At 41.1% G+C, this 144,179-nt stretch overlaps 3 protein-coding genes across 10 annotated transcripts in view; all 3 read left to right on the top strand.

The window, feature by feature from the left end:
- The first annotated feature begins 45,958 nt into the window (after positions 1–45,958).
- On the top strand, positions 45,959–102,617 carry LOC121325760 (netrin receptor UNC5B-b-like). 2 transcript variants are annotated; one of them, XM_041268708.1, is made up of 17 exons: positions 45,959–46,790; positions 84,743–84,967; positions 86,764–86,907; positions 87,987–88,090; positions 88,300–88,480; positions 89,981–90,148; positions 91,399–91,563; positions 94,413–94,445; positions 94,917–95,111; positions 96,557–96,955; positions 97,261–97,348; positions 97,906–98,071; positions 98,409–98,642; positions 99,264–99,413; positions 100,812–100,976; positions 101,326–101,507; positions 101,848–102,617. In XM_041268708.1, exons 1-17 carry the CDS (start codon positions 46,703–46,705, stop codon positions 102,011–102,013), a joined length of 2,853 nt encoding a protein of 950 aa, XP_041124642.1. In that variant the 5' UTR covers positions 45,959–46,702; the 3' UTR covers positions 102,014–102,617. The 2 variants fall into 2 exon arrangements, with proteins under 2 accessions (XP_041124642.1, XP_041124643.1); XM_041268709.1 differs by lacking the exon at positions 94,413–94,445.
- Positions 102,618–111,880: 9,263 nt separating this feature from the next.
- LOC121325820 (equilibrative nucleoside transporter 3-like) lies at positions 111,881–123,706 on the top strand. Of its 5 annotated transcripts, XM_041268903.1 has the most exons (8): positions 111,881–111,977; positions 114,053–114,176; positions 114,634–114,968; positions 117,901–117,983; positions 118,141–118,367; positions 119,563–119,725; positions 121,923–122,553; positions 122,698–123,706. In XM_041268903.1, the coding sequence occupies exons 2-7, from the start codon at positions 114,161–114,163 to the stop codon at positions 122,536–122,538; spliced, it is 1,440 nt and encodes a 479-aa protein (XP_041124837.1). In that variant the 5' UTR covers positions 111,881–111,977; positions 114,053–114,160; the 3' UTR covers positions 122,539–122,553; positions 122,698–123,706. The 5 variants fall into 5 exon arrangements, with proteins under 5 accessions (XP_041124837.1, XP_041124835.1, XP_041124838.1 ...); XM_041268901.1 differs by having other exon boundaries at positions 121,923–123,706; XM_041268904.1 differs by having other exon boundaries at positions 114,053–114,212; positions 121,923–123,706.
- A 19,310-nt stretch (positions 123,707–143,016) lies between these two features.
- Positions 143,017–144,179, top strand: part of LOC121326059 (cadherin-23-like) — a 142,817-nt gene continuing 141,654 nt past the window's right edge. For all 3 annotated transcript variants that reach the window (XM_041269209.1, XM_041269210.1, XM_041269208.1), the window contains exons 1-2: positions 143,017–143,101; positions 143,945–144,025. In XM_041269209.1, the coding sequence (XP_041125143.1) occupies positions 143,029–143,101; positions 143,945–144,025 (154 nt within the window). In that variant the 5' untranslated portion in view covers positions 143,017–143,028. The remainder of the gene's footprint in view (positions 143,102–143,944; positions 144,026–144,179) is intronic.

The following is a 144,179-nucleotide window of genomic DNA, read 5'->3' as shown; positions in this document are numbered from 1 at the left end:
CATTCATTAAAAACTAAACTATATCAGAAAAACGTGAGACCAGCAAATTGTTGGTAAATAGATTCCAGGGAATATTTACTAGAATGTTAGCGATGTGTCCTTTGACCTCTACCCCCTATACCCTGCTCTACTTCTTCTTGCCCCTCTCAGTAAGGTTAATGTACTGAGTATTGTTCACTTCATATATTTGAAACCTTCTAAAATGTTCATCACTGACTTATGGAAAGGAAGCTACTGTTGGAGTTCATTCAGCATTGAGGGACACTTCATTGGAATGAAGTTCATTTGCTTGCATTTTATTTCCATTTGCTTTCTTTGCCCTCAATGCTCTTAGAGGTCTTGTATTGCCATGCATCACTTCGACAATGTAGGGGACACATTGAGACACAGCATTGGGCTTGAATGGTTTTGACTACACCCTGAACAGTCTGGTCTCCAGATGGAATCCCTTGTGGTTTTGAGCTGGAAATCGAAAACCCAATCTCTGATCCCAGTGGTGCAGTGGCAAGCCCTTTGATGGGACTGCTTGTTCTAGCAGTGTGATATTTCAATCTGAAGCAGATGATGAAATAATAATTTAGCCTTCCGTTCAATCTTAATTGAACTATCCCCCCATCCCCATGTCTGTGTGATGATTAAGGATAAAAGATAGTTTCATTAATCCGTCCCCTTGCAGTTTGCAAAAAACTTCTGATCCGTCAATGATTTTATATAAGTTTTAATCTCTGTCACCCTGAATTACACCAGCACCTTGATAAAATTATTCTAATTAAGTCAGAACCGGAAGATGAAAGCACACTAGCCACTTACTAGTCAGCTTGTTAATAAGAACATGAAACTGATTTTTCAAATCACATCAGATCCCTTTTCTAAACATCTAATTTCAAGCAGGTCTTTGCAAGAAAGGCTTTTTCCAAGAAATAAATTTGCAAGAAATAAATTGCATGTTTCAAATAAAAAATAACAAAGAAATGATCTGATCAGACAAATCAATTTCACACAAGCCAAGAACAATAGTTGGAAGACCCAATTTTGAAATACAGATCTCAGGTCCCTCATAATAACAATTCCATTTATAATCTGCACATTTCTCTTTTTATCTCTCGAGTTGGCAAGACTTAATAAAGACCTTGTCTGTGAAAGAGCCAAAAATCAGCTGCTTTCTTTCATCTTTCTTTCTTTCTTTCTTGCGATGGGTCACTCTGATTAGTCTTATAATACTAATTGGTTTGGTATGGAAACTCGACCTCTGGTGGTTGGATGGGTTAATTCGAGAGGTGATTGGTTAGGAGAACTCACTCTCTGGTGGTTGGATGGGTTAATTCGAGAGGTGATTGGTTAGGAGAACTCACTCTCTGGTGGTTGGATGGGTTAATTCGAGAGGTGATTGGTTAGGAGAACTCACTCTCTGGGTTTGCTGTAATGTGAGGAAGACCCATCTAGCCAGCCTAGCAATTGAGCAGAGTGCGTGATAGTTTCAATTGAACCTGCTGTTAGAGCGTGGACAGGTACGGCAGTGTTTTCTCTGAGTGCACTCAGGAGTTAGAGATCTCATAGGGCCATGCATCACTCCAACAGCTGCGTGCCAACACCTCCCCCCCCCCCCTCTACCCCCTATGATGCTTATTAGCTTTGATTAGACACAATGACTGCGGGACAAATGAGCTAATATCAAGGGGCCACTAAATTAATGTTGACTAAATTAAAGAGCTGGCTCGCAGCAAAGCACGATCAATCTGACACAAAATAAATACCAGCTTCCAGCTGCCTTTCCTCTCTAATACAGGGGCCCTCTTATAGTCAAATTAGGGTGCCTGTTGAGTACCACTTAGTACTACTGCTTAGTAAATGTCAAATAGTAGTGTTTAATGCCCAATTAAAAGGTACTTTTGGGCATTATATACTATATATATTTATTTATGTATTCTACCATTATTTCTTAAAAATGGCCCGCCTGTTGTTTAAATGTGCCATTTAGTTTATTGCAGGTGGAGCACAAGTTTACAAAACATTGTAAATGGGGCAGCCTTAATACTGCTGTGCCTTACTACAAATAGCAGCTTATTTCCACTGTAGTTGCACTGAAGCTGCTGTCATTGTCAATGTAATGTCTCTGCATTGTCACTGAAGGTCATTTGGAACCTATCCATCTATCTATCTATAGGTTAGAGTGGCATCTAAATGTGTCGTAATTTCCATTGTATACAAACTATCTGATATAGTATCTGTATCTTTCTGTCACATCAATATTAGGGTTCAGTTCATAGTATATAAGCAAAGACAGACAGAATGAAACATGCGCCCTATGGAGAGATAGTGAGACTAGAAGAGAAGGAGACTCAGAGGGGAGAGAGAGGATATATGGCGGGGTTCAGTGGGATATTATAAAGATTTCTCTCCTGAATCATGGTACAGTGGATTACTCCCGAGGGGGGGGGGGGGGGGGGGGGTGATGTGAAAGGTGAGTTTATAACGGTCTGTCCTGACAAGTGGGATTAATCTTCATACAGCACTGCCGACGGGCAGCTTTCCTTCGTGTACCGTGTGTGTGTGTGTGTGTGTGTGTGTGTGTGCGTGTGGCGTTGGACGTGTGTGTGTGCTTGTGTGTGTGTGTGGGTGTATGTGTGTGTGTGTGGCACATGGCGTGTGTAGTGTTGCGTGTGTGTGTGGCGCATGTGTGCATGGTGTGTACACACACAACCATACACACACGCGTGCACACCACCAGTGGGTGTGTGTGTGTGTGTGTGCGTGTGTGTGTGTGTGTGTGTGCGTGTGTGTGTGTGTGTGTGTGTGTGTGTGTGTGTGTGTGTGTGTGTGTGTGTGCGTGTGTGTGTGTGAATATCCCTCCGGCCTACACACTGCATTCATTATCTACTGGTAATATCAATCCGAAGTGTAATGAAGACACTCAAAGTCTCAAGATAGTCACTATAATAATAACAGTAACACATAGCACTTCTATAAGTGGGGTCTTCTATATAGAGAAAGTATTCTTTAATGGAATGAATGCAGTTTGATGTGCATGACTTTTGCTGGCTTTGTTAAAAACAGTTTTGCACAAATTCTTGAGCATATCAAGCTTTGTTTAATTCATATAAATAGAATTTTTTTTTCTCCTTCTAAAAAAAGTATTAATTAAACATCAATTGAATGGTTTGAAAATCTGTCCCATTGTACTTAAATTCAGTAAAACATGTGAACATACATAATACACACACATGTACACACACAGACTCACATGCATGATCTATCTACTATCTTAGTAAGTACATGGCAAACTATCATGTCATCTTATGAATTAGGAGTCCTACCAAAAAAAAACCTCCTCACAGCATGAAAATAAAGGAATCAAAACTGTTTTGGTTGGAAAATAGCAATATCTCAATGAAGAAGTGATTTTGTGTGTATAACACTGTTGAGGTACTTGCACACATAGACACACACACACACACACACACACACACACACACACACACACACACACACACACAGACTCCCTGTGCAGAGATGGTTCAGTCCATTAACAACAGGGTCCCATCATTTCAGATTTGCGACTTCTCAATGTGATTACGAGTTTAACCCAGGCTTTTAGCTAGCTAGCTGCTTCTTTCTTGTGCGATTGCATTTGTTCTGCTAGCTTTAAATATTACTGTGTGCGATGGTGCTGTGTCACTCTCAGTCACGTCCACTCTTCTCCCTCTCTCTCTATCTCTGAAATCCCAGCCGCCTCCGAGCTCCAATTTCCCAGCAACTGATTCAAAGTCAATTTCGACTTTCTCAGGTTATGGGACAATGAATGGATATTCCCCATAGCAGCAGGAATCTCCAAGATGGGCTTGTTAGTTGGAGCTAGGCTGGATTGAATTGGGAATGCAAGGGAAAGGGGTGGGGGAAAGAGAGGGTCTTTAATGAAGTAGGAACTGATATACAAGAGGCAAGACAGCCCTATCAGGGGAATTGTTATACCGTTACATGTCCGTGAAGACGTGTGTAAAGCGAGCTGTGGTGCAGTGTGCTTGTCTAAGTGATGTACTGTAATGGGATTAGATTCTCTGTAACAAGGCAGTCCTACAATCAAGTTCACTTTTGTGCTTCAGTATGATGTGCAGATCCGTAGTGTAATGCTTGTCGATATACAATGAGTGGGAGAGTAAACGGAGGGATAGAGAGCAAAAGGGGACAGTGCAGCCATTCAGACTTACTTACAAGTCTCACTCACACTTCTTCCATTCTCACTTTCTGTATCCCCAACATAAAGTACAACCCCAGTCAATATCCAGGAACCCTAATAGTCCAAATGCAAAGGTGCATTCATTTAAACCTGTCACTTAAAGGTGTAGACACACATTTCAAACATAGTGTAACCAATAGAAATGACTTATTTTCTGCCCTAAGGTAGTTTTATAGTGGTGAAAACAGCAGTTTCCTAATTGAGTGAATACAAGATAGGTAACAATTGACAATAACTGATGCTTTGAGAACACTATTATTCAAAAAGCTGGACACGCATCGCAAACCATACAGTTCAAAGACCAACGTCTTGAGATTCCACTGCAAAGTCGAGAGCTACGTCCGGGTCTTACGCTGATGTCAGTGTTATTAACTGAAGGAGATTCATTACAGTCACGGTAACACTGGTATTGCACAACCGCTTGGTTGCACACATTCAGTGAAGTCTGCATCAAGGAGTTAACAGCTCAATGCAAACGCTTGCTTTATTACTTTAGTGCTTATAAAGCATTAAATGGTATGGCACTAGCATATATAAAACAACATTGATTCACATATATACCTCTGCATGATTTAAGATTAGCTGATACGGGCCTGCTGTGCCTCCCACAAGTATATACAAACAGCAAGAGAGGGAGAGAGAGCTTTTAGTTACTCTGCTCCGAGATTGTGGAATGCACCACTGCCTCATATCAAAGGGGCCACATCAGTTCATGGTTTTAAGTCAAAATTAAAAACATACTTTTATAACTTTTTCTAAATGAACTTTTAACCTTTTTTTAAAATTATTTTTACCATATTATACCAAACTGTTTTATTTTTGATCTTGCTTTTACCCTGTTTTTCTACACAAATGTATTTTATTTACACTTTCTTGTTTTGTTTTGCAAAGTGCTTTGAGCTATTTTTTATATGAAAGGCACTGTATATGTAAAATTTGCTTTGATATTTTAAAAGCTGGAAAAAAAGGACTTGTCTGTTTTCAAAAAAGCCTGAGATTGTATGTTTACTTAGGCTGGTCACTATAGATAACGGTAGAGGTTTTTAAGTGCAATCAATACATAAACGTATGAATAAATGATTGTGAGGTTCTCAAACAGAGATAGAACCTGGGCAAACCAGCCATTACCTCGTCTTTTATAGAGAAGCCCACAACCTACAATACCCAGAGGGCATATTTATGGTTCGGTCAAGCGTTCCATGTATCAGTTTGAAATGCATTTATCCCAAAATCAATCAATATGTTTCTGCAGATTGAGTTAATGTTTCTAAAAAGTAATGTCTCCGAATGTATTGTTTTATTAGAGAGAGGACACTGATTTATCAGCGGAGCCCGATGGCTTAAAACAAGAGATGCCAGTCAGGAGTTCATCTTATTGTCCATGCTAACAATGGCATATCCTCTGGAGTATTTTTATATTCTGTTGGAAAGCAAACCTACTTGACTTTGCAATATTTCCAAAAATTGCAAACAGCTTTTTTTTTTTTTTTTTTTTTTACTGATTTGCAGAGTAAAACTTTTTTCACTGCACTTGTACAGCTTTCTTTTAAAAAGTCATTTTCAATGTATTTCACTGATTAACTTTCAGCTAAATGCAGTGCTATTTTATAATAAGTTCTATAATACAAAGTGTGTGTGTGTGTGTGTGTGTGTGTGTGTGTCTTGTTCTGTATTTGTATGCGTCTGTGTGTTGTCCTGTATTTTGTGTGTGTTATTCTGTATTTGTGTGTTCGTGTGTGTGTATGTTGTCCTGTATTTGTGTGTGTGTTGTTCTGTATTAGTGTGTGTGTGTGTGAGTGTTTATGTTGTTCTGTATTTGTGTGTGTGTTTGTTGTCCCTTATTTCTTTGTGTTGTCCTGTATTTCTGTGTTCGTGTGTATGTGTGTGTTCGTATGTTCGTGTGTATGTGTGTGTTTGTGTGTTGTCCTGTATTTGTGTGTGCGTGTGTTGTCCTGTATTTGTGTGCGCGTGTGTTGTCCTGTATTTACATGTGTGTGTTGTCCTGTGCTCTGTGTGTTTTATTGTATTTATGTGTGTGTGTGTATGTATATGTGTTGTTCTGTGTGTGTGTGTTGTCCTGTATTTCTATGTGTTGTTCTGTGTTTGTGTATGTGTGTGTTGTACTGTATTTGTTTGTGTGTGTGTTTTTCAGATAATGGATGCTTGACTCTGGAGTCCTGTGTCACTGCTCTCCTCGCTTCCCTGACTCCAAACAGACCCAACCCTTCATTTTATTTACTGGCAGCACCAGCTCCTCAACACTTAAACATCTCTTTAATTACAATGCCCTATTGATCCTCCTGCGGCTGGCTGATCTATAGCAACCTCAACAACTCGTTAGGAAATTATTATGAATTCTTCCTCAGCGCAGGGCAGGGGGTTCTGTATATTTAATAATGCTCTGCACCTGTACAGACCCTGGTGTTTTTAGGCTCGGCTCTAGGAGGGTACCCTTACACCCTAGCCCCTAATGCCAGGGTGAACACAAACCGAGACTGTAGTAAAGAAACTTTTGATGGGAACTCATTATAAATATATTTTTGTGTCGTAAAGATGCAAAAAAACAACAACATATAAACATGGTATAAATGTGTTAGATGATTGTTGTAGATATGTTATAAACATGTGACAAATTAGTTATTGGTATGTTATAACCATATAGACAGCAGGCCTGGTTTTGAATAGGACTCCTCAGTTCACATATAAAGTGAGTGTTGTCGGGAGCCCAGTGGTCCAGGAACACCCAGGAGCTTCTACACATAAACCTTAACTAACCTTAAACCACAGTTTCCCCACAGACCCTTTAGTTTAATCCTAACCTTAAGGACAGATTGCTAGAAATGCCATTTTCTACACAACAGATACTAGAGCACTTAGTAGCCAGATGAATTGACAAGCTTTGGTAGTCTCAGACTAGCCCATAGCGGTCATTACTGTAATGAACATCACAAAACAAACGCCAAGACAACAATCAGTTCAGTTGTCTCTCTGTCTCTGTTTGACTTAAGGTGTGCTCCTAATCTCTCTCTGTCTCTCTCTTGCTTGCATTTCTTAATATACCGAAAGTTTTTTGGTAACACTTTAGATTGGGGATCTGTTATAAGTGGGTATATACATCTACAGTATAAACATGTTATTTATTATGCTGTTATAAATTATGGTTAATGACATTGAATTACAATGCAGTAACATTATATATTATTACCTTCTATTCAGTTATAACGCATTTCAAAACTAAAGTATTTTTGCAGGTAGACAATAGCTACAGTTCCATATCATATGGGGCTGACAAGAGACAACGATTAATTGAGCATTCATCAGCTCAGATTAATAAGAAGAAGAAAAAAGAAAAATGAGTAAATAGAATGATCAAAAACAATGAGAAACACTTGAGCGCTCACTGCGCTGTGAGCCCTAATATGAAAAGAAACACGACACGGCTTGTTAAATATTCGATGCCCGGTGGCCTTCTATGAATCTAATCTCAACAAGAACAAAACTGTCTTAAAAAGAGCGCCTGAGGATATGAAACAAAAAAAAGGCATTTATGGGAAATAATCTTTAGCGCCAGCCTGCTGGGACCAGTGCAGGAGATGAAGCCGGGAAAAGAAGCCCACTCGTCATGAATATTTCAGTGGAGGAGAAGCACAGGGCTGCTTTTCAACGCATCGCTTCCCTGGGCCAGGCAGAGAGGGGAGAGGGGAGGTAGCTTGAATCTTCCCAGGTGTATGTGTGAGTGTTTAAGGTAACTGTCTGTCCTTTACCTTCACCCAGTATGGTGTACCCTGTAAAAACACAAACACATACTGTAAAACAGATCAGCTTAATGAGGATATACTATGGATAGATTTCTGCCAACCAAAGCTTGTATATACAATCTCATTATGCAGATTTTTAATAACTGCACAATGTGTGAACTTGTGTGTGTGCTCCATCAACCAGCATCCCTGAGTGTTGTTTTTTGTACGTTCACTGTACTTGATGAGTCATTTTTGAAACTGAGAAAAGAAGTTTGTTACAGGCTGTGATTTTATTTAGTTTTTCAGGTTCATGCTGTGACTGGAGAGCAGATTCAATAAGAAAACAGCTGTATATGCCTGATTTAGTGCCCTCATCTGTGAAAACTGTATATTTTAATTGAGGGTTTATGATTTTTTTTTTCAAACACAATCAATCAAAACTAGATTTAAGTTGATCAATCATTTTGCATTATAAATGCATTCATTTTTCATTCAATCAAGAAAATAAAGCCTTTTCATTATATCTAATACTTACAACTGATAAGACAGGAAATGGACAGAAATCACAGAGTGAATGCTGTTTGGTTTTGCTTTGATTTTAATATAAAACCAATTATATGACCACATATATCCATATACAGTATGAAGCGAGAGAAACCACTACCTCCAAATATTAGCATTCATTCTGCATGTCAAAACAATCCTTTTGAAATGGATTTCCAGTTCAGTTTGAATGCATTTTTGAATCTGTAGAACTGGACAAGGTTAGCCAGTTTGACAGCAGCACACTAGAGACAACAATTAGTCCTGCCTTCTGCCCTGCAGCACGAGAAGTACACCCTTTCTATCCCTGATGTCATAATGGCGAAGGCTAGGTTTATAATCCGATACAGAACCACATGGCCCGTGACCCATGAATGATTCTACCAGCCACGAAATGGATTTATTCATTTATATATTTTCAATTCAAGGAGCGCTGATGCCAATGTAAAAATAAATAAATACCAAAAAAAAAGACACAGTGTTTTACAAAATCACGTTCGGTTTGACACCGAAATTCAGATTCTTGGAATATCATAGTCCTACGCACATCAGAAAGCATTTGCGGCAAATTACAAGGTAGCACAAAACTTATTTCAAACACAGGGCTCTAACTAAGTAAACTAGTTGGTTTTTTAGTGATTTGATGTATGATTGCTGTGATTTGAGTTTGAATCACACATGTTTTTATTGTGTTGTTTGTACTTTGCAATTATGTTTTTATCATTTTTTTTAGGACCCCCTTGTAACATGCAGAGCCACATGAAGCCTGACACCTCTAATACAGATTGGGAACATTTTAATGTTGCAATGCTCAGCCTTGATAAAAGGCAATTTGCACATACAGATAGCAGCATTATTTCACAGCCCTTGGCACATAAAAATGTTGATAGCTAATCTTACCAGACCACAGACAAAGACAGGAGGTAATGCGTTTCAGATTATTAATCCTTATCATTTGCACTGCATTTCCCATTAGGTGCGAAGAATAAAGATAAAGAAGAACAGGATATCATTTAATACACCAAAGCTAACCAGAGAGAAATATATATATATATATATTTTTTTTTCATATGAGCGTAACATGCAGCCTACAGCACTCAGTATTCCCAGGTGGTCTCCCATCCAAGTACTAACCAAGCCCAACATTGCTTTGCTTAAGCATTGCATGATAAGTTCTATCTGAAGAGCTTTTTGCCGTCAGAGATGTTGCCCAGGGGTCACTACAAGGAAGTAGCTCTTCTTGACCCCCAGAGAAAAATAAAAATAAAATAAGAAAATGTCTAATATTATTAATAAATATTTCAGGGCACGCTGTGCTCTCCAACTCTAAATTCTATAAATTGCACTGCATCCCTTTTCTCACCCACCTAAAAATAAGTTAGTCTTCATTAAGTCCAGTTACCCGTGCTTGTGATCTAACTCCTGGGCTTCATTACCACCAGATTCAGGCGGTCCTGTTTCACTCTCACACTGGTTTAAATTAGCAACATTGCATTGCAAATCATTCTTCTTTTGTTTGTTAAGAAGGCAAAATGGACTCTAGCAAGACAGCTGAAGTATAGGCTGAATTCACATGGTGTTTGCAGTACATTTGCACTATCATCCTTGGTGTCAAATTGAACTGTGACGCATTTAAAATAGGGTTATTACCTTCTGAACAAAATTGTATCAGAATCACAATCTGTAAAGACAATACATGGTTTCTATTTCAAGCACTGTATAACATCATACTGCTGCAAGAGTTTGCATGAGTGAGGTAGTGTGTGGTGGGTTGTGTGCCTGGACTGTCAGCAACATGTGTTTTTTTTTTTTAAATCACCTACTTTAATTACTTACAACAACAGCAAAAAAACTAAACAAAAAAAAATGTGCTAACCAAGTTGTAAAAGCATGATAGCTGGTTGCCCTGTTCTGCTGCTGAAGAGCCTTTAGATCTTCCTGGTACCTAATCACTTCATGGGGGCTTTCCACTGATCTCAAAGTTGGTGGAAGTCCTCAGAGTCCAACAGAAACACAATAACATATAAAATATGAACACAAATATCTGTGCGATTGTTAACAGTTATTTTCTAGTGAATGTGGTTTAAGCGTTGCCCCTAGTCGTACACACAGAAAGGAACCACGCTCCTTCATGAGCCATCTCTGCTAGGTCCCCTCTGGTGCAGTAATAGCCGTGAAGTCTATTACTGCAATGTAACTGCGATTTGAGATCACGGCTTTATCAATACTCCACTGGTGGTGATAATGCCGTGACTTCACAATGGGGTTGATAGGCTGATCAGCTTGGCCTCTGTCTAGTACACCATCAGTCCCTGTCACATATATTGTACTGTGATTCATGTCTGCCGTATGGATTTTATAATAAAGATTAGTTTGTCCTATTGATTGCTTTTTAATGACATGTCATTACACAAGGCTGTGTCATGTAGTGGTGGACCATTTGCTTTATGTGTCATTTAATTGTTTCCACTGGATTAACCAGCACACATAGCTGTTACAGTAAGCAAAGAAAGAAAGAAAGAAAGAAAGAATGAAAGAAAGAAAGAAAGAAAGAACATATTTTATTGGGAGCAGCATTTTACTCATGAAAGAAATAATAAACAATTTCTTGTGGTGGTGGTGTTAGAATCCAAAGGAATTAAGAAAGATAGCAGGTGTGCCATTGCCTGACAATGCAGACTGGCTGTGTCTCGCACACTGTCTCTCACCTGATACAGTACAATCTCTCCCAGCATCACCTGTCACAACAAGAGCTGACATGTCTTTTTAAGCACTAGCATGGAATCAATTGGAAAAAAGATATCCCAATTAAATTGAAAACAAAAATTCAATTAAACTAGCAGTCATGAAAAAGACATTAGTCTTATTGAGCTGGATCTGAACCCAGACCATCATAGGGTGAGGGGCAGGAGAGCACAGTGAATTCGACTTCTTGTGTCTGTCGTTCTTCCACCTCGCCCCTGTGCTGGGCTGCTGTTTGCATTTTCAAACAAAGCAACTTGCACGTCAGAAAACAGCCCTTTTTTTCAAAAATTTCTCATAATTTTTTTGCTCTTTCCGATTTTTTTCCAATGACAGAAAAGTGGGCCTGCCGCACTCCAAAACTCATTTGAAACCCCATTCAGGAGCTGTACATGATGTTGGGTACTTTGTTAGTGTCCTTGTCTGGGCTGAAAGGGCAAGAGGGCCAGAACACTGTTAATAACAGCATTTCAAAGCACACTAGATTACACTGAGGTATTATTTCTGCCATTGTTGCCTGGCAGTTAGAGCCCTCTTCATTTTCTAGTTCATAGATTGCATCTAACAGCCTTCTATTCACTGTGTTCGGCACAGCTTAGCAACAAACAGGTCAGCAACGCTCGCCAGTCTGGGTCATTGAAACACATGTAAGGACAGGAGGAAGGCTCAAGGGGTCTCAATGGCACCAGCTTCTAATTCACCAGCTTCTCTTGGAACCAGGGTTTGCATATGGGGGTTAATAAATGGCAATACTGCAATCTCATAGTCATTTAAAGGTTAGGGTTAAGGTTTGCAGTGAAATTTAAGGTTAAGGTTGATCGGTTGATGCTGCTGAAAGTGTCGATCCCTTATAAGAGTTTACTACGGTATTTTTTACCATGCTTCTCCTGTGGTTTGCCATGTTTTCACTGTGCTTTACTACAATCTGCTGTGCTCTTACTCTGGGGAACTTTTATAAGGGGTGTTTTGGGCGTTTTTGGCAGCAGACACTGTTGTTTCTGTGCAGTACATCTACTTGGCAGAGAGGGCAGTTTGACCAGGGGCTAACTGAACTCGGGAGCGGAGAGTCTGTAGATTTGTACTGTAGGTGGTACCTCCACTGGCTGGCTAAATAGCCCAATGGATTGACTTGCTGTGCTGTACAGGGGATTAATTACCCTTGTTAATGTGTGCTGTAGCTCGGGGCTAGTGGCGGGTTCTCTGCTCTCCTGGCAGCCCTGATTAGGGTGCGTGTGTAAGGTAATGGGTCCTGACAGACACACAGACAGCACAGGCTTGCACAGGAAAAGGTTTGCTGTCCCAAGGGAAAGAAGTGCAATGCGGTGGTATTAATGACTCCTCGGCCAGATTGATTAATTATAGACTCTAAAGATTACAAGTTACAGCCATATTGACTTCTACAAGATCTGATGGGGCTTTAGTTAGCCTGCAAAAGTACAGATAAGGAGGTATAGTGTGTGTGTGTGTGTGTGTGTGTGTGTGTGTGTGTGTGTGTGTGTGTGTGTGTGTGTGTGTGTGTGAGAGAGAGTGTGTGTGAGTGTATGTGTGTGTGTGCGAGAGTGTGTGTGTGAGAGAGAGAGTGTATGTGTGTGTGGGGGTATGTGTGTGTGTGTGTGTGTGTGTGTGTAGATGTGTGTGTGTGTGTGTGTGTGTGTGTGTGTGTGCGAGAGAGAATGTGTGTGTAAGTGTATGTGTGTGTGGAGGAGAGCGTGTGTATATGTGTGTGTGTGTGTGTGTCGTACCGAGTGTCACGCGTGTGTAAGACCCACCACAGCGATCATTGCTGTGGGATTGAGTTTTCAGTTTCTGACTATGGATTAGGCTTGCAAGTATCTGATTTCTTCTCTCTAGTTCATAGAGCACTTTGCGGTGAAGTGAAAAGTCCATTGATTCACCTTATTTGACGTTCTGCTCTCCAGATAACTGCAAGACGACGAGAGGTAGGCGACTCAAATGTAAAAGTTTACAAAAAAAAAAAGAAAGAAAGAAAGAAAGAAAGAAAGAAAGAAAGAAAGAAAGAAAGAAAGAAAGAAAGGCAGGGATGGCCAGCTCACTGAACTCATCATTTGAAGACCTTGAGAATGTCGTTTGCCATTGACATTTTATATGTTTCTTTTAGTATTACTATATATAGCATCACTGTGTGTTTTATAGTTATAGGTGATAATCTGAATAAGATATATTACAATATACTGTATTGCAGGTTTCCAATTAGATTTGGTAATGCAAAATATATTTGAATGTATGAATAGTATTGAACAGACAATGTATACCACTCACTCCATCACCGCTGGCATAGCCCTGCTCTGTGCTGCACATGTTGTAGGTATTTGTGCTGATTTCACTTATTATAAGATACATCCCCATTGGACCCTATTAGCTGTAACGATACTTAGAATTTTGCTGATAATGTAGATCTTGCATTCTAAATGTTTGAATCACAACAGAATCAACACAAATAGATTCAATGCAGTAATAACAGCTTTTCGTCTGATTTTTTAAATGTATAATATGTTTCTGAGTGTTCGGTGGCTAATCAAGTTGAAAGTGTAATATTTGTAAATATTTGATTTTATTTACAAATGTAGGATTTTTTTTTATCTTGGAAAAAAAACAAAACAACTGATGACGCCACAAAGCTTAGCAGATCGCGTTTCATTTTACACACAAAAAAACCTGAAATACCCGTACAACTCTAGCATCACATTCTGTTTCTGTAAGAAATTTCGAATCTCCTCTGCTGTGCCACTCTCACAGCGCCCACAAAACCAAGGGCTATAATGTTTCTCAAAGGCCCCTTCTACAGCTTTGTAATAACAAGAATGCTTCAGTAATGACCCTTTTCTATACAGCAGCATATGGTCTTTGAGTGCTTGAGCCAAAAACATATGCTTGTGTTGAGCCCTTGAGAGCCCTTCACATTTTAACCAGGCTGGGGTCTATTGTGAGTGAGCTCTTACAGATACAATTGCGTCCACAGCAACATAGCCAGTAAAAATAAAAGAGAGGGAGATTTTAAGGAAAAAGGGCCAAACCAAAAAAAAAAAAAAAAAACGAGTTACACAAAAGTCTAACTGGCTGCTTTTAAATGCAAATTGCATACATAAGATTTTCTGTAATGCCCTTTGTCTGCCGGCAATTTATCTGTGCTTAGCAGAAATGTGGACACATGGACGACACGCGACTTTAAAAGCTGAGGTAATAATTGGTTGGATTCCCAGCGGGAGAACCCAGCACAAGAGGGTTTAATCAAATACGTATTTAATCCCTCAGCACTGTCTGGCACTGATAGCCCAATACTGCACCTGCCCGGCCAGCTTTCATAATTCCTCTCCGAATTATATTTTAAAAAGAATTGTGAAACTGGTGTTTGAGGTTTTTACTGCAGAGACCTTGACCTAATTATCCCCTCTCCCTTCCCCTGTCACCCCTTTCCCAGGATAGAGTTCAGGTTTGTCTTCCATGCAAGGTGTTGATGGATAGAAACCCCAGGGGGTGAAGCACCTCAGTTGGTGTTGGAGCTGGCAATTACCGAGTTACCTGTTATCTGATAATCCCATCCTGTTCTTGTTCACTGTGCAACAAATTATAGGTCGGGTTTTCAAAGATCTTCACTTCAAATTGTCACAAATGGTGAATCATGACCAACAAAGTTATCAAACCAGAAATACATTTAATTAGATTTCATTTAATTTAGGGTATAACCCTCTTCTCAGCCCACTACTTTTACAATTTTAATTGGTGCATTTACTTTCATAAGTAAATACAGTAGTCTCCGACTAGGAGAACACTCCTCGGGGAGCAAGTGAAGTGTTCGCTTAGCCAAAGTGTTCTCTAAGACCACCAGAATTAACCACCAGACACAATATGAATCGATAAATAAATAACTATGTATTACTTGTCATGACTCACATGCATCAACATATGAAATGAACAGATTAAGAGGAAAGCAAAGGCAAGTGTATGTTAATAAACTATAATAATAAAGTAACAGACAAACTGTCAAACTAAATTAACACAGCACCCCTACACACGTTAAAAAATGCAGAACATGGGAGAACATGGTTTGTCAATTTAAAAAACAGTATCAGCATTCTGAAAAATGCATTTATTCAGGCTTACTGATGCATGCTCAGCTGTGAGGGAAAGCTGTCATTGACACTATGTCTGTCTGCCTGCCTGTCTGTCTGTCTGTCTGGCATGCCAAAAAAGCCAGGCTCCCTTAGCGGAGCAGACAGACACAACTTATACATTATTACTCAACTCATATATATAACCTACCAGAAAGAGTTTATTACACACACTACGATTCCTGCTGTCTGTGTTCTATGAGTCTGAGGTTATGAGACCAAAAAACATAACCTAGTGCTGTTGTAGTAAGAAGTGAGTAAACTATCTTTTTGGTATTCCAGGTTGGGTAGTGGCATGGTAGGCACCAAGGGTGTACAGTGATGCCCTTAATAATTGTGCAGTATTGTGGGTTAAAGGTTAATTGGAAAAGATTCTTCCCATCACTGTCGCTTTATATAAAGAATTGGAATATGCCTTTGCTTCAACCCATGAAATATTTGCTTATCACAGGAGAATAGAAGTATATAAACTCCTTATTTGTTAATGTACCTGTGCTTACCCATGGCTATACTGCTTAGTCTGTTCTAATATGCCCAATCAGACTGGAAGAGGTTCTCTCTGTGGTCCCGGGGGTCCAGCCATCATCTCTGTAGCTCCAGGTTTCCCCCCTGCCTGCCCCTCTGTACTCTTTGACTCTGCTTGTAGACGGTCAAGGCTAACAGCCTCCCCTCTTAAAAGGGAAGGTTACTTTGTCTCCCTCAGATCAAAGGTAATGCTTTAATGAAACCCACAGGGAACTTTCCCAACTCCACTCTCTCTCTCTCTCTCTCTGGTACTCTCTCGTACCCTCCTTACCCCGTCTGAACTCTTCACATCTATCATTAGATTGTTTCACTGGACAGTGCTGGACATTATTGAGTTGCATGTTAGTGTCTGTGTTTAGTAAGAGATCATGATAGCACAAAGAAGGTTGTTTCTTCATAGAGCTGGTCTGGCATGTGGGCAATGTTATATTGTGAGTAGGGAGTGGGGCCACCAACCTCTTCCCAGACATTGCAGTATCTCTCTCTCTCTCTCTCTCTCTCTCTCTCTCTCTCTCTCAGTATAATGATCACTAAACTGAGCACCAAGTTTCATTAAAAAAAAAAAAAAAAAAGAAAAAAAAAAACCTCTACATGCAGATTGTGATTAGAATGCAGTAGGAACTAATTTACAATAGCATTGCTGGAACAAACTGGATGCATGTCAAATCCTTCATCTCCTGTATAATGCTGTATAAATTAGAGCGAGATTAAAAAGAGTCAAGTTTTTTTTTCTAATGGCACACAAGAGAAAGGCAACACACACACACATATATACAGTATATATATATATATATATATATATATATATATATATATATATATATATATATATATATATATATATATATATATATATACACATTATTTCATTGTAGGGATTTAGCAATATTTAAGTGATATTTAAGTTAATAAAGCAAAAGCTTACTTAGCTCTGCTGCAATGCCATCCAGGAATGTATTTTCATCTCTTTCTAAACCATAAAACACTTTTTAGATATAGCAGAAAACTAGCTGGTAACAGTTATTACACAAGCCAGTACACACACATACAGAAGGTCCTAGGAATTGAGTAATAACCCACAGTACCTGAAAGGGCACAGTATTTGTATGAAATCGAGAGTTTATCTGTTTATAGTCAAATGCAATCTGAAATGTCAATCGGAGGTTACAGGTGCAGGGTACAGGTTTGGTGTAAAATGAAGGTGGTGATCGTGTTCACCAGTGTGACAGACAGACAGACACAGTTAGAACAAGGACCCTAATAATGAATAGAGAACCATGCAATGGGCCATTTTTGTTGTTTTGCCAATGCACATGTGTTATGCCAATTTGTGCATTGGCAAGTTTGTACGGTATTACAGTCATTTTTAATTAGAGGGCCACATTTTTTTTCTTTTATTTTATTTGATGGAGACACAGCACATCCTACCAGCTTAATCGTAATCAAATATGAACAGTTAAATTATGTCAAGACCCACCAGTACCTTGAAGCACCTACTAAAAATGTGAAATTATTCACTGATCATTGCTTGTTAGACTTGGAGCTGTATGTTGCAAACCGTCTTCACCCCTCTTCTGAGACACCTCTACACACCTCCCCACTGGCCCAGTTTGATCTCTGCTTGGCTTTTTGAGATGGTTGCACAGATTTCCCCATGACACGGTCATTCTTCCAGGTGTATTTACTGTAGAGAGGGTCCTGCCTGAAACATATCTGAACATGCGAAAATACCATTCAGGGGTTAGAAAGCAGGCTGTATTGGGGTTAATCAGGATTTTTTGTCTTGTCAGGCTGTCCATCTATCTGCAGGCTAGAGTGACATCTAAATGCGACGTCATTTCCATTGCACACAAACTGTCTGATATAAAGAAATTTCAGACTGTATCTCTCTATCACACAACATCAATATTAGTACCTAATGCTCGCCGATGTTCCCTGGCTGTGCTCTTGGGAATGGAATGGATGAGGAATCTCTGCCCCTGACTCTTCTTGTGTAGTTAGTTGTAGGAATGCTTTAGCAGACCCCTTCATCACTACTTTTCTATTGATTTCCTGACAGGTTCTTTTAAGGGTCGTCCGAGACCCCCCCCCGATATATATATGAACCTTGCATGTCGGTTTGATGTGTGTGCAGTTTGACATTTCATCTACAGATGGTCAATTAGGAGGACTTTTTACCACTTGGCAGTGATAAATGGTTCACCTTCACTTAACTCAGGTTAAACATTTCTAAAACTATTGAGCTATACACCATGGCAAAAGCATAGCACGGTGAAAAAATACACAGGCAAGCGTGGCAAATTGCATGGAAAGCATGGCTACAAACATGGCTAAATGCACAGTATCACTGTAGGAAAACTACTGTGCTATTTATATAAGAAAGCAAAGGAAGTCAAACAAAGAGCATGTTCCGAGTTGTTTATGTCTTAATGAACTGATGCTTTTTGTTATCCGTGATTGCATTTTCTGTTTGTTTATGAGAAATTTAACAAAGTCATTTATTTTTGTTTTACCAATTAGAGATTGGTGTTGCTTTGGGGAGTTCTGAATGCAAAGCTTGGCGAAGCTGCTGTTATGATATCACACTGCTACAATCTGGGAATTGAAATATGAAAAATAAATATGATAGATCACCCAAGTTACCGGCATTTTGTGTGTCAGATCCTGAAAGTGACATTAAAACCTGCAAAATAAAACGTCTATGTAAAATCCCTGTTTGGTTGTTGTAAAAAACAGAAGTTTGTTTGTCATTATGAACATATGATTGCATGTACACTCAATTCATTGATGGGTTAATAATTCAAGTTGCAAATTATGTCATTATAAATTAACCAATGTACCTAAATATGGAACGTGTTTGTGAATGCTATTGCGGTTTCATTGGGTGCTATTTTGATGGTGTGGATGGGGTTAAGGGAGCAATAATTAAAGAGAGGTGGTAACAAGAAGCTACCACAGGTTTACACTAATAGTGCTGTGTTAATGAAAATGATACTAATTAACGCATTCTGGTCAGTCATGAGCATGGAAGTTGTTTGCAAGGAGATTACCTCTCATTGGATAAAATTTCTCCACGGAAACTAGAAGGAGAAAGTTGATGTGGTTCAACCTTTTTTTTTTTTTATTAGGAAAGCAAATACGGTGTTTAATAAAACATGAAATCAATTTTGTAAAAGCAACATCATATCAAAGAACTGCCCAGTCCCTGAGGATTGAGGACCCCTCTGTCTGTCTCTCTTCACCCCTCACTCCCCCTCTCTCTCTCCCGTCTCCATCCTTTCGTAACCAGGTAAGGCCTCAGCGCCCGTCAGAGCAGAATTAACATGGAGCAACGTTCCTCTTGGACTGGAAAGATTGAACAGATCGGATTAAAAGCACCCTGGGATAGTGTGGCCACCTTTCCATGGGAGATAAGAATGGACTGAGCTATTGTTACCATCAGAATTGGAATCAGAGGTGTTATTAGATTGTAAGAGGTTTTTATTTGATATGTTTAATTCGGTGCTCGTGAAAGGTGAGGGACAATGGCTATAGCTTACCACGGTTTGCCAGGTTTTTACATTTGTTTTACTATACCTCTCTGTGCTTTACTGTGCTTACCTATGCTTTTTCATGCTTTCACTGTGCTTTATTACACTACAATATGCTTTTAGTGTGGGGAACTTTAATAAAGGCAGGATTTGATCTCAATCCTGAAACTTCAAGAACTAAATTTGTCACTAGCGCAAACGTTTGGGTTACAGTAATTCTAATATAATATTATTTGACTTAACAAAAAAGCCTATTGAATTCCTATGAAGCAATCATCAATGTTAGCATACACCCTGCCCATACTGGTTGTACTATAAAATGTGTGCTTTTTCATGATGTGTGCCAGAGTTAAGTATGAATTAATGCCCCCCCCCCCACCCCCTCTCTCTCTGTCTCTCTCTAACAGGGTCCTATGGTGCATGTATTGAAGAATGCCCCTGGTCATGAGTCACAGCAATGCAATGATGTCTCGAATCATAGAACAGCCATTCTCCCCTCGTTCAGCTGATGAACTTGTTGTGCACCATCCAGAAAACAGGCCTGGCCTGACTAATCCTATTTGCCGGACAGATGGGGGCTTTTCACAGGCTCTGATCGAAGAGGCCTCTATCCATCCACCTCTCCCTCTCTCTTCGTAACACAAGTCGATCTCTCTCTCTCTCTCTCTCTCTCTCTCTCTCTCTCTCTCTCTCTCTCTCTCTCTCTCTCTCTCTCTCTCTCTCTCTCTCTCTCTCTCTCTTTCTTTCTTTCTTTCTGTTATCAAACTGAAATGTTTCCATTTTGTTTTCTCTCTTACACTCTCACAAGTAAAATATTTATCATTTCTCTTCCTCCTTTTTCTTGATTTCTCTTTCAAACACAAATTTTATTCCTCTCTCTCTCTCCTTTAAACTCACATCTTGCTCCTCTCTTTCTCTCTCTCGCTCCCAAATCCAAATTCAAATGGTCTTTATTGGCATAAGTCATACAAGTATTGCCAAAGATAATGAAGTAAATGTACATAAATATTTAATAATAAATAATTAGATATATATTATATATATATATATATATATATATATATATATATATATATATATATAATATATATATATGAGGGCCGGAAAGTTTAACATTGTACACCTTAACTGTGGAATAGAATATCACAATCAAAAGAGGACCCCGCTGACAAGTAAAGAAAAGGTGTTTTAAAGACAAGTACATGTGCTCTTTTGGGTTCTTGTTGGTAGAAAACATAGTTTTAGTTAGTCAGGTATTATATTAAAACACTCCGATGGTCAATCAGTATTTAATATTTGTGTAAACCAGAGGCAACTGAGGGAACACTTGTTTTGTGATGAGTAATGAATTAATTTTTATTCCATTTAATTTAATACCTCAAACTTCTTAAAAGGAATTGCTCGCCACACCTTTTTACTACATAACGGTAGTCACCCCTGCAGCACTGCGGGCTCGAAACCTAACCACTAAAAAATAAATTAACAAAAGGGCACCGCAGTAGGTGTCTAAAATGTCATTTCAGATCTGAGTCTCTTAATTAAGTTTAATGCATGGTGATTAATGAATAATTCATTGTGAGTTATGTGGATGCTCAAAATACATCAGTCAATGTTAACTGGTTCACTTAAACTCTTTCTTTCTTTCTTTCTGCACAGTGGGTTCTGACTTTCTCTTCGAAGCTGGACATAGCTAACTGTGTTTTCTTTACACTGTCTGGCCAAAGAGTGACCAGTGCATTGTGTCATGGAAACAGACCTGCCTTGTCCAGTGTTGAAGTTCTCTGTGATTTGGGACAGTATTGCGTGTTGTATTGTGTTGTTTCTCACAATATGTCGCACACGTTTGTGATCTCGCTCCATATTCTTTCTTTCCTTCTGGTTGGTGTTTTTTTGTTTTGCAAATGTTGCAATTCCAGGAACACCCGGCAGGAGTCTGTTTTGTTGTTGCAGCTGGTGAAAGCAATTTCTGAGATTCTTCTGCTTTCCCATGATTGTTGCTGAATAGTTGCTTACAATGCTCATAGTCATAGTCGGGTCACATGTCCACAGAAGTAGCTTGACAGAGTGAATGGAGGTTGACTGTTGATCTTTGCGAGTCACCAAATAAAAGAGAGTTGACAGGTCTGGCACAGCAGTACAACAGTAAAAATGTCAGCTCCCCGGGTGAGAGGAAAATATTCTTCTAAAACACGAAGAAGTTAATTGTTATTAATTGGTACTCAATTGTAAACTTCAGGAAGGACAGCTTTTCTTGATTTGAAATCAACATATCAATGAATGTATTTATTGAATATCTGCTGATAAATAGTTTCTACACACCCCTAGTTCAGACCACGCCTGAATCTCTGTAGCAGTTTTACACACAGCCCCAGCAAAGCAGTCTGTGTAAATTCATTTGCTCACTCCCTCGACGGCAGAGGTTAAGAAAAGCTTTACTGCCGAACGCCATCGACACAGTTTTTGAATTAACCCCGTCAGCACCTGGCCTGGTCTCAGGGGATCCTGATCAGCGTAAAGCAGTAAGGCAGGGAGACAGTGCTGAAACACGTGCTGAAACTTATGTTAGTACACATGCTCACAGCCCAAACCATTGAAAAAAGCACCAATTAAAGCTTATACATCTATGTTCTCATCTTTTATTAACACTAAGGAACATTATCACTGCCTACCACCTTTAATGGAGCACTAACTTAGGCTTTAAAATAAAATAAAAATGGATACCTATTATTAGCACTTCCATCATTATCATTTAAATGCATGTTAACTGAGACTTTCAGCTTTATTCTTGCCTATTATAAACTTTAGGAACATTATTACTGCCCACCCTCTTTGAAGTAGTCCTAGTCAAGGCACGTACATGTATTTTCTTCCTCGTATAAGTGCTGGAACAATTAACACAGACCCCTCCAAACCCTTTAAAAGAGTAATTTTTCCTCCCATAATGCTGAGAGCAGCCCCAGCGCAGACAGGAAAGGGTTGCTCTGTATACCACACCTTGCTTGTGTACACCACTGGCAGGCACAGACAGACAGGTACAAAGTTGAGAATGAGGATGAAGGTCAGGCAGGGTCCCACTCTCGAGTGGATTGAATGGGAAATAATAAGAAACCTGGGAGAGAGCGAAGCAAGTACCATTCAGATGACATTTGGCGAGACAGTGGCATTTAACTAGAGGAATCATTGAGTCTTGTAAGAGTCATCTGTAACAGCTATGCTGCCCGACAACAGGGCCTCCCTCGCCCACTCAATTTTTTTTTTTTACAGTTGGCTAACTTTAGCAGCGACAGGCGATGACTTTTAACCAAAAAAAAAATTATTTGTTTTTATTCAAAGATGCATAGCGCTTGATACATATTTGCGGATATTGCATGTATTTGATTATGAACAAAGCAAAGAGGTACAGATGGCCTTATCTCTAATCTTAACCTTGTCACTTACACTAAACATAAATCTAACCCTAACCTTAATACAAAATAATACGGAGTTCCTTGACAGTGCCGTACTACTTTGTGTACAAGACTGAGAGATATCCTTTGCCATTTTTCTCAACAGATCAGTTTCAACTGCTCAATACTTGGAGAACTGAGGATCTGGGCTATGGACCAAGAACCTTGATGAATCCTACCAACATTGACATATTCAATGCATGCTACTCCAAGGAATGACATTGAGATGTTTATTGGTTATTTTGTAGAGGAAATCATTGGTAAAGGTACACACTGTGCTTCCTAAAACGATCAACAAAAAGCAAATGGTTAAAGGCAGAGAGAAATCCATCGCTTTAATCTTGACTCTCATGACAAGATGATGTGAAAAAGCGAAGGTGCTTCTGTATCTTCAGAAATCAAGAACATCTAAATAACAATAAAACTTCTGTGAGGCTGTCAAGAAGGATCAGTCTGCTTCTCAGTCAGTCAGAGATCGGGCCAGCCAAGCGCACCTTCCTGAGGAATTGTCATCATAAATTACAGTGACGCCAGGACATGGAAGGGTTAAGTGAGCAATAAATAACAGAGCAATATTCTCCGGTTCGACCCCCCCCTCCCTTCTCGGATGGTTCACTTCTGAACTCTGCTGCCATGCAAGATTACCCAGGATGCCTGTGGAAACCATGGGTAGCTGGCGAGATGGACATTCCTTTCTGCCTTGATGAATGGCTAATTTGGCCTGGAAGTAGTGCCATATGTTTTAAAGCGAATGTCTTCGGCTGGGGAGTGGGCTGGAGCTATGAATTCAATTGATGGCTGTCTTTATTTCTATCTAACAGGCTGATTACCTCCTGCTCTTGAAGTAATGGGGGAGACCAGGAATGCATCCCTATCTACCACTGACTCCCTACGGGCTTAGAAAGGTTCTGTTTCTTATTATAAAAATGAGCAAATGGGAGAGTAGTAAGATATGATCCAGATCCTGATTCATTCTACTGCTTTGTCTTCTTGGATGGTGATCTGCTCAGATCTCAGAAGCAGCAGCACCAGTGTCAGACCTGGTCAGAAGGCAGGGGGTGTTCAGGTCAGGACTGAGGTGTTTATGACACTTTTTATGATAGCCAGACTCAATGCTTCACAATAACACAACAATGTACATGCTGGGCCAGAGCCATTTAGTTGCTGGAGTGCTGAGTGTTTGGTTATTTTTTCTTCTGTCTTTTTCTATTTTTTACTAAAGCACTCTTGCATGGCACAGGCTCCATATTATTTATAACTGAATGACAAAGAGGAGGCAACGCTGTGACGATTAATAACATCACTGTGTGCCAACTGGATTCCCAAATTGATTCTCTTGTGCTGAAAGTGGTTGTATCTCGGTAAATAGATTTGAAATCCATTGCGTTTAATGGCTTATAAATTGTGCGTAATAATTCACCCCAGTCATTTTTTTCCTCTTTTATTGCCTTGGTTTTGTGAAGGAAGTTATAAATGGCTGCAATACAGCATCTGGGAACTCAATTTGATTTGTCGTCTTCAATTCAGGAGCGAGGAGATGAGTGTGTCTTTGTCAAAGGGGAGGTTAACCGCAACCAGGGAAAAAGTCTGCTCATAGATTTTAATCTTATGTATTATTGTTTTTATTATTTTTTAAACTGCTGATTTGCAAGCCAAGTGGTACTGTTGCTAGTGTCTGATTACATAATTGATTACATAATACGTTGCATGCCAGGGGAGAGGCTAACTCACTACTCCTTGACACCTTTTAATTATGGTAGTCTGGGTTTAATCCAACTCAGGTCCCTAATTAGTTTGATCAATGCGGTCTCAATCTAGCCCCCAGTGGACACCAGCACAATCCACATTAGAAGACACACACCACTACACATTTAAGTACAATTGACACAACTGACAGGGAGCTGCCTCCCAGCACCGAGCCTGCCTGTAGTCAGTAGTGTTTGACGCACACCTTTTGAAAGCCTTGATTAGCACGGCTAGTTTATAAACATCTCCATGAGGTATTTGCACTTTTTGAAAGCACTGTGAAGCGTGTCTGCAGCATTCGTTTCTTTCCTGTCTTGTGCACTGTCAACATTAATACGCAGCATCCATCAAAGCATTCTGACGTGATTGTTTAGGGAGTTTGGCAGTAATGGCACACTCCCTCCCATACCCCACAGAACCATTAAGACAAGAGCCTGCACTAGCTCACAGATAATGCAAAATTTCATCAACTGGAGAATAATAATAATAATAATAATAATAATATAATAATAATAATAATAATAATAATAATAATGGCAAGGCTTCTGTTCAAGAACACATTAAGATAAGCTGCTGGGGCGAAGGACAAGCCCTAATTGCCTGTTTTGATTGCGGATTTAGTTTTGCCTGACTCCGTCCTTCCTGATGAAAATTCATGAATTACTGGAGAGGGAGGGCAGTGGAATTTAATTACATTCTTTTCATCACAGTCCTTGCAGCCTGGTATTTTTTCTTTCTTTCTTTCTTTCTTTCGTGGTTTCTTTTCTTTTTTAGGAAAAGGAGAAAAAGGACCAATAAAAGAAAGAAAGAAGAATAAAAAAGATCCTCTTTAAGACGAAGAAGTTTGATGGTCTACAAAGCTAGAGAAAAACTGAAAGAGGGGGGAAAGGAAAAGGAAGAAAAAAAAAAGAAGAGAGAAAGAAGGGGAAAGAGAAGGGGAGGAGGAGGAAACGGAAATTAAGAAAAGGGGGGATAAAACAATGAAAAAAGACCAGGGGAGGGAAGGGGTTTTTTTCTTTTTTTCTTTCTTTCTTTTTTTTTTTTTTCTTTCTTTCTTTCTTTCTTTCTTTTTAAAAAAGACATGCTTGCATACCAGAATGTATTTCTTTACTCTGCCTTCTTTCCTTGCTGTATTATAAAATCTAATTAGCCTTTTTTTTTTTTTTTTACTTTTCTGGTCAAAAGAAACTTGTAATAAAAGTAATTAAATTAGCCAAACAAGACTTTCAATGACATGTCAAATGTGATTATGAGATTACTACTACTTCAGTATATATTATAGAAACTCATTGATAAAATAATGTATGTGACTATGTGTATATGATTAAGAGAGGGAGATAAAGATAGAGAGAGAGAGAGAGAGAGAGAGAGAGAGAGAGAGAGAGAGAGAGAGAGAGAAACAGTGGTTTCTGAAGGCAGACAGCATGGAAAGGTTAGTGCAGTAAAAGTACTGATGTTTTTTCCTGCCCCAGAAAAGGAAAAAGATGCTAATTAAAAATCTATTAGGGTTTGAGATCCGTGCATATGCAGTGAAGGGCTAGGGCAGGGGAGGAATGCAGGAGCTAATTATAGGAGAGGAGAGAGGGGGCGATGGCAGAAACACAAACCTGCAGTAAAACCAGTGGTCTGAACTGCTGTACCCAGGTTAATCCCAAAGCTTTTCATATCACTATCCGGCTCAATGCTTCACAATCACGATGCACTGCACAGCCTACAGATGTTGCACAACTTGGCAACTAATCTTGGCAATTTGGCAACTAATCCTATGCAATCAAGCTTTATTTTAAGGGGCAGGGTACAGCTTGTGTTAACAATGTTCATCGTTAGTCAATATACAGACTGTTCCACAAATCAGGTATTATCATAAGCATAATTGTTAATATTGGTTGTGTCTCTATCTGTATCACAGTGAGGTCTTGTAAGCAGAATGTCACCATTTCCAAATCCCACCTCTGCCACTGACTGAATCACTGTGTGACTCTGAGCAAGTCACTTCACCCCCTTGTGCTCCATCCTGCAGATGTTAAATTAATGTCCTATTGTAAGTAACTCTGCATATAATGCACAGTTCACAGCCTACCTCTGTAAAGCACTTTGTGGTGGTGGTCCACTATGAAAGGTGCTATGTAAATATATTATTAAGTGTGTACATTGCTAATCTGTTCCTATGATGACTGAGATATGGGACACTGTATATTAAATTATTTATAAACTAATACAAAATGCATAGTAATATAAAAACTGATCTAATTTGCGAAACATTCCCGCAGTGACATCTTTATACATTACAGCACTGGCAAGACATGATCTACCTGGGGTTGACAATCTTGAAGCTGGGCTCTGATGTTTGTGAACCATTTTTTTTACCTGGCCTTATTTGCAATCGATCAGAAATAGTACTACACTTATGATTTAATAGAGAGTCTAGTTCTCACATTCAGAATGTCAATGACAAAACATTCTAAATGTTCAAACCACAACATGTTGTGTACAAACACATTGAACGTATTAATTTCAGCTTTCTGTCTGATTTTCATTTAGAAAAATACACTCTCAATGGGATTAAAGGTAGCAATCAAGCACATACATAAACACACAGTAACATAACAACAATACAACTGTGACCCCAAGGTATGAAAATCCTTCCAGTGTCAGTTCTCTGAAGCCTGAACTCCTCTACCCCGGTCCCCTTGCAGCAACACCGCCCCTAGTTACTTGGGTAGCCCTGATAAGAGGATCAATAGCTGACACCCTCCTCCAGATGCCATGTTTCTGCTGGGCTACCCAGGAGCTCAGCCGTGGTTATCTACAAATAAATCCTGTTTCCTCTCCTGGTTCTGCTTGACCAGAATAATGATTCCATTATAAAGCTGCAGAACCTACACCATGCTCGCATAGTCAATCTTTACAATCACAGCTGCGAGAGGATGCTGGCTCTTTTGCAGAATCAATAGATTCTCAGAATCCTAATACTAAAAGTCGACCATGGTTATTTTGTAGTATGCTTTTTTTCCACATGTGACGCAGGAGAAATTTGGGTGCAAAGAGGCGACCACGCAGACCGCACACAAACTCAATAACCAAGAGACAGAAGTGCTAGGTTGTTCTGTGTTTGTGGTCACAGAGCATTTAACCCCATCTCACCAGCAGAATCCGAAACACAACACATGCATATGCAGTTTTTACAGTGCCTTATAAAGCACATCTGAGATTGGCTTGGCTTGCCTGTGCGCTACTGTGTTTTAGTACATGTTGCTACTATAAAAGTATAGTCTAATCCAGTTCCTCTATAAACCAGCATTCTGTATAATTCAGTAAAGTTTTGGGGTCCTGACCAAACCCCTATTGTAATTGGTGGTGTGACCCCCTGTACAATCAAGTTCAGCTTGTCATTGGTAGTTATTTTGGGGGGAGGTAAAGTATTAATTTTACAGTACCACTGTAATCCAGTAGACTGTATAATCCAGCACATCAATGCACGATTAGACAGGTTTTACTGGATATCACAGTAAGCCTTTGTAAATTCCCTGGCGGCCGTGTTGAAATCTTACTGCTCTTCCTTTGGTGGCTCCACTTGCTCAATGTCAGTGCTCAGCAGAATGCAGAGTGATATGGCCAAGTGACCTTGAGCAGTACACTAAAAAAAGTGAAAGATGCATAAAATAATGGGTTATAGAATTACACTAGTGAAGGGTACAGTATCTGTGTCATTAACTGTGAACATGAACACACCAAAATGAGGAATTATGATATCAAAGCACCTTATAAAGCTATATATATCCAGATATATGTCCAGATTTCCTAGCAAATGTCCCACTCTTGGTGCGGCTGACACATCTGCTCATCACTAACTTATACAAAGGTAAGAACGCTTCATTATGTCTATTTTTACTGTCGAGATGGTCGTGCTGTGATGAGTTGGGAGGGGGATATGTCTATTATATGATAACGAGTGTTTTTTGTGTATGACCCCTCCCATGTGTATGATGCATATGTGAAGTTGGGGAGGATATATAATATATATATATTCAATATGATATATATATATAAAATATATATATATATATATATATATATATACAGTGCCTTGCAAAAGTATTCAGACCCTTGACCAATTCTCTCATATTACTGAATTACAAATGGTACATTGAATTTTCGTTCTGTTTGATATTTTATTTTAAAACACTTAAACTCAAAATCAATTACTGTAAGGTGACATTGGTTTTATGTTGGGAAATATTTTTAAGAAAAATAAAAAACTGAAATATCTTGCTTGCATAAGTATTCAACCCCCACACATTAATATTTGGTAGAGCCACCTTTCGCTGCAATAACAGCTTTAAGTCTTTTGGGGTAAGTATGTACCAGCTTTGCACACAGTGTAGGAGTGATTTTGGCCCATTCTTCTTGGCAGATTTGCTCCAGGTTGTTCAGGTTGGTTGGACGACGCTTGTAGACTGCAATTTTCAAATAGTGCCACAGATTCTCAATGGGATTGAGATCAGGACTTTGACTGGGCCACTGTAGGGACATTCACCTTTTTGTTCTTCAGCCACTCCAAATGTTGCTTTGGCCTTATGCTTGGGATCAATGTCCTGCTGAAAGGTCAATTTCCTCCCAAGCTTCAGTTTTTTAGCAGACTGAAGCAGATTCTCTTGCAGTATTTTCCTGTATTTTGCTCCATCCATTCTTGCTTCAACTGTAACAAGATGCCCAGTCCCTGCTGATGAGAAGCATCCCCACAGCATGATGCTGCCTCCACCTTACTTCACTGTAGAGATGATGTGTCTTGAGGCATGGGCACTGTTTGGTTTGCGCCACACATAGCGCTTTGAGTTTTGGCCAAAAAGCTCTATCTTGGTCTCATCTGACCACAAAACCTTTTCCCACATCACAGCTGGGTCACTCTCATGCTTTCTGGCAAACTCCAGGCGTGCTTTCAGATGGTACTTTTTGAGTAATGGCTTCTTTCTTGCCACCCTCCTATACAGGCCAATGTTATGCAGAGCTCTTGATATGGTTGACTGGTGCACCATTACTCCACTCCCAGCCACTGAACTCTGTAGCTCCTTCAAAGTGATTGTTGGCCTCTCTGTGGCTTGTCTCACAAGTCTCCTTCTTGTTTGAGAGCTGAGTTTTGAGGGACAGCCTTTTCTTGGCAGTGCCTGGGTGGTGTGATGCAGCTTCCACTTCCTGATTATTGATCCAACTGTGCTCACTGGGCTATCCAAACACTTTGATATTATTTTGGACCCTTTCCCTAATCTATGCATTTGTATTACTTTATCTCTAACTTCTGTAGAATGCTCTTTGGTCTTCATTTTCCTTCAGCTTCACAGCCTTACCAATGATCCTTCAACAGTGGGGTTTTTATCCAGAAAGAGTGACAGCAACTTTAATGGTTCACAGGTGGAGGCCAATGGTAAGGTAATTTCTTTCATTGGTGCAAACTGGGAGCTTCCAGAGCACAGGGGTTGAATACTTATGCAACAAGACATTTCAGTTTTCTATTTTTCTTAAAAATGTTTCCCAACATAAAACCAATGTCACCTTAAAAGTTTTCCTTACAATAATTGATTCTGAGTTTCAGTGTTTAAAAATAAAATATCAAACAGAACGAAATTTCAATTTACCATTTGTAATTTGGTAATATGAGATAATTGGTTAGGGGTCTGAATACTTTTGAAAGGCACTGCATATATGTATATATATATATATATTGTAAGGTACCAGGGAGGGGGTTAAAATCCTTCCCTGCTAAAAACCTTGTGAGAATGCACATTTGGGTGTTATGGGGTTTAATTGTAATTGTTTTAATGATTTAGTTAATCCTCGGCACCTGATCGTAATTATAAATTAGAGACAGGTGCAGGGTATTTAAGAGAGGCAGCCAGACTGATCGGGGCTGCTGAGTGAAGAGCCCGACTGCGTGTGTGTCCAGTCGTATTGAAGAGAGTGTTGAGAGAAGCCCGTTTGTGGTTTGGTGTTTGTCAGGTAAACGGCTTAGCCGTCCTGTGGTTTAGTGAGGAACCAGTCTATGTTTAGTCAGAGCTCCAAGAGGGAGCTAGGCATTTGTTTGGTTTTCATTTCTGTGTTTATTAAAAGTGCGCGTCAGCGCCGTAAAAGATCAATTTCTGTGTCCTGGGTCTACTTTGAAAGGGGCAACGAACGTGAAAGGTGAAAGGATCTATATACCATATATATATATATATATATATATAATATATTATATATATATATCTATTATATATCTTATATATATTTCAAAAAAAACTATTGTGGTTTGGACCAACGTTATAATATTTAACTGCTCCTTTCTCCTTCCTGCTTCAGCTCAGTAGTTTTATTTTTAAAAATAAATAGCCTAAATATTCCAGTCAACCCCAGCCTCACCCTGGGCAATCAGGTGTCCAAGAGCATTAAGTCAGCGTTGTTGGACCATCTCGCTCCAGGATGGCATTTTGTGTGAGGTGACTGACACCTGCTCATGCTGTTATTATGTAACATGTGTTGTGTGTTGTTTTTATCTGCTAAAAATTCAATGTTCTTTCTTTTTGTGGAGAATGTATTGCATGGCTCTGGATTTATTTATCTTCGGTCATGATGCAGAACGAGACACGTCAAGTTAGGATTAAGGCTTTAGTTTAAAGGACTATGTCATCTCGACCGTTGTAAAGTAACCATATATATTTTTTTAATTCTTACCGAGTAGAGGAGAGAGAACGAGAGAACGATTATATATATATTTATATAAGCTATATATATAGTATATATATATATATATATATATATATATATATATATATATATATATATATATATATATATATAGATATATATATATATATATATATATATATGTATATATTGTAGATTCTCTCGTAGAGAGAGAGAGAGAGAGGGGAGAGATTTCTTACTTTTTTGTGAGTGGAATCACTTAGAAAAATGTAACATTTGTAATTCAGTGTTTTTAATTCTAATTATAATCTATACCTGTTAATAGGATATTTAATAACATGTTTACAACCACTTATGATAGATTCCTCAATGAAAGTGTTATCATTCAGTATATTTGTGATAAGTGATAGTAGTTTTTAACAAAAACTACATTTACTAATACAGCCCCTTTGGCCTCATAAACCCCTTTATCAACTTTTGAAAATCAGTTAAAATTTGTACCAAAAAGTGCACACACACATTTGTTTTAAACTCAAATCCCTTTACGCTTGTAACCACAAACCAGCAAATCAGTGTGTCACAAAAAAAGGGCAATGCACTGAGGCCCATCTCCGATCCAAAGGCCTGGGGCTTTCATGATCAGGTTAGAAAGAGTTGGCTCTCCACTCACCAGGGATTGACATCCCATTATTCCCCCCTGACTGATAACAATCTGTTCGGACCAGGCCTGCCCTGCTTTGGGATTAATGCCCTGTCTTGTTTCGGCCCCTGTCCCTCTGCTCTGTTACAGGGAATGGAAGGTGACTGTCATATAGTGTTAGTCACCACAGAGCCACTGAAGCAGAGGGCTTTCTTCTATGTAGTTTTGTATGTATGTGTGTGTGTGTGTGTGTGTGTGTGTATGTGTGTATATATATATATATATATATATATATATATATATATATATATATATATATATATATATATATATTGCTGCAGTCCTAGTGGCTGCTAATAGCTCCTCCCTCTGCCTGCTCCGATATTCAGTTATGTGCATCATAAATTAGCTGCCCCGTAAGGGTACAGGGGGACAGGGTCATTCACTTGGTGCTATAATGGGATTTTTTTGCAGCACAGTGCAAATAGTTTTTTGGGTTGCACTGGAAAGGCTGAAGGAGCCAGGCTGCTCAGCATTATTAACACTAGGAAGGTCTCAGGGATTAGAGGGTGCATATCAGCTTGCGTTCAAATTGATGGGATATTAATTAAACAATTATCTGTGTGAGCCGCCACGGCCCGTCAGTCTGATTTTGTGTTATGAAATATGCACGAGATCTGATTGGAGCGTTTGTACTTCTGTAATCACGTTTTCAACCCCACATGCTGCAGCTGCCACTCTGTCATATAAACTCAAAGTCATTCTGCCCACAGTTCTGTTTCCTAGACTCTTAAATTACTGGAGACCACTTTTACTGTGCTCAGCGCTCTTATTTTGAGGCTAGGCTCATTAATAACAGAGGCAATTAGTGCAGAGTCAATTACAGGGAAGGGGCTGGAAATGGGTGTGTAATAACACACTGATGTGCACGCTTAGCTTTCTTTTTTTAAACTCATGCATTGTTTACTGTAATTGGTGTCACAATAATGGTTGTTTGCTGTAACACTAATTCGATGCTGATGTGAACAGTGTAATATATTTGATAAACAGAGCTATATTGTAGTTGTGTTGTTCTGGTTTCAACAACAGCAATGACAATGAAAGCAAAACATGATATAATAGGGTTAAAGAATGCTCCAAGTTTCTGTGCCTTGCTCTCAGGAAATCAGTTATACTTGTACTTCCTGTGTAATTGCACCTCAGCAGTGTATTCTGGACCATGTCAGTTAATAGGGAAAGGAGCTGGTTGGTTAATGACAGGGGTGTGGACAATTTCACCCTCCAGGTGATCAACACTACAGTAGATAAAAGCAGGACTTGAAAACATAAATTTCTTTAACCTACTGTAGGGTCAGAGATCTTTTCGTTTTAAATAGAATTCTTCAAAATTGCACATTGGAGACCTATTTCATGAATGGCAGTGCACAGCATGTAAGAGATCTTTAAGGACATGACTGTAAGCATGTCTTTGAAGCGAGTCACCTGAATTATTTGTACATTATTTGTCGAGTGAGCTGTCGATTTGAGGAGTCCCTGAAGGGTCCGAGCTGAGCCTGGTATTGATGTGCTAATAGATAGCAGACAACACTGATGGGCAGGCGCATTGACAGGCGCGGAGGCAGTGCCAACATGCTCTGGCAAGCCTTTGCCAACTAATCCCGTTCACATCACCATCTGAAATGGAGTAAATCCTCTCTTACCTAGCGCCTCCTGTTCTTATGGAAAGGCTGCATTGAGAGTGTGTGAAAGAATATGTACTAAGTCTAAAAGAAATACGTTTCTTTTAGAATTAATACATAGTCTTACACTGAGAGGTTTATAGTTCTGGGTGTTCTTTTGTCCAGAGTGTTTAAAGGTACAGATGAACTGCGTTGGACTGAGTGCAAGTGGGGGCTCTACACTGGGAGGGACTGGACGGACTGGACTGGACGGGACGGGACGGGACGGGATGGGACGGGACAGGACGGGACGGGAAGGGACGGGACGGGGGCTCTGGCAGGCAGGTTGAGACTTGCAGGGGTTCAGAGGTGTTTATTGCTGATGCCAGATGGCTTTCGCCATTGAAATTATCACCTCTCTCTCCTCTATCTATTTAATCCTTCTGGGTTTTTTTTACAGGGATTTTCTTTCTTTCTTTCTTTCTTTCTTTCTTTCTTTCTTTCTTTCTTTTTCTTTCTTTCTTTCTTTCTTTCTTTCATTGAGGGGTTTTAATTAATACATTTTAATTAATCACACAAACTAGTTTTTATTTATTAGTTATTATTACTTCAGAGTACATTAGGATAACTGTGATAGTTATAACTGTGATATGTATTTCTTCTTCTTGTCATTATGATCATCATCATCATTTATTAGTTTTACTTTTTTTGTGTTTGTATTTAGTTACATTATATTATACTTACTTTGACATAAGCAGATTTGATTAATCAATAAAAGCTAGGTAATCCATTCCATGCCCTCACCTACCATCTGTCTATCCCCACTTCATTTCCAACTGTGTCTCCTCTGGTCCTGGTTCCTGTGCTGCACTTACAGTATTGGTTAGGGTTAACTATGTCAGTTCCTTCTAAGTTAAAGACTGCAATCATGCCCTCCCTAATTCCTCTTTGTTCTAGGAGAAATAGATTCAGTTCTGTCTTCATAGCATCTTCCTTTGAGCCATGGGATTTGTCTGGTTGCTCTTCATTGTCCTATCTCCAGGGCCATTTTGGTGTTGTGGTGACCAGAACTGGACAAAGGGGCCAGTTTCTTCCATAACTACCAGCATTTTGAAACTCTAGACTCGTAGTCCTCTACTTTGACAGCTAGGCTATTCTGCCTCTGAGTTACAAAGCACGGTTTTCTCAATAGGATGATATACATAATGCCCTGTAGATTATCTATTCAAGTTTACAAAAAAGGACATTGAAGAGAGTCCAGTGAAGAGCAAGCAGACTAATCCCAAAAGGTATGAGTTATGAGAATAGGTTGACGACATGAATCTATAAGCCAAGGAGGTGAGTGGAGACTTGATCACTTTCGAAAGGAGTCAAGCTCAGCACTGAGCCCAGGAATGAGTGGAGACATACTTAGAGCAGATGAGATAGGAGACTCTTCTATACACAGTGATGAGGGTACAGTATGGGTTGGAAGGCTACAATATCATTGGGATCCTTTAACACCTGACTTGGGTTCTGGGATCAATCAGCTGCTAGGAACCGGACGAGCATAGCTAGAGCATATGTTATTTAGTGAGAGTAGAGAGAAATGGGCACTGCAAATCCCTCTCCTAACCATTGTGTTTAAAGCTAGTGCAGTACATCAGAGTGAGACAGACTGCTGGAGAGTAAGCGGGGGTGAGCGGGAGAGAAGGCAGCAGCCTGGCCCTGTCATCACATGCATACATCACTGCAGCACCTGGCCCCAGGTGAGCGCTCTGTTCAGCAGGAATGAGCCTCACTCAGCTCCACACTCATTTATCTCCTCTGACAGGCAGGCTGCCCTGTCCCCTTTCCGAGAGAGCTGCAGCAGCATGGGAAACAGCTGGTCACCTGTACCCTGTACCCTGCAACCAGCACCCTGCACCCAGCCTCCTGTTACTGCCGTCTCCAACTGTGCTCTGGGGTTCAACTCCCTGAGGAGTAAAATACTGCAGGTGTAACGGAGAGTCAGAGAAACAACACTCACAAAAGTTTAGCATAGTATAAAAACATAGGGAGATCCTGATAAAGCGCAGGCTGGCGTGGATTATGTTTAAGAAATGTATTTATGTCAAGACTCTTGTCATTAACAGTTGTACCACTGTTTTGTTTTTACTTTGATTCGGGCAAAGTTTACTTTTCTTGACACAACAGTTATTTTTTTCACCACAATAGCTTTGCGATTCATGTTTTACAAAGAAATGTCACTAAGTTAACTGATCATAATGCTTTCCTCATGATCAAAACTCACAGCATCAAAGCAATCCTCACCCAATGAGAGTAAAATGGCTTTGCCCTTTTCTCAGCTGCTTCACTTTTCTATGGTGCGTTTTGTTTTTAAACTTGGGTATGAGAGATACAATTGAGTCATTTGAAGGTTGCTTTTTTTATGTATTTTTTTTTAATGTATGTTCACTTATGGGGTTTTGTCTGCGTATCAGGACTGAAGGGATTAAATGTTCTTTTGTTAAGAATTTCCGCAAACACCTAGAACATTTTCATGAATACTAAAAGCATATTTAATCCAGGGTCCTGCTTGGTCGCTTGCAAAAATTGCACAATATATTTGCACTGTATTTTTGCAGTGGTCCCCCCCCCCCCCCCCCCCCCCCCCCCCCCCCCCCCCCCCCCCCCCCCCCCCCCCCCCCCCCCCCCCCCCCCCCATGCTTTTCTGATGGTTATACTCTGCATTTACTATATTTTACCATGGTATACAATGTTTATTAATATGTTTTACCATACCTTGGTATTCTTTACAGTGCTTTCCTATGCTTTACCCTGCTTTCACTGTGCTTTATTACACTTTGCTATGCTTTTACTATGGCAAACTTTTATAAGGGTTGTGCAGGGTGAGTCATGCAGTAAAGGAGAGTGCAGGATCGCATTCTGGCTTTGCAAAGTTGCCCGTCTTAGCTAGCGATTCCAATGGGAGCATTGCATTGGACCTGATGCAGGTTAGGGAGTCAGAACCACATTCTGGCGACCCCTACCATCATGGAGGGCTGGCCTTTGACCTCCTGGGGTTGGTAGCTCATCGAAATCCTCTGTTGAGCTCCTGGGTGTAAAGAAGTGATCGGCTTGGCAATGAGACTGTAATTAATTGGAATCCCAGCCCACTGGACTGAATGGAAAGGCAAGGGCTGGACCATATGGTTCAAAGAGAAACGTCTTACCATTCAACTAAAGAGCAATCTCTGTAGTGGAGAGGTAAGTATGGGTCTTTTGCTAATGTCAGTCTTATTAACTGATCAGCCACTGGGAGGAGATCCATTACAATACCTCCAGTTCTCCTGAGCTGTAATTGGGAATAGCTGCGATGAGGGAATGTAATTGGGATGTAAAGCCCCCTGTAGCGCAATAGCAGTGGTTCAGCTGGGAAATGTTAAGTGCTGTGAGCGTCTCACGCAGTCCAGGGTGAGCAGGGTCTGTCTCTCATTCCCGTCACACAGAGAGCGCAAGGTTTACCCTGCGATGTGTGAGACGATCACTGTGGGGAATCATCATTTCTGTCCACTGGGAGCCCTGCAGGTGTGTTCCTCATGTGTCTCTCCTAAGCGTGGGTGATTGTGCTGCAAGCCCCACATCACAGTAATGTAAATGATGAATATTTCATTGATGATTACACGATATACAGAAATAAGTAACTGCCTCAAACTCAGTGGTTTGAGGGTCTACTGCCTCATCCAGCAGGCCAGGCAGAGGAAGCAGTTATTCATTTCTATATGTCACATAATCATCAATTAACAGATAGTTCCAAGAGGGAGCTGCAAGGTGGGGTTGAGACGGAGGGATGTGAGTGAATCTAATGCAATAGAGAGGTAAGAATTGGGGGATGTAACATGCTGTAAGGGGAATTATTAAGGAATTGAACAATAGTGTTCATTACAGTATATCACAGTAATGACATCAGATGTATATGTTAACCCTATTACAATATTACTACAGTGTGTAGGGGGCACTGCTTCCTCTTCATTTAGTGATAAAGGCATACAGTATTCCTACATTTGGTGTGTAAGTCAACTTTCTTAATAAAAAAAATATATATAGATTTTTACCGAAAACTGAAATGGGTTATCTAGTTTTTCCACCATTCTTTTTTTTTCAGTCTTCCAGAAAAAAAACAACAGTTTATAATGTTTTGTTTGTTTCTAATAGAATGGAGGTCGTTTGGGTTTTTAGTTTGAGGTGTACTGTATATATAAGTCAATATATTGTTTTTCAGTTGTATTGTACGAAAGGGGTAACTAGATAATGTGAGACCCCTGCTGTCAATCCCAGGATGATGATTCTTGGGATTAATACCCAGCGCACCCTTGCTCTACGATGATTGCTTGGTAAACTTTTGCCCCCCCCGCCCTTCCCAGCACTATAACGTGTCAGGACATGAAGACTTGAGAAATTCAATACCTTCTGTGAATGAAGGCAGGATGTGAAAATGAGTCTGATTCTCTTCACCTCTCCATCTATTCATCTCAGCGTGAGTGAAAGGTGACACTGCAATCACCATAGCAATAGAGGAGATGTTGGGACCCTTTAAGACCCTCCTCTTTTCTTACTCCTCTTTTCTTCTCCCTCCTCTTTCTCCTCTCTTCTCCCTCCTCTCTCCCTCTCCATCCTCTTTTCTCCCACCTCTCTTCCTCTCCCTCCACTCTTCTCCCTCCTCTCTCTCTCCCTCCTCTCTTCTCCCTCCTCTCCCTCTCCCTCCTCTCTTCTCCCTCTTCTCCATCCTCTCCCTCACCCTCCTCTCTTCTCCCTCCATTCTCCCTCTCCCTCCTCTCTTCTCCCTCCCTCTCCCTCTCCCTCCTCTCTTCTCCCTCCTCTCCCTCTCCCTCCTCTCTTCTCCCTCCTCTCTCCCTCTCCCTCCTCTCTTCTCCCTCCTCTCTCCCTCTCCCTCCTCTCTTCTCCCTCCTCTCTCCCTCTCCCTCCCTCTCTCTCTCCCTCCTCTCTCTCTCTCTCTCTCCTCTCTCTCCCTCCTCTCTCCCTCCCTCTCTCTCTCTCTCTCTCTCTCTCCTCTCTCTCCTCTCTCCTCTCTCTCTTCTCTCCTCTCCTCTCCCTCCCTCTCTCTCCCTCTCTCTCTCTCTCTCTCTCTCTCTCTCTCTCTCTCCTCTCTCTCCCTCTCTTCTCCCTCCTCTCTCCCTCTCCCTCCTCTCTTCTCCCTCCTCTCTCCCTCTCCCTCCTCTCTTCTCCCTCCTCTCTCTCTCTCCTCTCTCTTCTCCCTCCTCTCTTCTCCCTCCTCTCTCTCCCTCCTCTCCCTCTCTCTCCTCTCTTCTCCCTCCTCTCTCTCTCCCTCCTCTCTTCTCCCTCCTCTCCCTCTCTCTCCTCTCTTCTCCCTCCTCTCCCTCTCCCTCCTCTCTTCTCCCTCCTCTCCCTCTCCCTCCTCTCTTCTCCCTCCTCTCCCTCCTCTCTTCTCCATCCTCTCTCCCTCTCCCTCCTCTCACCTCTCTTCCTAGCCAGCAGCACTTGCTGTCCTGGCCATTATCAGCACCCAGGCTGCTGAGCCATGGACCTGAGGAGCTGGCACCGGGGTTAATTAAATCTCCCTCCCCATCTCCTTCAACACCTATCGATAGCTATTACAGCACACACAATGTGACAGCAAAATATAAAAAACAGGAGGAAAGAAAAGACAGAAATGTCTGCACTATAGACTAAAGCAAAACATCACTACTATAAATAGAAGCCAAATAGACTTGCTTCAAGTGGTAGTAGGGATGAATGACACAGACATGTTTGCTATTATTAGAATTCTAAAAGGTATTGACAATGTCAACCCAGGGGACTTTTTCGATGTGAAAAAAGAAACAAGGACCAGGGGTCACGAGATTAGATAAAGGGGTATTCGGAACAGAAACTAGGAGGCACTTTTTTTACACAGAGAATTGTTGGAGTCTGGAACCAACTCCCCAGTAATGTTGTTGAAGCTGACACCCTGGAATCCTTCAAGAAGCTGCTTGATGAGATTCTGGGATCAATAAGCTACTAACAACCAAATGAGCAAGCTGGGCCTCCTCTCTGGTTTGTAAATTTTCTTATGTTCTTATTGTGTGGCTCTTACACTCACTTAACAGCCCCCTTCTGCTTTGTGTCAGAAGAGCAGAGAAAGAGGAAGAGAAAGAAAAAGGGAGGATCTCTTTGAGTCTTATACTCTTTTAACAACCTCCCCTTATAAAGGTTTACTGCTGTATTCACCATAGTTCACCTTGATTTGCCATGTTTATTAATATATTTTGCCATACTTCTGTGCTTTATTACTACAATGAATATCTAAGCTTTACCATGCTTTCACTGTGCTTTATTACACTTTGCTGTGCTTTTACTATGGCACATTTTTATAAGGGTCCCTCTGCTCTGGAAAGAGAGAATGGAAGACAATGAGAAGGGTGAGATTGATAGTCCCCCTGCTCTCTTGGATCTCAGTGGCTCTGGTTGATCTTTCTTTCTTTTCTTTCTCCTGCATCTCTTCACTGCTCCACCATGTGCTGTGGCATTTCATCTGGGATAGGCCGGGAGCTATCGGCCTGTATATGCTGAACCACAGCATCTCTTTGTCTGTCTGTCTGTCTTCCTGAACCTGTTTGTCTGTCTGAATCTTGCTGGAATTTAGGAAGGCACTTAGGATTCCCCAAAATTAGAAAACAAGTGGCACAGCAAACATTGTGGTGCGGCACACAAGCGTCTTCGTTGTTCCTAAGATTTTGAGCAGTTGGGTTTTGCTCTAACACACACTGTTCCCTGTAAGGTAGTGCTGCTCTAATTCAGTAAAGCAGAGCACCTTTTAAAATGACCGTTAGCATCACTGCAGATGAAACTGTGTTTTGTCATCGTCTCCACTGGGGTGCAGGGGAGCAGGAGAGCAGGAGAGCTCCATCCATCACCTAGCAGCCTTTCAAGGTTACACAAGAGCCAGAATACCAGCACAGGCACAGGCAGAGATACAGAAAGGCACACTAGTAGAGACACAGACAGACATATAGAAAGACAGACAGGGAGTCACAGGCATTGGCAAAGACAAACGGGCTGGCTCGCAGACACAATCAGAAACACAGACAGACAGGCGCACACACAGGCAGACACACAAACAAAAAAACAGAAAGACAGACAGAAACAAAGACAGACAGGCAGACACACAGACAGATAGATACACAGACAGACAGGCAGACACATGCAGACAGGCAGATAGGCTGACACACAGGCAGACAAACTGACACAGAGACAGAAACACAGATAGACAGAGAAAGACTGCAGACTGGCAGAAACAAAGACGCAGACAGAAACACAGATAAAAAGACAGACTGAGACACAGACAGGCAGACACACAAATACAAAGACAGCCACGCATATGCTGTACACATCCACAGTGTTGAATATGAATTATTATTTTAAAAATGAATACACAAGTGCTGCACTGATTAAAAGAAACAACAGCCTATTGCAATGGAGCCGTGCAAAAATTATCACCCTAAGAATGGGAAAGATCATGAAAAAAGAGATTTCCAGATAATCTGGGAGCCTGCTCACAGGTATTGTACAGCAATATATTAAAAAAAAAACAGCTTCACTCACCTTCCACTAATAATTACATTTTCTGATGGGTCGAATTAATTATTATAGAATAATAATTTTCAATCATCTCTCCCCCAACTTTCTTTCAGCTCTGAATAGATTGTCAATTAACTTGGCCATTAGTTGCCAGTTACATTGCTACTGAGAAAACCTTTCAGTATGGAATACCCCAGTGAAATTGTATTTCTGTGTGAAAAGTATATAATTGAGCATTAAAAATGACATTCCTAGCTCTCCAGCACTGTCATTACCACACCTTAAACATAATGAGCCCAAACATGTGGCTTTCTCCTTCCTATTGGTTGATAGTCAACTGAAATTGTAGACCGTCTTTCAAATAGGATTGAAAAAGAAAGAGGAGCTGACAGGTCTCATCAAAATAATGATTTGAAAGGAATGAGGATGTTCAACATCTAGCAGTTAGGATTCTCCAAGAAAAACAGATATAGAGAGAAAAATGATAATAACTGAACATAGGAGTAACATAATCCAGACATAATAATAATAATAATAATAATAATAATAATAATAATAATAATAATAATAATAATAATAATAATGTAATGGACAGTATGTGTGGCCCATGCTCCACTCAGCTGTATTTCAGTGTTGATTTTTGCCTGGTTGTTGTTGATCTCCTGATAGAGTCAGTCCTGCTTATTGACGGTGCTGTTGCTTTGACGTGATCGCTCTGGCTCACAGTATGAATACCTGAGCACTCTCGGCAGTGCCGGCACTGGCACCAGCTCACGGTAGAACGTCGCGTCTCCAAGGAGGCATCCATCACGCGCTGACAGTGCCGCTCAACCATGGGACGGGGCAATGAGGCTCTCCCTCCCCTCCCCTCCTCCACCCCCCTGCCGCTTCACTGTGGAAGTGCACTACTTCTAGGCTAGGGCCAGGCCGGGCCCCCTGGGGATCTGGGAGGTGTAGAGGAAGGGAAGCGGGGGGGTGGGGGTGGGGGATTAGGTTTAAAGCTAATCAGAACGAGTCTCTATTTTTTTTTTCTGCATATCAAGCAGCCATCATGCTGATGTGCGGGTGGCGAATATATTTTAATTTTGCACAAAGATTAGGTAAGCATGTTTTCAATCCTTTCGAGTGGTAATGCTCTTGTAAAAGTTTACCACTGTATTTTTGCATGGTATTTTTCCAGTTTTTTCCCCCTTCTTCTAATGATTATACTATGCATTTACCATAGTTTACCCTAGTTTCCCATGTTTATTAATATGCTTTACCATACCTCGCTATTCTTTACTATGCTTACCTATGCTTTACCATGCTTCTGCAGTGCTTTATTACACTTTGCCATGCTTTTACTATGGAATACTTGTATAAGGGTGATTGCAAATACTCAAACACAGTGCTTTTTTATATTTATTGTCTGCAATATCGCTATTAATGCTAACAAGGTAGCGGTCCTTTAAGTATGCTAGCAAATGCAACTCTGATAGCCAGTAAGTTTAGAGCAGGAAAGAGTTTCTAATCCACAGCGGCTGTCAGTGAAGTGAAGAAGGACTTGAACCTGTTCCAGTTTTTTGACAGGTATATATTAATATGTAATTGCGCAATTTCTCAAGAGAAGGACAGAACGCACTGAACAGATATTGTGGAGCTTTTGTTATGCAAATACCTTTCAAGTTTAAGTCAGGGTTCCACACGGGCGCGCACACTTTTTCTTTTTTTGTATTATATGGAATTCATTACTGCCACTCCTCTGGTCTGTGAGCACGATGCCGAAGCTTCATTCGGAGTCCGGAACCATACCGAGTCTAGGGGGTGGGGACGTTGTTTGAAAGTTCAACTTCTCATTTTTAATACATGTGAATCCTTCTCAAAGACTCAACGCTTTAGATTTGACCCCCCTCTTCCTTAGTTTCCGAACTGACCAGATCACAGTCCAAGAAGGAGACGAAGAAGTAATGACAAGGCCTGGCTCTTGGCTTCTTTAGATCCAACCCCTAGTCAAGTTGAATTGAATCCATGTCATTTAAGTACGAGTTCAGATGTGGCTCTGTTGCGGAGTTCACGCTGGAGCTGGGATGGGTTATGTTTATATTCTGGATGTCAAGGAAACACAAGCTGCTGTGTTTTTCTCCCTCTTTTTTCCCAGCTGGGGATAGCACACACTTCTCCACACTAAACCAAACTGTCACGCTGAAGTTGTACAACATTATCATCCATGAATTATTGATCGAGATTACAAACCTCCGGTCACTGAATTATTGAGAGGTGGTGCAGGGGAACGGAGAGTGAGTCCTACTGGGCCGCTTAGCGCCATTCGAGCGTGAAGCAGTCAGAGGTCCACAGGACTGCCAGAGTATAACACTACTGCTTTCTTTCTTTCTTTCTTTCTTTCTTTCTTTCTTTCTTTCTTTCTTTCTTTCTTTCTTTCTTTCTTTTTTCATTTCAATGGTAACAGTTCTTTCGCTGTTTGGTTCTTTCTTTTATTTATTTTCTTATAACTGTTCTTATGTCTCTTATAAGAGTCCTCAGTTACGGCTTTCAGTCTGTTCAGTAAATGGAATCGTGTGTAGCTTTACAGACCTTTAGCAAACCCAATGAACTGAACAGGAAATAGAAGTAACTCTACAATCCTCAGAAACGTTTTTAGTGTAATCCAAACTGGTCTTCAACAATCCCAGTGCGCCTGGACGGCCGCAGAGGAACCAGACCTAGACGATCGGGTCTACTTCCCTAAACCAGAGAACTACAAACTGAAATCGGCTTGGTTTACCTTTGCAACCCGCTACCTTCTCGGTATAGAACTAAATAAACCAAACTTCCTGTGAGGTAAGAATCGTCGCCTGGAGGGCTCGCTGCTCTTCTGCAATTACTGGCAGCTTTCACAGCTCCAAGCCATACTCCTTCCACGCAAACCCATCCCCTACCACCCCCCACCATCAGTGAACGAAGACTCCACACAAAAACCCAGCACACTGGGTCACTTATAGTACTGTAATTTTGCACCCTGATTGGTCCTGACTACAAGTCACATGTAGGGTTCTCTCACTGGTCCAGTCCCCAAAAGTCAGAGCACAGTTGTGCTTTCTAGCTTTATTTTCTAGAGCAGATTAAACTGAATAAGATAATCAAATAAACTTGTTTGATTGCTGGAACAGTTCAGAGTACAGCAATACAAATAACATTTTGTATGCTTTGTGCATATTCTATAGCAACAGTGCATTTAAGCACAGGGGATGTAACCTTTTAGTGCTCGGAACCCCATAAGGCTCATTGAAAAGCACTGACTTAGTGCTTAAACTTGTTGAGGTAATAATAATGTGATCTGTCTGCAGTTCTATGAGACTGTGACAGTAGATGAGTAAAGTGTGAAAGGACTCCCTCTGGCGGTCATTGTCTGGAAATTCAATCTCAGCTGGAACTATTTATTACACCCACTGACCATAGGGCACTAAAAAAAGAAGGAAAGAAATGAAACTGAGAGGGGGATAGAAAGACGTATGTCTGTATGTTTAAACCAATACAATTGTACCGTCCATAAAGTATAGTGCAGTAGGATAGTATATCCAATCAAAACTGCTACTTTTAACCAAACTGTGGCAGAGGCTCTAATGCTAATTTGATTAATTAATTAATCAATTATGACAATTAAGATAAAACCAAATATTTGTTCGGGGTCTGATAGAGCATCGAGGGAAATGGTGTCAGCATCACAATGGTCTTGCCCCTGTCACATGACTCACTCAGATTTAGAATGCATTAATAAGCGACCTACTGTGTGTGGCTCTCAGCAAGTCATTTACCCTCCTTGTATGAGATGTAAAACCCAAGTCCTATTGTAAGAGACTCTGAAGCAGCAGTTACTGATGAAGCATAGTTCACCCCCCCAGTCTCTGGAAATCGCTTTGTATAAAAGCGTCGCTAAATGATTAAATAATAATGAAGAATAAATGTATTGAACACCAAGTGTGCAAAATGTACCAGTGACTATCAAGGTTTTATTGTTTGATAATAATAATAATAAACTGTATTCTATATAGCTCATTTCATGTACAAACATCACAAAGCAGAGTACAGTTCATTAAGTAAGACCTATAATGTAGAGATATGAACATTAGGAAATGCCAGTGTAAAACAATACGTTCTAAGGCGTGATTTCAAAATACCCGAAGTCTCAGAGTCCTTTATCACCCTGGAAGAGCGTTCCATAATCTTGGTGCAGAACTCCAGCAATACCCTGTGCAACACAATACATTCAATTAAAACGTGCTTAACTCTGTCAAAAGACAAGCTTTTAAATAGTAAAGTGACGACTGGTAGCACTTTGGTTCCTTTGCATCACTTTGTGTTAGATTTTCAGCTTTTAACTGAAATGAACACACCCGCTCATTGAAGTTAAATATACCAAATCAATGAATTATGAAAAAAATAGATGTGTAATTAAAGAATAAAGGGAAATATGAAGCAGCTATTATCGCTATCAAACTATAAAACCCCAACGTTAACTTTTATATAAGTCCCAATACAGTCTAAAATAAGACAGCACTTTTCAAAATAGAGCTACATTGTCCCTTTGTTAGATCATGTAACGCTTATGTACTTATTAAAACAATATGATATAGTGGTAGAAATAATATTGTTATATTGAGTTATATAGTGTTAAGCACGAAATCCGTCTCCGTGTTATCACAGCGATCCGCTGCTCCGGGTTTTGTAGCTCGTCTTCCTTTATCGCCTTTGATTTTTCGTTCTGCTGGATTTTTGAGTCGCGGATTGGCTGGTTGGTTGGAGCGTGGAATCTGAGGAAAGCAGGAAAGGGAGTCTCCGTTTTTCCCTGCACTTTGGAGGTTGTAGGCTATTGGCTTTTTTGCTGTTCGTGTTTACACCTTGGCATTGGCGAAGTAAAGCGGTCCGAGGGAGGATGCAGAGACGGAGGCAGATACACAGCAAGGCAAAGAGCGGAGAAACACGTTGTCAGAATACACTGGCAGAGTAGCAGCCGCGTTTCAACAGCACAGCTGCTGAAGTCGGAAGAAATCCAGAGTTCTCATTATTTTCCGACTTTTTTTGCAGAAATGACGGGCTTCTTGAAAACGCCACACCGACTGATATAACTTTGCGTGCTTGTGTGTTTTGTGTTACGAACGAGAATAATTTATGAAATGACGAAATTATACGATATCTAGGGAACTTATTTTTTTCTTTGTTGGTTGTTCCTTCTATTCTGTTTCACGATTTATTTTTTGATGGGGGAGAGGCACATCAATCTGAACTGAGGATATTCTCGAACTGAGTTTTTTTTTGTGGTATCATATCACTTTTATGACTCGAAGGGATATAACTGCTACAATTGGTACTTTTTAATAGCCGGTATATAAAACACATACGAAATATACTCTCCATATACAGCTTAGAAAGGGTGTCCTTCTATTTAAAAAATAAAGTAAAATTAAGAAATACCTTCAACCCGATACAGAGGTGGAAGGGAGGCCAGTGTCGGCGAATTCCCCGGGACCTTGGACAGTTACTTAGCCGGGGAGCGATGCACTCATCTCGGATACAGCGGTCTGCGGCGCTCGGTCTGCTGATGGTTTATCTTTTGTTTTGTAACCTACGAGTCACCGAAGCAGGTAAGGAGAAGAGACGCGCACACACACACACACACGCAACACAAACACAAATTAAACGTCAACTTAACATTGGCATTTTTATAATCACATTTAATTTTCATAGTGCTTCTGTTTTACACATGTTAGATAAGTTATCTTTTTGTCTATACTATCTGCTATCTGTACTCAGTTCAGTGTTAATCCAGACCGCCAAACACATACTTGGGTTCCCGACATGAACCTTCTGAAGCTTCACTTGGTCCTAATGGTAAAACAACGGACGTATAAACAACCCAGCAGAGTAGACATGAGTTAACATGCGGGCATACCAAGTCTGTATGAGACTGCATGCTGCGGGTCCAGTAAAGCGCTTATTATAGGTTGCTATAAGGCGATTATATATATATTATTATATATCAACGTATATATATATATATATATATATATATATATATATATATATATATATATATATATATATATATATATATATATATAAAATATATTAAAACATATCGAAAGTTAACACATGATAACACATAGAACGCGTGAATACAGTATAAGGCAGAAAGGCCATGTACGTTGTAATGTGGGGTGCGTGTGGACCTGAATGGCTTTGCTCCCTCAGTAGATTCCACAGCATCATGCTGCAGTATTTTACACCCAGAACTTCGCATGTTAGTTGAATTTGTACTTGTTTAGAAAAGGAATACACTGTTGGCTTCATGAAGGAAAACGTATACAGTGTGTTAACAGTACACACACACTGTCTATTCAAACACATCACTGTGTCACTTTGAACACACCTTATATCGTTCACTCTTAAGGAGAAGAGAATAAACATTACCCTTAATTAGGGCATTAAAATATAAAGCATTTTGGAACCGCTGATCGTTCTAATATGGAACCAGTTGGGTTCACGTTGAATCCATTCTATAACCCCCCCCCCTCCCCCCCTTACCTGTGTACCTGTTATTTTGAGGTATCGGGATAAAGAGTTCTTTACGTTTTCTATTATAATCCCACATGCTGGCAACTGCATGGGGGGCGTTTAACCCGTTTGATTTACTAAACCCCCCATTGTGTCATGACGATTAATACACCAACATGCATATAATAAGTGTCTGTTTAGCGCTGGTCCTTGCGGGGCTGCAGAAGGGATTATCATAATGATGTTATGAAAGTGCCTGGGGTAGACTGGGTTATGCATTGTGTTGATTCAAAGCGAATGCTGAGCCATTTCGAGTTTAGAGAGAGAGAGAGAGAGAGAGAGAGAGAGAGAGAGAGAGAGAGAGAGAGAGAGAGAGAGAGAGAGAGAGAGAGAGAGAGCATACATACATTACCTTTAAAAACAAAAACCTAACAAACAATAGCCTTTTTAAAACTTTCTGCTCACTCCTCTCTCCCTTAATCCTCCCCAAAAGGAAGCACTAGAAAGTCCTTTATTTAGGATAGATGTTATCGCGCTTCCTGTAATGCATTCCGGATGTGAAGTTTGGAGTGGGCTGCACAGTGTCTGCTTGCAAAATTACTGTTACTGGCGACACAGTGTAAGAACCGCACGCACAGACAGAGTCGTGCTACTGTATTAATTACTTTTGCAGACTCCGGTTTTGTACAAATAAGCACACAGACACACACACACACAAACAATTTCTAGGAGCCACACGGTGCAACATATATATGTCTCCTTATAAAAAGAAAAAAAAAAGTCTAAAATGGCCATATTTGTCTATATTTGCGTTACCTCACAGCAGACGTATGGGTAAAAAATCCACGTTTTCAAATCCAGCATATGGTTCGGCAGTTGTTAATCAGAAACTATGGATGATGTACTGAATTTAAAATAATTAAAAAAAAAAAAAAAAAAAAAAAAAAAAAAAAAAAAAAAAAACAACATTTGGAAACAAGTTGTAGACGTGACTCATATTTGTTTAAATGTGTTAAGTACAATCACCAAATCAAAATACAAATGCCAACGCCAGAAGAATATCCTAATGAGATTTGAAAAGCATTACCCTTATAAAAATGACCACGGTATTTTAGCAATGCTATAGCAGTTTCTCCATGCCTTTCCCGTAGTTATACTATTCACCGTTTACCATAGTTTACCCATCGTTTGCATTGTTTATTAGTGTGTTTTACCACTGCTTTACTATGTTTTCGCTGTGCTGTACACTTTTTACTATGGTAAACTCTTGTGAGTCTCACTCCAAATGGTGCAAAATTTTACACACAACACTACTTACTGTGCAATTAAATCAACACGGCAACAAAATACAACGTTGGCCTGACAGTTTGTGATTCGGTGTCACAACGTTTGTAGTTGTTTGTTTTTCATACACGTTTCTGACGTGCTGTAACTAAGAGGCGAGTGTTCAGTTCAGCAGTACATTAACACGGCAAGGCATCACGTAAACGCAGCGTGTTTATCTCCCTCTTGGAGGAGAGAGCGATCGGTAGCCTGCTGGGGAAGAGTTTGTGCAGCTCTACTGATTGAAGCAGCTCGCTTCTAAAGGAGTGGTTTTCTGCTGAAATTGAAACTGACAAGCCAGGCCAGTTCTGGTTTTGTCAAGTTTATCTAGTGATGGTTTAGGTTTTTGCAATGTAAGGTGTTTTGTGTGTGTGTGTCTTTTTTTCCTTTTATTTATTTATTTATTTATTACTTAACTCCTTTAAACTATTCAGAACGTCAGTGATGTGATTTCATGTCACACATCACTTTGTAACCGCCCTCCTATGTGCTGAGTGAAATCCAAGCTCATACCGCTGCCGCTGCGGAAGTGGAGTTATTGTTTTGATTGAATTCGGGTGTCGCAATGCTGTCAGTATTTGCTGGAAGGTAATGGTCAAACGGTGGCCTGTCAGTTTATCTTAACTAAACAATGTGTTCGCTAAGAAAGGAAACTGTCAACATTTATATACAAATACCACATGAACCCCCTCAAGAGTTATGGAAACGGGTCCTATCTTAAGGAGCCATCACCTTCTTTACTAATTGCACAGTGCTGAAGGGAGGCTGCCTGCCAGAGGCTTTTAAAGACAATTTTAACTGACAAGGACAGTCATGGCTACTGACAAAGTAAAACTTTCACCAATCCTTTTCATTAACTACCTTTCTCACTGACAGAGAACGTGTGGATGGGTATTTATGTCTTACAATATTTTTTTTAGCAGGTAGAACACAGATTGAAGGTATTATTATTATTATTATTATTATTATTATTATTATTATTATTATTATTATTATTATTATTAATCTCACATAATTAATGTAAAACCTAGGCTGGTTCATACTGCTTTGCAATGGGAGACTTATTCCTTACCTAGAAGGGTACTGTAGATAATAGCATAAATATTTTTAGCTTGGAAAAGGAGATAAATAAACAAGGAAAGCAGAAACCCTCATTTCTAATCAGCCTTAGATAATGAGGGAGGTTAATGCCCACTGCGTGGCTCGATGTTTTTTTGTGTGTAAAATCTTCTGTTTTCCTATTATCATGAATCATGTGACACAGAAACCTGGGACAGAATTATATTTATTCATAATATATATATATATATATATATATATATATATATATATATATATATATATATATATATATATATATATATGCTGAGTTTCGGTCCTAGGCTGTTGGGCGTTCTACCCCGTCATGCTGTTGTTGTTATTAATAACTTTTAGCGCTGTGTCTTTTTTAGACCCCTGCCCTGCTTGCATTCAGTTTTATATAACTTGCTTAATACATTTGAACACCCCCCCTCCCCCACCCCCACCAATAGCCTTTGTGTGGTCTTCATTGTATGACCTGAATCGCCAAAGCTGCTTATGATATTAAAGGCAAAGTATGAAATCTTTGGGGAAAAAAAGAACCTTTAAACTAGCGGCATTTCATGCAAACAAATTTCAGACGGCTGTATTATCTTCTGTTAAATTGTTTTGTAACGGTTTCTAAAAGATGAAAGTGATGCCACATTATTAATGTATTTATTATTTAGTAAAAGGTGCTGTAGGATACAAGCTGATTTTGACCCCGAGGGAGTTCTGGTAGCTGAAGGGGTCAAGCTGGAGCAGTGGGTTCACTCACTGGCCTCGCCTTCCTTTCACCTCTGGAGGCCTGGGATCCAATCAGCTCAGGTCTCAAGTGAAATGAGTTTGGTCAGCTTTTCCTCAACGGACACTAATCCGCAAAAACAAACACCTCCACGCAATTGAGCGGTATTGTCAGGCTTGGCTTGAGAGAGCCCCAGGACTGAATGACAGGGGCAAGAAGCAGGTGTTCAGGCCAGTACTCTCTCTTGCTTTGAGGTAGAGCGCATGCCTGCCTGCCTGCCTGGCAGCCTGTCTGCCCGTCTGGCAGCAGTGTGCCTGACTGCGGCCAGTGCTAGTGCTATTGCCCCTTACCTTCCGAACCTTTCACTAACAGAATAAAAAACAATAAAAGAACAAAGCCCATGTAATTGGTGGAGAGAGCGGAGGTGTGGAGTGCTTCACGTGTGCAGTGTGACCGTGGCTGTCCAAGACGCGCTTAGCAATAATAATGCAACCAACTCAGAAAGTGCAGAGCTGTCTTCTTTTTTTACACTGTACTTGATTATGTTCATATTACATATACACTCTAATACAGGCAGACAGACACACACAGTGTATTCATTGATAATATTTGGGGAACTGAACATGCTTTACAATTAATTTCCTTAAAGTCTATCAGCCCAATTAACATCACTGGTCTCCCTTTTAAAGGTGTGCTAACCAAGGGTTTGAAAGATATGTATGCATCTGTTTCTTAGCCCAAGATACATTGTGTATTAATTTTATGGTGGTAGCACTTTAGATTCCAGTGAATGATCTTCTATGTAATTACATTGTAATAACTGGGTAATTACCAGTGGTTTCTACTGTGTAATTGCATGGCAGTGGGCTTGTGAACAACATTGTGTTACACCAGTTTGACCTGATTTTTTAACATTTTTTGTGCACATTCTACACGTTTGAAAAATCCCATTGGATATCTTTTAATAATCCCAGCGTATTGCCCTGAAGAAATCCTAGATAGCAGGGCTATAAAGAGCATTATCGGCAATGGATTAGGAACAGATAGAGCACCGCACAGTGCTTCTCGTAGGTTCTGTCATCCAGTTTTATGGTTATGCAATGCCTTGGTGGTCTCAGCCGTTATTTCCATCCTCAGCACTGGCCACAACAGTACATTAGCGTTTTACTGCTGAGCTGGGACCACCCTGAAACAAGACAGATCGCTTATACACGTCCTCTGTGCTGTATTATTCATTGGTCCAAAATGACCGTCTTTAATATTTTAATTCGTTTATAATGCGAGGAGATCCCTGTTGGAACTGCAAAACGGGGTTAGAGACAGGCTTTTATTTTTGGGGCTGAAGCCACTGTACCCATATAAAAGTTCCCCAAAGTGAAAGCATAGCAAAGTGTAGTAAAGCAAAGTGAAAGCATAATAAAGCATAGATAAGCATTGTAAAGAACACCGAGGTAAGGTAAAGCATATTAATAAAAATGGCAAACCATATAAAATCATGGGAAAACTGTGGTAAACTTAACAAGGGCAAGACTGGAAAAGAACAACCTATTCTGGGTGTTTTATAGAGTAAGCAAGTTGAGGCAGGGTTATGCTGCTTTGCAGCTGTAATGGAGCTTGAAGATGCCATGTACGGACTAGGAAGGTGACTTTGTAGGTTGAAAAACAAATTAGGAACATAAGAACATAAACAAAATACAAACGAGAGGAGGCCATTCAGCCCAGCATTGCTTGCCTGTTTCCCATAGCTGATTGACCTCAAAACTTTGTCAAGTTGGGTCTTCAAGGATCCCATTCCACACCATCTGTGTCTCAATCTCTCTGTCTAAAGTCTGTCTCCACTTTCTTTAGGCATATGTTGTAAACCACAGTGCATCTTTGAATGTGTTATAAGGATGTTATAAACAATATTAGACCGGTATTTTTAGGAGTACATAGACTGATCTCAAGAAATGCACAGTAGAATATGAAGATTCTACATCAAAAGTTTATCATATTATATCTACACAAACCCAAATGTCTATAGGAGGCAATAAAAAAGTTCAAAGATGATTTGTGAGAATGCAAGGCAGTTAACAAGTTGTCCTTGGTGAGTGTCACAGACAGACAGACAAAGAAACAGATGGACACACTTGGAGCAAAATGGGTTGTTAATAAAGACCCTAAAAAAACAACACATTTACAAATGGATCCGCAAAAGAAATGCAAAAACAATTGCACTCTATTATGAGGCACGCCAGCCTTGCTTCAGCCCAGGCAAAAAGTTATTTAGCTTTTGGTCACTTCATTGTACAAGTTTATATTTCCCCTGCTACAACCTTTAGTTGAATTGACTCCTCAGTCACCTTGCGTCTTGTTTGAACTCCCCACGATCTCCCTGCCTGCCTTCCTCCCTTCTTGGTTTTTTTCCCTAGTCAGTTCTATTACTGATTATCTCTCTGTTTTTTATTATTTCTGCTTTGTTGTAGTAATGCTGTCCTGCGGCTCTGAGAAATTAAACAGGGAGCGATGAGGAGAGACACACTAACCTGTTGCTCACTTCTCTGACTTTTCATTAGGTAATGCATTCCCCCACCCAGAAAAATATATTTTTCAATGTCCTATGCTCAGGGTTTCTATTTGTTCTGTGCTTGTATGATCACAGTGTGTGATGTACTTCTATTGCAACAAAATACAGTGAACTACAGCATGAATCAGGGAGAAGTGAATTCAGAATACAGAAGACTGCACCATGAACTAGGGAGAAACATGTTTTTAGGTTTGTGGTGGTGAGGCACACTACAGTGGACCTGGCACACCACAGTGGACCACGGTGGACCTGCCCATTCCATTCCACCCCCCCCCCCTCCTCAAGCCCCCCCCGCCTCAAGTGGATGTTGCAATTGCATCAGTAAAGAAACACCACATAGAATAATGGTGGTGTTACTTACATAGATTCCCTGGGGGCAGAGTGTTGCAGGGGGACAGGTTAATGCTTACACTGGTGTGCAAATGAGGGATGATACTGAGAGCTACTGTATAGAGAGGCCATCTCTGTGCTCTAAGCATCAGAGTCTGCTGCCATCAGGATGTGATGATGAAAATGGAAACGGTACAAAATCTAAAGAAGACGAAGAAGAAGAAGAAGAAGAAGAAGAAGAAGAAGAAGAAGAAGAAGAAGAAGAAGAAGAAGAAGAAGAAGAAGAATACATTAGTTAAGAAAACTGATATTTTCATAAGTTGCTCTTTAGGCAGAGAGAGAGAGGGCTGTTCTGCACTGTTGGGAGATGCGTGCCTCTAGCAAAGTCGTTGCTTCTTCTTCAATCTGTTTTTATGAATAACTGGAAGGCCTGCAGAGGCCAGATGGGGTGTAATGTACAAAGTCCGGAATAATATCTCAATGGGGGTCTTTTGTGCTTGCCGTGAATGCCAAGTCTAAGCTTCAGAGCGGATTTTCTCTCTGTGTCAGGGGGTGATGGTAGCTGGGGTCAAGCATTCAATATTCCTCAATATTCCCAGTACTGTCAGACACACAGGCTTCCATAACTTCAAACTATAAGACACAAAAAGGAAATGTTTTCAAGGAGCTCAGTCTGTCGTTTACTTTCTCCCATGATAATGTTGAAAACAAAAACAACAACTGGTATAGCATTCAAACTACAAGGGAGTTTGGCTAACGCAGCAAATCACGGCAACGTTTGCTTTCGAGTGATTATATGAAAACAGATCTTTTAATAGCCCGTGTGTGGGTGTGACAGGGTGCAGCCTGTCTTTGTGTTTTGTGGTGTTTAGAGTGGATGTGAGTCTGCTGTGTGGATCTGAGTTAATGAGTTTGTGTGAGGAATGTGTGAAAGGTGCTGTAGCTGATGAGGTGCGAATTGCTCAATTAGCTGCAGCACCTGTATAAAAGGGAGTGGTTGGGAGTGTTAGTTGGTGAGTGTTTGTGAGAGTGTGTGTATCTGTTTGGTAGCGGTGTATGAGTGAGTGAGTGAGTGAGTGAGTGAGTGTGTGAGTGAGTGTGTGAGTGAGTGAGTGAGCAGTGTTGTTTATTAGTTATTGTTTAGACTGTTTTGTGTCTTTTTATTTGGCCATTGTGCCATTTTGTTTTGTGTGTTGATTATTATTAAATTAAAAGTATTTTATTTGCTGCACTTTCCGTCTCCAAGGCTCCTCATTTTGGCTATTCTGTCACAGTGGGTTTCTGTGGTTTTATGGGAAAGCAACAAGCTCTTTACAAGGTGCAAGCAAATGTAAATGTGCTGTGTACACGTGCACACATCATGCACTAGTTGAAAAACCGGTCTCCTTAACTTTGTTTCTTGTTAGTTTATGGATACATGTGTAAAGTTAGGTGTCTTCCTATAATTAATCTTGGTTTCTTTGCATTCACAAGAGTGCACAGCTGTTGATAATACGAAGAATGCTAAAAGTTTGGGAGTACAAACTATTCTCACAGAAACTTCTGATCTAGTACTGTGCCTGCATGCTGTCTGTATCTCAGAACGAAGTCATTTACTCTGGAAATTAATTGTAACAGAGCAGGACAGCGTATTATACAGTTGGCTTGGTTTTTTTTTGTCTTGCAACTGCTTTCCACCAGAGAATATTAATGGCAGCCTGGAGGCTTGTCTCTGAGTGAGTCAGTGCCTGCGCTGTGGCTTCCAGCTGGAGCTGCACTCAGAACTGAAAACAGGGGCCAAAACCTTTAGGGTTTTATTGGTTTATTAGGGTTTTATAGTTGAAAAAGCACTATCCTGTAATATCCTACAGAACCAACAAAAAGACTATAATTTCCAACAGAAGTACTAAAATACAGCTGTGTCCTACAGAAAAGCTAACAATACCACAGTAAATAACAGTATACACAGCAGCAGTCCAACACAGCGAGTAGTTGGGAAGACAGATGCCCATATGGTTGGTTTTACGACAGCTTGAGCAGCTTTTCAAGTGCATTTTTCTCTGCTTTTTAAACAAGCTTTTTTTTTTTTTGCTGGCTGGCTGAACGGTTGAATTAGTTTATGATGCTCTGGTGGTGTCCCGTTGTGCTGTGATGCGGTACGTCATTCTCCCTCCCCCACTTATCTTCTCACCTTTAATGTGATGGAAGAATTTGAGAAAGCACATGTCCCTTTTAATGCAAATCACAAAATTGGAGCAAAAGAAAATGCATTTGATTTCAGCCTCCTAGTTTCACAGAGATCATCTCCCACTCGCTTGCTGTCTGTCCACAACACTCTCTCTCATATTACCTCTCCATCATTACTTCCTTTTTTTCATGTTTTTTTTATACCCGTTTCACACTATTCTCTCTTTCTCCCCTCTCACTCCCTGCCTCCCTCCAGCAGAGCTTAGGAATTGCTACTTTAAGACCAGCGTGGAGAATCTCATTTATCCCTGTTAAATGCTTATTAGCTCCATCTGCCTGTGGCTTTATGATGCCTTGTTGCGACCACCACAACTTCAGAAAGGAGCTTCTTAGCATAACAGAAACAGCTGCAAGGGTATTTGAGGACCCCTGAGCCCACACTCACACAGTCGAGTAAGGGCAACGCAAACTACAGAGAAAAATGCAGCTAAAACTCCTGCTTACTTGTCTAAGTTTGCCAAAGGTTCTCACCCTGAGTTGGATCAAAGCTTGGTCAGAGTTTGTCGAGCTTTTAAACCGAATTGCAAGAGTGAATGAGTCCAAACTATCACATAGAACCCAGGAAAGATAACAAAAAAAAACAAAACAATGTGAGACAACACCGCTACGACATTTGCTTACTTAGGTAACGAAGGTTGTATCATGACTGCTGCTTGTTCACAGGGACACCAACACTCAAGACTGCTATTTATGTACAATTTTTTTTTTAAATAATAATAATACAAATATTCAATGTGATGGTTGTTTACCAGTAAGGCTTGCCTCAGCCACTGCCCTGTGCGATCGAATAGCACCCCACTGTGAGTTTTGGGGGGTTTAAACCCCTCCCCCTTATTAATTCTTGGGACCTCTTTTGAGACGAGACCGCCGACTGTGACTGCACAGAGTGACTGATTGCACACAATCGCTGTGTGTGAGAGTGTGTGTGTGGGCATGTCATCTGCTGGCAGTCTCAAAGGCCTCACTCTGATAGACACCTGGAAAGGGAGGGCCTGTGATAGACTCCCTGGTTAATGAAAGCTCATTGTGTTTGAGAGTGAAGATCAGATGGTATTGTTTTTTCTTTTCTTTGTCTCGTTTTGATGGAAGTGTCTTATCCCTTACAAGCGGGGTCCCTTTCACCCCTATCTCGGTGGGATGTATATCCCTGATGAAGAAGATATAGTGTAAAACTCAAATATACAGTATGTATATATCAAGGGAACTGCTTATCTAGTGATGAAACATAGACACACACATAGAGAGAAACACACACAAAAGGTTGCTGTTCGGTCTGTGTGGCGTTGGTTCTTTTTCTCATAGAGATTAGACAGACACAGACACACACTGTCGTATTGAATACATTGCATTAACCCATTATATTGCAATGATTGATTCCTAACTCCAACCCCCCCCTAAAACATGTAGAGGGGGAACAAAACTGACTTTTACAGTATATCAATTTTTTTTCTTAATCAAATACATTCTGTTATTTTTTTATTTATTTATTTAAGTGGAGTGCATCATTTTTGCCCTCACTTTTTCTCAGTGCTTACTTTTATTGTGTACATTGGAACAATGTCCAATAGGGGTAATAGTAGGGTGAGGTGGGCACATACACAGACAGGCAGGCAGGCTGGCAGACAGTGGTAGGTGTGTGTGTATCTGGAGTTGGCCCCTCATTGTGTGCCCCTGGCTCGGTGCTTTGCTTCAGAGATAAGATCCCAGTCTGGCGCCTGCACTTCAGGCCTGTTATACTGAGCTCCTGCTGCCCTTACAAAGGCACCCTCTTAAAGAGACAGGGAGGCAAAGAGACATGGGAGGAATCTGAGAGGAACTGGGAGGCGTTTACATAATGTTAAGACAGACAGACACACACAGGAGAAAAACTAGCCAATTTTTGCTATTACGAACTGCTGCAACTAGAACACACTGTGTTTGTTTTGCCAACTCTAGCAGCTAGAACACACTGTGTTTTGAATTGCCAACTCTAGCAGCTAGAACACACTGTGTTTTGAATTGCCAACTCTAGCAGCTAGAACACACTGTGTTTTGAATTGCCAACTATAGAAGCTAAAACACAGTGTTTTGTATCAATAATAACATAAGAACATAAGAACGTAAGAACCTAAGAAACATTCTGAAGAGAGGAGTCTGTTTGGCCCATTGCTGCTAGTCTGGTTTCTTTAGCTGACTGTTCTTGGAAATGGCTCTAGAACCACATCCAGATGTGCTCTAGAAGGATCCCAGTAAATCAGCAGCAACAAAGTAGCTTGACAACCAATTCCACACCATTCCATGACTGGAGAAGCTGCCTAATGGCTACCAGCTGTAGAGCAGCTTTAAGTTAGCAGTGCTTGGTATTACAGGAGCTAGAACCCAGTGTTTGGTATTGCTAACTGTAGCAGCTAGACTAGGTCAGTGTTTGGTATATCAAACTGAAGTGAAAATCATCCATACATTGATGATTTATTGCTAGAAAGTAACAGTCAAGTGGGCAGATGTTTTTGCTTATGCCTTTAGGTTTCTTCTGTGGATCATGTGGTGTTGGTAATTCAGTCTTAAGCGAACGCCAAGTCAAAAAATCAGGCAGCTAAACATAAGAGACATATTTTTGAAGCAAATGCAAAAGTACATTTTCATATGCTGGGGTCCAGATTTTGCACTGTGGTCAAATTGCCTACTTTGTAGTTTTACTATTGAGTTCCCGTAGTGAAAAACACAGGCCTGTATGTTAATGGTAAAAAAAGAACCCCAAAAAACCAAAACACAGTCTTTGAACTGCATTTTCCTGCAGAGTTTTTTTTTTTATTAATTAATTTATTTCTGGTTTATACCGTCAGAATTTTTTTCTTTTTTTTTTCCTCAGGAAAATGTTTCTTTTTGCACTAACTTCTAAACAAAGATCAGCTTAGTGACTTGATCAGTGTTTCTTTGGACTTAGTTTCTCAGCAGTCAAGTCACATTGGATTAGTGTGAGTGTCCAATCTACTCAGTAACACAAGGTGGCGGGCGGTGTCAACGGAGAGCAGAGCTGCTGTGCCCCGCTCTCACTCTGAGCTGTCTGAATGTGAGACTCACAACTCTACTGGAGACGCGCACACTTTCATCAGCAATCAACACTGCGGCTGCTTCAAGGAGACCGCTCGCTGGTCCGTGTGCTGTAAAACAAAGCAATGGGGCATAACTCCTCACAAATAGCTTCCTCTGTCACCGGGAAGTTTTTACGTTTTAATTTCACAAAAATATGGCTCAAATATGTATATATACCATACATGCCAACAGTCCCTATATGGTCAGGACAGTCCAGATTTCCTAGCAAATGTCCCACTCTTCGTGCGGCTGACACATCTGCTCATCACTAACTTATACAAAGGTAAGAACGCTTCATTATGTCTATTTTTACTGTCGAGATGGTCGTGTTGATATTGGGAGGGGGATATGTCTATTATATGATAACGAGTGTTTTTTGTGTATGACGCCTCCCATGTGCTCACCAACAAAATCACATGCTGCGGAGAGGGTACATATATATATTTATAACGTATATATTATATATATATATATATATATATATATATATATATATATAATATATATATCTTTTTCTATCGGAACTGTAACATCGCATTTCGGACGTGGACGTAACTGAAAGATAGTAGCAGAAAGCTTGCACTGTACTTGCTACCTGAAAGAGTCACCCACAAACGGTGATCATTTTGAAGGACCAGGCTAATAGAAACTAACGTTTGTTTCTAGTTTGGAATAATTGCCAGACAGACAGATTGGGTCGAAACAGACACACGGATAGACATTTTAAATGTATTTGTACCAGGAAATCCGACATAGGTTTTTGTTTTGCATTGTTTTCAGGTGCACATAAAATACTGACCTCACAGATAGCCTTATCTGAGACTTGAACAAGTTTAAGACCACAGCGATGACTCATATCACACTACAGTACAAACTATTATAAAAAATAATAATAATTGAAAATAATTGCTGTGCCATATGAGCAACAGACACTGCCATTATAAATGTTTCCCACAATAAAATCATAACAAAGTTGCATACAGCACAGTGAAAGCATGGTACAGCACAGCGTTATGGTAAGGCATAGTAAAAAAAAAACATGGCAAAACAGAGTAAACTGTTCAAAATGCATAGCATAACCGTGGGAAAAGTGCAAAAATACTGCATAAAAATACAGGGAGACACCAGGCAAGTGTGCTACTACTTGCTCTATGTTGAAATATCAGTCCTAAACTCACCGCTGTGTCACCATTGCTGGCGATAGGGTCTCCTCAGGGTAATGCACTGCGATTAGAATTGGAACAGTTAACTCTGCACAACAATAACTGCTGCCTGTTCCAAATTCCTCCCGTTCTGTTAAAAAAAGTCATCTGTAATGAGTGAGAGAGGAAACACACACACACACATGCTATTTTGTGACCAAAATAAGGATTTTGCAGAGCAAAATACCAGCTTCTATACATGAGAATGAGCTGCACTGCCAAACGCCACTGAATCCCTGTCCCAGAGGAGGCCCTCTGTGAGAGAGAGCATTGTTTCCAGCCCCTTATGCCATTGTAAAGCCTATAATTATAACCCTGGAAATGAAAACTGAATCCCGGCTTCATGATGAATCCCAGGCCAATGCTGCTACAATGTATCCCGTCTAAAAACAGCGTCTCTTGGCCACTATGAGAAAGAAAAGATTAATTTTTCCCTGGATTTAGGACACAGAAAAATAAACGCTTACTAACTCTGAGGTCTTCATCCATAACTGTGAAACACCCTGCGGTAGAATATGTGCTTATACTAAAAGAAACCCTCTTGAATTATTGTTTCTTTGATTACTACATAACATTGAGATCTTTTCAAATGTGGTGAGTCAAAAACCCCAAGGACTAAATTCTCAAAGCTGTTTGCTGCAAATCGTCATTAGCAAAGTCTGTGTTGCATATATCATATTTGGTAACTTTATTAGGCCAGGTTTCTGCTTTCTGAAAAAAAAAAAAAACAATGTACTAATGACAGTTTGGAAGTAACTAGCCAATCGGAGGTTGCCTGGGGGTGGACAACAGAAATATTTGACTTACAAAAAATGGTCATTTTAATGGTGATAAGACAGACCTTGTGATACTTCACAGACAATGGGCTAGATTCTCCAAAACGTCATTATATTTTCAAATAGTAAAAAAACACCAAAGTTAATCCGAGATAAACAACTCAGACATTTCATTTAGGGGCTTGAGAGTAGTTTCTTTTCAGAATTGTAAAATTATATTTTTTCCTTTCAGACAAAAATGACCCTAATAACGCTTTGGAGTAAATAGTTTTATTGAATCTAGTTTACCGAGAGAGGAGAGGAGAGAGGGTAGAGAGGAGAGATGATAGAGAGGGGAAAGGTGAGAGAGGGGAGAGAGGAGAGAGAAGACAGGAAGAGATGGAGAAAGGAGAGAGAGGGGAGAGGAGAGAGAGAGGGGAGAGGTGAGAGGGGAGAGAGGAGAGAGGAGAGAGAGGAGAGAGGATAGAGAGGGGAAAGGTGAGAGAGTACAGAAAAGGGAAAGGTGAGAGTGGAGAGAGGAGAGGAGAGAGGAGAAAGAGGAGAGGAGAGAGGAGAGGATAGAGAGAGGAAAGATGAGAGAGGAGAAAGGGGAGAGAGGAGAAAGAAGGGAAAGGTGAGAGTGGAGAGGGGAGAGGAGAGAGGAGAGAGTGGAGAGGGGAGAGGAGAGAGGGGAGAAAGGAGAGATGATAGAGAGCGGAGAGGTGAGAGAGGAGAGAGGGGGGAGGAGAGAAGGAAAAGGTGAGAGTGGAGACAGGGGAGAGGAGAGTGGAGAGAGAGGAGGAGAGGGGAGAGAGGAGAGAGAAGGGAAAGGTGAGAGTGGAGAGAGGGGAGAGGAGAGAGGAGAGAGGAGAGAGCACTCCATTACCAGGCTAATAGACCTCTAGAGAGCTCAGCTTTCAGCACGTGGACCACAAACAGCGACCCAGACAACAGGAAAAACACAATCGCTAGAACATTGTTGGTGTTTCACTCTTATAAAAGTTTACCACGCTATTTTGCACTTTTCGCATGATTATACTATGTGTTTACCATAGTTTACCCAGGTTTTTAATATGCTTTTTCCTCTCTGTGCTTTACAAGGCTTTCCTGTACTTTACCGTGCTTTCATTGTGCTTTATTACACTTTGCTATACTTTTGGGAAATTATAATACAGTATGTCTTTGAAAAAGAAGTTTGAAATGTTTCTTTTAGCCTCTGGAGAGAATGGAGGAGTACCACACGCCAACACATTTTATTGATTTACATTAGTTATTATTATTATATTATAATATATAGAAGACGCTGATATTGGTGTGATGCAACACGAGGGTTAAGCAGGACAGTGTGGTCGTGTGGGCTGAGGCCTGCATTAAGTGCTGTTTGTCCATTTGAATGTATAGACTCCATTCTGGACTTAAATGACTGTGAACGCATTTAACCCCCACACACACAAACACACACCCTCTTTCAATGAGAAAGCCCCCCTGCAGAGTGAGCCCAGTGGTTTTCCCTGAAGCCCGGCCATTAAACTAGCAGGCAGTCACTCATTCACTGTGTTAAGTCACTCCCTTTTCACTTTGTGCTGCCGCAATGAGTCTGCACTGCTATAGAAACTGCTCCCTCAACAAGGGGAATAGAAATATGGGGGGGTGGGGGATAAACAGTTCTCAGTGTCCATATAATTGGGTGGGAGGTGGGATTTCTTTGTTTTATGAAGTGAAGGGGGGGGTTCTGACATAGACCGAATGGACTCTTGTGGGTCAAAGTTCACTAACCAATTTTTTTTTTATGCTGGTGGCTGGATTTAATAAATTTTGTACTTTAAAAAAAAAAAGAATAAAATGAGGCGCGATATACAGTGTGACGCAAAGTGCAGTGAAGCATACGGGAGAAAGTTAGAAGGTTTTAAAAAACAAACACCTTGGTTCAGCTGTAGTAAAGCATAGCTGATTCACAGTCAACCACAGGAAGGGCATGGGAAAAGTGTGAGGTGAATGTCGTTAACTTTTAGAAGATTTGGAGAAAAGACCCAGGAGACAACAGGCATGTATTCAATCATTGCATGACTAGTGCGAGTGGAACAATGACCCGGCGAAACACAAACACAGTTAGTCTTTTAACAATTACCCAACCCAGCATGCAACCGCGTCTCTACAATTTAACAACACTGCTGGGGTCCCTGCTAGCGAAAGCAGCGAACACAGAGCATTCATTATGTGTTCCCATTAAAGGTGCTGTTAGTATTAGTAACCTCTTATATTGTAGAATGAACCAACAACATCTATCTATCTATCTATCTATCTATCTATCTATCTATCTATCTATCTATCTATCTATCTATCTATCTGTCTATCTATCTATCTATCTAGCTAGCTAGTTATCTAAAATGAAACAAATTAAATGTTGGGGTTTTATTGGACAAAAGCCCTTCTTCAGCGGTGTAAAAAGAAAAGTAAACACAGTACAGTAAACTGCTTTTTTTTAAGAATCTGATCCCACAGATGGTGATGCCTTCACCAGGGTGATTACACTGTGTAACAATTTTTTTTTTTTTTGTTCCTGGGTAGTAAGTGTTATTTCCTAATTGCTTACGCCTCAAAAGTATAGAAAATGGCTATTATTCCCCACAAACTTTGCTTTTGTGACCAGGACAATGATATTTCAAAATATCACTATTTCCAATGGGAAAACGGGCATATAATCGTAAATCTCGAAAAACTACTCACTTCTAAATCTTTTGTAGTCATTTTTGTATTACTTTAGTATAAATGCATGTTAATTTGGATTCATATGTTGTTTTTTTCTGACTTTATGTGAACGAAAACACACACATTTGCCCATTTTCCCATTGGAAATAGTGATATTTTGAAATTTACCTGTCCTGGTCACAAAAGCAAAGTTTGTGGGGAATAATAGCCATTTTCTATACTTTTGAGGCATAAGCAATTAGGAAATAACACTTACTACCCAGGAACAAAAATTGTGTTACATAGTGTAATTATCATTGTTGAATTGTCAGGCTACTGGAAATGTAGTGGTGTTGATTCCAATACATCCACAAAGCGGTTTGCTAAATGCCTTTTAGTTTCTTCAATGTACAGTTTAATGCATTTCTTGCAGATAATGCAGTATACTATTCCTTTAGAGGTGCATGTTCAGTGCCTCTGATCCCAGTTTGGGTGTCAGTGTATTTTCAGGTAGTGCAGTGTGGTCTATTGCATGGAAGTATACCTATTAAAAGTTTCCCAGAAGCATGAATCTTGCTGTGGACTCCAGATTCTCATAGATTCTTGATATATGATATCAGTGGGGGAGTCTTAAAAATAGGTGCGCTGGTGGATCTTGCTGTAAAATTGTCAAGTTTGTTTGCATGATTTGCTGTATTTCTCTATGTTACGTGAGGACCAGAGGAATTCTGTTATTATATTAAATATCCTTTATTATCAATCCATCCATCCCACAAATTAACAGGAAAACAAATGCTAATTTATTATTATTATTATTATTATTATTATTATTATTAAGAAGAAGAAAGAAGAAGAAGAAGAAGAAGAAGAAGAAGAAGAAGAAGAAGAAGAAGAAGAAGAAGAAGAATTATTATTATTATTATTATTATTATTATTATTATTATTGTATAAATGTTGTATTCTAAACCAGTAGTTTTAATAATGGAATCCCCCCCGGCACCTGGACAGTGGAGCTGTATAGATTATCAATCTCAGTTTATCCTGGGATTATGCGCTCTAATCCTCCTCGGCCCCTAATTTGGATTAAGTTTTGAGTGTGCTTATTCCCTATCCACAACATGGATTGGAGAGATCTGCTTTGAAAATTGATTAAACTCCAACTGCAAGTGGAATGCATGCACCATCATTATTATTAATAAAGTGAAACCCGTATTAACCAGAGACTGGAATGGGCTCCTTTAGAGAAAATGCCTTTGTGTTTCATTCATTTATCTGGCTTCACTCATAGCGTTAAAGGGCTTGCAGCTAACAAAATAATTCCATCAATGTGTGGTGCTCGAATTGGAACAGAAAGCTGTCCAATTCCTAATTCTTTCTTTCTTTCTTTCTTTCTTTCTTTCTTTCTTTCTTTCTTTCCATCCAATAGTAAATGTATAATAGTGATTACTTCCTAATTCTTTCTTTCTTTCTTTCGTTATCTTTCTCAAGAGCGCTCAGTGCTCCATCCCGTCAAGTTCCTTCAGTAATTGCCTGTAAATAATTAAAATAATTTCGGACGGAGGGGGTTTCAGTTATGCATTCATTTACATTAGTAATGTGGAGATGAGGACTAAGTGGACTCACTGTTACTGTAATAGGCCCCTCATGGATTTTATTTCTGTCTTAGCAAAAGCAACACGTCGGACAGCAAAAAGAAAAAAAAAAAATAATAATGCATTACAAATAGACAGTTAAAGAAGCCTACCTGCCTTTGGAGAATTTTGTGATCTCTGCTGATGAAGGATGAGGGACAATGACATTGGCTACAGAGAGCGTCCCATCACAGCTCTGCAAATGAATGAGAGAGAGAGAGAGAACGAGAGAGAACGAGAGAGAACGAGAGAGAACGAGAGAGTACACCTCAGTCCTGCCTTGCTGCCATTCAGTGCTGAACCTTTTAGAAAAGTTTTCATGTTAAATTATTTTGGATAGTAAAAACTTGACCCCAGCCACAGCCCTAACTCTAGCAGCATTCCCAGTCCCAGCCCTAACCCCAGCCCCAGTCCCAGCCCCAGCCCTATCCCTAGCCCTAGCCCTAGCCCTAGCCCCAGTCCTAGTCCCAGCCCCAGCCCTAGCCCTAGCCCTAGTCTCAGCCCCAGCCCCAGCCCCAGCCCCATGTAAGGGTTTGCTTCTTGGCCGTGTTGAGTTGTCGACTGGCTTGCCGTTAATCGGAAGACGCCCTCTACTGAGCTGTTGCGAGAGAACATAAAATTCCAAAAAAACATTCTAAAGTAGGGAGGAAACAGGAGGATATAATAATATATCAACGGCTCAACAGGTTTCATCGCAGCCCTGCTGCAGGGAGAGGGGTCAGTCTTTACGGGCAGAGGTCAGAGATCAGAGATCTGAGATTGAGGGGAGGGGGGTTGGATCTGATTTAAAGACACAATGCCTGTGCTCGCTTCTACAAGTGCCTGCCATTTCTAGGGCCTTCGTTCAAACTGTTGATCCCTCTGCACTGCTTGTGTCTATCTCTCTTTCTCTCTGTCTGCTCGTCTGTCTCTCTACAAGGTGAACACAATTACTGGCTTCTATTTTCTTCAGTCTTCTCCAGCCTTTCTATTTTAGATTCCTTGCTTTCTAGAGACATTGTAAAATGCCTTTGGGTATAATCTGATACACTGTTGATTTAAACAGCTTTCTGCCTCTCTCCCATTTTCTTGTTTTTCTTTTCTCTCCCTCTCCCTTTCTCCTTTTCCTCTACACCCCCCTTCTCTCACGTTCTTCTCTTCTCCTCTTCTCCCTTTCTAATTCTCATTCTCTCCACACCCACCCTCTTTACAGTCAAAACAACATGTTTCCTGGCCTTTACGATTCTTTGATACTGTAACATTATGTATTTTTTACCCTTCTCAGTTTCAGCTGGAGGCAATGACTGGAGGCAATGCACGATACAGTGCACTTAGCCTAACAGGAATAAACAGAAACCTATTTAACTACTGAGCAGGGCCAGTATACATACATACATAAATACAGATTAGAAGCACAGAAACACGTCTGCACGACCCGCACTTTCTGTATATCTCATTCTTTCTTTACAGGGGCCAGCAAGCTATAGCCCACAAACACAACAATACTCTTCTAAAAGTTTGCCATGGTCATTTCACAGTTTGCCCATGCTTTTCCCATGGTTATACAATGCACTTACCATGAGGGTATGGACTGCATGCACATCACACAAAGACATGCAACAATCCCCTCAAAACTGAGTTCTACTGTTCCGATAGACTTGACTTCTATCACTCAGCAGCGCCAGTCTCATTATTCGGGACAGTCTAAATCTGCAGCTAAGCCACCTCAAAAGTTGTGCATTTAAATAAAAAGATATTTGGAAGCACACACAGCAGGGTTTTTAAGATAATTTTCCCATATACGTCTTTATTAGGATCCTGAGAGGAGCCGGGTACTGCTTGTTTGGGCAGAGGGTGCATTTTAATGAGGTTGGTTTTTTAAAGCAGAGACTTGGAAAACAGAGTGAAAGGTGACAAAGTTTTAACCAGAGACAGTTGTGGAGCAGAGAGCTGGCAGAGAGGTGAAGGAGTGGATTCACTCATTATATTACATTATATTGTAATGTATGATATGCTTCACCCTGATATTCATGTGATACAGCAGGCTAAAATGTCAGAGTCATATATATCAGTATCTGCTCTGTTTTTCAGGTTGTTTTATAGTAAATGGCAGGGAGACACTTGTCAAGTAATACAGTATATCAAATGAGAGACAGAGAGCCAAGAGTCGTTAGCAACCTTTTAACATACTAATAAGACATTTTGTAATGCTATTAGACAAGTGTTTTGTCAGTGTATTTCCTATGATGTTTTATATTACAGAGCAGAGACAGAACTAGAGTAGAGCCTCAGACTTTTTTATTTTTTATCTGTGCCAAAATTCAAAAGGTCAGTGGTGAAGTCATTAGGGAAATGAAGGCAGATCGCTGGTGAGATTAAGCAGGGAGGGATAAACCCAGCATTAGCCATAATTAATGAGAACAGAAAGCTTACCATCCACAAGGCTATCTGGCTTTAGGAGACTGACAGGATCAATAGACTCTCCTCAGATCCCCACTATCTCTCTGTCATTCTCTCCATCACATCCCCTCCTCTATGTCTTTCATTCTCTCTCTTTATCCACCCCCTCCTTCTCTCTATACTCTCTCACTTTTTATTTCTCTCCCTCTCTTTTTCTCCCACTCTTTCCAGTCTCTTTCTCTACACCATCTCTTCCACTTAATCTTTCTCTCTATCTCTCTTTGTACCCTACTCTCTTTCTGTACCCCACTCTCCCTCCATCTCCTCTATAGCCCCCTCCTCCCTCTTTCTTCCTCTCTCTGATCCCAGTCTATACCCCCTCTTCCCTCTCTCTATGTACCCCACTCTATCTTTTGCAGTCCCCTCTCTCCCTCTACCACTGTACTCCTCTCTCCCTCTCTCTCTCTGTTTTCTGATCCCAGTATCTACCCCACCTCACTCTGTACCCCTCTCTCTCTCTCTGTACCCCACTCTCCCTCTCTCTGTACTCCACTGTCCCTCTCTCTGTACTCCACTCTTCCTCTTTCTGTACCCCACTCCCTCTCACCCTATACCCCTCTCTCTCTTTTCCCTCCCTCTCTCTCCCTCTCTTTCCCGCTCCCTCCTGTCTGATCCAGTCCTGTGTGTTCCTAGTGCAGTAGAGCTCTTTTATTCCAGTGTGTGACAGGGCGATTAGGGTCACCTGGGGAAGGTGGGCAGCTGTAGGTCAACTCAAGGTCCTGAATGTTCGGCCTGTATCAGGGTTTAAGCTTCTATTTTGTTGGTTGGAGAGATTTGGCCAGCTCGCTGGAGCTGGGGGAGGGCTGTGTGTCAGGTTATTGAAGGGCAGATTCAATAAAAAAAAAAGACAGCATCGCTACGTGACATTCATAATCTCCCTGGCATAACACCTCTGCATCATAAAATTATAACAAGCTCTTTGAGAATGGAAAAAACAAAACTTGATCTTTAGTTTTTGCTGATGATGTTCGTTTTGTTATTTGCTTTAAGGAGAGCGGCGCTATAATAAAAATCGAATGCTACTCTAGCCCGAGTTACTCTTTAGTTTGACTGCAGTGTAAAAGTTTACCATAGTATTTGTGTACTTTTGCATTGGTTATACTGGTTATACCCTGGTATGTCATGCTTAACTATGCTTTACCATGCTTTCACTGTGCTTCCTTGCACTTTGCTATGCTTTTATATGAGAGCACACATACTGATCGTGTTTTTTTGGTTGTACATGGTTGTACACTGTACATGGTTGGACAGTGCTGGCTGGCTCCCCAGTGCAGCAACAGCTTCATACTGTAAACCTGGTGCAGCTGCAATTTTGATAAACTGAGTTCCTGTTGACATGTGGCACTTGTTTGTAATAAACATATCCCGTTTGTCTGATATCACAGTTGATCTGGCTTACAGCAATGAGGTGTTCCCTTGTGAGCAGGACCTCTGATGCAAGATAGCTGGAACAATGACACCGACGTTTGTATACCAGCCTTTCTCTCTCTCTCTCTCTCTCTTCTCTCTCTCTCTCTCTCTCTCTCTCTCTCTCTCTCTCTCTACCTGAAATGTTTTTTCAGGTTTTTTTGTTTTTAAAAGTTCTACTACTTTTGCCAATGTTTTGTGATGCCCATGTAATACCTAATTTACAAGAATAAGAGTGCCAAATAATGCTTTAACCTCCCAACACACACACACGCTTTGGTTTTTTTGTGTTTGGTTTTTTTTCCTGTTAATTCAGGATATGTAAATATTTCAAACAATGCTGTAGATCATATACAGCTGCATTGTGATACCTTTGCTGCCGGTCTGATTCTCGGAAAGATCAGATTTGGGAATTGCTTAGAATCTCCTGCCAAGGCTTCTCTTCCTGTCCACATCAACAAATAGTCAGATGTGTTATTAATTCTGTCATTTGATCCCTGTATGCTGTTGAACCACACAGGTTTTTATTGTGTTGTTGTTGCTTTGTGATTGTTCTGTTTGATTGTAAACAAGGCCTCTGTCTCAACTGGTAAAACTTCTGGTTAAATAAATAAGTTATGAGTTTGAATGGTAAGCAATTAGGTTCCAGGTACCAGGACTCTGTTGCCTTGTCTTTGAGATATTTGATTCAAATATTTAATTAAAAACACATTTCAATTTCCCCACTGTTATGAACCTCCCTTTTCTCTCTAATCTGCGTGAGTGGTCTGGCAGTTCCTGTAGTTACTCTGGGCTGTGCTGTTTTTATCTGTACTTTGTTGGATCAACACAAGGGTCTCAAGTGAAACTGACATCAGCTGCTTGAAGAAATGCACACACACTCACACAAGCACACACTCACACAAGCACACACTTACACAAGCGCACACTCCAACATGTATATTTGATTTTCATTTGTAACGTGCAAGTTGTATATCCAATCCATATTTCTGCTGTGGTAACCCACTTTAAAATCTAAACAGCGGCATCAATATCTTCACTTAATGGTAAAATATGTAGCAATACATGTTTCGACTAGAAATGACTGACTAGAAAATGAATTCTCAATGTCGTCAGTAAATATGGGTATGTGGCAGAAGTAATTCTTTATCAAATAATTTTACTATTTAGTATTGCTCACCTATTAACTATTAAACCCTCAATAGTGCTGAATCAAGAAATACTGGCAAACAGACTCACAGTCAGCCAGTCAAATAGACACAGACAGAGAGAAAGACAGACAGACAGAGATACAGTGCAGTCTTCTTTCCCTCTCCCCTGTATCTCTCTCTCTTCCCTATGGGCATGGTATTTGTGCATCAGTCCCTGGCAGGCTGGTGGTTTGAGTGAATCTCCCCATCTGGCTGTGTAAATGTCCTGCGAATCCCCCAGAGCAGTGAATGTTGTGTGATGTCTGCTCCCTGGCCCCCTCAATCCCAGCTCCCTGCCAGCAATAAAACTCACATTGACGTCCACAGTAGAGCATCGGAGAGGGAGATTCAGTCAACGACAAAGCCAAGGAGCTGAGAGCCCATCACTAGGTCTGCCCCTGACAGCTCAGCAGCAGACCCCTTCTCCAGAGCTCAACAAGTCCAAATCGCGTGATTCATCAGTTCTGTAGCGTGCTTCCCTTCTCCATGCAGGACCGTACAGGGATGGAAATAAGACTCCTATTGCATAGCAGTCACCCATTCCAGGTTTTGATACAAGCTTCATTAGCCACAGTGTATAGGTAACAAGCTCAAATGTGTCTTATTAGATGCATAGAAAAAAAAAAAAAACAGGAATGGATCAAATTGCTATGCAATGGGAATCTTATTTGTACGGTGCTCTCCAGCGGGGTTACATACAGTTCTGGTTTGATGGGTAAGGTCCACGTTTTGAACTACGTGGCTTTCTCTGTGTATACTCACGTGCAACGCATACAATATTTTAGTCCCAGATCTATACGTTTTGAGTGGGTTTTTCATTATTATATTTTTTTATTAATGTGGTCAAAAAAAGGTATATAAGGTGCTGTGTTAAATGTACAGGATATTGGAATAAATTTCAGGGAACTTCTGGTTCTGTAGTTTTTAGCCATTAATTCGCAAACCTCGCACTTAATTTCTAATGAACAGTTTTGTTAGATAGTGGAAAGACCCATTTAGGTTGCTTTGCTGCATTTACTACCCATTTTACTGTACCTTTTACTACACTTTTACTGCACTTTTGACCGTGGTGTCCGGTCCCGCAGTGAACTTTTCAAAGCGAGCAGGTGCTTCTTGCTGAGTTCTGGGAAGGGAAATGACCCCAGTGAGTAAGTGTGAGTGATGGTCCCGTCACTGGCTGTACAGATGCAGGAAAGACCCCACTGTGAGCGCGATCGAGAGCTCACAGCCAACAACACAATGAACAGAAGTGATTTCACTGCTAACCTCCCCTAGTGACACGGCTGTGGCATCTAAATAAACAGGCTTCTAGATATGCAAACCTCAAACTCAAAGTAGGACTCCCTTTTAGCCAAGGAGGAAATAGAAAACTCCCATCTGCTGCTGTTGAGCTTTGATTCATTCTTCATTCTGTTTTTGTCACAGCTCAGAAGTGTAAAGCACCCCCTGTGGTCTCAGTAGAGCTCTCAGAAGCATGTCTAAAGTGTATCAATGATCCTGTGATCCTGTAGAGCTACTGTTCCATGATCAACCACAGCGCCTGTCTGAATGCCATTTCTAGACATAGACAGCTGTGTGCTCTAGTCAGTTCAGTACAGCTGGGAAACCATCCGTCATTTTAGAAACCCTGGGTAACAGCAAGCTAACATTTTTTCCTGTTTTGTTAAGGAGGGTCTGAGTCCCTTCTCTCTCTCTCTCATGCAGTAAAAGATTCTGTTTAGTTTAGTTCAATTATTTATGTATTTTTTCTGGTGCGTATATTAGTGTTATCGTGGAAAAATGCGTATGTGTCTGTATGTGTGTGTGTCGCTGTGTGCGTGCCTGTGAGTGTGTGCATATGTATGTCAGTGTGTCTGTATGTGTGTGTGTGTGTTTGTTTGTGTCACTCTTTGTGTTTGTGTGGGTGTGTTTATGTGTGTGTGTGTGTGTATATATATATATATATATATAATATATATATATATATATATATATATATATATATATATATATATATATCTAAAGACTTCGCGAGATAAAGACTGACTGGGATTTAGAAACAGCTTTTCACAGTGTTAACTAGTTCATGCTGTGCATTCGTGTGATGTAATCCTCCAACTTGATTGCTGGTTGTCAATGATGGCTTTTAATAGGATATTGTGTTTGAACCCAGGTCATTTAGGGCAGGGTTTGTACCACTATATCAATCCTGATCTGAACACCCCTTGTCTGTCTGTCTGTCTGTTACCTGGGTCTCTCTCTCTCTCTCTCTCTCTCTCTTCTCTCTCTCTCTCTCTCTCTCTCTCTCTCTCTCTCTCTCTCTCTCTCTCAGTACAAGCTAGAGTCAGTCTCTCTAGCGCTGTGCTGTGCACTGGCGTTTGTTCAGTCATGTGAATTACAATAGTGTTCCCTGGGGGCTGTGTTGGGTTGAGACCACTGACCACTGACCATACCCATTTGTGACCTTGTGAAGTTGGATTTGAACCCAGACCTCCAAAGGTGAAAACCTACAAGACTATTAAGACCCCCAACATGAAAACCACAGCTGAGCTGCCTAGCGATTAGATAAACCACCCTTTAATTACACATATTCTCCTTTTATGTTCTTAAGTTACATCTATTGTCATACTGCTTACCCCCCCCCCCCCCCCCCCACACCCTTTAAACTGGGAAAGGAAATGAAGCACTTTCAACACAGCTGAATAAGTGGAAGTGGAGAAATCCTGCCCATTATTCTTAAAACTAGACATCAAGGGCCATGTTTTCAACACATCTCCATTCTTTAATTAACTCCTATTTTTTGAAAGGAGAAAAAAATCATGTTAATGTTACAAAATGAAAAACAAAAACACATTGAGAGTACTGAGAAGAACGTGAAATATACAACTTAGTTGTTTGGTTCTAGGAGCTAATTAAGACACAAAGAAACACTTTCAATATGATAGCAGTACTAACTTATTGGATGAATGGCTGAATTTTTGGTTGTAACACTTTATAATAATGTTGGCGTTAGGGTTGAAACATGGTTTACTCCAAAAGAATTAAAATAGTAACTCGGCGCTCGTTTGTATAAAATACCGTTGGACTGAGCTTTCTGTTGTTTCAGTGCCTGTTCGCCCGGTTGTTATTTTTTCATATACCTCCGGGGTGGCTGGAGCTCTGACCTGGGACTGATCCCCCGCTGTTCGGAGTCAGGAAGGTATTTGGATGAAAGGGAACGCAGAGAGAGACAAGCTCTTTTTGCCTGGGGAGAAGACGGCAAATTGTTCTAAAGGTTGTAATTACAGCAGGCTGCTGAGAGCAGGCTATAATTACCACTTCTCAGGAAGGAATACTGCTTGTCTTGTAAAGTAATGACAGCGTTTTAACAGCAGTGCAGACACAGGGCAATCACACAGGAAGGGAGGGACAGACAGCAAGCAGCAACACTTGTTATGGTATCAACTCACAAAAACGACACATTTAACTGGAATTGCTTTCCCTTAGTGGACTGGTGGATATTTTTTCCTCTTAGGGGGTGAGGGAGTGAGCAGTTCAGTCTGCTTGCCTCAAGCTTGTCTTGGTCTGGAAAGACCACACTTTCACTTGGGGGTGAGGGAGGGAGCTGTTCAGCCTCTATGCCCAATCGGTATTTTCTGCTAAGTTGATTAGATGCTACCAATCTCAACATACTTGATGTTATTATTCTGAAAATTATGAAAGAAACCCCACCAGGGGAAATCATTTTAACAAAAACAATCAAACACAGGAGTGGGAGGAGGTACAGAACAGATGATGCAAGCCAGGCACTCAGCGTGAAAGAGAGGGAGCGAGGAAGAGAGAGAGGGAGAGGGAGTGAGAGAGAGGGAGGGAGTCTCAGTGGTGGTGGTGTGTGTTTGTGTGTGTTTTAGTAAAGGTCTCAGTGCTGGCGTGTTTGTGTGTGTTTTAGTAAAGGTCTCTATGCTGGTGTGTGTTTGTGTGTGTTTTAGTAAAGGTCTCAGTGCTGGCGTGTTTGTGTGTGTTTTAGTAAAGGTCTCTATGCTGGCGTGTGTTTGTGTGTGTTTTAGTAAAGGTCTCAGTGCTGGTGTGTGTTTGTGTGTGTTTTAGTAAAGGTCTCTATGCTGGCGTGTGTTTGTGTGTTTTAGTAAAGGTCTCTATGCTGGCGTGTGTTTGTGTGTGTTTTAGTAAAGGTCTCAGTGCTGGCGTGTGTTTGTGTGTTTTAGTAAAGGTCTCTATGCTGGCGTGTGTTTGTGTGTGTTTTAGTAAAGGTCTCTGTGCTGGTGTGTGTTTGTGTGTGTTTTAGTAAAGGTCTCAGTGCTGGTGTGTGTTTGTGTGTGTTTTAGTAAAGGTCTCTATGCTGGTGTGTGTTTGTGTGTGTTTTAGTAAAGGTCTCAGTGCTGGTGTGTGTTTGTGTGTGTTTTAGTAAAGGTCTCTATGCTGGTGTGTGTTTGTGTGTTTTTTAGTAAAGGTCTTGGTGCTGGCGTGTGTTTATCTAGGAAGGAAGCTTGAGGATTTGTTGATTCCGAAGTAGAACTCACTTTTTGTTTTTTTAACAAAATCTGTCTTAATCTATCTAAATAATATTGCAGATTCTCTGGTCCTCCAGATATTAAAGGGGGTGGGATTGGGGGTGGGATAAGGGGTGGGGGTAGGGATCAGGCAATGAAAGGCCTGTGTTGAAGGAGCAGCTTAGCTCTTTGTTCTGAATGAAGTGCTGTCCTCTGTGGAGCAATGGAGTGGAAACACACAGAGACCCCCCACAAAAAAGCCATTGACACTGAGGGACTGGCAAGAGCATGGGGTCAGTGTGTAACACAACCGTAACAACAGGGGAGGGGGAGAAGGAGGGGGAAAGACTCCCGGCCCACATCCACTGACACACTCATACATACAGACCCTGTCACACTGTCACACACATACATACAGTGACACTGGCACTGGCAATCAAACACACAGTGAAGGCACTGACGCGCAAACACAGTAACACTCACAAATGTTCACTTTCCTTATCCTTTATTTAGGATATTGGCTATGTTGTGGTTTATGATTCCGAACTCCAGCCCACAAAAAAACCCTCATAGAGTGAAAGTAGAGGGGAAATAAAACTAAAATCAGAACATATGTAGCTGTGCCTGGTAAGCACAAACACACACACACACACACACACACACACACACACACACACACACACACACACACACACACACACACACACACACACACACACACACACACACACACACACACACACACACACACACACACACACACAGACTGTATGGTCAATCAGATCAGGCCATTATCACAAAGCTTTAACTCATTAAAGAACGTTGCATCTGTTGGTTTTTCAATATTTTGATTTTCATGAAACCGACTTCTCTACAACACACCAGAAGAGGTGTAACGGGTTATAACTTTCTAGATTGAAATAGCTTTGCCACAAAAAAAAAAAAACTTTTAAATGTGCCCACCAGCGGCAGGAACGGTACAGTGAGACTGCGAGGACGCTGTGTTTTTGTTCTCAGTCACAATAACAGCTTTGACTTTTCAACCACGAAAAGCTAAAACCTGGTTCTCATGCAGTGGGAGGTCCCCCAGGCCAGAACAGAGGTCGTCGGCTGCCATAGACACTCCGAAAAAAAAAATTGATTAGACATGATTAATGCTCCCAGCAGGAGGTGTCGCCCCCTAGCTGGGAGGAGAGGCAGTGTCATCTGATTCCTGCAGCGGAATGCTCAGATCCAACATTCCGCAGGGATCCCGTTCCGAGCCAGCCAAACAATGCGGGTTCTGTGCTGCTGGAACACAAAAGGACAAAAGCTTTGATGGAATATTCTGTTCTTGGCGTGTTACGAGTTCTGGGTTTAGTGTTGTTGTGTTATAATTTTTTTATACTAATAAAGCAGTACCTCTGCCTATCTGGTGAGAGATTTGATACAGCATTATGGCGTACATTATTCACTGCCAGATGGTCTCTATAGAGAGGTTTTTAATTGAGTAATGCAGTAGTAAAATGTTTAAAAATAATAATTAGATATGTAAAGTACTGTACAGTTTGCTTCATGCATATGAAAGCGCAATTAATGTGGAAATCAGTTATTTGTTGGTTTAGAAAAGTCGTGTTTAGTCTTCAAAATGTAATATTACTGAATTTTCAAGCTCCCTTTGACGACAAAACTGCTCTGCTCTGAAAGCCGAAGTGCCACATTCATGTTTCTGGTTGATGGTTCTCTTGAAACCATTTGCCAGTCCAGGAACACCCGGACAGGAGACTGTCTTGTTGGACTCTGCAGTTGGTTCCATTCAGCAGCTGTGCTGAGCAGGCACACGCGATCAAGCCCTTGTGAAATCAGTGATATCCTTCTGCTTTCCCATGATTGTTGCTGAATAGTTGCACACACTTACACATGGAAAAATAACAACGTGGCAGTAGTTACATTTCTACAAATGAACCTTAAGTTGAAAGAACAGCAAATACGCTCTTTTTAGGCCGTCACAAGAGGATTTTCTAATTTAACTTCTCTTACTATTTGGCCAGGAAATGCTTGACACTTGATAGCCTGTAGCCTGTCCAAGCTTGTAGATTATGTAACTTTCTTTTTTTCCCAGATAAATGTCACTAAAGGACATGGGATTTACTTACGCCTGCGGACAGCGTTTGGGGCGGCTTGTTGGGGGGGGGGGGGGGGGGGGGGGCCTCTGTCTGCTGGGGGGGGGGTCGGGGTGAAGCACTGGGACCGTGCTGAATGCTGAAGGCAACACCTGACAGCAGCTGACAGCAGCCTGTGCAAATCCCCTGAAAAACATCATCGGTGGGAAAGAAAGTTAATCTCTTTTTTAATTTCAGTTTTAGCTCCCTTCCTAAGTTACTGCTGAGCTTGTAAATGTCATTCAGAAGGCACTACTCTACACTGAACAGTACTACACTATGCAGTATTGCACTGCTCTATACTCTGCTGTGCTGGATGCAGTGATTCTACAATGTGATAACAGCCGATGCAATCAGAGTGGGAGTGTTAGTTTTTCTGTTGCCTCCAAACACACCCCTCTAGCTGTTATATGACAAGTGTTCACATCTTCCATTTCTTAAGGTCTAGGAATTTATTATAAAAAATTAGTTACATGCTTCTTCTTCTTCTGTGACTTCAACTGAGTCGGTCTTTTAGCTTGGGAACTGGCTATTGTTTCCATAGACCCTTGGTACTGTTTGCTTATCCAAACTGTACTGCGTCTCGTTTGCTTTTCCAAACTGTACTGGATCCAGAAACCCAATGAAAGTGAATGGCAGGGGACAGCTGTCATATAACGGGAGGTAAAATGACTGTAATGTGGCGATGAAGGAATTGTGGAGGATATATACTATAAGAACACTTGGTATATAGATTAGCACTGATTTTAGGATAGCAAGAGCCGTGGTCTAGGTCGAGTGAGTCCAATTGCTTTTTATATTTTTATTCTCAAATCCCAGATGGTGTATTCTTTCATTGGTTGAATATAGCCTGGTGTGTATCATCCAAAACGAACCTGTATGAATTAACGAAGCTTGTGATGAATTACTCTTTCAGTAATACTGTAGTTATACAGTATATGGGGGACAGGGACTACACAGGTACTGTATATTGGTGATATTATCCTTATCCCGTAGGTGCAATGTAAAATGGGTTTTAAAGAGTGTATTACATCACTGAGGAAATCACCCTGGATTGCATAAACCACCTATCTGTGGGTTATCCCAGGATAACCTCTAAAATAAGTGTTTTATAAAACCCATATGGGTACCCCAGTGGTATACAAACCTATGTGATATCACCCTGCATTGCATCCGCTGAGGAATCCTCCTGGTGTTCAAAGAGTTCATGTTTGTTCCTGCACAGTTAATTCCTAGCCCTGGTTCACTGTGTCTCAGAGAGAGCCTGGCACAGCATTACCCTGACAAGCCATTAGCTACCCTGTAACTGTGTCTGTCACTGACCAGCGCAGATACAAATATCGAAACACTGTGCCACCACAGAGAACACAACACAGTACCAGTCCGTCTGTCTGTCTGTCCGTCTGTCTGTCAGTGACTTCTTTGTTTCTCTCTTTCTCTCTGCAGCTGATGTTAAACAATGCCCTGCATGGGGTTTGCTTACTGGAAGAGCAGAGACACTATAGAACACATGCATTGCTCAGACACATAAAACACACAGACACCATAGGGCCATTCCATGAAAACTGAACAACCACAAACCTCTATTAACAAATGTTGGGGCTTGCCATTAGTCGTGGAAATGGACAAGAAAGTGGGTTATATAAAACAAGACAAGCCTGGCCCCTATTACCAGTGAGCCTAGGAGTGAGGGTGGAGGAGTAGAAAGAGCGTCCTGCAAGCAGCCTGGTATTAGATGATAGTGTTGGAGTGAGTGAGGGGCTTTTATCTGCTCTAAAGCAACAGGCATTAAAATGCCATTCTGTGCTTGTTTCTCCGAGAACGAGTTCATCAGTCTTGCTGCTTGTTCACTTTACAGCGAGCAGATTGTGGGATATTGATTCTCTTACCCAGCTGAAAGCCTGAATGGAGTGAAAGTGGGCTTTTAAGAGCCGGGAAGCAGAGAGGAGGTGGAGGATAGGGGTGCGCGCGGTGTATCATCTTTACTGCGCGGGCAGGAATCCATTGTCCTCAAATCTATTTTTTGGCAGTCTGCATCTGTCTCCTTTTTATTTCTGCGTGTCTTGTAATGAAATGCGCTTTAATGGCATGACCAGTCATATAAGCATTGCCAAAATGAATGCTGCGCATGTAAAGAAATAAGGAGAGAGGGATCACATTTTTTGTTTCTAGAGCTGTTGTACTGACCTTGTGTTACAGCAGCTCCCACATATGCTTCAAGCTCTCATCTGCTTGTGGGTCGGGTTTCGTGCCTTATTGTTGGTGTTGGTGTTTTAACATAATCTTCGTGCATGAACAATACCAGTGGTGGGCGGTCTAATCTGATAAACTGGAGCAAAGACACTTCCTGTTAAGAACGATGGGACACTTCTCCGTTTTGGGATGTAAAAAAGCAAGTATTTTTTTAACTCACAGATGTCACATCCTAAAATATACTGTTACGGCATACTTTTGTCATTCAATTCATGGAACAGTAAACCAGTTTTTGTATTGTACATGTTAATAGAGTCCACTCTCTCTTTATCTCTTATACCTTGTCGCTATGGAAGAAGAATGACTTTACTAACACTCTCAGAGTTTCCATAGGCCCAATAGCGTTGTTAAGCATATTTAGCCAATATATATATATATATATATATATATATATATATATATATATATATATATACATTATATATATATATATAGAGTTTCTTAAAATAAATAGCGAGGTGTAAAATGCAAATTATATTTCTTATTTCTACTTAACTGCATGAATGATCCCCTGGGCTTTTTTCTCCCTAACATTTAAATGCAGTTAATACATTTTATCAAACAACTGTTCTCAAGTGGGCAGAATATTTAGTAGCGCTGGAAAGGATCATAGTCATAAAATTATTTTTTGTGTTTCTTATCGAGCTGTGACTTACCCAGATGGGGTGCAGGCTGAATAAATCAACTACTAACTCATTTTTGGCCCAGATCTTATGTTCTGTATCAAATGATTTCTTAATAGGTTTAAGACAGGGAACACTGCAGATTGATTGAGAGCTTGGTTGCTTAAACAGAAGGTAGCTTGAAATGATATTCACTTTTACTTTTGTCCCCTTCCCTGCTTATTATAATTACAGTCGTTCTGAGCAGGTCTCATTGCAAATACTGAAATACCGTGGAGCTTGTATACTTCTGCCTTTGATGAGAGATAAACATCAGGAGAGTGCCCAAGAGACCACCTTCCATTCCATTACTAAAATATTTCAAACTAGTTTTGAAAAGTCAACATATTGAACACATCTCGGTCTCCATCAACAGTTTGAAATATATTAGGTTATTTGTATGTTTTTGATTAAAAAATCATGATTATGGAAAATGTAATATTGAGCTTTCTGTGCATCGGTCCATATCTACTGTACTGTATTTCCGTGGATTGCGGTTTAATTACCTGTTTGATCAAATTATAACGTGTATTATTTTGATTTAGAAGATGACCTTCTAGGGTGACATGATCTTCAATGGGTGACACCTGCTGGTGAAACATTGTATTTCAGTAGTAATCTGACAAACCAGTCCTTAGTCAGATACCACCCTCTTGCATGCAGAAGAGGTGGGACAGGTTAACTAAACTGCTTATTGTCATGGAGTATACCGAGCCATATTTCAGCATTTTTATAGCTGGCCATGACTACCACTGTAGGTAATTTTTCTCCTATCAAAAAATAGTTATTTAAAGAGTGGAATAAACTCTTTGAAATATAGCTCTGTGTTTCTTACTGTTCTAATAAACCTGCGCTTAGGGTGCTTCGACCTTATTAAGTGCCACCGCCATCTAGTGGACACTTTCTGCCTTGCTGACAATAAAGAGTAGTTGTGTATTAAAGACACTGGCTGATCTTGCCCATGTCTTGTCTATGGTTGGAAATTGAAAGGCAGCATCTTGGTCAAAGTTACTTAGAAAGAGTCATCTTTCTTAATCTATATATAATATAATATATATATATATATATATATATATATATATATATATATATATATATATATATATATATAAAACAAACACAACATGTACTTACATCATTGGAGTTAGAACCAGTGATTGCAAACACCATAAAACAGGAAATAAGAACAGAAAATGTATTTGATGCTTAGTTACTGTTTAATTTGCGAGCATCTGATTACTTTTGGAATGAATCTCTGAGTTTTAGAAGAGTAAAACTCATTCTACAATGTAGAGACATCTCCGTGGTAGAGACAGTTCCCTGATAAAAGTTTACCACAGTATTTTTGCATGGTACCCTTGCAGTTTTCCCCATGCATTAACCATAGTCTGCCGTGGTATGTCATGTTTACTAGTGAGCATTACCATACCTCTCTGGGCTTTACAATGCTTACCTATGCTTTACCATGCTTTCACTGTGCTGTGCTTTTACTGTGGGTTGTAGGTGTCGGTAGGTCGTGTGAGTATTGCAGCTATTTGGTGCCAGGAGGGTTTTTTTTTTTTGTCCCCTTTTCCCTGGCTTCTTGTAGTTTGTCATTACCCAGAGCAGCACTGGCGTCAATGTCATTTTCATTCTTGTCTCTCATTGTCTGTGTCTCCTTGTTTCCTGAGCCGTGCTTTTCAATTAACTTCTGAACTAACTTTAGAGGGTGGTAATCACAGGTTTCGATGCAAAGGGCGAGGCAATGAAGCTAAAAGAGGATGTTTCTTTATTTAAAGCGGGCATGTGGCTGCCTGGGTTTTGCACAGTGCTGTATGGTCTAGAAGCTTTAATGGCAGGTTAGTGGTAGCCAAGAGCAAGTCAGTCTTCTCTGGTTCCCCACACAGAGCCTCTGAAGTGCATGACTCAGAGTGGCACACTAATTCACAATGACAGGCTAATCATGTTGGGTTAACCACTCAGCAACGGAGAAACCTCCTTGTACTTTGTGCTTATCTTACCTAGCCAATGTCCTGTTCTCTGTTGCTTTATCTGGTCATTGCTTAGCAGGCCTTGTTCAGCTGCTTCTGAAAAGACTCCTAAAAGCTGTTGGAATTGCGACCCATGTTGTATAGCATTTTTATCAATTCCTGGTTTGTGCTATGGGTTTAAAAAGACACACCTGAGCTTGTTACCTATACACTGAGCTTGTATTAAAACCTGGAATGGGTGAAACTGCTATGCAACAGGAGGCTAATTTCCATCTTTGTCATATTTTAAGTGAAGTAGTTTTAAAAAATATATATCTAGGGTGTGTGAAACTGTGATTTCTGACCCCTTTTCAACTGTGAATTAATACATCTCTATACAAAATCACAGCTACAGCAGGGACAAAAATGACCACCTCAGCTCTTCAGAGCCTGGTTCAGTAGTATGCCCAGTGGTTAAAAAGGGCGATTAGTCAATGACATAGATAAGAGATAAAGAATTAAGACATTTAAAGAAACCTTTATATCCAGTCGACACTGTTACTTACTCAACAAGAAGTCCCTGCAAATATAAGAATGCAAACGTGTGTATGTGACCCCAGTCTTTGTAAGCACCTCGTCATTGTCAAACGTTTTTTTAAACTAAATAAATGTCATAGTGGAAATGCAGGAAAGCAAGAAGTAGAATGTCATAGCAGGAAATGCACTAAAGGAAAAAGCCAGAAGAGCTTTTTATGCCATCAAAAGAAGATTCTATAAAATTCATATACCTGTCAAAATATGGCTAAAATGAATTCAGCATCCTCCAGCCCATTGCACTGTATGGCAGTGAGGTATGGGGTCCACTCAGTCAACAGGATTACACTAAATGGGACGAACACCGAATCGAAACCCTGCATGCTGAACTCTACAAAAACATACTGCAGTTGCAAAGAAAAACACCAAATCGCACATGCAGGCAGAATTAGGCCGCTACCCAGCACTTGTAAATATTAAGAAAAGAGCACTCAAATTTTGGATGCACCTAAAGAAAAATGAATCAGAGCTCAATCCTGAAGAGTCCTCTGAGTCTGCTGGCCCTGAAGCTCTCTGCACTGACCCCCACTAATACGAACACAAACCAGGTCAACACTTCAGGTCAACACTGCTCACCAGCCCCCAATCAGAGTAAACCAAATTATAAAACAAACCAAAAAACTCCTATCTGAAACACTAGGACATAGATTTTTTTTTTTAATTTTAATTATTTTCTTTGATTATTATTATTTATTTATTTTAATCATTAACAGTACTATTTTCCCTTCAATTTGATCACTTTTTTTCTTTAGTTTGTTTCCAGCCTCCCCTTAATCCCTTTAATGCGTGTGTGTGTACAGTAAGTGTGTCTGTGTTTGTGTGTGTGTCTGTGTGTTTCAGTGCCACTGTGTGGTGTGGTGTGTGTGTGTGTGTGTGTGTGTGTGTGTGTGTGTGTGTGTGTGTGAGTACAGTGTGTGGTAACAGTACAGTACCTGCTGTATTCCTGGTCCTGCTGGTTTAGTATTGTGTTGGACCTGCTCCATCAGCAATTCACCTATTCTCAGTTTCATTCTGAATGACACACATCTTCCCCTCCCGCTCAGCAGTTTTAGTGCTGGGGTACCAGTGCTGTGCGCACCCTCTCTCTCTGTTTCAGAGACAGCTTTCTAAGTCGTTAAGCACTTTATTTTGTTTTCAGCAACATCTGCTGTTTACAGCCCCCCCCTCCCCCGCACCCACAGTGACAAGCCGACCTGCACTGAGAACTCACCCCTGGGCTTTGTTAGACTCACAGAGCTGAGGTAAACAGATGCAGCAACCCCGCTGACATCCACACACATAGTGCATGAGCGTACACTACTGCTGCCAGATTATACAAAATCAGAAACGTTAAACTCTATCTCCTCTGTGCAAAGAGATTGCATATGCTGGATTAATCTGTGTGTGTCTGTTTGTGTGTCTGTCAGTGTGTGTGTGGGTGTCTGTATGCATGCGTGTGTGTTTCTGTGTGAGTACAGTACTTGTGTGTGTCTGTCTGTGTTTCAGTGTCTTTCAGTGTGTATGTGTACTGTATGTGTGTGTGTGTGTGTGTGTGTGTGTGTGCGTGTACAGTTTAGTGCTACAGTGCATTCGCTTGCTTGCCCGGGGGTTGACTGGCCACGGGGCTGGCTGTATGACATGTGTAGAAAGCTCTGGTTTCTGTTGGGAGTGTCTGGGTTCAGATGGGACAGATGATTAGAGTGGTACGTATTCCGATCAGCGAAATGGTACAACAGGGAGGTGACTGATCATTTTATTTATTTTATTTATATTTATTTAACCAGGAAAGTCCTGTTGAGATAATAATAATAATAACAATAATAATAATAATAATAATAACAATAATAATAATAATAATAATAATAATAATAATAATAATAATAATAATAATAATAACTAAAAGGGAGACCTGGTTTAGAAGGCGGCACATCATACAAAAATACATCTCAGCTACATAGAGATCAACTTTTTGTTTGAACTCCTTTAAAGGGATCAAGACAGTAAGTTTCAGTTTTTCCTGAAGTTTATTCTAAGACCATGGAGCTAGAAAAGCTGAATGCCCTTTTTTCCAAATTCCATTCAAACCCTAGGAAAAGAAAAATGTATCTAAGATTATAAGTGCTGCTAGAGGTAATCAGCAATTTATTATGATAATCTGGGGTTTTGCCAAGGAGAGCCATATAAACCTTCTTAGTGCTGGAGTTTAACCCTAGTCTCCTCTCTCTTGTCTCCCCTCTGTCCACCCTCTTCATTCTACCCTCCCCTCTCCCCCTCCCTCTTCCCCACCCAGGGAGCTCTCTCTCTCTCTCTCTCTCTCTCTCTCTCTCTCTCTCTCTCTCTCTCTCTCTCTCTCTCTCTCTCACAGGCCCTGGTGATTACAGTGATGTGCTCCCGGACTCATTCCCCTCGGCCCCCGCAGAGCCCCTCCCCTCATTCCAGCAGGAGCCGGACGACGCCTACATCGTGAAGAACAACCCTGTGGAACTGCGTTGCAGGGCCACGCCCGCTGCACAGATCTACTTCAAATGCAATGGGGACTGGGTCAACCAGAATGACCACGTGACCAGAGAGAACCTGGACCAGATCACAGGTAACCAACACAACTCCCAGCCCTCACACACTGAGAGGGACACAGCAATACAGCCCCCAGTCCTCACTCGCTGAGAGAGACACAGCAACACAGCCACCAGTCCTCACACACTGCGAGGGACACAGCAACACAGCCCCCAGCCCTCACTCACTGAGAGGGACACAGCAAAACAGCTCTCAGCCCTCACTCACTGAGAGACACAGCAACACAGCTCCCAGCCCTCACTCACTGAGAGACACAGCAACACAGCCCCCAGCCCTCACTCACTGAGAGAGACACAGCAACACAGCTCCCAGCCCTCACTCACTGAGAGACACAGCAACACAGCCCCCAGCCCTCACTCGCTGACAGAGACACAGCAACACAGCTCCCAGCCCTCACTCACTGAGAGACACAGCAACACAGCCCCCAGCCCTCACTCACTGAGAGAGACAGCAACACAGCTCCCAGCCCTCACTCACTGAGAGACACAGCAACACAGCCCCCAGCCCTCACTCACTGAGAGGGACAGCAACACAGCCCCCAGCCCTCACTCACTGAGAGGGACAGCAACACAGCTCCCAGCCCTCACTCACTGAGAGGGACAGCAACACAGCCCCCAGCCCTCACTCACTGAGAGACACAGCAACACAGCCCCCAGCCCTCACTCGCTGAGAGGGACAGCAACACAGCCCCCAGCCCTCACTCGCTGAGAGACACAGCAACACAGCTCCCAGCCCTCACTCACTGAGAGACACAGCAACACAGCTCCCAGCCCTCACTCACTGAGAGACACAGCAACACAGCCCCCAGCCCTCACTCACTGAGAGGGACAGCAACACAGCTCCCAGCCCTCACTCACTGAGAGGGACAGCAACACAGCCCCCAGCCCTCACTCACTGAGAGACACAGCAACACAGCTCCCAGCCTTCACTCTCTGAGAGAGACACAGCAACACAGCTCCCAGCCTTCACTCGCTGAGAGACACAGCAACACAGCTCCCAGCCTTCACTCGCTGAAAGACACAGTAACACAGCTCCCAGCCCTCACTCACTGAGAGACACAGCAACACAGCCCCCAGCCCTCACTCGCTGAGAGACACAGCAACACAGCTCCCAGCCTTCACTCGCTGAGAGAGACACAGCAACACAGCTCCCAGCCCTCACTCACTGAGAGACACAGGTAACAGAGCAGTGTGGTATTAACACTTACTAAGCTGAGTGGTGTAAAGGCTACCTGGTCACTGCAGCAGCTATAAGCCTATTGTAGCCTCTCGGAGCTTTGCAGACAGTCAAACACAAAATTGGAAAAACATTGATTGTGATTTGAGCATTTCTAATGGCTCTGGGTTTTTAGTTCAGGAGAAATTACATCGACAGATTGAATAAGAGACTATTACAATAAAGCTGTGCTTTGATTCTCAAGGGATGTGATTGGGGTTAGGATTTGACATCTCCCTTCTTGTTTAACTTTGACTAATTTAGTAAGTTGCTTCTACAGTACTGAGCTGTTCTGTAACACTGTCTAGCACACATATCTGTTTACACTTTTCTTATATACAGGGTGATTAGAAAGTAAGTTTACCGCATCAATGCACCATATCATTGATGTGGTAAATGTAGTGCTTTCTCATCACCCTGTACACAAAGATTATACTAGTCTGCAGTGATTGAAGTAGAATAAACAACCTTTTCAAGTAGAATGCTATCATTAAAAAAGCAATTCTAATAATGTGTCTCTTTCTGTGTGTTTGTGACTCTCTGTCTGTGTCTCTCTGTGCCTGTGCCTCTGTGTCTCTCCGTGTCTCTCTTCTCTAGGGCTGGTGGTTCGAGAGGTGGATATCGAGGTCTCTCGCACTCAGGTAGAGGAGCTGTTTGGACTGGATGATTTCTGGTGCCAGTGCGTGGCCTGGAGCTCTGCTGGGACTACAAAGAGCAGGAGGGCTTACGTCCGCATCGCATGTACGTCTCCCTGTCTCCCTGTCTCCCTGTCTCCCTGTCTCCTTGTCTCCTTGTCTGTCTGTCTGTCTGTGTGCCTGTTGGAAATGCTGTCTCTGTCTGCCTGTAGAGTATGCCTGTCTCTGTCTGTCTGAGTGCCTGTCTCTACCTATCTGTGTCTGTCTGAGTGCCTGTCTCTGTCTGTCTGTCTGTCTGTAGGGTATGTCTGTCTCTGTCTGTCTTTCTATCTATCATTCATCTCTGTAAGTGTCAGTCTGTATCTAAGACCCTCATCAAGAGCAGCAGTTTATGTCCTCATTATCTATCGGTCTTTCTTTCAATTTCTGAAGTTAAAGCAACAACTCTAAAACAGTTTCGATTTGAGCCGCCTAATGAAAACTGCTGGGAAAATGCAATGTGATAATAGCAGTCCCAGTGTGTGGACTCTGTTGGTCTTTTAATTCACTGATATCTCGTGGCACGTTTACATTAATCCATCAGTCAGTCAGTCCATCTCTGCTAGTTTGGATCCGTGTTTGTGTCACTCCTGACTGATATCTCGTGGCACGTTTACATTAATCCATCAGTCAGTCAGTCCATCTCTGCTAGTTTGGATCCGTGTTTGTGTCACTCCTGGGCAGTTATATATCTATTGGTCCAGCAATTAAATAACTGAGTATCTGAGTTCATCCACCTCTGTCTGTCCAGCAGCCAGTGAGACAGACAGTGGCAGATAGTTAAAGTAGATAAAAGATTAAAGTAGATAATAGATAATAGATAAACAGATCTCTCCCTCTCTCTCCCTCCTTCTCTTTTTCTCTTTCCTCCTGAATGTGTCTTTGTCACCCCCTGTAGACTTGTAAGAACTGCATAGAGAGATAGACAGATAGATGTCTTATCTTGTTCTCTCTGTCACTATCTCACCTTATCCTTGTCTCTTTGTGCCTCTGTCACTGTCCCAAATGCATGCACTGTAAATCATCTAAAGGTTTCCTGCACTACTGAACTTCGAGCAGTACAGGTAAACAGAGATAGATAGACTGATCTGTCTCACTTTCTCACCCTTTCTCTGTCTGGCTGTGTGTCTCTGCTGCCCCCTGCAGATCTGAGGAAGAACTTCGATCAGGAGCCGCTGGGGAAGGAGGTCCCACTGGAGCAAGAGGTGTTATTGCAGTGTCGACCACCAGAGGGCATCCCAGGGGCTGAGGTGAACACACACACTGACCCCTGCACCCCACAATATCCTGTCTGTACCATACACCTGCACCCCTGCGCCCCACACTCACACACATACAGCAGTCTATACACTGTAAACTCTCTATCATGCACCCCATACCACGGTCCCTGCACCCCACACTCAGTTCTGAAAAGCCTGTAGTAATGTCTGTGCATCTGTCTGTGTGTCCCCATGTCCAGGTGGAGTGGTTGAAGAATGAGGAGCCCATCGACCCCACTAGAGACTCCAACTTCCTGATCACCATCGATCACAACCTCATCATCAAGCAGGCTCGGCTTTCTGACACAGCCAACTACACCTGCCTGGCCAGGAACATCGTGGCCAAGAGACGCAGCACCACCGCCACCGTCATTGTATACGGTACTCAGCCCCTCCGCCAGCCTGTCTCCGGCTGTGTGGTTCATCTGCCCACCTTGGCATGAAATGTACAACTTGTCATCCCAAGAAAGACACCCTCTATACCTCTGTGTCTATAAGACTAATCTTACTCTCCATCTCCTCTCCTCGCCTCGCCTCTCTCAATGTGTATCCCACACTAACCTCTGTCATCTCTCATTTTGAACCCCACACTAACCTTTCTCCTCTCTCAGTGCGCATACCACACTAACCTCTGTCCTCTCTCAGTGTGAACCCCACACTAACCTCTCTTCTCTCTCAGTGTGAACCCCACACTAACCTCTCTTCTCTCTTCATGTGCATCCCACACTAACCTCTCTCCTATCAGTCTGAACCCCACACTAACCTCTCTCCTATCAGTCTGAACCCCACACTAACCTCTCTCCTATCAGTCTGAACCCCACACTAGAGTCCTGCATCGGGTCAGGTACCTGCGGGGCCGCAGGTGACCCGCAAAAGCAGGTCAAGTTCAGGTCAAAAACTTTTTATTTTCAGGTCAGAATTTGAATCACCAAAAATAATTTTTGCATACTCGACCGTAAACCTTTCGCTAACATATTAGAATGTAAGTGTACAGGTATCTCCTGCACTAAAGCAGGAGGCGACTAGGGAAGAGTCAGCTGACCAAGCAGTGTTGTTCTCGCTTGTTTGATACGTCTGACTGCTTGGTGATATTAAAAAAGTTTGTGAACAAGGTGAAACAAAAAATAGCGCAGGGTTTATGTCATGTAGTTCGAGAGGTAAATTAGAAGTGTGCAATTATTTTGGAATCATAGCGAATGAAAATACTAAACATGTGACTGAATCCGTTGCTTGTAAAACCTGTCATTATGTTTTTGTAAACGACAGCCACAAAACTGGTACATCATCTCTGCGAAAGCACAGGTTTCAGCTGGTGGCACGAAAGTAATAGACAGGTATTTTATAGTAGAGTAAGTAGAGATAGTTAATATGTTACAATGTTAAAATATATCTAGACCACTAGAGAAAGCTACCACACTGTATAGTCTATTGTGTAAACTCAATCTGTGGAGATTGGTAGAGATATCTGTGTGTGAATGAGAGCGTGAGAGAGTCAGTTGACGCAGGCAGTAGGTAAAGGACAAACACTTGCAGGTTTGGGTCAGGTTGCAGGTCTTATTAGAGGGTCAGGTCGTGGGTAAGAAGACGGTGTTGCAGTGGGTTGCTGGTTCGGGTCGGGTCATGTAGTAGCGTAAGCAGGTCATAAAAATCTGACCCGCGTAAGACTCTACCCCACATTAACCTCTCCTCTCTCAGTCTGAAACCCACACTAACCTTTCTCCTATCTCAGTTTAAACCCCACACTAACCTCTCTCTTGTCAGAGTGAACCCCACACTCACCTCTCTCCTCAGTCTGAACCCCACACTAACCTCTCTCCTCTCTCCTCTCCTCTCCTATCTCAGTATGAACTCCTCTAACCCCTCTCTTCTCTCCTCTCTCAGTGAACGGAGGCTGGTCCACATGGACGGAGTGGTCCCCCTGTAACACTCGCTGTGGCCGTGGCTGGCAGAAGCGGACCCGGTCCTGTACCAACCCTGCGCCCCTCAATGGAGGAGCCTTCTGTGAGGGGCAGCCCTACCAGAGAATCACCTGCAACACACTCTGCCCAGGTCAGTACCACACACACAGCACAGCTGCACCGCACTGTGCCCAGGTCAGTACCACACACAGCACAGCTGCAGCACGCTGTGCTCAGGTCAGTACCACACACACAGCACAGCTGCAGCATGCTGTGCTCAGGTCAGTACCACACACAGCACAGCTGCACCACGCTGTGCTCAGGTGAGTACCACACAGCACAGCTCCTCCTGCTGGAGAACAAACACAAACACAGTACAGCTCCCACACACCACCCCACTGTACCCAGCCCAGTATCACACACAGCACAGCTGCACCACACTGTGCTCAGGTCAGTACCACACACCGTGCCCAGGCCAGCACTGTACTCAAAACAGTAATGCTCCCACACAGGTAAGGTGCTGTGGTCTCAGAGACAATGTGAATGCCTGGTGTCTGGGTGCTGTGTACGTGTGTGTGGATGTTTTGTTTATGTGTTTATGTTAATGTTGAGATGACTCAGAGACGGCTTTATTAATTTCCTGTCTGGGTTCTTTTTGTGTGTTAATGTTCTATGTGTTTGTGTGTTAATCTGATTGTTTATATTAGCACTGGGTGACTCAGAGACTGTGTTAACAGTGGTGTAGTGGTAAATAAAAAAGTGGGTCAACTCCCCTGTTTGGTGAAGCTGAACAGATAGATTGAACAGATAAACATGAACAGATACATTATTATTGGCTCTCAGCCAACAGAGCCCTGACCCCATCTAGTTATTCCCCCTCTCAGGTGGTGTTCACGTGTGAACAATCACAGAATCGATGCTTCATGTGAACAGTTCTGTGACTGTCCTTTCACGGGCTAGGATGAAGGCTACTAACACCGCCCTGCAGGTCCAGAGAGCCTAACAACAGAACAGAACATAACCAACCAATCAATCAAACACTCACAAACAGAACACGCTCCCCAATGGTCATGCCCCCTTGCTCGCGCCACTGTTCTGATTGAGAGTTCTCAGCTGTCAGTCTCGCACACAGCAAAACAACACAGATGCTCACCGTTAAAATATACCCAGGATTTGTATATCACAGGAGAGTAGAAATAGGTAAACTTTGTATCCCTTATATGAGAAGTTGGTAAACGTTATATTATCCAAATAAAAAGTTCATCTGCGTATACCCTTGATTACCACCTGCCTTGTGTCTGGGTGCTGTGTGTTTGTGCTAATGGTTTTATCTGATTGTTTATATTAGTGCAGGGTGACTCAGGGACTGTGTTAACCGCTCTGGCTTCTCTCGTCTCTCAGTGGACGGAGGCTGGACGGAGTGGGCGAAGTGGTCTGCCTGCAGCACGGAGTGCACACACTGGCGCAGCCGCGACTGCCAGGCCCCGGCACCCGTGAACGGGGGGAAAGACTGCAGCGGCCTGCTGCTCCAATCCAAAAACTGCACCGACGGACTCTGTATGACCAGTGAGTACTGAGGGAAGAGGAGAGGGGGAGAAGGGGAGAGGGGAGAGGGGAGAGGGGAGAGAGAGGAGAGGAGAGAGGAGAGAGGGAGAGGGAGAGAGGGCCTCTCCCGGCGAGAGAGGGAGAGGGGAAAGGGGTGAGGGGGAGAAGGGGGAGAGAGTTGAGGGGGAGAGGGGGAGAGGGCTTCCCTCTCCCCTCTTTCCCTCCCCCCTCTCCCGTCTCCTCCTCTCCTTCCCACCAGATCCCCTCTTCCCACTCCACTCTACCTCTTCCGCTCTCCAAGATGGGAGAAGGCGAGAGGTGTGACTCCCCCTCTTCCCTGGGGAGAGGGGAGAGGGGGAGAGGGGAGAGAGGAGAGGGGAGATGGGGATAAGAGAGAGGGGAGGGGGAAAGGGGAGAGGGGTGAGGATGCAGCTTTTCTCCAATTAAGATTAGAAAGAAAAAGAATATGAACAACTGTATGATTAAATGTGTTGGATGGTATGGATGATCTACTCACAGCATTGCAAGGTCTGCTCAACAAGAGAAGAAACAGATACAAAGCATTCATTTAAATGTATTAAAGTTGTTGTTTGACTAGTTAACCACATTTTTGCTGCTGGCTGATATTTTATAGCCTCAATAATCTGGGGGTTTAACCCACATAGTTACATTTATTTTTATACTAGCTGAAGTACTCGGTGTTGCCCGGGGGAATTCAATATTTCAATATTTCATGCATGACAAATTTGTGAACGGTAACAGATCTTGGGTGTTGTTAATGCGCTCAGACCCCTTTCCCTTTCCCTTTATTTATTTTAGTTTTTTATTGTTTTATTGTATATATATATATATATATATACACACACATATATATAAACACAAACACACACACACACACACACACACACACACAATATATATATATATATATATATATATATATATATATATATATATATATATATATATATATATATATATATATATACTGAACAAAAATATAAACGCAACATGCAATAATTTCAAAGATTTTACTGAGTTACAGTTCATATAAGGAAATCAGTCAATTGAAATAAATTCATTAGGCCCTAATCTATGGATTTCACATGAATGGGAATACAGATATGCATCTGTTGGTCACAGATACCTTAAAAAAAAAAAGGTAGGGGCGTGGATCAGAAAACCAGTCAGTATCTGGTGTGACCACCATTTGCCTCATGCAGCGCGACACATCTCCTTCGCATAGAGTTGATCAGGCTGTTGATTGTGGCCTGTGGAATGTTGTCCCACTCCAGCTGTGCGAAGTTGCTGGATATTGGCAGGAACTGGAACACGCTGTCGTACACGTCGATCCAGAGCATCCCAAACATGCTCAATGGGTGACATGTCTGGTGAGTATGCAGGCCATGGAAGAACTGGGACATTTTCAGCTTTCAGGAATTGTGTACAGATCCTTGCGACATGGGGCCCTGCATTATCATGCTGAAACACGAGTTGATGGCAACAGATGAATGGCACGACAATGGGCCTCAGGATCTCATCACGGTATCTCTAGACATTCAAATTGCCATCGATAAAATGCAATTGTGTTTGTTGTCCGTAGCTTATGCCTGCCCATACCATAACCCCACCGCCACCATGGGGCACTCTGTTCACAACGTTGACATCAGCAAACCGCTCGCCCACACGACGCCATACACGCTGTCTGCCATCTGCCCGGTACAGTTGAAACCGGGAGTCATCCGTGAAGAGCACACTTCTCCAGCTTGCCAGTGGCCATCGAAGGTGAGCATTGGCCCACTGAAGTCGGTTACGACGCCAAACTGCAGTCAGGTCAAGACCCTGGTGAGGACGATGAGCACGCAGATGGTTTCTGACAGTTTGTGCAGAAATTCTTCAGTTGTGCAAACCCACAGTTTCATCAGCTGTCCGAGTGGCTGGTCTCAGACGATCCCGATGAAGAAGTTGGATGTGGAGGTCCTGGGATGGCGTGGTTACACGTGGTCTGCGGTTGTGAGGCCAGTTAGACGTACTGCCAAATTCTCTAAAATGACATTGGAGGCGGCTTATGGTAGAGAAACATTCAATTCTCTGGCAACAGCTCTGGTGGACATTCCTGTAGTCAGCATGCCAATTGCACGCACCCTCAACATTTGAGACATCTGTGGCATTGTGTTCTGTGACAAAACTGCACATTTTAGAGTGGCCTTTTATTGTCCCCAGCACAAGATGCACCTGTGTAATGATCATGCTGTTTAATCAGCTTCTTGATATGCCACACCTGTCAGATGGATGGATTATCTTAGCAAAGGAGAAATGCTCGCTAACAGGGATGTAAACAAATTTGTGCACAAAATTTGAGAGAAATAAGCTTTTTGTGCGTATGGAAAATTTCTGGGATCTTTTATTTCAGCTCATGAAACATGGGACCAACACTTTACATGTTGCGTTTATATTTTTGTTCATTGTATTATATATATATATATATATATATATATATATATATATATATATATATATATATATATATATATATATTTATTTTTTGGTTTTGTGGGTTTCTTTAATTTGAGACACATGGCTACTGTAGTGATCCAGCAATGGGGTTACTAAATAAAGTACCCCGGGGGTCAAAATTTTGGATCCAAACACAGCCCTCGACCTTCCCCTGGATGAAAGAGGAGGCCAAGTAGTCTCCGGAAGAAAATCTTTATAAGAAATATATATAATTCTATCATATATTAAGATGGGTTATTATTATTATTTATTATTTTATTATTATTATTATTATTTCTTCATGTTTTAAAAATTACAGTTCATCCCATGTTTTATTTTCTCTTCCTATTTATTTCTTCTTTTTTTTCAAACAGATAAAAAGCTTTTTGTTGAACATAAAATCCATCGTAAGTTTTCATTTCATTTTCCTTTGATTTTTTTTGGCACATGTTGCGATTGTTTTTAACTTCCTTTCTGCTAACCTCACCCTCTGTTAGACCAGATACCTTCATGGTTCAATGTCTCTCTCTCCTTCCCTCTCTCTACCTCTCTCTCTTTCCAGCTTTCTCTCCCCCCACCCTTCTCTATCCCACCCTCTCCCCCTTGATCCACCCTCTACCTACATTTCCCTATCTCTCTCTTTCTATCCCCCTTTCTCTCCACCCTCCCTTCTCTATATTAATTTCTCTCCCCCACCCTTCACTCTGTCTGAACTGTATGGGGTTTATAATTATTTCTATGTGTTTACCTCCGATATGAACTGCATTCTCTACAATGATTAATCTATGCAGCACCTTGCACCTTGTGGCTAGTGCACAGTACGAATGTATCTCTTTCATTTGAATGGGACTCCCCTCCCCTCTCTCTCTCTCTCTCAGCTCTGGAGGTGACGGGTGATGTAGCACTGTACGCCGGCTTGGTGGTGGCGCTGTTTATTTTCCTGGTGGTCATGATGACGGTGGGCGTGGTGGTCTACAGGCGGACGTGCCGTGACTTCGACACCGACATCACTGACTCATCAGCCGCCCTGACTGGAGGCTTTCACCCCATCAACTACAAACCTCCCCGACACGGTGAGAGCCTACCAGACAGGGACTGCCCAAGCTAGATCCGCTCCCTTCACCCAGCCCTCCTCATCCACACAGCTTGCATCTCCCAGACTCAGAGCTCCTCACAGGGACTGCACAGACGAGATCCGCTCCCTTCACCCAGCCCTCCTTATCCACACAGCTTGCATCTCCCAGACTCAGAGCTCCTCACAGGGACTGCATAGACGAGATCTGCTCCCTTCACCCAGCCCTCCTCATCCACACAGCTTGCAGACTTGACTCAGGGATCGAAATAAGACTCCTATTGCATAGCAGTTTCACCCATTCCAGGTTTTACTAAGAGCTTGAATATCCATGGTGCTATGGATGGGAGTCTTATTTCCATCCCTGGTTGAGCTCAGGGAGCTGAACTCTGGTCCAGAAGGCTGTTGGTTCCAGTGTTTTCACATCTTTATTAAGAAATGTCTTCTTTTTCGTATTACACAGGTTTGGAGTTGCATGCATGCAGAGAGACGGGGTAAAGTCCTGTACCTGCTGAGTTCAGACAGTGACCAACCTCACTCCCAGTGTGTCTGTGGCACCAATTACTAATTTAAAATGAATAAGAAACAACTTTACACTTCCCACAAGCATCTACAAGGGTTGTTTTTTGGGTGCCCTTTTAAAATCTTAAAATTAAAAACTTTAAAAATGGCAGTGACGATTTGGAGTAATAGCTCTGAGAATCTGGTCTATAAGTTTTGTCAAAAGTAGCCTACATCACTTCCTGTGTCACAGATAATAGGACCCCCCCCCCCCCCCCCCCATCCTGACCTCATATCTTTCTAATACAAGCTTGGAATATGAGTGTAAGACACAGGTTAGGGGCGCTATTATCTGTAAAGGGAATTAACAATAGTTTTTTGGTTAGTGAACTATAGCATTTTAGCTAATGAACTACAGTGTAGCATTGTTTTTATACAAGCCTGCTGTGTCTTTGTTGCTATGATAACCAAGAGAAATGGGTACTGTATATAGAAATAAATGTCCTGAGGTTTTCTGACAAGTCTAGCTGCTGCATTATGGTTAGAAAGCTGTAATTAAAGCCTGACGTCCCGGATGGCCAGTTTCTTTCAATGCTGTTTTGAGATAAGATTACTCAGAGGATAACCATAAACACTGATTAACTCCTCAGACTGTCTCTTCTGAAATATATACAGGGACACTTTAGATAAATAAATATATGCAGGATGACAGGGAATGGGGCTTTTGTTTCTCATTTTCTCTCCACTACTCAGACGAATCTAAACAAAAAAATATATACAACAAGCTGTGTTTGGAGTATAAAAACGAGCTTTAATATTCTGCCCCAGTATGTGATGCTTGGAGCAGAAAAACAGTATGCAACGTGAACCTAAACCACAAGAACAGTTAGTGTCAGTTAAGATTGCACACCCATACTGAGATCTCCCCCCCCACCCCCCACACAGATAACCCCCATCTCCTGAACGCTTCGATCCAGCCCGACCTGACCGTCAGCGCAGGCTCGTACCGGGGTCCCATGTACTCTCTGCAGGACTCGGGAGACAAGATCCCCATGACTACCTCTCCCCTGCTGGACCCCCTTCCCAGCCTGAAGATCAAGGTGTACAACTCCTCCACCGTCTCCTCTCTGGGGCTGTCCAGCGGAGGGGAGCTGCAGGAGGGGGGGGCACCCCTGGGGACCTACCCTGGGGGAGGGGGGCTGTCCCGAGACGGAGAGATCCTAAACCTGAAGAACAAGGCTCTCGGCTCCTCACAGCGCCTCCACACCCTCCCCAGGGAGCCTGGGAACAGCACCAGCGCGACGTTCGGCTGTCTAGGGGGGCGACTCATTATCCCCAACACAGGTCAGTCAGCACAGCACCATCCACAGATAAGTAGGATACTACTATGATGTCTCCCTTAAAAAAATGTCCATAGTAAAAGCACCTCAAAGTTTATTAAAACATAGTGAAAGCATGGTAAATCATAGGCAGGCAATTTAAAGCACAGAGAAGAATGTTAAAAAAAAAATAAAACATGGTAAACTGGTAAATGCTTAGAATAACCATGGGAAAACAGAAGTATAACCAGGGTAAACTTTTATAAGGGCTATAACACTGTTATAATGTAATTGTACCCCTATCCCTATATCCCTCTCCCTGTCTCCCAGGTGTCAGTCTGCTGGTTCCCCAGGGCACAATCCCGCAGGGGAAGTTCTACGAGATGTACCTCATCATAAACAAGCGCGACAACACAACGTGAGCACTGCAGGGGGCGCTGTTCTAATAAAAACAGTACAGTACTCCCTCGATATTTCACGACTTGGTTAATTCACTGTTTGGCCAGGTTGACAGTAAGTTGTATTATATTTTACTGTGTAAGTGTAAAAGCGTGGAGGCTGGGCACAAGCCAGCTGCCCTACATACTGCAAGTGAGCATCTTAACCACTATGCAAAAAAGCTGGGCTTGTCTACATTCGTGGTTTTAGAGCTTTTGACTCCATCTCATCTCACCGACAGGGGACAGAATCCGTAACGACACTACATCACACAACACTTCCCATTTACATAAGGTCTGATCACTAATTCACTGTTTTCAATACAGTGTTTTTGATGTGTAAGACAGATAGTAAAATAAAGAGGGAGCACTGTACTAGTTAGCTTTGTTTTTGATAATGTATGCTGTCAACATTTCATAAATCCATTCATTAGTAATTGCACATACTGCTGGGGTTCCTTGTCGGCGCTCATGAATGTGTGAATGCCTGCTTGCCTGCCCTCCTTCCCCCTCACTCCTCTCTCTCCTCCTGCCCCAGGCTCCCCTCGGAAGGCACACAGACTGTCCTGAGCCCCGTGGTGACGTGTGGTCCCACAGGGTTGCTGCTGTGCCGCCCAGTTGTCCTGAGTGTACCGCACTGCGCCGACCTGGCTTCCTCGGACTGGATAGTGAAGCTCAAGACACAGGCACACAGCCAGTGGGAGGTGAGTGGCACACAGTGTCCTCACACACAGGGGCGCTAGAGCTGTAACAATAACCTGTTATTGCAGTGGACCCTGTAAAAGCATCAGTAATGCAATCAGGAGCTTGCTGGTTTGAGTCCTGGTTGGACCAAGTTGCCGTTCTTGGCTGGGGGTCCATAGGGAACACTGCATTGGCCCTTGCAAGTTACAAAGGGAAACCAGATGGGTGTAGTTCACTTCACCATGCTTCAGTGACCGGTACTGGCTAGACAGAGACTATCTGTCTTACTATATGAGCCTTGATGTTTCCACTCCAATGTTAAAATATGATCTTCTTCCTCTTCTTGTTTGTCACCAGGAGGTGGTAACACTGGATGAGGAAACTTTCAGCACACCCTGTTACTGCCAGTTGGAACCTCAATCCTGCCATGTGCTCCTAGACCAGCTGGGTACCTACAGCCTGGTGGGGGAGTCGTACAACAGCGCAGCTCTGAAGAGCCTCCAGCTAGCCATCTTCGCACCTACTACCTGCAGCTCCCTTGAGTACAGCCTCAAAGTGTATTGCATAGAGGACACGCCTGACGCACTCAAGGTTGGTCTGTCTAATCTGTCTGTCTGCCATGGACCTTGAGTCTCTTTGTCTGTTTCTATATCTGTCTTAAAGTAGCACATTCATGGTGAGCTGTCTGTATGTCTGTCTGTTTGTCTGTCTGTCTGTGTCAGTTAATGAATTCAAGTCAGAACCATCTGGTGCACAGTTGCAAGAAACTTAGTTAACATTTTTCCGCTACAGCAATAACACAGTATCCCAGTAAAGGGTAGCAAATTCAGACTTAAACAGGAACTCTTGTAAATTGTGTCAATCTCAGCTGTAAACCAGAGCATAATGTCATCAAAACACGGTCATAAATACAATTACCCCCCCCCAGGACAAAGGCAGCTTTTCTTAGCGTCTCTCCATCTGGGATAATATCTGATAAATCATATAGACTAATAGAGAGTAATAGAGAGATTGGTCACCATGGCTTGCTGCAAGGTATGGAGTTAGTTAAGCAACTTCAAAATCAGCATTGGTATTATTTACACATACAGTGATGGCCATAGGTACTGACACACCCTGTGGTTTCTGATTCCCAATCCACCGATTGATGTCTTAGTGTCATAGATATCTTCTGTGGAGTTTAACTGTGTTTCTGTCTGTCTGTGTATGCAGGAGGTCCTGGAGCTCGAACGGAACCAGGGAGGGTACCTGCTGGAGGAGCCGAAGCCTCTGCTCTTCAAAGACAGTTACCACAACCTGCGACTCTCCATCCATGACATCCCTCACTCCCTGTGGAAGAGCAAGCTGCTAGCCAAATACCAGGTGATTACTATATATTTTTAACTTATTATATATGGTCGGACAGAGGCTAGGTGACATTTCTTCACACAGAGAGTGGTGAGGGTATGGAGTGGGTTACAAAGGTTTACCAAGAGTTACCAAGCTATGTTATTGATGCTGAATCACTGAAATCCTTTAAGACACGACTTGAAAAAGTTTTGATATCAATCAGTAACTGGACGAGCACTGATGAGCCAAATGGCCTCCTGACGTTTATAATTCTCTTAAATGTTATTTATAAATTTATTCCAGGTAGATATCCTCTTAAGACTGGTTCATGCTTCGATTGTGCGACTGTCACTGAGGGTGATTTCTCATCTCTCTCTTCGTGTGGCTGTCTTGACAATCCCAGGGAGACTGGCTAACAGAGTACAATTATCATTATCAATCATCTCTAGCTGGTCGCACGTCTGTTGCACAGCCGTTGCAGTTTGTTTCCCTGATCCAGCCTTAAAGCTTCCTTACAAGTCGATAGTTCCCCGTAATGTGTCAACACTGTGGGACTTCTGGAATACGTTCCTCTGCCTCTGTGCTCTGTTCTGATCTGAGCCCTGCAGCCGCTGAGAATCAGACAAGAGTCCTAATCGGATTACAGGTTTAAAAATAAAAAACGAGCAAGAGGTTTTATTTTTATTTCATTTCAAAGCACCAACCAGAGAAAAAACTACAATAAACAAATACATAAATAGTTAAACAATTCCTAAGCTGAGGATTTAAAACAAAGAATAATCAAATAGATTCAATCTGATATTTAGTGAGACTTGGAGAAAATGTGTCCCATTTTAATTATTTGAATGTGATAAAATGATTGCTACCAAATATTGATAATTATAATCCTAAAAATAACAAAAGATTAAGTCATCATATGCCATGTTAAGGTGTTAATAGGACTGGAACAGCATGTCATATTCAATGCTTGCCACATGAATATTTATTTGTAGAACTGAATTCAACAGCTCATTAAACATTAATTAAACATGGTAGTTGTGAAGCTTGAGTCACGCATTGCAAAAACACTTAGAACTGTGAGTGAACTAGTCGATTAAAATTCATGTCCAACTCCACATTTAAAAAAAAGTTATTAGAAGGCTAAGAAGCATCAGGGTCAGGCCCCAGGACTTCTTCTTGGCTTGTGATCTGCTCAGATCTCAGAAAGATAAGCACCAGCAGCAGGGTCAGGCCTGCTCAGTACTTCTTTTTATTTTTCTTGGATTGTGATCTGCTCAGATTTCTTTTGTCCACTCCTTCCCTCCTTTTCACCTTAATTAATCAATATCTTTATAGTGGATATCTGGAACGTTGTTGCTGCTTGTTCATTCACATGAGAGTTTGGGAGAGTTTGGATTAAAGCAAGGTCCTGTTTTCTTTTCTGTCCTGCAGGAGATCCCTTTCTATCACATCTGGAGTGGCAGCCAGCGCGCCCTGCACTGCACCTTCAACCTGGAGAGACACAGCCTGGCATCCACCGAGCTCACCTGCAAGATCTGTGTGCGCCAGGTGGAGGGAGAGGGGCAGATCTTCCAGCTGCACACCTTCATCCAGGAGGTATGGAAAGAGAGAGAACAGAGAAGGGAGAGGTATGGCAGAGAGGAAGAAGGGAGATATGGAGAAGGGCAGAAGTGATGAGATCTGACCAGAATAGAGGTAGAGGCAATCATAAAAAAAGAAGATGACCCTGAAGATGCTAGTGCTGGTTCATGTTCACTGCATTAAAGTATGCTTCTAGGGACAAGCTGTATAGCATGTAGCGATGCTGTCAACTTTAAAATGAACCGATGGAAGAAATGTGATGTTTATTATATTTTATCAAACCGTTTATTTTGATTTATTCTGAGGTTATATTGCACTTCCATGGTGTTATTTCCGACTCTTGGTTTTCATTTTGTTATTTCAGAACGTGACACCGTTTAACCCCTTCCCTGCCGCAGACAGTGGCACTTGCCCCTCCATTCAGGTGGGGCCCTATGCCTTCAGGATACCCTCGTCCATCCGATATAAGATCTGCAGCAGCCTGGATGCACCCACCTCGCGGGGCAACGACTGGAGACTGCTGGCACACAATCTGGGCTTTGACAGGTAAAAGCAGCCTTGCCTGCTCTGTTGGATTCCTCTCCGAAAGTGATCTTTTGTCTGTAAGATTGCTTCAAAACAGGGCAACTGGAGGGATGAACTTATACCTCAGCCCATCAGGAACTTCCTTGGTTGCAAAGTTAGTTATATGTTGGTGTAAAACTGAACAGGATTTTGAGGAGGGGCACTTTCACTTGTAGGAAAAGTAATGAGTGATGAAAGTGTTTAAGGATGTGTACAGCACTAACTGACCTCTCCCTCCCTTCCTCTCTCCCCTGCTCCCCCTCTCTCTTCCTCTACCCTGTTGTCTCTCTCTCCCTCTGTCCCTTACTTACTCTCTTTCCAGGTATCTGAATTACTTTGCCACCAAGTCGAGCCCCACAGGTGTGCTGTTGGACCTGTGGGAGGCCTGTCACCATGACGATGCGGACCTCAACTCGCTAGCAAGCGCACTCGAGGAGATGGGCAAAAGCGAGGTGCTGGTGGTCATGGCAACTGAGGGCGACTGCTGAGGAGGGGTGGGGCTACGAACTCACAGAGCAAGACCACTCAGAACAGAGGAGGCGAAGCGAAACCCCACCACACAGCCATGGTGCATTTCACAAATCACAAGGCAAGATGCAAGTGTGCAAAATACACTAAGCATATTGTGACACGATACAGAAACGACGATATCGCTACACGATAAAGACACAGTAAGCACTGGGATATGAATGGAAATGGAAACCCCAGCATGCAGAAAAGCTTGGTGCATATTATCGTAATACACGGGTCAGGATATAAAGCTACAGTCTTCATGCGTATCGCAATACGCAGGTCAGAATGGGATGGGTTTTAGATTAAATGCTAGGGAAAACTTCTAAATGTGTGTATTAAAGGAATTCACGCCTGACAGCCTGAAGAAGTTGTCTGCAGCTGACTTGGAGTGCTTGCCTTTCTCTCAATGTTTTTGGTGGATCTCAGATCGCTATGCAGCATTGTGTGATTCAGTGTATCGCTGTGTGTCACGGCGTTGGATGATGATATGTATCGTGTGATTAATTATTGTGGGTTGTTGCATCTTGACGATTCGATGACTCTTTGACCTCTGCCCCTTGTCTTGTGTGGCTTCAGTGTTCCTGGGTGTGATTTGGACCAGGGAGGGGTGGGTGGGAGGGTGGGACACTCCCACACCCCCACCCCCCGCAGGGTGGAGTCCTCGACCAGGTCAGCTGTCAAAAAAAACAGTGGGAGTTCAACACCTAACAGTTGCCTTAGACCTTTCTTGCAGTTTACACCAGTAGGGTGTCATGTCAACCACCAGTAAGACGGTTTTTCCTGACAAAACAAACAATTTAAAAAACAAATACAATTGGGGGGGGGGCTGAGGTGATAATTCTGTGAAGACGATCTGGACTGCATTAATCTGATTCCTTCATTCTTAGTTTATTAAAAAATAAAAAATAAAACAAAATCTCTAATTACAACCACATCATTGCAGTGGGATCCTCAAAGTGGCACACAGTGGCTGTTCGTTATCAAAACTGTTTAAGAAACTGGAGATCTTCTTAAAGGCTTTCATTTTCTCAAAAAACTCAAAATTAGATGCTTTCAGGGATGTTGCGCAATGTACAGTACTATGCGGCTTTAGATCAGCTATTAGGGACATAGGGTCATTCCAGCCCGAGTGGACCAACTTATTGGGGAAACGTTCCCTCCATTAGTAATCATGACAAGTAAAACACATGTGATTGAGAAACTGGTGCCAAGGCAGCTGCACTGTGAGTCAGTGTGCATGAAAAAGAGGAGCTGTGAAACTCAAGCAGCCACACATATGGTGAGAAAGTGTGTGAATAAATAATGTTCTTGTCATCTTAAAACAGGTTCAAGGGCTTTCCATGAAAACTCTTGAATTGATGTAAGTGACATCCCAGGTGCATCTGAGCTGGAATGATGAGCCCATAGAGGAGTTAGCTGAAGTGAATAGCATGTGAATTGAAGTGAATTCAGAGTAATCCCAACCCTGATCCTCAAATGCTATTCCAGTCCATGCTTTTCCTCCAGCACAGCATTAAACCTGGTGTCTACTGTCTGTCTGAAGAAGTAGCCATACAACACTCTTAAGTGTTCATTCTTAACTTCAAAAACAGGATTAATTATAATCAGTCAAGCAGACTAAATGATGAAAGCACTAGCCAAAATGTTTTGTCTCCTCCTCCTTGACTTTAGTGTCCAGCAGGGGGCTTAGAAGCACGGAAAACAGAACTCAAATGACCTAGAAGGAGCGTAATTCAGAGTTGGACTGCCTTGTTGTAAAGAATTAGTAAACTACGAAAAGCCTCATACTTAACCCCCCCCCCCCTCTCTTTCTCTCTCCTTCTCTTTCTACCTCGCTCTCTCTCTCTCCCTCTCTCTGGCAAGATTAGCTTTGGACAACTTTGAAACCGTTAAGTGTTTCCTAGGAAATTTCATTTTAAGTTATTATCCAGATTGTTGGATTATTTTGTGTTTTTATCTGTTTGTTATTTTGTTTAAGATTTTTATTATTTTTTTTTGCTTCTTTTTTTAAAATTTTTTTTTAAATCAAACAAAAGAACAGCCCAAACTGACAGTCACATTACTGTATATCAATCCCTGGACTGAAATGTCTGTTCAGATCCTATCACAGTGTCGATAACAAACACAGCGGTCCAAAACTTAACCGTCAGAAAAGGAAAGAGCTTAAATTGGTGCTTTTAAAATGACCCGTGCTGGAGGCCCTATTATATTCCAACCTGGGTGTCAATATAGGGGTGGGGGTTGGTGAGGGTGGGATGGATAATGCTGTTTTACAACTGAAGTGCAGTCCAGCAAAAGTAAAAAATAAAAATTGATCCATGATCTTTTTCAGTGTGAATTTAATCTAGATGGCCTCAGAACATCTGATATCATTGCGGTTCTGTTTCCTCCGTCGTTTATTCTGAGAGTTCCATCAGTGCTAATTCTCAGGAACAGGAACGTTCTTTCCTTACAATTAATGGATGCAGAGCATAATTTTATATATTTTTTTGTTTGTTTTGTTTTAACCTGCTGTTGTTTATAAGCCCCATGCGTGCAACGTTGACTGAGTCTTTCACTAGATTACATCATCCTGGTGCAGGCTCTGTGTGTGAGTGCGTGTAGCAAGCACCAGAGGGACTGCCCAGCCAGGAGACCTGGTCTTTGGAGTGTCAATGGAGCTGATCCTGTATTTCTGACCTGGGCTCACCTCTGTCCTCACAGTGGAATGAGATACAGATGCTGTAAGCTTAAGTAGCACATGCCAGTTCTGGAGTTTAGAATGTGATTAATGAGTTCGTTTAGAATGAGACTGTTTGGAACTCATATACAGTTGCAAACTCTGAACATTGTGTTGTTTTTTTTACTGGTGTATGTATGATTACTTGTTACTGGGTGTGTGAGTTTTTAAATAAAGTTGCGTTGGATTTCCTGGTTTTAAAACAGCTTGGAGAAAGCGAGCTCTGTGATTTCAACGCATGCATGGAATTAAATGGAAACTTTGGCGGTGCCATAACAGTTATAACAAGTTTAACAAGGGCAGCGCCGTCAGCCTCTTCAAACGGATTCAATTTATTAACTATTTGATTCTTTATTGCCATTTCATCATGGTCACAACATCACACACCTTAAGGTTGAGACAACCCAGGGCATTGTGAATGAAAAAAATGGAAATACATAAAATAAAGTTGAGAGAAAAAAATTGGAAATTATAATTTAACAAAACATTTGCATGGGAATTTCTAGAACATACAAGTAACGAGTTGAAAAATCCACAATGTTCAGTATTGTTTTGAGAGAATAACAAGGAAACACCACACACATCAGACAAGTAAAGAACAGAACAACGAACTGCATTTCTATGAAACATTGTCAGAGAAATTAAATGCAGTGAGAAAATATCAAAAGCCCTAAAACTACAGGGACTAGACCATTATCACAATCTTATTTTAGGAATATTATTATCATTATTATTACTACTATTATTATCATTATTATTATGATTATTAATTTGTTATTATTATTATTATTATTATTATTATTATATTATTATTATTATTATTATTATTATTATTATTATTATTGAAAAGAAAAGTGTTTAAAACCAAAACATAAGTGGTGTCTTTCCACTCTGGAATAATTTCGGTAACAACTTCTCATATGTGTGTTTCTAATTTGATAATCGTATTGGTTTTGTTTTCTAATGATGTGTTCCTTATATGAGTACTATGCAAGTACAAATCATTAGAACTCCTTTACAGAGGGGATTTACACAATATTCTTCTTATTATTTTATAGTCAGTTATTTTGTGGAAGTGAATGTGCGTTTCATTGAGTGGCGCCATACAACTGAAAAGCAGTGTAAATAAAACACTGAAGTATGTATTTGTTGAATCTCCCATATTGCGCAACTGTTATAGTATTTTTTCTATTAAAATAAAGGAAATGTCCTTAGTTTGACTAAGAGCAGATATACAGTTTGCTCCACTGTATCAATGTATAAGCTCAGAGCACAGTTATACAAACTACATAAAAGTATTGAGCGATTGCCTTCCTATTGTCTGCTATCCCACCCTAACACCAGTGTAATGGTTTTTAACTTGTGGTGCTGTTTGTGCAGTCAAAGTTATCGTCCGACGCAATTGGAAACAGACACAGCACAAAAGCAATTTCAAAACGAATAGGAGAGTTGTGAAAGTATGAAGCTAGCAGGACACAAGCTGCTGGAAGGAGCTTGCTGTAGCTTATTTTATACCGTCACAGTGATTTTAATCCTCTCAAGATTGGCGTTGCCTTTGCATTTTGTTTTTACTTTGTTTTCAGTCTGCCTCCCCTCTTGGCTCCAGTAACCCTTACGCAAACCTCCTTTTTTTATAGAATATGCTATAAACAGTCAGAGCCTCTTTTTAAAATGAATAATATAAAGAGAAAAAAAGTGTTTGCTTTATTCTATACATTACCAATTGTAAATAAACGTTTAGCCTTCTTACTGTAACAAAAATAATTTTTATGCAATAAATTATATTTCCTAGTTTAACAAGAAGCAGGTGTGCTGTGTTTCTGTGGGTGTTATAGACTGAAATTAACACACTGTGCCAATTGTATGTAATGAACCTGCGATTGCAGTTAAAGGGTTAACAGTGTCATCTCAGGATGGGAACCTCCAGGCTTCCCCCTTAACTTACCTAAAACATCCCATGACACACTCAATGCTAGAAGACACATTCTGTACACCATTCAATATCTCATGCACTTTAAAGTACTGTATTTACACTGTACAGAAATATAACTTGTTGTTAATGTATGGAGTCCCATGTTCACAATCACAGAATTGTGTGTTAAGTGCACTAGTAACTATCATTAGAAGTTCAGCATTACTATGTTTCATCAGTGTACCTGACTTTGTATTCTGTATTTTAAAGTAACAAATTCAGATTTCTTCCACTAATTGAATCAGGTAAGCTCATGGTGTTTTTGAATTAAATAAATCAAAATACATAACTTTGTAAGTTTGATATCATAATTGAAAATGTTGATTTGTTTAAAAAAAAAATCTGCTCTTTTCAAGAAGGAACTGATACTCAAAGTCTCTGCCAGGGTAGCTGAAAGAGTGGCTCCTCTAGCTGACTGGGTAGCTGGAGTTTCATACTGGATATTTCCCTGCCCTTATCGCAGCAATTCTTGTTCCACACACCCCCTGCTAAACAGAGATAACCATTGTGGATGTTTTCAGCAAAAACCCTCTGCCTATTACAGGAATCCTGCCCCTGACACCCCTGTAAGGGGACAGAGAGCTGTCTGAAAGACCCACTTAATTCAAACAGCAGCACTCCATATCAAAAACAAAATGATTGATGATCCCAGTTCAAAGCATCAGGTACAGATCAATAATGCACTGTAGTGCTGGCACTACTTTCACTTGTGCACTTAATCAACTGTGGTGCGGCAACAAACCTGTGAAGAGTGCAAGTGGAAGTAGCGGCCTGCAGAGAGGTGCATTACCATGTGGCAAGAACCTTGCCAATCTGCTAAAGCAACGCTACTAAGTACGTAGAGCTGACTGAATAATTACAGTAAATCACACCTCATATGAATTTGTGTCATTTGTAAAGCTCAATGGTCAATATGTATTTGATGCTTTAATCAAGTCAAATAAATAACTTAATGGCATCTTTGTTACTTATGCAGAATGGTGTAATCCCTGTATACTAGGATTACATTTTAATTAAAAAAGCACCAAACATCATTATTATTATTATTATTATTATTATTATTATTATTATTATTATTATTATTATTAATTCATACTTTTTAAAAAAACCTTCAAAAATACAGTGGTAATCTTTTATAAGGGGGAACAGTGCCATGAAACAAGCAGATTGCCTGATTTAAACGGCAGTGCTGTCTTTTCAATTGAATCCAGCTTGCACAATTGACAACAGTTTCTAAGGGAATGGTAACGGAGAAATCTCACAGCTGTCTCTCATTCTTCCTTTCTGGCCCTTCACAGCAGTCACAGAGGGTCCACTATATATATATATATATATATATATATATATATATATATATATATATATATATATATTATATACTGAGACTCTGCCAGGGAGCTGCTGATTATTATAGATTTTTTGCTATATAAAGTTAAAAACGTAATAAATCAGATGGTTAGATTTCAGCAATGGGTTTATATTAAAAAAAAAAAAAAAAGGTTCCAGAAATGCGGGTGCCTTTATCCCTCCTTTATGTAATATGTATTGTAAGTGTCTTTTCTGGTATGGATTACTCTATCGATTCTGCACTAACACTCTTTTAAGAGATGTATGTTTTTTATGTGGAAATACAATAACCGTGCTGATGATGATGGACAAAATGGCCGCAGGGCTTTTTAACAGGGGAGTAATGCGAGAACTAGACGATAATAACTCTCAAGATTTCTTTTTTTATTGTTTGTGAAAGCTAGGAGAAGGAGAGAGGGGAGGGGTTTGAGGGGGAGAGAATGAGGGATCAAGGGAGGGAGCGAGAGACTTCTCACAATGTTGCTTTGAAAAATGTGAATAAACTCCTATCCATTTCTAAAAACAGTCAAAAGCAGGCAGCAAATTTGATGTAATTAATCAAAACAGTCCTTCAAACAGTTCTTGGAGTTTTGTGCAGAGGGCCTTATATTGCACCACTGTGGGAGGGAGCGAGAGAGGGTGAGGGAGACAAAGTGAAAAGGGGAGAAAGGGGGAAGGGGAGAGAAAGAGAGGAAAGGGAGAGAGAGGGAGAGAAAGAGAAAGGACAGAGAAAGAAAAGGATTTCTTTTAGCTTCTGGAATGAAATCATCACTAAATATTGCCTGGGGCAGATTTCAGGCTGCTTCCCTGCAAATACGATTGAGTGGAATGGTTAAACTGTTTTAATGATACCCCTGCTTTGTGTAAAAAGCAGAGTAATGTAATGCAAATCTTACTGGCGCTTCCAGTAAACCAGTTAGGAAATGCAAGGCCATTTAAATAAAAATCGATCCTTTTTTTTATTTGTATTATTATTGCACTTCAAAATGCACAAACAAGCTATCCTTTTTTTATTTCAGTGTTTTGTTTTGTTTTGTAATCCACGTTGGTTTGATGTAATACCAGAGAGTTTAGCGCCCCCTGTTGAAACTAAGAGCTGCTCTACATGTGGAATGTAATTATTGTGCTGTTAGCCTCGCACCCCAGTGGACACTGGTGTACTCCACATCCCAAATACACACCTCTACTCAATTCAGTGGCTGAATTACCAGTCTAGGAAAACACTGTTAATTATACAAAACAAACGACACTGGGTTAAAGATAACTGATGCTTTTTTAATTTTTTTTAATTTTTTTTTTTTTCAGGCGATTTGCGCAGCGTTAGCATTAAATAATTGCACACGCATCTATCATTGCTTTTGACATCTGGTACAAGAGCTGCACAAATGATTCGATTATCAGATAAACTTTCCACAGATGAGGGTCATCGGTGTTGATCGGGTTAATTTGCCTTTCCAAGTGAAACAAGTGAGGTAACAGCTGCTTGGGTTTGTGTGGAGTGCTGTTCTCTGCAGAGATGAAGAAAAGCAGCAACCATCACAAATCCAAGCAGCTCGCTCTTCACCTGTTTCACTTGAATGGTAAATTAGCCCAATCAACAGCGATGACTCCCATCTGATTGTCAGCTCCTGATTCGAGTGTCGAGCTCAGTCTGAATAATACACTGATCAGTTCGAGCAGCTGCATACGGTACTTTTTAAAATCTATTATAAGGATAGATAGCACTGCCATAATTATCAGTGAAGACTGGAGTTAGTTTACAGCATCACCTGTCTTTAAAGGGACATTTTTTCCAACTTGCTTTTTTTTTATTTTTATTATATCAAGGTCTCAAGATGTAATTCTCTCTTGAAATCTCTTGTGGTTCTCAGATGGCTGAAAGATCTCAGAAAAATTCAAGCAGATGGCTGCCCTGGGGCCAGTTTTTCAAAATTTTGGTAATCGGATTTCCGCGTTTGATCTGGATTGTGCAGTTGGGTTTTTCAAAACATGAAAATGCGATCGGGATTATTGTGATCCAGATTTCGTTTTGGTAATCCGATCGCACTTTTAATCGCGATTAAATGTTACAATTGGGTTTTTAAGAATTTAAAGAGGAGTAATCACGATTACTTTAATCCAAAATAGCAGGATAATTGTGATCCTACTGCGGAGGAGGATAGCTTTTAAATAACCATAGAACAGCAATATTTTGTTTGAATTGCCATAGCAAGCACATAGTACATGTCAAAGTTGAATATTAATATAATATTTACACATTTCAGTTTTGTATAGATGCAAGAAGAAAAACACACATTTAGTTATATATACGCCTCCATAAGGCTCGTCTGAGATGCTGGACTCCAGACCGACAAGACGATGAAGATGTCTAAAAACACATATACTTTTTTCAAAGGTTTGATTTTTGTTCAAGTTAGAATTAATTATTTAATTTCTGTTAAGTATGCATACATGAAATGACAATTGTTTGCATGTGTTATATGTGCACTCACATTAAAAAGTGAATGTTAAAAAATAGTATAAAACCACATAAAGTTGTGCATTACTCATTATTAGCACGATAAATACTATGCAATATTAAGAACTAGCCCACTTCAAAAAACTGGATTTCCTAATCGTCATTATTTGTTATGTGGGATACATGTAATCCAGCAGTGACATTTTCTGAAAAACCAGATCAAAATGATCCAGGTTAAAGTAATCTTGATTACAAAAATTAGGATTACAAAATCTGAATCAATTACCCAGATTAAAAAATTTGAAAAACCAGGCCCTGGTGTCTGCAATGGATTCAACCCAGGTTGAGCTCGGTCTGATACAACTTTACTGTATTAAAGCATAGCAAAATGGGATACAGCACAGTGAAAGAAGGCGTGGCATTGAGTATAGTCAGGTATGGTAAATGATATTAATAACATCGCAAACTCGGGTCAGCTATGGTAAATGCATATTATAACCATGGGGAAAGGCTTGGTAGTACTGCATGTCATAAATACAGTGGTAAACCTTTATAGGGTAAGTGCCTGTCTAGCAAAGGATAGGGACGCTGGAGTGAACTACTGCACATGAGGAAGTACCAGGCAGCAGCCACAACTTCACCTTGTTGTCTTGGGAAAATCTGCATATTCCAAATCCAAGTATACAATGCAATCAATCTAGAATCACAAGATATTCGAGCAAAGAAATCAGGGCTCCAGTTTTAATACTGCTGGTGCACTGTTTAGGTGTAAGAAATCTGAATTGAATTTCTTGACTTGAGCGCCGCTTACGGTCCCTTATAAAAGTGTACTGCAGTACGCCATGGACTTTTACTGTTAGTACACACCCTCGTGTCTGTTCGGTGCATATCAATCTGCACTGAGACATCAAGACCACTGTGGGCAAAAACTCACGAAGAAAGACTTCAATAAGCAAAGCGGCCAAGCACTATGGCTACTGTTATCCTTGGCGCCACAGACCCTTTTCAGAACATCCAGAGCTGCTTATTTAACATTTTATGAACTCCTATTTTTTGGTTTTAAAAAAAGCAAAGCTAGAACATCTAGGAGTAACAGTACCATTGAAAACCACTATAGTTTGCTATAGAATATTAGTTCTGCATATTGTTTGTTTTTCTGTTTTGTCACATGTGCGTGGAATGTTTATATATATATATATATATATATATATATATATATATATATATATATATATATATATACACACACACACACACACACACACACTGGCTTGTTCGTGAGCTGTTGGATAGGTAATATATTGGATATCCTTGGTGTGCCTCTCTGTGTGTGATTGTGAGTTCTGTTCCCGGAAGTCTCGTTTTATTACTGCTGTTGTACTGTGTGGAGATTTATTATGAATATGATTTGAGAAGAGAACAGGATCCATCGGTACAACACAGGTCGGGTTCGTCATCGTTTGTTTCATTTATTTCAGAAAACGCAGCCCTGCCAATTGCGTGACACGACTGCAGTGTAGGAGAGTCATCGATTATTAAGATTTGCACTTCACTGAAAGTTGACTTGACCGTACACAATTACAAGAAAAAAACAAACAAACAAAGAAACAAACCCAAAGACGAGCGTTACTCTGGGAAATGTGGATTTGGTTTAATTTTGGAACGTGCCAGTGTTTAACATGTTTATCGGCGGGTTTGTTTGTACAGTAGTAACCTATAGTTTTTGCGACTGTGGGTTTTTTTTTTAACAATTTGAATTGTATTGGTTTTTGCAGTAAGTGAAGCTGAAAACTGCCACACGGTCACATCTGTATACATACTATAACTTAGTATACTGTAGTTGTGCTAGTTGTCTTATTAAACGGTAATCGCAATAAGTCTACTCTACAGCAATGTAATTGCCGCACATTAAATGTAAAGAAACAACATTCATTCTCAAACGACGTTAAGAAGAGATTGTCAAAGGATCCTCGCTATTTAAATACTTTCAGAAATACAACGAGCACGGTAGTAGCGCTTCTAATTTCAGATTCACTTCACTAGTTACCTATGTTAACCGTACACCACCTTTCGGCTGCTATATACATTTATATTTCTGTTATGTTATTGGTGTTAGAAAACTTCATACAACGCGTAGCTTAGGTTAAGGCTGTAACCAGTCAGTATCATGTAAACCGAACGTTTCCACAGTATAACTAACTTAGATATCAGATTTTCTTTAACTGCTTTACCATGTGAAGGCTTTGATTTGATTTAGGCTGTAAAGTGTTATTTTGAACTGAGTCGTGTGCAATACGCTCATAGGGTCTTGCTCGTCCCGTGACCTGGTACACTGCATTGCGCACAGTCATGTGGTGCTTATTTGATTGCCTAAGCGCGTCTAGTGCTGTGTCAAAAAAATAAATCCGTTAGTTCCACTTGTTCATATTGATTATGTGACAGTTTTTTTTTTTTTTTTTTTTTTTTTTTTAACAAAAACAGAAAGCTGTTTACTGCGCTGCTGTGTGAGATTGTTGGAACAGGGCGCGTGTATGCTTTCAACAGTACTCTCAGCTTGCTGTAGGGTAGCTATTATTTTTGGATTGTCTTTTTTTTTTTCCATGGTGCTTGAAAATTGATTATTTTTCGTTGTGGTATAATTTTGGGGTCTGGTTAAATAATTCTTTCTTAAACTGTTCTAGATTCCTCTTGGCTGCATTTAAATGTGACCACGGAAATGTTGGGTGGTCATTTTACCCCAAATTCTCTGCCTATGCCATGCAAAAAGTTGCATTGAAACTGTCCTGTAACTCTGTACAACACAGCTCAGCATGTCATGCAACAAGAGGCACAGTTCCGCCACATGTCAATTACTATCGGACTGAAATCTGTTATTTGAACAATGTGAAATGCAACATAATGCCTGCAGCGGAGGTGTTTCATGCAACTTGCTACTTGTTGCACTGTGCAGACCTTGTGACCAAAGTGTAACCCAGGCCTGTGGAGGTGAAAGGCTGTTGTGTCAGTCCTCTGTGCCCCCAAGCCCCCAGATTGACTTGTCAGTAATGGGCAGCCTGTCATTCGCGCTCAGTGCTGTGTGTGAGTAACCCAACCTGAGTCAGGTTTATTTCGATTCACAAATGATGGGGTAGGTGGCTAGGCTGCAAGTACTTTCTAACGACTTTGATATAAATGGTTTTATCTCACAGGAAACAAAAACAAACAGGGAGCCCATCAAATTGAAGATAGAAACACTGATCTGTGCAGCTCATCTTGTGGTTTTTATTTCATACCTCTCTCATGCATTGGTTTCTTTTGCATGATATATCTGACACACTCTATTCATAGGTTCTGTTACATGAACACATATGAATGTGGTCTTTTACATTTCAAGCAGCGTCTGTTCAAATAGTCCAGTATTTTTCCCAGCACTGTCTTGTAGACACATTGAACAACACTGTGAATTTGGTCTTGACTTGTCTGGACCTGTCCTGAGGTGTATGGAGCATGCCAGTGACTGCATGTGTATTATCTTCCAGGTGTACAGAAAAGTTGGGCCTGTGCTCTCCAGCTAGACCCCAGCCCTGGATTGTGATCCCATCCCAGAATGAGTTCCTGAGCCTGGGCATACTACACCTGGTCACTCCATGTCCACTGGAGAGGGTAAGAAGCAGCCGCTGGGACATCTGTTAAATTAAGGTTAGAGAACATGCCTTTTGATCTGTGTCTACACTGCTGTCCACCATGTTGCAAGGATGGAAATAAGACTCATTTCATAAGTTTAGCCCATAGTAAATGCATAACATTTGGGGTGCTTGTGTGACGTATTTGTCAATAAAATAGTCTCCCAAACTAACTTGATTGTACCATGTGGGGAGTGATAGCAGTAATTGAAGGCTAGCAGAATTCACTGTCTGATTAGCTTATTACCACAACTGGAATGACAACACTAAGGAAGAGTGTAGTTTCACAAATATTTTGCAATGGCAAACTTTCTATTTAAATTCTTTCTCATTATCTTCAATTGAAAACATTGTACATGTTTACTGATCAATATATACACCAGCACCACCTGCTGGCGACCCATTGTTCCCACACCCTGCTGTGTTTGTGTTTTCAGTCATGATGGAAGCTCCGGAGGCCCTCACAGGCAGTCTGAACTCCCCCTACCTGCCCCCAGGGGAGTCAGGGGAAGAGGAAGAGGAAGAGGAGGAGGAGGAGGAGGAGGACCAGGACCAGGACGAGTCCCCCCTGCTGACCGAGCATACCCCGGTCCGAAGCCTGTACGCCGCAGCCGGACACAAACCCCAGGACTACTACAACCTGGTCTACATCATCTTCTTCATCCTTGGGGTTGGCTCACTGCTGCCCTGGAACTTCTTCATCACAGCCAAACATTACTGGCTGTATAAGCTTACCAACAGCTCGTCCCCCAACCACAGCTCCGACCTGAGTGTGAGTGCCAGGAGGCTGCTGATTGCAGCTGTGACTGTTCAACACTAGATAGTGATAAATCAGGGTTAGAAACTCACACCCACCCTGCTGTACCCAGTCCTGGCTTTCCAAGCTGCCATCAATGAAGTGTGTCCTTGGAACGATTCAGTCGCTAGATGTTTGAGCAGGCCGTTAAGCATATTTCTCACCCTGTAGCTGCATGAACAACTCCTAATAGTCAACCAGCAGACTCGTAGGTGAGATTCAAGCACGATCAGTTCAGCGCAGATTTAGCAGGGGCCAGATTGCTCAAATTCAGGGTGCCTGCTGATTTCAATAATCTGCCTACACAAGGGGAGTTGTGAAACCCAGGACTGGATACAGGACTAGTGGCAGTTTCTAACCCTGTAAATCCTTCCCTGCTAGCAAGGAGCCAACAGCAACAGCGCTGAAGCATAGACTGTTTCCTGTTCTTCCTTTCTTTTTAAATAGCACACCTTTAAATGGCCAACTCCATTTGTAACTCAATTTAGTACAAGTTGTGCGAACCATCTTTCAGGTACTAAATTCGAGTCATTGTTTAGAAATGTCGAAAGAAGTGTAATCAATTTAATCATGTCTTCGATGTCTGGAGCACTTGGCACTGAATGTTAAGTTTCTTTTGGTATTTCTAAACATGTAGGTTGTGAATAGGATATGTGTCACGATGCATGTGAGGGTCCTGGTGGGCTGCTTGTACAATGCATAGGACAGGGAGGGTATGTATCCTTACCAACTGCAGAACACACTTCGTTAAAGAACCACTTAGTGAACTACAGTGAGCTGTGTTGTGGTCTTGTATGATGATGCAAGCAATGCATCCCTCTGTTACAATATGATAGATCATGTAAAGAAAGGATCACGATTCAGCGATACACCCTTACTTTTTAATTGGAAAGCTAGACATTTTAAAAGAACTGACAGACTGGCTCGAATGATGAGCTACTGTAGGTTCAGACAGTTTCTTTTACAAAATAGCACAAAAAAATGTTATTTTATCTTTCAGACTTGGAGCTTTTCCAATCCAGCCATTAAGCTACTGCAAGCACACCGTTTGAGATGGTATTTTGCTTTGTGTTCCTCCTGACAATACAGCTCGATTGAATTGGTTCTGATAAGCAATTTGGTTTGGCTGAGAGCCCTTTTCATCATCCATGCAGCCCCTGCCACTGCTAATTAGCTTAATAGCCTTGAATATTTAATTAGTGCACCCTTCTGGCAAAAGCACATTGATTAATTCAGCGTGGCATCTCTGCAGCAGCCTTAAGAGGAAACATTCTGCAAACATGTATCTGACTCCCGAAAAAATAGGAAATACCTTAACTGATCACTGCTTACAAAATGGATTCTTGATTTAGAACAGCTGCACAACATTAATGAGGGGATCAGTCCTGCTGTAGAACTCACTTTATTTTAATTATCTAAACTAAGGCAGATAGTTAAATAGTGCCTCTATTAAAGGGCCATATTTTCAAAGCATTTACTCCGGTTTTTAATTAACTCCTATTTTTTGAAAGCAGTAAAATGTCTGTTGATTTTACACAACTAAAAGCAAATACCCTAAGTTATATATTTCCTGTTCTCGTACGCGCTGTCAATGCATTTTGTTGTTTTTTCGTTTTGTAACATTAACATGGTTAATTAAAGAATAGAGGAAAACGCTTTTGAAAATACGTCCCAAAATGTCTGAACCAGATTTTTTCACAGCATTTTCATATTAAATGGTTTTAACCTTAAATAATCCGTTTGAGGGGTTAAAAATCAGGTTTCATTGGGTTTAACCAAGAAGGCAGAAGCCTTTTTATTCATACCTGAGTTTCAACATTCTAAGTCTGAAGGCTTCTTTTAATGTCGGACAGTAAGCCTGGCTCTGATTGGCCGAGTTGACCCTCTGCGGGGTTTGTGACGCGTGGTACTACGTGTTCACGAAATAAACAACATTCAGTTGAATTTGCGGCAGATTACTTCCCAAGAAAAGTGTCTCTTCAGACTGTGAGAACTGTTTACTCCCTCCCTGTGTGCAGTATGTGGATTTGGGCTGAGCTTCTCAGAATGGATTCATCTCCCTGCTCCAGTGATTATCATCACAAGACCGCGTCTGCATCACAGTCACGAGAATCAGAGCTCTCATAAACACTCAGGCACTGAATCTCTGCAGAGCACATTAAAACACCATTAGCTACAGTTACTGCACAAGACCTCTGCTGTGAACCTCATTCTAATTCATATATAACCCTAAAAATCTAACAGAGAAGATGGTTCACACAATGTGTTCTAAAGGAAGTTGGAACAAAAATGTGTTTAAAGGTGTGATTAAAGAAAAATAAGAAAGCACATCAGAGCAGGAAACCGTCTGTGCTTCAGTTCTGTTGATGTTATCTTTCAGCAAAATTCACCCTACCTGCTAATAGGGAAAGACACTGTAGAGTAGGGTAGTGAAGTATAGTGTAATCTATCAAATGAGTGTAGTGATGTATAGTGTATTGAAGCATAGTGGAGTTGAGTAAAGTGAAATATAGTACAGTAATGTTTGGTTGGCTTGGAGATGTATTTGTAATCACTCTAACCACACTGTCTCAGTTGTTTGTTCTGTTCTCGTGACTCTGTCAGGGAGCAGAGCTGTTTCTCACTGAGCAGCAGGGAGCCTGGACTGTTGAGTTCACGCTGGTTTTCCAGAGCTTTGACAGCATCTCTGATTTAATTCACCAGATACAGCCAAGTTAATAGAGCTTAATCCTGATACTGGAAGCAACCTGGATGATGAATCCTAGACTCTCTAATAGAATAATCTCATACTCGGCAAACAACTCCATTCTGTGATTTCCCCGTGTCAGCTTTCATTGTCAGTATCTTAATTAGTCCTGCTATTGAAATGTCTCTAACTAAACATTTACACGGTTGGTTTGTTTTTCAGAATTACTTTGAAAGCTACCTCTCTATAGCATCCACCGTGCCCTCTGTTGTGTGCCTGTTGCTGAACTTCATCTTGGTTAATAAGTAGGTTCCTTTCTTCTATTTTGTATGCTGTTGCTATACTATGTTATGCTGTTGCTATACTATGTTATGCTGTTGCTGTACTATGCCATACAAACCCTTCTCTCCACCTCCTCCCCGCTCACCCTCCTCTCTCCCCTGCCCCTCCCTTTCCCCGCAGGGTCTCGTCTGCAGTGCGGGTGCTCTGCTCCTTGGCGGTGATGCTGGTGATATTTGTGATCACCACGGCTCTGGTCAAAGTGGACACATCGGCGGTGATGCAGGAGTTCTTTGTGGCCACGCTGGTGTGTGTGGCCGTGGTCAGTGGGGCCTCAAACATCTTCACAGGCAGCCTGTTTGGAGTGAGCGGAAGATTCCCCATGCGCATCTCACAGGCGCTCATCTCCGGTACAGACCCAGTCACAAATACTAAAGCAGGGATGGAAATAAGACTCCCATTATGTAGCAGTCTGATCCAGTCCTGGTTTTACTATGAGTCACACCTGAGCATGTTTCCTACACACTGTGGCTCATAGTGAAACCTGGAATGGGGTGAGTGTGCTATGCAATAGGAGTCTTATTCCCACCCCTGCTAAGGGAAACTTGATAAAATCCAATGATAAACATTTGAACTAGAATTGTTTCCCAATCAAGAAACCTCCTAAAAAGATATAACAATACAACCCCTTTACCTGTAAAATATATTATGCAGTAGTCGATTGTGTTGTAAATACCAGAGACTGAGGGCTGGTTAGCACATTCTCTATGACAGCCGAGCAAAGGAGCACAATCAGTCTGGAGTGACTTCTTGCTGAAAAGTTTATCATTCAATTTACCAAGTGTATTTTTAAATTTAAATTGCTTGCTATTTAAAAAATAAAGTAATATGCTTACCTATGCTTTATCATGCTTTCACTGTGCTTTATTTTACTTTGCTGTGCTTTTACTATAGGAAACTTGTATAAAGAACTAACTGGCCACCGTCCTCTAGAATACAGAATGTTAGTTACTAAAGTGTGTCACTGAACTAACTGAAGTGAAACAGACCTCTTTCTCACTCTGTCTCTTCAGTTTCCTGTGATCCAATTAGCGTTAAAAACAAATAACCTTTGACTACATTACAGAAAAAATGAACAACAGTATTGACATGAACAACAGTATTGAACACACATTTAACAAAACGTATGCATACGGACGTAGATTCATACTTCTCTGCAATGGGAGTCTTGTTTTTTTTAAACTGGACTGGCTCAAACTGCTCTGCAGTGGGATTATTATTATTATTATTATTATTATTATTATTATTATTATTATTATTATTATATATTATTATTATTATTAATAATAATAATAATAAGCACACATAATGAATATAAAACTTGGACTGGCTCAAACTCTGCAAAGTTGATATCTTTTAACATTCTTAAATAGCAAGCCCTCACCACATGCTATTTTACATGTAAAACATTTTCATTGAGAAGTTGTGCTATGGTGTTCTGTGCACAGAGTACGATGGTCTGGAACTGTGGCTGATCCCTAGATCCGATTGGTTGGTTTCTAACGATGTGCATTGCACCGGTGTGTGTCTCTATCTCCTCCACAGGGCAGGCGATGGGCGGGACTCTGTGTGCTGTCGCCTCAGTGGTGAATCTTGCGGCAGCCACTGATGTCACAGACAGCGCGCTGGCGTTCTTCCTGTTGGCTGATGTGTTCGTGGTGCTGTGTATCGTCATGTACCTGCTCCTGCCTCGACTCGCCTACTGTAGGTGAGACTGAGCTGCCGCCACTTCGCTTCTGTTTCATTTCCAAAACGTTTCAGATTTGAGATCTATTGCTTGTAAACTTGAACATATCAGGAATGTTTGTAACCAATCTGAAAAGCCGTCATAGGAAGCTATCCATCACAGTTTATACATTACTGCAGCATGTGTATACGACTCTTATTGCATTGCAGTTTCACCCATTCCAAGTTTTACTATGAGCTTGATTAGCCACAGTGTCTAGGAAACAAGCTCAGGTGTGTCTTTTTACACACATAGTGAAACCAGGAATGTATCAGACTGCTGTGCAGTGCGGTTTTATTGAATCTGAAAGAATTGGCCAGCACTGTACACCAAGGCCAACACCTATATATTGCCTGTTTATTTTTGACAGGGGTTAAACTTTATATATTTAATATTTTTTTAAACTACTCTTTTGACTGGTTTCACACACCCTGATTAGCACTAGTCCTGAACTAGCCAATGTTACTTTATGTAAAGTAAACCAAGATTAGTGCTAATCTGGGTCTGTGAAACCAGCCATTTAGGTTCACACTGTGTGTTTAAGATTATAGCACCTCGGTTTGCTGTGGCAGCACATTTTATATCCCTGTTTGTCTAACTGAAAATAAATTCTCTGTGTTAAATTGTGTCTATAATAGAGCGTTCACAGCCTAGTGATGCTTAAAGGTTTTCGTGATAGGATACAAGGAAAGCTTTATTTATTTCTTTAATATGAGGAATCAGCCAATATCATTTTCAACAGGAAGCTTTAATTATGCAGTCTATTTTCAAGATGAGCTTTAAAGTTGACTGCTTCATGCATTTCACTCTTAACAAACTGATTTGTTTTATTCTGTTTTACAAAACTCCAGCCCGTCAGCTATTTGTTTAATTCCAGATCTCCTCTTCTGTTTATCCCATTGTCACAGTTAGAGAGATCTTTCTTCTTTCAGAAATGAAACAGCTTTAAGAATAGGCCCCTTTGTTTTTCTTTGCAGATGTTCTGTCACAAAGCAGTATGAAAACCACATCGAAACTAAAGCAGAGACCACAGGGGAAACTAGCAATAGCAGAGAGAAACTAACAACCACAGAGAGAAACTAAGACGCACGCACACACACACACACACACACACACACACACACACACACACACACACACACACACACACACACACACACACACACACACACACACACACACACACACACACACACACACACACACACACACACACACACACACACACACACACACACACACACACACACACACACACACACACACACACACACACACATGCTTCTCTCTCACAGTTGTAAAGAGGTTTTTAAATTCCCTGGTATCTTATCTACTTCCTTATCGCTCACTGAGATTGAACATGTCAGAGTGCAACTATTAGCTGTGGCACAAGGGGGCAGTAATGTGACGCTCTTCCATTGTCTGTTTTGAATGCTGGCTCTTTACCCAATGAGATTAACCCTAGTTATCCTGGAAGCTGCAATTGGTTAATGCACTGTAACAGTATTCCAGTGTCATCACGTTCTTAGCTTGAAAAACATACAACACTGTAACACTTTATAGGTACACTGGGACTGATTTATCAAGTTCTGTACAGCAAAGTGCAATTTGCACATTTTTTTTTTTGTTACAGGACAAATTTTCCTTTTTGTAAAAAAATAAAAATAAAAAATGGCTCACACCGCATTTCGGTATAAACACTATGATAAAACCGTCCCAGTATTATCCTGTTTAAAGAACTATGATTCCCAAAAGAAAACCTCACACTTCACTGTTAGATTCACTAAAGCATCAGCACCAGTGGTTCTAATATCAGTGTGGTTATTAATCCAGGGATGGCAATAAGACTCCCATTGCATAGCAGTTGGACCCATTCTTGTTTTTACTATGTTTAGTAAGAACCACCCGAGTTTGTTACCTGTGCACTGTGGCTAATCAAGCTTGTAGTAGAACTTGGAATGGGTGAAACTGCTATGCAGTAGGAGTCTTATTTCTATCCCTGATTAATCAGTAAAACATGATATTGAATGATATTATTCAGTGCAATATTTGAAGATGTTGAGAAAGACTTATAGTTGAAGCTTTTGTCACTGAATTGAGCGTTTTAACAAGTTATGGATAAATCGTATTGCTTTTCCCAGGTTTTAAATCTAAAATACTTTAATAAATTGTTTTGCAGGTACTACATGCAGAGCCCTGAGGAGAAAGCTTCGCCCCCCTGTGGCGTCTCTGGGAACAGTCCCCCCTCCGTCCCCCCTTTGCGCCCTATCCTGCGGCGGACCGCGGTTCTGGGTCTCTGCGTCTTCTATGTCTTCTGCGTCTCCATCGTGGTGTTCCCGGCTATCTCCTCCGGCATCGAATCTGTGCGCAAGAACACGGGCAGCCCCTGGACCACCAAGTACTTCACCCCGCTCACCAGCTTCTTTCTGTACAATGTGGCAGACTTCTGCGGGCGCCAGATCACAGCCTGGATCCAGGCTCCGGGGCCTAAGAGTCAGCTCCTGCCCACCCTGGTGGCCCTTCGCACAGTCTTCGTGCCACTCTTCATATTCTGCAACTACCAGCCCCGCGGCCACATCCCCACCGTGCTGTTTGCCCAGGATGTCTACCCTGTGGTGTTCATCTGCCTCCTGGGCCTTTCCAATGGCTACCTGGGCACCCTGCCCATGATCTACGGGCCCAAGGTGGTGCAGAAGGAGTTGGCGGAGGCGGCGGGCGTGGTCATGTCCTTCTTCCTGACGCTCGGGCTGGCGGCCGGGTCTGCCTTTTCGGTTCTGATCGTGCATTATATATGACGTATGTTTTAAAAGGTGCCGTTTTAAAAAAAATAATTTTTTTTTTTTTTTTATTTTAATATTTTCTTATCTCCAGCAAGTAAGAAAACCGTGTTATGTTTGGACAATATTATCAAAATATGAATCCTTTTACGTTTTTTTTGTTTTGTTTTGTTTCAGTAAACACAGCTGACGGAGTCTGCACACCAGCAAAGTTGCATCAGACTTGCCTTTTCTAAGCTTAGTAAGACACCACAGAGCTTTACCGAATCCAGCAAGCAGGATGCTGGCCCTGTTGTGGCACTAGCTTCTATATAGCTCCGTTCATCCTCAGGAAAAAACAAACCTGGACCTGAATCATTCCTGCTCTTATTAGGATTTTATATTTGGTTTTATTAAATTTGTCTGTATTCTATTTCTTATGCTTAGTATTTGTTGTTCTTTTCTGAATTGTAGTTCGAGTTCTAGTTTGGCTGTGGTACTGTTCTCCAGAGGAAAGATACATATTTTGAGCCTGTTCTGTTGGACTGGGCTTGCATCTGGGACAGAGTGCCTATGGGCAGGTTGTTTTTATTCACTGGCTGTTTCCCCAATGACTCTGATTGTGATACAAGCTTATAACTGCAGAATAAAACAACACGCCCTATACCAGCGGTTTCCAGGTCCAGCTCGGGTTCAGTCCAGCTTTGTCATTCTAGTCGGGTCCTAAATAACTTAACTGACACCTTGTTGGTTCAGTAAACTAATTGAGCACCTCACTGGAAAAATATCTAAATTGCAATGGATCGTAAGGGCCAGAGTTGTAAACCACTGCCTTATATTAACTCTGTCCCAGGGTTGCTAAAGGCTAACATGGTAGAAAAAGTTTTTTTTTTTTTGTTTTTTTTTTTGGGGGTGGGCTCGGTGAGCATGGCATGGTAACTGTGGTACATTGGCAGCTGTATACCTCCTGTGAGCGTTGAAGGAAATGAGCAATACTCAGCTATTTTATACACTGTCACACACCCCCCAACCTGTCACATGCGCACACTACTGTTTGTGTGTGTATTACTAGTTTATTTTAATTGGACAAATTCCATCACTATGGAAACTAGACACACCCCTTATAAACGTGTCCCACAGTAAAAGCACAGCAAAGTGTAACAAAGCAGTTAAAGCATAGGTAAACATTGTAAAGAAGTGAGGTATGGTAAAGCATATTAATAAACATTGCAAATCGGGGTAAACTATTGTAAATGCATAGTATGACCATGAGAAAAGCATGGTAAAAAAAAAAAACCCACCTCACTCTAGGATTGCATTTGAATTGCACAGCTGCTGTTTTTAAATCAGCTATGGAAATGTACAAAATTAACCAGACCCCTGTGAGGGTGTGTTTTTGGCAATAAAGATTCTGAAGGTGTTTGTACTTTTTAAAGTGGCTATAAGGATAGAGTCTGCATTATTTTATTTTTTTTAATTTTTTGAAACATTTTAAGATTTGAATGCTGCTCAGTTAGATAAAGATTATTCTACCCCCCCCCCCCCCCAAAAAAAAAAAAAAAGCAGCAGCAGCCCTGGTAATGTGTTGATGCAGTAGAGTGATGTCAAAGTGAATACTCAGCTCTGTTCCTTGGTGGGAGCATCTTTTTAATGGTGTTTGTACAATTCAATTTGTTTTTCTAAATCCAAATGTTTACATTGTGTGCTAAAGCTGTTTAAATGGATTTGACTTTAATGCTGTAAACCTTCTAAATCTTTTTATTACCGATTTCCAGGAATCTCAAAATTTTTAGCAATAAAGTATAAATTCACTTAACCTCCTTGTGCTCTGTCTTTCAGGTGAAAAGGTTGTTGTAAGTGACTCTGCAGCTGATGCATAGTTCACACACCCTAGTCTAGTATCTTGTAAAGCACCTTGATGGTGGTCTGCTATGTAAAAATAAAGATTATCATTATTATTATTAGCAGGTATCTGAGTTTGTAATTACAAGGACATATGAAATGTGCTAAGATTGATGACATACAAAAATCTAAATAAAAAACACACATTTGGTTTATAATGTGTAGTATTAGATCATTACACAGAGTTTGTGAATAAATTATTAAAAACGAGTTAACAGTACTGTTTGGAGATACGTTGTTCCTTTTAAAGACTGAAACCCCCTTTCTAAACAATATGACTATTAATAAACTCAGAGCTGGCTTGAAAAAGTATATGTGAACTGTTTGAACTTATCATTAACAAATTACAGTAGAGAGCTGTAAACATGGAATACTTTGGTTATTGTTTTAGAAGTGCATAGTCCCAATTATTAATTAACATGAATGTTGTTCCTGGAATGGCAAAGACTGAAGAAAAAACAAGTGAGCAAGAAAGGAAGAAATAACTATTGTGTCCCAAATCACAGAAACCTTAAAAATCTGTTTCTTCTAAAATATTTCATACTTTGTATCGTGTTGTTAACCTACTCTATTCACTGAAAATGTAACGTTCCCCCCAAACAATCCCTTATATTCACACGAATATTGTGAAAACGAGTTCCTATGTAAATGAAATCATATGCAGTACGCGAATGTATTTCATTACGTAAAGTTACGGGCTAGAGGTTATTTGACAGATCACGCTGTTATATCTAATGTTACTATTGAAGCATTGTCACAATAAACTTGCTGTTGTATGCAGAGTTTTCATTATTTGTGTCAGTCGAGTTTACTGCTTATCGAGACGTTTTCGCTCTCAGCTTTATTCCGTTTGTATTTACAACGGCAGTGTTCCATTGATAGGGGGCGAGTAAAACATTTAAAGAAAAGCGTTAATATTTTAACATGTCTTTTTTTCCAGATTTACTTAAATTTTTTTTTTTTTTTACCCCAGATTTATAAATGTTGTAAAAAATAAAAAAATATATATATATATATATATATATATATATATATATATATATATATATATATATTATAATGTACATTCAGATATAATTTATAAATCCAGTTATAAGATTTAGCATTTAGTTAAATATTTAACTGGCCAGCTAAATCTGGAGTTTGTATGCAAATGAGCGCCGCCTGCTTTGTGCTTTCACGCGATTTGATTGGCTCTTGTAATACGACTCGGGGGAATATGGATACTTCAGATTTATAAATCTGAGGAAAAGATTTAAGTTAAATCTGCGGGAAAAAAAAAGACATGTTAAAATATTATTATTTTTTTTTTATTTTTTTTTACACATGGCACCTCATACACAGAATCGTGCTTCCCGAGAACTTTCTAAAAATGTTACTTTGCCGCACCCGTCTCCTTGTCCTCAAACACATTGTCAGCAGTTTCACGTACCTTATCAATGTAAGCCATGCTGTATTGTAATGCTCTACCCACCATTTTTTTTTATTTATCTTTGCCCATGTTTGGTAATACTGCCAGGTTTCTCCTAATATTACATTTAGTTTTTCTAGGAAGTAAATTTAGACCGAAATCCAGCTTCGAAGCAGAAACAGCTACATCATCCCGACTTCTGCCTTCCGGACCACTAGAGGGCGCTGGTTGCCCATGCAATTGCGAGCGCTGTGACAGACTTGTGAACCCAGGTAATTTCTATCAGCAGCATACAGTGGAGATTTGAGGAGGGGTGTGTAATTAATGAAAATTAGAGACAAATGCAGCGTGACCGTACAGGCTGTTCAAAGCTCCTTCTAAGCTATGTGTGTCAGTCTCCCCCCCAATAAAAAAAAATGTAATTTCAGCTGAGCAATGTTAGTTTCGAAGGTTGCTCCTGTGGGGTTACAACTGCATGTGCTGCAATGTGTTATATATGCTTTGCTAATGTTTTATTTAAAGGACATTTCATTGAAAATGTGTTCTATAGGAGAGCACTAAGACTGGATGACACTAAAAGTCTGTTGCATACTCTAGGGATTTGAGCGGTTGAGAAAGAGGGAGAAAGAGGAGAGGAAATAGACAGGCGCACAGACAAACTGAGTAAAAGCGGTCGACCGTAGCGCGAGGTGCTGCTTATTAGCTCTCTGAAATATTAATGGAACGAACGAACAGAACAAAACAGTGGCTAGAAGAAATGGCAGTTCTGTAATCATTTAGGGTTCTTCGTTTGGGAAGGGAGGCGGGAGGGAGGAGTGAACGAGAAGGGGGATATTGATATACGAGAGAGTACAGTTAGGTCAGTTTACATTCTTCGCTTAAAAGATGCTTTACCGCCGTTGAGCATACAGGTGTGCTGAAAGAAAAAGGGTAAATAACGACTCACAAAGCAGTAATAATAATAATAATAATAATAATAATAATAATAATAATAATAATAATAATAATAATAATAATTAATAAACCAGCAATAGTGTAACATACATTTATACCGCTAAAGCCCTCACTGAACTGTAAAAAGTTTTTGTTTTTTTTCTCTTAAGACCTGGAGATCTCCGAAGACGGGAAGGTTTGGCTGCACGTTGTTTGGTAGGAAAGACGGGACAACGTGTGGATAATTTATTTTTCATGCAGAAGGGAGAAAGAAAGAAAGGTGTGTACACCTCTTGAACGTTCAATTATCCAGCGGCGAAGAGAAGGTTCAGGTAAGCATTGCGTCTGACGGGATGTAGAGCTCCCGTTTGCAGAACGCGTCTTGTGGGTTTCGATCCGTACAGACAACTGCATATACATGGGATGCATAGTGGGGTTTTTTTTTCTTTTTTTCTGTTGTGAACTGTTCGTGTTGCTATTGAACTACACGTCATTAAGGGAAGTATTTAAAACATATATACAGGTGAATTGGAAACTATAGTTACATGTGTTAATCTAGCAATGTAGCTTGTTATAACAGCATGGCAGGTGGGATTAAATAAATAAACAACAAAGGAATAAGTCAGTTGTGTGTTTATTACAATAATCAGCTGTTGCTTTTTTCTATTACCCACTCTTGTCCTGTTTGGAGGTATTTGATCTATGAACGCGTGCCTGTATAGATACACACATTGCATTAATTATAACCTATTAAATATTAAACGATTGACGGAATTGCTATAGTCATTTTGGAGGTGTGCAGGATGAAATAACGCCTGTCTCACGCAAAGGCGCTCCGGTTACTGTTAACAATAGTAACTACGTATTAATTTACAAAACAATAGCCTTCTGAGCCGTTTATATTTTAATTACGCGTTCATAGCTGCTGTAACAGTGCCGAACAATCCAACTGGACCAGTTCAAGTGCGTAGGCTACATTTGAAATTGAATTAAATCCCCATTATCGTTTAGTGTTTTAATTCAATAAACCTATACTAATGATTTTATCTATCTATCTATCTATCTATCTATCTATCTATATCTATCTATCTATCTATCTATCTATATATATATATATATATATATATATATATATATATATATATATATATATATATATATATATATATAACCATATATAGATAATATATTGGGATAACCGAGATATCCATACGTTACTGTAAATCGCTGTACACCTACAGTTCCTGGGTCCACTAAGTATTTAATATGTAAAATGTAACTATAACGGTTATTTTAACATATACTTGTCATATGTTAAATTTAATGCGCGAATTATTATTTTTAAAATATGAGGATGTGCATTCTGTCAATATTAAGGCAATGTCAACCAATCTTTAAATATGGATTCATGACTAGGTGACACAATCCTTTCACATATGTACAAGTGTAAAAATGTCCTTCATGCATGTATTTTCTCGATGGTGATAGGTTAAATGTGTTTATTTATGCAGTGAATATTCAGTGAAGTCCTATTAAGATTTAAATGGGCTTTTTGTATTTATAGAATGTGCTGTACATTATGGGGCACAGTGTGCTTACTCCAGTCTTTAACACCTAGGAAAAGGAACAGCCTGTAGTACTGTGATATCATTCAGGGTCTCTTGGACACTGGATCTTTTTGTCTCAGTTTCATGGCACCCACATGGAATCTTTACCTTAAAAACAATAAACACATTTAGTGGGGTTTGTTTTTCTTTCTATAATTTGCTGTTTATTGCTACAATTTGAAACCGTGAAGCACACATTGTTTACAAAAGTTTTGCCCTATTCATGGTTAGGGTTAGGGTTAAGGTTACCTAGGGTTAGCTATACTTGAACACAGTAAGCTTTCATTTGCACCCGTGCTGCAGTTTGCATTAGTCAATGACTTCATTACAGAGCACAGGCCTGTGATTAGTTTTTAACGCAAATATGAAAACGAGTTTGATGTGGCTGTATTAGTTATTAACCTTTAGAAAGTAATCATTTTCTTCGCTTGTTCTGATAGACATTCCTTTTATTATTTACTAATTAATCTTTTATATCAAGCAGCAGCACAACCCTAGTATACAATTGAAGGTTCCTTAGTTTACTAATAGGCACTTCTCAAAAGGACGTTGCCAGTGTAATTAAATGATTACTAATGCACTAATTAAGCTAAATAATTCTTTGCAGTTAATGGAGAGGGATGTTTAACACTTAAGACAAGCTTGGTATGTATTCATTTCTACAGCAGCATGCAAAACATTTACTTAATGTACCAGGTTGTTCAATCAGTTCATTAAAATGAACTTGTAACTAGTGTCTTTAATTTGCTGCTGGTATGAAGTAATGCGCACCTTCTAATTAGATGTTTTTCTTTCAGTATGAACTAAGACCCTGTTTTAAATGGTGGTATTAGTGGCTTGCCTTGCTGTCAGCAAGTGCTGCATGTCTCAGAACTGTTCTGATAAAACAGAGGTTATGCTAGTGGGCTATGAGAACCAACTACTTGTTATACTTTAGAGTCTCTCATCAGAACTAAAACTAGAAGTGAGAAATTTGGGGGTCATCTTTGACCCTGCTCTATTATTTGAGAATATAAGGAAAGTTACCAAGTATCCTGTTATCATTAGAAATACAGCTACAATTAGACCTATTGTGTCTGACGCTGAAAGACCAATGCATGCCTTTGTTTCATCTAGAATTGATTATTGTAATGTGCTTATATCTGGTATGAATAATAATACTCAAGGAAGAGCCTTTTCTTTCAAAGCTCCTTCTGTAAGGGATGCAGGGACTCTTACTGTTTTTCAAAATAGTTTTTCTGTCTTAGCTTTCCTATTTTACAATTAGAATTGAATTTTCATTTTTAAATTCTAATTTCATAAAATCTGTCAGTTCTATTTCTACAAACGAACTTAACAATTAAAACCAATTTTCTCATTTTAAAAAGAAAAAAAAATCTGTTACCAAATTCTTTATTATTAGTGTTTTAAAAACTGATAGGAAGTACATTTTCCTATTTGGGTCGCTGACATTTTTACTGCTGTAGCCGTAAATCAACAGTGAACATTTCGATTTCTTAAAGGCAATTCCAAGTATCAGCACCCCCCATTAATCCTGCTACGAGTATCGGCACACCCCTGTTAATCCTGCTACAAGTATCGGGACTCCCCCATCAATCCTAGGGCATTTAAGGTCCACTAAAGTGTAGATCAATAAAATCGAGTCAGTGAGGCGATAGCCATGGGAGCTATTGGGACAAGCGTGCAGTTTCTCTAGAGAAATGCAGAGAGACATTGTGTTGGAAAGGTGGCGATAAACCGAATGCATAGGTCCACAGGTGGTGTGCTTTATTATTTTCTAAATGTAATCTCAAACCCTGAAGGCTTCTGGGCACTGACTTGTACATGAGATTCATTTTGTGCAACACAGAGGCTCACAGACGGAAGTATTCAATGTGTTTCCAGTTGATACAAAACAACAAACAAACTAGTTCAGAGTCCTGGAGACAAATGCATAGCCCTGCTTTGAAGAGATGGGCAAAGGCAAAAGCAGCACAAGAAAAAAGACATTTTAATAAAACCGGAGCCATCCATAACTTCAAAATGAAGGCAATACGAGAAGAAACTGAGTGAAGCCGAGACAAGTTTGGACTAGCGCCGCCTACGGTGTACCTTTTAACTAAAGTGCATAATTTACAAAAATTGGAAGTTGGAACCTACTTACCGTCTGGTCTCTTAGGGTTTGGATTAAGGTAAGGGTTGGTGGTGATAATGTGATTTAAGGTTAGGATTAGGCGTTATGTATATGAAAAGTTTGGGAACCAGAAGAGGCTTTTTGGCCAATCGAGGCTTGTCCCTGGTTCACACACCATTCGCCCCTATTAGGGAGATCTAATTTAAAAGACAGAATCTAGTCATTGCTTAAAATGTGCCCAGTATTTTATATTTCACCTGGTAGGCTGTTCTATACATCTATAACTCTGCATAAAAAAGTGCTTCCCACCTTCTGTTCTATACATGCTTTTACTCTGCTTCCATGTATTTCCTCTTGTTTCACTCTCTTCGTTAAATTTGAAGTAGTGTGTTGGGTAAACTTTTTTTTATTTTTATTAATCCTTTATTTAACTAGGTAGTGACACTGAGATTAAAACCTCTTTTACAAATGAGACCTAGCCAAGCAGGTAACAGCAAGTCAATCGGACAACAAGAACAAATACACAATAAAATACAATTAAGACACAGACAAATCACATTTAAAACAATAAGCAGAATACACAAAAGCAGTCAACTGTTTAAAACAATTACAACTCTCAGTCACAAAATCATGCAGTTTACTCTTATATTGCAATAGAGATATCTGGGTCTGTAGCTTTAGTTTGGACTGGAACTCATTCCAGGACCATGGGACAAAATAAGCAAAGGATTCTTTACTAACCTCAGTATGCACATTTGGGATTTTAAAATGCAAAAAAGAATGAGATCTGAGGCTATGGTTACTATGGAAAGCCATAAGGTATTCATTTAAATAAGAGGGTAATTTACATTGAATAGCCTTATATACCAGAAAATACCAGTGCTTCAACCTGCATAAACCCAAAGAAGTCCAGCCTACCAAATCGTATAATACACAGTGATGAGTATTAAATCTTGTATTTGTAATGTACCTCAATGCTGCATGATATATCGAGTCCAGTTTACCTAAAGTTGATAGTGATGCAAACCTATATACTGTAGCACCATAGCAGAATAGCACTGCGCACTGGGCTGTCTCACCTCCGCCAGGGTGGGAACCAATTGTGAGTGAGACGCCACTGCATAACTCACACCTCACGGATATACGGTGTTAATTTGCAGGCTGCCCCATAAATAACCGTCCAGTGGAAGATAATGTCCATTCATTGTTGTTCTCCGCCGTGTCTGACAAGTCCTTGTTTTTTATATTTATGTGTTTAACGTGGCTACGGAGATGCTCAAGCTGGCACTGGAACATTTGTTGCTGTTGTAGGAGCGAGTGTTTGTAGGTGAACAACCGCGGGTGTTGATTCAAATGCTATAATAATCTAAGTTTTTCTACAGTAGCGGCACTAATTATTTACAGCAAGACTAGGGCTGGGGATTGTATTGCCCATTTTTCCTCACTCAGACCCCTTGCTTACAAAACACCCTGGTATCGTCTCCTGTTTAAATTTTTGAATGATCTTTGTGTGTGTCTATGTGCCTGTGCATGTGTATCAGGTGGCAGTCAGTAGGGCACAGCTGCACACTGGAGCTCTGAAAATGAGCCCTGGCAGTGCTGGCAGCCAGCTGCTCTGAGGGGAAAAGGATCTGAGAAGCATGAAGCCACCATGGAAACCTCTGATAGCTCCCTCTGCAATTTCAACCTCCCAGGGGACTTATCAGGGGGACCATGTTGGTCCTAAGCTAGTGGATTCCTCCCCCATGCAATCTGAGGACTACTTACAGGCCCCCAAATTATAATTGTCTGAATTGTTTATTTCTGTTCTCATCACTACAGCATGGCTAAAAAATCTTGAGCTGTGTAATGTGTGCAGCTGCTGCCCCCCCACCCCGTTGACACCTTTCTAAAGAGGATGTTGGCTGGCAATGTGTTTATTTCCTAGTAAAACATTTTAATTAACTCCACACTGAGGAACCTGTGAGCTCCTTGCCTTGGATTCACATTGGCCATAGAACGTGAGCCAAGGAGAGTGCTGAGTGCAAGATACAAGGAATCACTTTGAAGCTCTGAGAATACACATCCTCCTGTTGCCCCCCTGCCAACCTTGGAAATCAGTTATGGGGGTGGGGGGGGGGGGGTGGACTCCTTTTAAAGGTTTTGCATCTGATGGATCCTGATAAATCTGCTAGTCCACGGCATAAGGCAAATGAGCTTTTTGCCCGCCTTGGATAAAAATAGACCTTCGCCCGTAAGCATGACATCGCCTGACAGTGTTATTCCAGGCATTCTCTGATCTGCTTGATATGATGATTATTATTATCCTCCAGATGTCTCTTTCTTACAGGATAAACACATCAAACATGCATGCTTGTTTCTGTACATCACAGACCATCTCCTAGCGCTTCTGTGTCTGTGTGTGTGTGGTGATGGGGGGGACATAGCTCCACTGGGCAGGCAGGCACGATTGAACGAGTCCCTTTTGAAGTTTGGATGTTCTTGTTCCCTTAATAAAGCAAACTAGCTTCTGGTGGTGTGTAGCCAAGAAATAAAGATATTGTGGTTGGCTGTATATTATAAATCCTTATAATAAATGGCCAATCTAGGGGTGCATTTCAATGTTTCCCAAAGTGTTTATTCCAGTGTATTGCTCTTCTCGTGCCCAGCCTATGCAACAGTTTACTAGGGCAGCAGTTCTAAAACTTTTTGGGACATGTCTCCCTTCCTCTTGTCTGTGGTATTTGACGCCTCCACACCAACACACATACATACAGTTGTAGTCAAAAGTTTACATATCCTAATGGAAATTTTATAATTTCTACAAATTTCTCGAAAACAAAGAATTTTTAGGAAAAATCTTTTGTAGCAAAAGTTTTGTTTTTGTGGATGAGGAAAAAGTTACAAGAAATAGATGTCTACAATAATTTATTTCAGCAAAGCGCTAATTCAAGACATTTGTAGAAATGATACATTTCTATTGGGGTATGTAAACTTTTGACTACAACTGCATGTACATATGCTCATTATAGCATCTACAATGTAACTGCAGCAACTTGGAGAACAACAAAGGTCTTCTAATCAGTTAGGTATTTATTGTTCTTATATTGCCCTTAAAATTAAGGTACATGTAGACTTTTACAATAAGCATTTGCTTTTAAAACTATGGTTCACAACATAACACAGTGGAATGATCAAGTAGTATTATCATGCAGTAATTGTAGGGCAGTATTGCCACAATGGAAATCTTTAACAATAAAGCTGAAACAAAAATGCTTTTATTTGCTTTGAAATCATTTCAAACTAGATTAGCAAAATCAGCTGAGCTTTATACAGTGCAAAACGTTTTGACAATACCCGCACGGTGTCTGCGCTAATAGTCGTATCGACAATAACAATCAACCCTTTTGTTACAGACTTTCAACAAGTCTGACAAACAATTTTGGCTGTTACTTAAACCCTTTTTAAAAAAAAAAAAATCACTGCCATTCTCATCTCCACTTTAACCTCTTCTGTATACCAGTCTGACAGAGGACAGGATCGCTGAGTGCACTGTATGCAACCCTCGGATTGGTGGAAGTATTATTGGAGATCCAATCAAAACATCCAATGAAGCCAAAATATACTATCTGCCCATTATACGGTATAACCTAGGTTGAGATGTGTGCTGTAATTTAAAAAAAAAAAAACCCTAAACCTTCTAACCCCCCCCCCCCCCCCCCCCCCCCCCACAGTTTGAGAACCACTGCTCTACACGGCACAGCGAAGTGAAGTTTTTATAAAATTAACTAATCGCAGCTTCTTTACAACTTGTCACACTGTGTGAAGTTTTTTGCACAAGTCTTTGAAATGACGTTCGGCACTCTGCTCAGCAGATCAGTTTGAACTGCTCTGCTCTCTCTCAGGTGGCAACTCTTGAACCTTTTCCAAGAATGTTAGACAGGATTCAGAACAGCTGAAGCTACAAGACAATAATCATGTATTGCATGCTACTCGGGAATATCATTATTATTATTAGTGTTATTATACCATCGTGCAAGCTGGCTTCCGGAACCAGTCTGTTCTGAGACCCTGGCTGGTGCATTGGGTTTCCCTGTGCAAGGTAGTTACACTTGCTTTCCTGCTGCCCTGTATCAGATGATTCCTCCTGGCCTTTGTGGCAGTAATCCAATGCACTGCTTCTGACTCTGAGCATTTGCAATGACAAACTTTATATTTCATGAATGAGTTTCCAAAGTTGAACCTTAGTGGTAATTTTTATACCAGCATCATTACAAAAATTGCAGAAATTTCACCCAGTTCAGTCTTGCTCAGACATTGCTTGCTTTTTACTTTTTTCCTTGTACAGCAAGGAGGGGAGGGGACAGGTGCTGAATTAAGATCTATTCATACCCCCCCCCCCTTTTTTATTTTTACTGTTTCCCCTGTAGAGTGAGCAGGTGGGGGTTCGTGTTCTACAGACTTAACTTTAGGTAATAATGCATTACAATTGGCAATCTACATTATCTGGAGTTTCTTGAGTCTCACTGGGAGATCAAGCCTCTATATCGGGATTCTCCTGCCCAAATCGGGAGACTTTGCAGGTATGCATCTGGATCTGCTGGACAGTGATTTTGTGACGCAACAGAAAATGAATAACAAAATATACTACAAAAGCCAACACTAAAATCTTTATAAAACAGAGTTTTCTGACTTCCTAAAATTTAAACAAATCAACTCAAAAATATAACATTCACAAACTCAACTGACGACTCTCGAGAATTCTCTGCTGCAGTGACAAATTAAGGACATACACATTCATTGCCCCTTTTAAGCAGGACCCAGGACACAGAAATGGATTTTTCCAGCACTTGCACGCTATTTTTTTAATACACAAACCAAACACCTAGCTCTTACGAGCACTAACTAACACACACAGGAACCTAACTAAAACAGGACAGCTATGCTGTTTACCTATACCACACACTAACAAAACAGAACACACAAAAAGGCTTTGTCACACTACCTTTTTGTTTCAGTTGAAATCACCCTCAACCGGGCTCCTCACACATGGCTGCCTTCTTAAAATACCCTGCACCTGGCTGTAATTTACAATAAACACCAGGTGCAGGGGATAACTAATTAAACATTTAACACAAATCTACATTCTCACATGTTTTTAGGCAGGGAAGCTATTAACCCCCTCCCTGCCGTATTACTATATATATATATATATATATATATAATACACATATACATATATATATATACACACACACACACACACATATATATATATATATATATATATATATATATATATATATATATATATATGCAAATATATATATATATATATGCAAATTATGAATAAGTAATCCTTTAACAGGTACTATTGGTCAGTGCAGTATTGTACAGTGCAAATGTAATTGCTTTTTAATAGTTCCGGTAAATAAAATAAATGAATAAATAGATCAAGTGTTGTTACAAAGCTGAAGGGGGGGGATGCTCATTTCTAAGTGACTGTGAAAGTGTCAGTCCCTCGCCCTGGGGCTTATGCATTCCCTGCACAGAGTGTTATTTGATTTGGTCAGGATGGAATATGTTGCAATGAAGGGCTGAAATTACACGGAGCGCATTGAAGAAACGACTGACAGCCTGTACATGAAGTGGGGAGGCAGTGACAGGAATCCTAACAGCAGAGAGAGATCCTTCGTATCGAAGAGGCTGCAGGGCTGTGTTTGAGCCATGGATGGGAAGGGGGGCGGGGCTCTGTTAGACCTGTACAGGGGCGGGTCTGTGTTAGAGACCTGGATGGGATGGGGCCCGGGGTGGTGTTTAGAGACCTGGACGAGGGGCGGGGGCTGTGTTAGGACTTCCCCTGGATGGGGGCAATCTCTGGACCTGTTACCCCCGGACCCGGAGACGGGGGCTGTGTTAGCGACTGGGACTGGGGGGAGGGGCTGTGTTAGTGACCGGGGTTGGGGCCCCTATGTTAGAGACCGGGACAGGGGGCACGGGGCTGCCCCAAGACTTGGGCAGGATGGGGGCGGGGCTGTGTTAGACCCCGACGGGGAGAGAGGGGCTGTGTTAGCACCCCCGACACAATCTGGACCTGCCCCTCTGCCAGACCGACACAAGGGGGCTGGGCAGGGGGCTGGGCTGTGTTAGAGACCTGGGCGGGACGGGGGGCGGGGCTGTGTTAGAGACATGGACGTGGGGGCAGGGCTGTGTTGCCCCTGGACGGGGGGACGGGGCTGTGTTAGTGCACCCGGGGGGACAGGGCAATGGTTAGAGACCTGGGACCATGGGCCGGGGCTGTGTTAGAGACCCGGGTGGGACGTGGGGCGGGGGCTGTGTCAGTGACCCGGGTGGGACACAAGGGGGCTGTGTCAGAGACCCTGCACCCGCCCCGACGACAGTCGCTTAGACCCACCCTGCCCCGCCCCGACACAGGTCTGGGGGCGCCCTGCCCTCGTCCGACGAGACTGGGCTGGACCCGGGGGGCAGGGGCCCGTGTTACACAATCTCTGGGCGTGGTAGCCCGGGGCGGAGGGATGCCTTTATTCAGAAGGTTGTAGTTATAAAGTAAACCAACATCAATATGATTTGTAACAACAACAACAATACTATAATAATAATAATAATAATAATAATAATAATAATAATAATATATTAGATCCTGATATAGATATGTGCCAGCCAGCTCAGATTTCTATGTATAGGATAGTTTGTATCAGACGGACATGGTGCCTTAAGCAAATTTGCTGTACTTTTTGAATTATTTTATTAAGTATGCATTATAAAAAGATACAGTATGTGTTTTGTGGAAGATGCAAGATTTTCAACCACTCAAGGTCAGAGCAGTCGGGAAATCCCCTCCTGTAGCCGCCCTGGCCTCTCAGTGGTGGCGAGGATATTAGCTTGTGTCTGAATTGCAGCACCCTATATGAAATTTCTAGATTTGAGTTCAGTTATTTTTCTCCATGGTCATGGAACAACTTAGAAAAAGAGGCACAGTAATTTAAAACACCAAATGCATGATTATATATATATGAAACTGTATGAATATATGAAACTGAAACTGATTCATGTTTTACATAACGGGTATTTGATGACATGCTGTTCATCTGTTTAACCAGGGAATTGATGGACTAATATCACGCACATGGCCAGCCATAACTTGAAACACCATCATAGATATACAGTAAAACTCCAGAGCCTTGCTTCATTTCTCTTTCTCTGCTAAACCAGCACAGAGGGAGGCTGTTCAGAGAATAGAAGAGCCTCTCTTTCTTTCTGCTTCACCAACACAGAGTAGAGGGAGGCTGGCAAGAGGATACGGTGATTTGAGTTACATACATGAAAGACTATTACTATTACCAAAACTTAATCAACCAACTGTACAGAGTGCACTGGACATGTGTGAATTACTAATGTATTGAAAGTGAACATACTGGGCCCTAGGGCCCCTGTCGAAAGGTTTGCTCCAGTCTTTAATGAACACCTGTATCCAAATAAGGAAGCAGCGTGATTCCAGCTCTGCTGTGCTCCTTCAGCTTGTTTATTCTCAGTTTTGTAACGTTAACAGGGATCTGTCACTGCAGATGGGAGCAATACACATTTAGAAAAGGACCATAGCATATAACATGATGATGATAAATGAAAAGAACTGTCACCTAGTTAAAAAAAAAAAAAATTACTGATCAAGAATAATCCAGAGAAGTGTGTTGTGCAGCACAAGGTAGAAATGCAAACAGCAGCACCTTTTAATAGAACCATTATTTTACATGAAAAAAAGTTACAATTCTGCACTGTCTGAAAGCCTTGTAAATCGAGATGGAATGAGAGAGAGACTGAGGAAAGGAGAGAGAGAGTAATCTGCTTGCCAGATCTTAGTTAGGGTGTCTGTCCGCCTGACTGCCTTTTCCAATTCTGGAGGTAATTTGTGCAGCAGTGCTGTCGCCTGAGATCCTGTGGCTCAGATAGATCAAGTGCTGCCCCTCACCTACGTCTCCACTCCTGCTACTGTCACAGAAAAGCTGTGAAGAACACAGCACTGCAGGGGCTCCCTGTGTGCTTCCTTACCTACCTCAATAATACCTCAACCCTTAAACCAGGGGCTCCCTGCCTGCTTCCTTACCAACCTCAATAATACCTCAACCCTTAAACCAGGGGCTCCCTGCCTGCTTCCTTACCAACCTCAATAATACCTCAACCCTTAAACCAGGGGCTCCCTGCCTGCTTCCTTACCAACCTCAATAATACCTCAACCCTTAAACCAGGGGCTCCCTGCCTGCTTCCTTACCAACCTCAATAATACCTCAACCCTTAAACCAGGGGCTCCCTGCCTGCTTCCTTACCAACCTCAATAATACCTCAACCCTTAAACCAGGGGCTCCCCGCCTGCTTCCTTACCAACCTCAATAATACCTCAACCCTTAAACCAGGGGCTCCCCGCCTGCTTCCTTACCAACCTCAATAATACCTCAACCCTTAAACCAGGGGCTCCCTGCCTGCTTCCTTACCAACCTCAATAATACCTCAACCCTTAAACCAGGGGCTCCCCGCCTGCTTCCTTACCAACCTCAATAATACCTCAACCCTTAAACCAGGGGCTCCCCGCCTGCTTCCTTACCAACCTCAATAATACCTCAACCCTTAAACCAGGGGCTCCCCGCCTGCTTCCTTACCAACCTCAATAATACCTCAACCCTTAAACCAGGGGCTCCCTGCCTGCTTCCTTACCAACCTCAATAATACCTCAACCAGGGGCTCCCTGCCTGCTTCCTTACCAACCTCAATAATACCTCAAAAACCAGGGGCTCCCCGCCTGCTTCCTTACCAACCTCAATAATACCTCAACCCTTAAACCAGGGGCTCCCCGCCTGCTTCCTTACCAACCTCAATAATACCTCAACCCTTAAACCAGGGGCTCCCCGCCTGCTTCCTTACCAACCTCAATAATACCTCAACCCTTAAACCAGGGGCTCCCTGCCTGCTTCCTTACCAACCTCAATAATACCTCAACCCTTAAACCAGGGGCTCCCCGCCTGCTTCCTTACCAACCTCAATAATACCTCAACCCTTAAACCAGGGGCTCCCTGCCTGCTTCCTTACCAACCTCAATAATACCTCAACCCTTAAACCAGGGGCTCCCCGCCTGCTTCCTTACCAACCTCAATAATACCTCAACCCTTAAACCAGGGGCTCCCCGCCTGCTTCCTTACCAACCTCAATAATACCTCAACCCTTAAACCAGGGGCTCCCTGCCTGCTTCCTTACCAACCTCAACAATACCTCAACCCTTAAACCAGGGGCTCCCCGCCTGCTTCCTTACCAACCTCAATAATACCTCAACCCTTAAACCAGGGGCTCCCTGCCTGCTTCCTTACCAACCTCAATAATACCTCAACCCTTAAACCAGGGGCTCCCCGCCTGCTTCCTTACCAACCTCAATAATACCTCAACCCTTAAACCAGGGGCTCCCTGCCTGCTTCCTTACCAACCTCAATAATACCTCAACCCTTAAACCAGGGGCTCCCTGCCTGCTTCCTTACCAACCTCAATAATACCTCAACCCTTAAACCAGGGGCTCCCCGCCTGCTTCCTTACCAACCTCAATAATACCTCAACCCTTAAACCAGGGGCTCCCTCCTGCTTCCTTACCAACCTCAACACCTCAACCCTTAAACCAGGGGCTCCCCGCCTGCTTCCTTACCTACCTCAATAATCCTGTAACCAGGGGCTCCCCGCCTGCTTCCTTACCAACCACATATAATTCAACCCTTAAACCAGAAGCACATCAACTGTTCTTACAACCTCAATAATACCTCAACCCTGTAACCAGGGGTCCCTGCCTGCTTCCTTACCTGGATGTGCAAACGAGAAGCACATCAACTGTTCTTGCACGCTCCAATACAACGCTGTACGTGGTGTACTTATTAGCTGGATGTGCAAAAGCTGGATCTCATCATATGCTACAGCCGGAGCAATTATGTAATAAACCCTGGAAATTCAAGCCCTAGTTATGAATAAATCATTAATCATTTGAGAAAATGGGGTGTTCTTATTAAAATGCACAAGAAGACCCAGTGGTATTTATTAAGTGAAGGCACCAGCTCCCCTTGTGAAATGAACACACTTCATTCTTTGCTTAACAGTTCCAGTCGGCTCAGATGTAATAATTAAACAGTGAAGAAAGCTTTGCCAATCCCCATCTTTGGGGTAGTTAAACTACCCCGATTACAGGACTCACACTGCAGTTTATTGCCGGCACTTTTCAGGTGTGAGAAGGAAGCCTAAACTATATGAAGGCTGTGGGAAATAACAGGCAAATGAAAATAAATGTCACCACAATCTCCCTCAAGAAGAGCCTGGGAAGGACTTTGCTGATGAAAGATGTTCTCTATAAATCTTCAGGGGAACTCCAGGGATGCAAAGTTTAGAGTGGAGAGTGGGTAGCGCCTAGAGGTATTTCCAGAGCCAATCCCACATGGGTTTTTGGAAATGCATTGAAAGCATGCTCTGCTGTAATGACAGATGCTCATAGTGGAGTTCAAATCCTACTGATCGGCTGCTGACTTAGTCTGTGACCTAGAAATGGTTTATTCCTGTGGTTTATTACTGTTTAATAAGATGCATTGTTACCTGTACACTGTGGTTAATCAAGCTTGTGTTAAAACCTGGAATGGGTGAAACTGCTATGCAGTGGGAGCTTATTTCCATCCCTGTAACACAATTCAAGGCATTTGGATCATTTTGACAATGCCAGGTCTCAATAAGGCTCATTAAATAGATATGAACAATATGCCTTCAGGTTAAAAAAACAGTGATGTGAATTATTGCATTACTTCTCTTAAAACACACATGGTTTAATCTTAATGGATCATTCAATATTAACAAATGTTTCTGGCATTTTTGTTTTCGGGCCAATGTGTGCGTTTTCTATATGTTAAAGCTTATTTGAATAGCACCAATAGAACAGAAAAATACTGTGTGTCATTAAGTACCAAAAAAAAAATTATAATAAAAGAAATCTTTTCAAGCTGTATTTTTGTTCTCATTTTTGTGCCAGAGTGAGTACCGGGGCTACCCTGTTGAGCTAATAACAATAATAATCCCGGCCTGGCTCCAATTAGAGAGGGCTTGTAGTCCCCCTGCAGCCTGTCCTTTCCTCACAAGGGCAGGGGGGAGAGTGGTGAAAAGAGAGAGCGAGTGAGAGGCTAGCCCAGCTGTCAGCTCTGAATGCAGTTAATTACAGTAGAATTGGGGCCTGATTGTTTAATGTGGAGCCCTGTCTTTGCCAGGATATAAATCTCTCTAACCAGGCTGCCTTGAGACAACTTTTAATTGAGGCTCCAGAGCTGTAGCTGAGCAGTCGGACTTAACTCTTTAGAGGTCAGAGCGTGTCTGATTCCAATTGTGATTCATTTTTAACCCATTTATTGAATGACGTTACATCTACTGTTGGGAACAGGATTGTAGAGGTAACTTCTAGAATGCAATTAGAGACCGGTTACAGACATACATGCTGTACACTCAGTCCAGTGAAGATAACATGATCGTCTGTATTAACAGATATTTTATTGACAGGTATTCAGTAAATCCATTCATTCAGGTGTTGATTTCAAAACAAGAAAAGCTGTCCTTCCCTCACCTTTACAACAGAATACCAGTCAATGGTAATTAACTTCCTCAATGAGTGTTTAAAAAGCCGATTGGAAGAATATTTACAGGGATCCCGAGGCTGTAAACTGGCAATGAAAAGTCTGTATAAGTATGCTTTGCCAATTTAGCTGTTGGATCTAGACATTGTCACCCTGAGTCTCATAAACCTGCTTCATCACATCTCTTTCAAGCCATTTCTTACGAGGTCTTTAATGGTTTATTTCAACTCTAGTGTTCAGGTAAGAGATTCAGGGCGCCCATAGTGAAAGCACAGCAGAGTGAAAGCATGGTGAAGCGTAGGCAAGCATTGTACAGTTATTCATTTAAAATGTCCAGGATAGACCCTCGTTTACAAGGGTATCCCAGTGGACCACAGGCAGGTTACAATTCACAATCAATCGTACAATAAACATATAACACGATTATACACCATGAGCTGAATACAGTTAAAAACCATGATAGCATTTATTTTAAGTGTTGCAATAACAGACCCTTTAAAACAGGAAGAGTGACACTTACCCTTATGTAAAGTCCAGAAAGGTGTGGTAAAGCATATTAAAGGTGTGGTAAAGCATATTAAGAACATAGCAAACCATGATAAACTGTTAAACTATGGTTAATTCATTGGAAAAGCATGTTAACAATGCTAAATGAATGTGCAAATTTACATTGGTGTAAACTTGGGGGGATTGGAATGGAGTACAAGTGCTTCAGGGGGTGACCACTGGGTTAACTGATTTAAAAACAAACAAAAAAAAGACACCAACGAGCTTGTTCTAAAAATAACACTGTGTTCTGTAACAAAAAGACTTTATAAAGTTGTTTTTATTTTTATATATATATATATATATATACATATATATATATATATATATATATATATATATATATATATATATATATATATATATATATATAAGCTACAAGCTGCTACGATGGCTATGCGTCGATGTGGTCTGGTCAGAAGTCTCCTGCTGTCTCTGTTGCTCCTGCTGTCTGTCAGTCCAGGTGAGTCTTGAGCACCTCCCAATGTAGTGCTGATGAAGCTGTCTCTCTGTGTGGCAGCTTCACGCACGCTGCCGTGTAAACCAACAGAAACAGGAGGCACCACCGATGAAACGTACAGCTGGACGCCCCAGAAACTTATTAAGCAGCTGCCAGCGCTGCTTTACATCAAAGCACATTGTGGGTAGAACTGAGCTTTCACAAACAAGAGGCTTTATTGAAGAGGCGCTTGGCCCTCATTGAAGTGGCACATTACTGCCTCTCTCCCTCTCTGCTGGGGAAACCTCTATCATGTTTAACTCTGTGAAAATACATCTGACAGACTCCTATTGCATAGCAGTTTGATCCACTCCTGGTTTTACTATGAGCTTTTATAACACACCTGAGCTTGTTACCTACACACTGTGGCTAATCAGGCTTGTAGTAAAATCTGGAAAGTGTGAAACTGCTATGCAATAGGAGTCTTATTCCTGTTCCTGCATACTGCTATAGGTTAAAGAACAATCTTCCTTTGCATGCCTTACTTTCAGGAAGTCTGCGACTGTTTCACATCCTACTCTCATTCAATATATCTAAACAGCGTATCTAAATTAGGAACAAGACAAAATTACACTGCAGAGACTCGCACAAATGCTTCGATTGGTTGCAATGATTTAAACAAACACTGTGTTTAGATCCCTCAACATTTTAGATCAATTGAACAGACCCCGTTATCTCTGTAATTCAAATTGAATCTCGGCGCCTGTATTGTAAAGTTACAAATGAATCATTTAACAATTAATAACAAGATCTCTTGGAAGGGGCTAATATAATATCTCCTTCTGTTTCATTCTGTTTCCTTCTCAGCCACGGGCTTTAATCGTCTGCCTTACTTTCTCAATTACTTCTTCGACAACTTCTTCCTGATCTATGAAGACACCCCAGTAGGTAAGTGGTCCTCCTTTTCCCCCCCAATATACAGTAAATGCGTGCTGTGAAGTGAGCACTTTTTTTGTGGTTAAACTTGGATGGGAACCCATTGAGATTCAAGGGCACTGAATCAATCACATCCGTAAATTGTTAAACAAGTACATTCAGATGT

Source organism: Polyodon spathula, chromosome 13 (genome assembly GCF_017654505.1).
Source record: "Polyodon spathula isolate WHYD16114869_AA chromosome 13, ASM1765450v1, whole genome shotgun sequence".
NCBI lineage: Eukaryota > Metazoa > Chordata > Actinopteri > Acipenseriformes > Polyodontidae > Polyodon > Polyodon spathula.
This window is presented reverse-complemented; position numbering and strand designations above follow the sequence as displayed.

Coding starts and splice junctions, on each gene's coding strand:
- LOC121325760 (XM_041268708.1), top strand. CDS start 46,703: ATGCACTCATCTCGGATACAGCGGTCTGCGGCGCTCGGTCTGCTGATG. Junction 88,091..88,299: donor AGGGCATCCCAGGGGCTGAG/GTGAACACACAC, acceptor CCCCATGTCCAG/GTGGAGTGGTTGAAGAATGA. Junction 98,643..99,263: donor ACACGCCTGACGCACTCAAG/GTTGGTCTGTCT, acceptor CTGTGTATGCAG/GAGGTCCTGGAGCTCGAACG.
- LOC121325820 (XM_041268903.1), top strand. Junction 117,984..118,140: donor AACTTCATCTTGGTTAATAA/GTAGGTTCCTTT, acceptor CTTTCCCCGCAG/GGTCTCGTCTGCAGTGCGGG. Junction 118,368..119,562: donor CTCACAGGCGCTCATCTCCG/GTACAGACCCAG, acceptor TCTCCTCCACAG/GGCAGGCGATGGGCGGGACT.